This window comes from Lacerta agilis, chromosome 4 (assembly GCF_009819535.1).
Source record: "Lacerta agilis isolate rLacAgi1 chromosome 4, rLacAgi1.pri, whole genome shotgun sequence".
Taxonomy (NCBI): Eukaryota; Metazoa; Chordata; class Lepidosauria; order Squamata; family Lacertidae; genus Lacerta; species Lacerta agilis.
The window spans coordinates 44,572,305-44,716,483 of NC_046315.1; the positions used below are offsets into that span (position 1 = coordinate 44,572,305).

General features: G+C 40.9%; 5 protein-coding genes across 12 annotated transcripts in view; 2 read left to right on the top strand and 3 right to left on the bottom strand.

Annotated features, from left to right (window-relative positions):
* Positions 1 to 5,786: 5,786 nt before the first annotated feature.
* Positions 5,787 to 25,653, bottom strand: LIPI (lipase I). The gene is given in 11 exon segments (XM_033146838.1): positions 5,787 to 7,166; positions 12,758 to 12,931; positions 13,755 to 13,866; positions 15,095 to 15,190; positions 16,070 to 16,237; positions 19,115 to 19,204; positions 20,443 to 20,544; positions 21,624 to 21,732; positions 22,974 to 23,350; positions 25,267 to 25,348; positions 25,351 to 25,653. Coding segments are annotated over 11 exon segments (1,422 nt in total). The 5' UTR covers positions 25,387 to 25,653; the 3' UTR covers positions 5,787 to 7,090.
* A 1,871-nt stretch (positions 25,654 to 27,524) lies between these two features.
* On the top strand, positions 27,525 to 36,143 carry RBM11 (RNA binding motif protein 11). 3 transcript variants are annotated; one of them, XM_033146841.1, is made up of 6 exons: positions 27,610 to 27,741; positions 29,459 to 29,540; positions 31,702 to 31,864; positions 33,531 to 33,603; positions 34,694 to 34,787; positions 35,616 to 36,143. In XM_033146841.1, the coding sequence occupies exons 2-6, from the start codon at positions 29,469 to 29,471 to the stop codon at positions 35,901 to 35,903; spliced, it is 690 nt and encodes a 229-aa protein (XP_033002732.1). In that variant the 5' UTR covers positions 27,610 to 27,741; positions 29,459 to 29,468; the 3' UTR covers positions 35,904 to 36,143. The 3 variants fall into 3 exon arrangements, with proteins under 3 accessions (XP_033002731.1, XP_033002732.1, XP_033002733.1); XM_033146842.1 differs by lacking the exon at positions 27,610 to 27,741 and adding an exon at positions 27,827 to 28,000; XM_033146840.1 differs by lacking the exon at positions 29,459 to 29,540 and having other exon boundaries at positions 27,525 to 27,741.
* A 2,280-nt stretch (positions 36,144 to 38,423) lies between these two features.
* LOC117045617 (multidrug resistance-associated protein 1-like) lies at positions 38,424 to 67,760 on the top strand. 4 transcript variants are annotated; one of them, XM_033146843.1, is made up of 28 exons: positions 38,433 to 38,736; positions 40,356 to 40,417; positions 42,141 to 42,282; positions 42,873 to 43,027; positions 44,776 to 44,953; positions 45,360 to 45,614; positions 47,490 to 47,555; positions 48,647 to 48,784; positions 49,611 to 49,757; positions 51,372 to 51,456; positions 51,552 to 51,618; positions 53,232 to 53,358; positions 53,715 to 53,891; positions 54,713 to 54,880; positions 54,987 to 55,173; positions 56,598 to 56,658; positions 57,850 to 57,892; positions 58,145 to 58,364; positions 59,218 to 59,372; positions 60,544 to 60,699; positions 61,098 to 61,297; positions 61,902 to 62,028; positions 62,535 to 62,636; positions 63,513 to 63,656; positions 64,995 to 65,153; positions 65,911 to 66,077; positions 66,586 to 66,780; positions 67,503 to 67,760. In XM_033146843.1, the coding sequence occupies exons 1-28, from the start codon at positions 38,563 to 38,565 to the stop codon at positions 67,636 to 67,638; spliced, it is 3,993 nt and encodes a 1,330-aa protein (XP_033002734.1). In that variant the 5' UTR covers positions 38,433 to 38,562; the 3' UTR covers positions 67,639 to 67,760. The 4 variants fall into 4 exon arrangements, 2 of the variants coding, with proteins under 2 accessions (XP_033002734.1, XP_033002735.1); XR_004426443.1 differs by lacking the exon at positions 67,503 to 67,760 and having other exon boundaries at positions 38,424 to 38,736; positions 65,897 to 66,077; positions 66,586 to 66,722; XR_004426444.1 differs by lacking the exon at positions 67,503 to 67,760 and having other exon boundaries at positions 38,424 to 38,736; positions 65,930 to 66,077; positions 66,586 to 66,722.
* Positions 67,761 to 68,522: 762 nt separating this feature from the next.
* On the bottom strand, positions 68,523 to 76,785 carry HSPA13 (heat shock protein family A (Hsp70) member 13). Its single transcript, XM_033146845.1, has 5 exons — positions 76,684 to 76,785; positions 74,740 to 75,080; positions 73,958 to 74,171; positions 73,423 to 73,590; positions 68,523 to 72,649 (listed from the first exon to the last, which is right to left on the bottom strand). The coding sequence occupies exons 1-5, from the start codon at positions 76,706 to 76,708 to the stop codon at positions 71,970 to 71,972; spliced, it is 1,428 nt and encodes a 475-aa protein (XP_033002736.1). The 5' UTR covers positions 76,709 to 76,785; the 3' UTR covers positions 68,523 to 71,969.
* Positions 76,786 to 100,946: 24,161 nt separating this feature from the next.
* SAMSN1 (SAM domain, SH3 domain and nuclear localization signals 1) overlaps positions 100,947 to 144,179 on the bottom strand; it is a 66,630-nt gene continuing 23,397 nt past the window's right edge. The window contains exons 1-8 of one of the 3 annotated variants that reach the window (XM_033146846.1): positions 142,211 to 142,367; positions 126,097 to 126,168; positions 125,040 to 125,195; positions 119,312 to 119,450; positions 112,987 to 113,138; positions 108,198 to 108,404; positions 105,338 to 105,488; positions 100,947 to 101,168 (exon numbers count right to left, since the gene is read on the bottom strand). In XM_033146846.1, coding sequence (XP_033002737.1) covers positions 100,969 to 101,168; positions 105,338 to 105,488; positions 108,198 to 108,404; positions 112,987 to 113,138; positions 119,312 to 119,450; positions 125,040 to 125,195; positions 126,097 to 126,168; positions 142,211 to 142,267 — 1,134 coding nt within the window. In that variant the 5' untranslated portion in view covers positions 142,268 to 142,367 and the 3' untranslated portion in view covers positions 100,947 to 100,968. Of the gene's footprint in view, positions 101,169 to 105,337; positions 105,489 to 108,197; positions 108,405 to 112,986; positions 113,139 to 119,311; positions 119,451 to 125,039; positions 125,196 to 126,096; positions 126,169 to 126,379; positions 126,454 to 142,210; positions 142,368 to 144,179 lie in introns of those variants that run through there. The other 2 variants (XM_033146847.1, XM_033146849.1) reach the window with 2 other exon arrangements.

The following is a 144,179-nucleotide window of genomic DNA, read 5'->3' on the forward strand; positions in this document are numbered from 1 at the left end:
GAGACATTTTCAAAACAAGCGGAAGAGAAATTCCTAAAACATACATTTCCCTTTCATTCTAATTTTAGTTTGCTGTTTTCTCTGTGAAGTATATTAGTTGCTATAGAAACCACTAGGGCCTAAGGGTGGGTATGGTTTTAAGTATGAAGGTCAATACCTGAGTTACAAATCCCAAATTATAGTGCAAAATTATTGTAAAATGTTTTTGTTTGATGTGAAATACTATGGGTGATATCCAGTGTTGTGGAAATGGACCTCTGATTGTACTATGAGAGTTTCCTTTCCTTTCCTTCATGCTGCAGTCCTTTTCTCACCTCCCAAGTCTGATCCAGAGGAGAGGCCTTTGAAGCAGTCTTAGGAGGTAATGAGGGCTTCAATAACTCCTGTTGTGTGAGCGGACATCTGTTTCGTTCACAGATGGATATAACTGGGTGACACACTAACTCTATGCTGAAGCAAGCAAATAGGCAATAGAGGACAAACTGATGAATAAATGGAGAGGTGGACACACACAAATATACTCAGCCTAACCTACCTCAGAGACCAACTAAGTTTGTTCTTGGTATGAGCTTTCGTGTGCATGCACACTTCTTCAGATACACTGAAACAGAAGTCACCAGACCCTTATATATAGTGAGGGAGTGGGGAGGGGTATGACTCAGAAGGTATGTGGGAATGGGTGATTGGCTGATAGGTGTCGTAGACCTGTTGATGACTGTTAACGGTTGCAATTGGTCTTACAGGAAAAAGCAAGGGATGAGATGGCCAAAATTAGCTTTATCATGTATAATGAGATAAGAATCCAATGTCTCTATTCAGACCAGGTCTCTCCATGGTTTTAAGTTTGGTAATAAGTTGTAATTCAGCAACTTCTCTTTCCAGTCTATTTCTGAAATTCTTTTGTAACATGACAACTACTTTGAGATCTTGTATAGAATGTCCTGGGAGATTGAAGTGTTCTCCTACTGGTTTCTCTGTCTTGTGATTCCTGATGTCAGATTTATGTCTATTTATCCTTTGGTGTAGGGTTTGGCCTGTTTGTCCAATATAGAGAGCTGAATGGCACTGTAGGCATTTGATAGCATACCCATTCCCACCACCCTTCTGAGTAATACCTCTCCCCACCCTTTCACTATATATAAAGGTCTAGTGACTTCTGTTTCAGTGTATCTGAAGAAGTGTGCATGCACACGAAAGCTCATACCAAGAACAAACTTTGTTGGTCTCTAAGGTGCTACTGGATATATATATATACATACATACATATATATATACATACATACATACATATATGTATGTATGTATGTATATATATATATTCTACTGCATCAGACCAACACGGCTACCTACCTGAATCTACCTCAGAGAGTTGTTGTGAAGCTAAAATGGGAGGGGCCATGCAAACTATTTTGAACTTATAAAGATGGCATGTAAATGTAATAAATAAGATAATAAAAAGTAAATTAAATAAATAAATTGTCTCTCTTTCACACACACTCACCCTTATGTACATATTCCAGTAAAGTATGGTGGTGATGCTTCTCTGATCTCCTACTTTTGGCTATGTGACTAGGCTCTTTTGCTTTGCCACACCAACCCATCGCTGCAATAAGATCATTCCTTCATGACATGTCAGCTTTTATTTATTTATACTTCTGATTCTTGACAATGGCTTTGTCTCTTAAGTTTAGCTTTAGGAGGGAAGAAGTCTGCTATGACATGAACAAAGCAAAAAGATGCACTCACCTTGCCGAATAGTTATAATCACGTCTTCTGCTGAGAAAAGAAAGAATTAACAAGAATGCAATCTGTTAACAATCATGTAGATTGGGTTTAATGTTTCTAATCATCTCCTTTCCACAATTGTTTGCGGCATATTGAATCTGAATGATGGGAATAATTTAAGGGGATGTTTTCTGTTTTGTTTTGTTTACGATATATGTGAAAAGGCTGCCCCCTTCTGACAGAAGAGCTTTAATTTGTTAAAAAGGAATCATTCTGTTTCATTGTATAATTTGTACTTTGGAGTCTATGTTTTATTATCCATATGATTTTGTATGGAATAAAACATTTTAAATAAATGGGTATATTTGGGGGCAGGGACCTTCCCTCCCCTGTGCATTGTGTGAACTTTCTTATTGTCTTCTTTTAACTGTTCTCTGAGGCGTTTGGTACTAAATACAAAGAATAAAACACACTTACGTTTTGTTCCCAAGAACATCCTTCCCTGGATTAAAAGACCAATGCCATATAAGCCACTTTGGATCAGACCACAGGCCTCTCTAGCCCAGCATTCTGCTCCCACTGGCCATCTAAACACCCTGCAAATCCTATACACAATAGCACTTGGTATTCAGAGGTATAATATGACCATTATGACAAGTAGCTTCGATAGCCTTATCCTCCACCGACCTGTCTCCTTTCAAAGCCATTTAATCTGGTGGGCATCACCACATCTTGTGGTAGTAAATCCCTTCACTGTGTGAAGAAATACTTCCTAAGAAGAAGAGGAGTCCTGCTGAAGTGGAGGGTCAGCAGGGTTTCATGGAAAGGAGAGGCGTAGGAAGGGAGCAGGGGTGCTGCGCCCTGGATGTCATCGCTGAGGGGGGTGACATTTGGCACACCGCACGCCCGTGACTCCCCCATGCCTACCCTGAGCCATCAATGTGCAGGGTGTGTGTGACAAAATATCCTGCACCGGGTACCACCTGACCTTGCTACGCCACTGAGGGAAAGAAGTCTTTTTGTGTGAGTGGAAGTCTATTCCCTTTGCAGACAGATGCAGTTGGATGTCACTTGATATAATCTTGTTCTCACAGTGGTCAACTAGATGTGAATGGGAAACCCACAGGTAGGATCTGAGGGTGACAGCACTGTCTCCACTTGTGATTTCCAGCAACTGCTATACTGTAGAGGTAACCTTCCTTCAACAGTGAATGTAGAACTCCCTCTTGCTTTTCCTGAATCTTCCATCATTCAGCTTCATTAGATACTGGTTCTAGTATTATGAGAGAGGAAGAAGATATTCTATCAAATTTTGCCACACCCTGCATAATTTTGTGGACCTTTATTATGTCCCCTCCCTCCTTTCATGTTTATTTTGATCATTATTCCTTCTGTTTCCAATGGTGGCCAACCAGAAGCATCTGGGAGCTCATGAATATAGCATGGAGGCAGTGATCACTCCCTGCTGTTTAGCTCCAGTTAACCATCTCCTTAAATATCAAATTCTATTTTAAAAAAGAAGGTGCACTCATGTCTCAAAGAAGTGAGGCCATTGATCCAACTTGTTGTAACCAAAGACAGAATAGATCAAACCACTCAGACATCAAGTGGTGTTGTTGTTTTTTTTAAGAACCCATTAAAGTTTACAAGTATTGCTTTAGAGCAGGCATAGGCAAACTCAGCCCTCCAAATGTTTTGAGATTACAGTTCCCATCATCCCTGACCACTGGTTCTGTTTGCTAGGGATGATGGGAGTTGTAGTCTCAAAACATATCAAGGGCCGAGTTTGCCTATGCCTGCTTTAGAGAATGCTCATAATGAAAGTCATGTTCGAGCAGAATTTCCAGTGCTATATTTTAAACAGCTCTGTGACTGTTTCGAATGGTACTGTCTGACACATAGGAGAGGAGACCTCTCCTCTTATCAGGTAAGACTTCTCCCATGACTGTGAAGCTTACACAGGAATCTTTCTAAAGGGTTAAAAGGGCAGTGACAGTCCTGAAAGGCACCAGCTGCCTGCTCCCTGGCTCACATCCCTATATATACTGAGGATTGAATCCAAAAGGTGAATCTCAATTAGTGAGAGTGGTGAAAATAAAGCAGCAGACAGAGTCTAGTTGATAGTGAGCCACCTATTAAGGTGCCTGATCATAGTAACTGTTGATGTTAGGCATAGGGTGTTTTTTTACCCGCTGTGGGTTAAGCCACAGAGCCTAGGGCTTGCTGATCAGAAGGTCAACGGTTCGAATCCCCACGATGGGCTGAGGTCCCATTGCTCAGTCCTAGCTCCTGCCCACTTAGCAGTTTGAAAGCACGTCAAAAGTGCAAGTAGATACCGCTCTGGCGGGAAGGTAAGCGGTGTTTCTGTGCACTGCTCTGGTTCACCAGAAGCGGCTTAATCATGCTGACCACATGACCCGGAAGCTGTACGCCAGCTTCCTCAGCCAGTAACGCGAGATGAGCGCCGCAACCCCAGAGTTGTCCACGACTGGACCTAATGGTCAGGGGTCCCTTTACCTTTACCTTTACAGCCTTTTAATGAACACAGACAGTGTGGATCCTAATTTCCCACATGGCTATGTCTCACCTCCCTTTCTGGACTCAATGCTAGTACGTTTTGACTCTTTGGGAAATAAATTCTGGTTCATGTGCTGTGTGCAGCAAAATGAGCTATGACCTGGTGTGATACAGTCATGCCAGACAGTTTACTATGCACCACTCCTTGAAATGAAGAGTGTGGGAGCATAATTATCCTAATATATTCCATGTTATGCTGAATTCCCTTTCAACACTCATCATCCAAAGAATGAGCTTCATTCATAACTGTTGTGAAACTTTTTGTTCTCTTTTCACTGTAACAAAACATAGATTTGTCTAAGACTATATTTTGATTCTTTTTTTAAAAATTGAGGGTGAGGGGGAGATTTTGGCATAATAAATTTACTTGCAATAATATTGTCATATATGTCGCTTTCCACTTCCCTTGTAAAATGTTAAATATAAATCACTGCCACAATCTTCCCAAGCCCTTTAGCATATGGAAGCAGAACAGGTTTAAGTACTTTTCTGCAAATAAGTGCTAATGAGGTCTCTTTGTTATTGCTGCAACAAACTAGCTACAGATTCTACATTTACTCCTGGGATATACTGTCTTCAGATGAGCAAACACCTTCCATTATGGCTTAAATGGAACTAAATTTCATTTTTTTAAAAATCAATTAAGAATTAGGGCTGCTGCCAAATTCCAGTTTTGCTCCAGATAGGGTTGAGGTTTTTGCTCCTAAGCTTTTTGGTCTGGAATTTCAGCGAAGATGGGACAAATTCCAAGTGCTGGTCACACTTCCATTTAGCTCTGCTCCTGGGCTATGCATTGTGATTCTACCTGCCTCTGAATAGATAAGAAAGCCAAATCTTCATCGTTCAAAACCCACACCATATTCTGCAGATGAGGGCTGCATACAATATTGCAACAGCAACAAAAGGTTGCCCATAGGAAGCCTGTTGCCACAGCAACACTCTATAAGCACACTTCCCACATTATCATAGCTAAGTAGCATTAAGATGCCACAAGACTAAAGTGAGCATATGTAAGACACACAGCCCAACATACAAATTTATTGCTCATATCATTGCTCTCCTCCTGATCACACCCACCAACCATTACAGAGGCTCTGGTCACATCACCACCATATGTTTAATGGTCATATCAATATCATATCTTTAAAGCATTTTTCTACCACTTTAAACAGCCATGGCTTCCCCAAAACTGTGATTTGTTTAGGGTGCTGAGAGTTGTTTGGGATGCCCCTATTCCCCTTACAGAGCTACGATTTCCAGAGTTCCCTGTGAAGAGGAATTCATTATTAAACCACTCTGGGAATGGTAGCTCGGGGGGGGGGGTGAACGGACATGAGTCTCTTAACAACTTTCAACACCTTAAACAAACTACAACTCCCAAAATTCCACATTCCTGAAAGAAAGGTACTTCATGTGCGCTTCATTAAAGGTTCCCAAGAGAAATGTATTCTGTATCACATTTTAAGTAGCAACTTGCACACCACTTGAAATAAACAAATCTTTATTAAATGTACATTGAAATAATAATGTTCACATGCTGAAGAATATATGAGTCCCTGTTAGATGCCTGTTTAGGAACTGCAGACATGGCTAACTGGAACCTACAGGCTAGTCTAGGGGAGGGGAACTTCAGGCCTCTCTCTCCCTGGCCATTAGGACTCCCTGCAGGACACATTCCCTCTTCCCAGACCACGCTTTTTACTGGCCTTGTGCTGTACCCTCCTCTTGTCTGTGGCCGTCAGGTTGAAAAAGGTTTCCTATCCTTGAACAGTGGACATATCCTCCAGCTGGGTGAAAACCCAGAGTCTATGGCTGGCATGTGCACTGGCACCTAGGGGAGAGGGTTAGCTCATGCATTCCACATAGCACCTTTATGCATTCCGTATCTATGGGTTTCAAACACCTGAAAGGGGCTAAACTTTTGCTCCTTTGTCTAGTTTTAATCATTTCTAATATCCCAAAGTAGCAACTTGATCCATTTTATAGTCTCAGTTTAGCTGGCCTTTGTGAGGCTGTGGGCTCCAATGTGCGCAACGTGGTCCTCTCCACCAACAAGGCCTTTTCCAATAATGCACAGACCCAAAGAATAACCTCAGCGATCTTATCTTCCTGATTTCTAGCACTACCACATTTGTTCTTAAAAGCAGTTACATTTGTCTAACATACAGTCAAAGAATCATAGAATTGTAGAGCTGGAAGTGACCACGAGGGTCATGTAGTCCAACCCCTTGCAATGCTGGAATCTTTTGCTCAACGTGAGACTTGAACCCACAACCCTGAGATTAAAAGTCTCATCCTCTACCGATATGAAATTTATTGTGGGGAAAAGGGGGAATCCATTCAATGTTAGCCATACTCAGAAAACACCCACTGAAATTCACGGAAAGGTGCATTAATTTCAGTGGATCCACCCTGAGCAGAACTTAGCTGGATACAACCGAATGTTTTCATATGCTTTGCTATGCACATAGGGATGAAATTATAATTTCAATGGGACATCAGCAGCACTGTGTGCAAGACAGTAGTCTAAGTCTACACAGAATATGATTCACAGTATCGATTTTCCTCTTGTTAATTAGAAATTGATTGCTGGTAGCATACACATATTTATGCATCAAAAATATTTGATTTTCTTGCAGCAGTTCTCTGATCCTTAATCTGAGTCATAATCTTTGAAAGTTCAACCTTCTTGAAGGGAGTAAGTTTAGCTCTATGCCACTTCTTTGTTCTGTCTGTGCTTTATGCACGCAGGCGGGTTTGAAAGATGCTATTGTTTCACACTTCAATATCAATGGCATGGAATAGGTCTGAAGGTCATTTCAATATTTTCCAGCAGAACAAAATCGTACCTACATAGCTGAATCCTGTAGAGAGAAAAGTGAGGTAATATATTATCAATAGAAAGACTACCTATTCTGTTTTGTTTTGAAGATGCTTTTGAAAAATGCACTGCTCTTCACCCATACAACTACTATACCATAACTAAATTGGAAGATGTCTTCATTCCAGCCCCAGAAAGGCAAGAAAACACCCTATTCCATGTATTTGGGGGGGGGGGGTGACACATAACTGCTAGGCACTGTGTTTGACCTCTGGAAAAAAAATTGTTTGCCAAATTCAGATCTTCCTCTTTGTTCAGTCTCACATTGGTACCACTGTACTCCATCTTGAACTGCACTACTGAGTTCAACCTCTTTCTTCCTCTTTCTTAATTGCAACCTTTCCTCAGACTGCTTTTCTATCTTTAGCAGTTGTCCACCTTTTGCACCACAGGCCCCCTATTTGCAAAATTGCCACCTTCAAATTCTCTAATAGGATGCAGCTCCTATCTATTCCCCTTCTGCTTCCCCTTTCCATACTATGCCACACAGAGACCTGCTAGAAGATTATATAGTGCATGCTCACTTGCCTATTTAAAGCACTTTTACATATAATGTATGTGGTATTAGGAGGCTCTTAATCCTGCAAACTACTTAGAAGCCATCTGGGCTTCAAAAATCTTTATCTGAGCCTTCTTTTATTCTTCTAATTAAAGGTGTCAGTTCTCAGGGATACCTGTTGGTTCAAAGTCTCAAATGATCCCCCATGTGTTCAAACTGAGCTTCTGAGTGGTCACTGGAAGGTCAGTCAGCATGCAAAATGACAGTGCAATTCCATGTATCCACCCCCATGTTCTACCATGATTTTTAAGATCACCTGGGAATGTTCTCCTAAACACACCACCAATGGGCCAAATCAAGATGACAAGGATGTACAGGGAGGAGTCATTTTATATATCAATTTTTACATAATGCTTCACCTGCACTGTACAATTAGAAAGTTGATCCACACTACTATTTTTTGAGGTGTTGATAGTCAGCTCAAATATTTCCCACCAATATTTGCATAGCAAAGTGTGCTAGGTGAAACGCCTCTTCCACAAAGCACGCACAAAAAGGAGTCATGTGACCTGACGGCCCTTTCCTCAAGGCTATTTTTCCAGGTATGTTGTGGTGAGTGAGGGAGGTTGTGTTAGCTCTTCCTCTAGTGCCCTTCCGCTTTGTACTTGATACTGTTGGCAGATCACAAATTAATATAATTTTTGGAGCATTATTCTTTCATGCCTGTGCAATTCCTTATCTATTTTTGTTCTAATTTAATTAACATTTAGAGCTTGGTTAAGTACTGTTGTTTTTAACATATCTCTGAGTGTTTATGCAATTACAGTAATGATGAATAACTACAGAAGCCATATGTGTGTGTTCACATCAATTTCACATATTTTACCCAACTGCAAGACGCAATTATGCAATTACAGCCTATGATTGTGTAATAAGGAACTTTGTGCAATGTAATAATTCAATTGTCATTCCAGCCAGACTTGCATAATTGTATATGAGCAACAATAACAAAACACACACACAATACAAAGCACATAATATACTGATAAATAAGTTCACCTGCTGTCCATACGAAGCATATACAGAACTAAAACCTTAGTGGTCACAATCCAATGCATTGGCTATGCACACTTAAGTGTCACTGAAATGAATGGAATTTAGGTATGTCTAATTCTCTGCTTGGGGATTGGAATGCTAAAGTAGGGAGTCAAGAGATAAAAGGAACAACTGGCAAGTTTGGCCTTGGAGTTCAAAATGAAGCAGGGCAAAGGCTAATAGAGTTCTGTCAAGAGAACAAGCTGGTCATCACAAACACTCTTTTCCAACAACACAAGAGACGACTCTACACATGGACATCACCAGATGGGCAACATCGAAATCAGATTGATTATATTCTCTGCAGCCAAAGATGGAGAAGCTCTATACACTCAGCAAAAACAAGACCTGGAGCTGACTGTGGCTCAGATCATCAGCTTCTTATAGCAAAATTCCAGCTTAAACTGAAGAAAGTAGGAAAAACCACTGGGCCAGTAAGATACAATCTAAATCAAATTCCTTATGAATACACAGTTGAAGTGAAGAACAGGTTTAAGGATTTAGATTTGGTGGATAGAGTGCCTGAAGAACTGTGGATGGAGGCTCGTAACATTATACAGGAGACAGCAACGAAAACCATCCCAATGAAAAAGAAATGCAAGAAAGCAAAGTGGCTGTCCAATGAGGCCTTACAAATAGCGGGGGAGAGAAGGCAAGCAAAATGCGAGGGAGATCGTGAAAGATACAGGAAATTGAATGCAGATTTCCAAAGAATAGCAAGGAGAGACAAGAGGGCCTTTCTAAACGAGCAATGCAAAGAAATAGAGGAAAATAACAGAATGGGGAAAACCAGAGATTTGTTCAAGAAAATTGGAGATATGAAAGGAAGATTTCGTACAAAGATTACAACAATTAAGGACAAAAGTGGAAAGGACCTAACAGAAGCAGAAGACATCAAGAAGAGGTGGCAAGAATACACAGAGGAATTATACCAGAAAGATATGGAGGTCTCATACACCCCAGGTAATGTGGTTGCTGACCTTGAGCCAGACATCCTGGAGAGTGAAGTCAAATGGGCCTTAGAAAGCCTGGCTAACAACAAGGCCAGTGGAAGTGATGATATTCCAGCTGAACTATTTAAAATTTTAAAAGATGATGCTGTTAAGGTGCTACACTCAATATGCCAGCAAGTTTGGAAAACTCAGCAGTGGCCAGAGGATTGGAGAAGATCAGTCTACATCCCAATCCCAAAGAAGGGCAGTGCCAAAGAATGCTCCAACTACCGCACAATTGCACTCATTTCACACACTAGCAAGGTTATGCTTAAAATTCTACAAGGCAGGCTTAAGCAGTATGTGGACCGAGAACTCCCAGAAGTGCAAGCTGGATTTCGAAGGGGCAGAGGAACCAGAGACCAAATTGCAAACATGCGCTGGATTATGGAGAAAGCTAGAGAGTTCCAGAAAAACATCTACTTCTGCTTCATTGACTACACAAAAGCATTTGACTGTGTCGACCACAACAAACTATGGCAAGTTCTTAAAGAAATGGGAGTGCCGGATCACCTCATTTGTCTCCTGAGAAATCTCTATGTGGGACAAGAAGCTACAGTTAGAACTGGATATGGAACAACTGATTGGTTCAAAATTGGGAAAGGAGTACGACAAGGCTGTGTATTGTCACCCTGCTTATTTAACTTATATGCAGAATTCATCATGCGAAAGGCTGGACTGGATGAATCCCAAACCGGAATTAAGATTGCCGGAAAAAATATCAACAACCTCAGATATGCTGATGACACTACCTTGATGGCAGAAAGTGAGGAGGAATTAAAGAACCTTTTAATGAGGGTGAAAGAGGAGAGCGCAAAATATGGTCTGAAGCTCAACATCAAAAAAACTAAGATCATGGCCACTGGTCCCATCACCTCCTGGCAAATAGAAGGGGAAGAAATGGAGGCAGTGAGAGATTTCACTTTTTTGGGTTCCACGATCACTGCAGATGGTGACAGCAGTCACGAAATTAGAAGACGCCTGCTTCTTGGGAGAAAAGCAATGACAAACCTAGACAGCATCTTAAAAAGCAAAGACATCACCTTGCTGACAAAGGTCCGTATGGTTAAAGCTATGGTTTTCCCAGTAGTAATGTACGGAAGTGAGAGCTGGACCATAAAGAAGGCTGATCGCTGAAGAATTGATGCTTTTGAATTATGGTGCTGGAGGAGACTCTTGAGAGTCCCATGGACTGCAAGAAGATCAAACCTATCCATTCTCAAAGAAATCAGCCCTGAGTGCTCACTAGAAGGACAGATCCTGAAGTTGAGGCTCCAGTACTTTGGCCACCTCATGAGAAGAGAAGACTCCCTGGAAAAGACCCTGATGTTGGGAAAGATGGAGGGCACAAGGAGAAGGGGACGACAGAGGATGAGATGGTTGGACAGTGTTCTCGAAGCTACTAACATGAGTTTGGCCAAACTGCGAGAGGCAGTGAAGGATAGGCGTGCCTGGCATGCTCTGGTCCATGGGGTCACGAAGAGTCGGACACGACTGAACGACTGAACAACAACAAATTCTCTGCTGGATTGTGGCCAATGAATTAATGCCTGAAGCAAGTAATAGTTAGGACTAAAGGAAGTCTAGTGGAGCATACAAAATGCTGCACAGAATGCAAAGGCTAAGGAAATTATTTTCCAAGCAGTCACAGCTCCCCCTACCATGACCTGAGCCTGGCTGTCAGGATTAGAACGAAACCCTGGCCCAAGACAGCATTAACAAATACAATCTTCCCTTTTTGTATTATTTATCCCACCATACTGTAAAAGGATTTGTGGTTGGTTTGGATGATGCCAGTAGGTCCCAAACAAGCCTGTGATGCAGTATTTGTGAGATGGGGGTCGCAGTAGACTGGGAACCTGCTGAACTGGTCAAACCAGACTCTTTGTAAGCTAATGACCCCAGCTAGGGCCAGCTAAGCACCCTGATTAGAATCTAAAAGAGCAGACCATGTTGCTATGAAGACAACTGACAGGTGATGTTCTTCAGGAGGGAGTAGGCATCTTTCCCCAGCCCCTCACTTGGTTCCAGCAACATCATATTGTAAGTAGGAGAACAATACCAGAGTTAGTGTGCAGGTTTGGCTGGAAACAGGAGAGAAGGACTTGACTTCCTTGCTGTGATGAATGAGCCCTTCGATACTGTGTTCTACTTCAATATATGTGCAAATAAAACCAGATATCCAGATATCCACTAACCTTCATTCCATGGAAACAGAACCCCAGGTGAGTGCTGGAACCTCTAGAGTCCCTCACTACTCAGAGATGGGGGTGCATGCAGCAATACTTTCACTGACCACTTGCAGAGTCTTCAGCTCGGTGTTGCAGCTCAACTGCCTGTTATGCATGTGCACATACTACTCTGGTGGCATGGGGCCTATTCATTTCAATACTATTCTCATACTACCTAACCACCCTCTACTGCAGGGCTTAAGAACCTGTGGCTCTCAGGGTGCTGCTGGACTACAACTCCCATCATCCCTGACCATAGGCCATCCTGGCAGGGGCTCATGGGATTTGGAGTCCAATAACATAACATCTGGATGGCTGCAGGTTCCTTGCCATTGTTCTACAGCACCCCCTACTCCATGCTGTTATTGAGCAGAATACCTTGATGGGCTGCTCAGCTATCTTTTTTTGAAATGTCTGCTCCAGGTCCAATCAGGTTAAAGTCACGTTCTCCTATTGCCATGGTACAACATGCTCCCAATAAATTATTCCCTGGCCCATTTGTATATAATTTCTCTATCTTTCGGTCATCTCCTGATCCTCTTAAGAACTATGTGCTAAAGAGCATTATAAAAGCAAGAATTCTGCTGCTGAAATCAAAGTTAGATCTCATACAAACTGCTACGGTCCTTTGCTTATAAGATTGGCATTATTAATAGTCATGTTAAGGACTATACATAAAAAGATGTCCACACAGAGGCTTCCAAATAAGGCAATCAATGCAAGTTTTGTTAAGTTGCAAGAAAAACCATATGCTTACCTTTGGGGATCTGAAAGAGATTTTAATCTCATTTGGAGGACCCTAAGCTTGTACTTGGGGCCTATTGCATTCCTTGTAGAAAATGTCAAGGCTATTTTGGATACTTTGTCGAAATCCACATGAAATCCAGCAAGCAAATGGGCTTGTCTATATTGGTGAAATGCAGCTGCACCGCTAAGGAGATATCAGGACACATTATTAGTTCAACACCTATTCTACGTCTTTACAACTTGTGGCTCTGCAAACCAAACACAGCCTGCCACTCATGTCTGCCATCTGATAATCCTTGCTTCTTCTTGCAATCCCAGGCAGGCAGCAAAAATAGCCAGTCTTCAAAACAGGAAGTGAGCCTGGCCTGAGTGGTGGTGAAGAAAGAAATTTAAAATAGAGGGGCATCAGCAGATGGGGGAAATGTCAAGCATCCTGTATATTCATTCTCAACTACGCATCCTTTCTCATCCACACATAATCAATAAGAGAAAAACACCAGTTATGTTCTTGGTGTTCCTTATATGCCTGATATTATTTCCTAGCTTTAAACCTGCCATATTTAACTTGTTGGAACCAAGCCAGATGGCAAACTCATCAACACTGATGCATAGCTGTCAACCCTCCCTGCTGTTCCCCACTGCTATATACATAGCTGTCAACCCTCCCTGCTGTTTCCCAATGCTATAATAAGGGAATTTTCCCCCAAAAAAGGGAAAGGTTGACAGCTATGCAATGAGACATGCTTATTTTCCATTGGGCCAGCACCTTTGCCATTGCATCACACTGATTAAAAGAGAAAACAGACACAACTATTTGTATTTTGCAATGTTTATATATATATATATATATATATATATATATATATATATATATCTGCTAACTGGCACTTCATTCCAAATGCAATTTACTGAGAAGTAAGTATCACTTATCTCAATGGGACTTAGTTAGGAATACTTATGGCTGAAGCAACTTCTATAAAGAAAATATCAACTAAAATAAGACCTACCTATTTATTTTGGATTCCGTTGTATTTCCAGCATCATCTGTTATTTTGATGTTTATGAAACCTCTCCTACTATTTCTGTTCCAGGTAAGAATATCCACAGAGTAATGATACACTGAAGGGAGAGGAGGAATGAAAGGTAAATTAATGCAATAAAATATTGTGCTCAGCAAAAAATAACATTGGCTGCCCTTCCCCAAGTGGTGCTATGGCCAAGGATTTCAGTTTGAGAGCACTCTTGAGACTTGTGATCTCTTTGCATATTTGTAAAGGAAACATACACTGCAAACATAGCATACTAGTGTCCGGTAGCAGGCATCCAAACCACTGATCTTGCCTTCAATTCCCAGAGAGCAACATGAACTTCTACAACCCCCAGGCTGCATCCAGTTCAGTCAGAGTTCAAAATCATCTGTTCTGTACCTAGCTCCCCATCTCCAAACTGTCCCTCCATCAGATTCTGATGGGTGGAAAAAAATTCAGACTATTAAGTGTCATTAAAATCCCTTTGTTGTGTAGACACCAATCAAGTTTGCCAAGAGAAAAAAAAGATAACAATAGGTCCATACTAACTGAGAAAAAAACCCAAATGTTTGAAGCATTGTATTGTTGTAATATTGTATTACAGAATGTAGGTCTAATATCTGTGATCTTAATACTATCAAAGGTACTTAATACTAAGTTAGATGGTTTTAAAATGCTGGTATTCAACTCATGATGTGGTGGTGTTTTATGCTTACTATGCATTACAGTTTATTGCAAATGGGTGCCATTGCCATTCTAAGAGAACAAGGGAGAAGTTTGTGGCGAGCTTTGGCACCTCTTTTTCTAGAAAAATAGCACTGGTCATATGTACAAGTAAAACTGTGGTGATGATACTGTAATCCCCCTAATCCCTGTTTCAGACTTCACGTAGCATGCAAGGATTGGCTGACACACATCAAATTCTCAAATTTAAAAACCCACAGAAATGTGAGCATCTGAAAATCACATTGACATACAAATCATGATGCAATGCATTGGAGGAAGCACCTAGCTAACTTGCTTCTCTTACTTTTTAATTCTTAAATTAATATTTTTTTTTCTGATTGTCCAATGCAAATCCAGCTGAATCTCATTTCCAGCTCATTTGTCATCTTTTACCAGGTGCCCAGATAATTTCCTGTTTTCAGCGTTTCCCCCTTCCTACACATAGATCTTCTGAGCATAAACAATACAGCAACAGAGAACGAAGTTTAATCAAGAGTGTACAATGCTATCTGTACAGCAAAAAGCGGTTTGTTCATAATGTTATTAGATAATGAAAACTGGAGAAAGGGTACAGAGAATGGTTAATCACTTACTGCAGAATGGGTCTTTGTCTGAAGTGTCAAAGTAAGCTCTTGTCACAGGAGGGTTCTTTTCAATTAAACGGTCCTTCCACTTATCAGCATAATAACCTGAAATTTAAATTGGAATGTGTTCAGCAGAAAATTAACAAACAAAGGAAAGATAAAAATCATGAAGATTGGGTTTTTTTCTTATATAACGTTATGGGAAATCAAAACTAACATCAGCTCATAAGAACTTAGAGTCAAGTAATACACGCTGAGTTCTATTACAGTCAGTGGGTTTATGCACAGGAAAATGGATTACACTTTGGCTCCTTTGTCACTCCAGCTATAATATAATATATATGTGCATTCCTTTCTGTCTTATGTCACTATTAGTCATCTTACTTTGCTGATTTACTAAGCTTGTGGCCCATGCAGATGATGGTGTGGTGAAGAAGAGATACTCAGAGAGTAGCCACAATTGCCCTCAGAACAGTTGGATTAGTTGGCTTAACTCAGGCATAGGCAAACTCTGCCCTCCAGATGTTTTGGGACTACAACTCCCATCATCCCTAGGTAACAGGACCAGTGGTCAGGGATGATGGGAGTTGTAGTCTCAAAACATCTGGAGGGCTGAGTTTGCCTATGCTTGGCTTAACCGCTTTTCTTTTGTCTTTTGCAAACCATAAGGACAAGACCACCACCCCCCCAAAAACAAGTCAGATTCAGAAGGTAACTTAAAACCTATTTGGAAGACATCAACAGTAATTCCTGGTTCATGTGTAACAGGAAGTACAGTTACTTCCTGGTTTGATTCCTTGGTTTGCACCAGAAGCGAAGCAAAAGCAAAGGGGTGCTGGGCAGGTGTATGAAATACATGCATATAACTGGTTAATTAAGCTAATGTTTAATTATCTGTGCACAGCCAGTATCTTCATTATTACACAACCAGGAAATTATCCATAACATTCTATTTCCACTTGCAGGGTAATTAATAGCTCTTACCCAAAACTGGACATGGGAGCGGCTGAAAAGCTTCACAGTGAACGCATTTTCCATTCCTATAATTTACGTATGAGTCACAAGGGTATCCAGTTACATTACAATTCTGTTTCAAGGATGCCATGTACAAGAAAACAGATCTCTGATGATCACATTTTAAATACTGAGTGCCTTAGAGAAAGTGTTACAAAAGAAACAATGAAGCAATACAATGTTAGTTTTATAAAAGCATTACTAATATTATTAAGCAACAACATTTCAAGTCCAACTAATATTTTCCTTTTATAGATTATCAACAGTTATTTTTTTGTGGGGGAATGCAGGCGTACACATACCCCTAAACATTTTGTAAATCTTTGTACTTTTGTCCATTGTATTTATTTTCCCCAATTTGAACTATAAAATGGTGATTTTCTTGAGGGGGGGAAAGCACTGATTATCAGTGTAAGACTAGGTTGTCATCTAAGCATATATAAAAGCTTGCCAAATCAATGTGAATCTTACCCAAAAAAAGGCTGCCTGTTGAATAGTGGTGGCACATGTACTGAACATTATTATGTTTTAAAGTGGCAAGTTTGACTTTTGCATCATTTTATGTTTTCCTACAATCAGTTCTTTCACAGATTCCCATCATGGGACACAATAGCCAACTCAAAAGAAGCTCTGTGTTTTCTATAGCAAGTCTCATCCCTAGTTTATATTCTGATCCATAGGGATAACCACCACTGAGAATATGTGATAGTGATGCAAGGAGGAGGCCAGTGGTCCCAGGGTTCCATACAGAAAGGCAAGGATCAGCACCTTGAAGAGAGACCAAGATTTCAAGACCACAAAGAGTGACCTTGCAGCTGAGGCAAAACATGCAAGTTGCCTCAGCAGTATCTTGAAGAAGGTGGAGGATTCCTTGGACTGCAAGAGGCTCAACTGAGCTCTTCTAGTGTCATGAACTGGCAGGACAACAGGAAGGAGGAAGAGGAGCCTGGGGAGGGGTGAAGCCATGACTGCGACCCACCGGGGCAAGCCAGGGATTGGAAAGGAGAGGTCGAGTTTGCAGAAAGTACACATGAGATGACAGAGGATGGCAAGGAGATGGGGATCAGTGTACAGGGACCAGAAGAGCAGGATTCGCCATCAAAGCCAGAGAAGCCACTGTCTTCACAAACAAGACAGGTTTTGGAGCACAGGGAGAAGTGGGAGATATGCTTTTGGAGGCTGAGGCAGGCCAGGGCCCACAGCCCAGGTGCGGCTCATTAGCTCTGTGAGGAGGTGTGTGATTCCTCAGCTGGAGTAGCCTCAGAACAGGTGAGGGTCACATGCCCTGACAAGCCCAGATGCTGCAACTAACATGCAAGGGATAAAAAGGGAAGCAAAGCTGACTGTGTCTGTTCAACTGTCTATGTTGATGGAGCTTGCTTTGGATGCTGTAGGACTTCTACAGGACTGTGCTTTGGGTTTGACTCTGGATTGTGTTTCTGGACTGAGCTTATGTGGCTTGCCCCCCCCCCCCCCGGACTATGTTTCCTGACAGCTGAACTTTGGATTTGACATACTGTATATGCTAGAGGGAATTGCTGCCAGGTAGGCTGGGGATCCAGGACATCTAGGTCCTGTGACTTCAAGCTGTAAGGACATCTCCTCAAGGCTCTCCTCTGAGGTATGTGTGGACCAGTCATTGGTGGTTCAGGGGTGATGTGAGCTATGGTGCCCATGGCTTCATATGGGCCCATGGCTCCTCCTTGGGACTGCCATCACTGGAAGACTTTTCATCTGGAGATTCCTAGCCTGGTGCCATCCCTCTCTATTCTTTCTCCCCTTCAGTTATGAACAGTTTTCATAGCAGATATCTGCACTTGTAAGAGAACATGCAATAATGTTGTGAACATGACATTCCATTCTCATGCTTTCAGCAGTAAGCAGCTATTCCATCTGTATTGCTTGTGCAGGTTTTCTTATCATGTCTTTGCTGAAGCCCTGGCAGATGTTATGGAAATTTCTGATTCCCTGAATAAGTGCAATGCAGGTATTTCTTCAGTTATAACTGATTGCTGCTCTCTTGTAACTAGACTTATTGTGATTCAGCCTACTTCAGCCACACTGGCATTTTGGAATATAATTTTACCAATGCACAATGTTGTAAACATATGGTGTTCATAAATGATAATGTGACATTTCTGAGGTTGTATCAGATCCTTCTGCTTGAGAAAGGCATCTGCATGTACAATGAAACTTCACCATCCACTCCTCTGCAGCCCCCTGTGCACCCTCATAATCTGCTCCAGAGGCTTGGGGAGATTCTCTGTAACAAATTTGGGGGGGTATGCAGAAATGGGAGCAAAGGAAGGGGAACTGTCATTGTGTGAGTGGAATGCTGTTTGCCCAAGCATTCCACACACACACAACAGCCCTGAGTGTTCAAAGCACTTCACATCTATGATCTCACTAACCCTTGCAATGATAGTTAACTTGTAGAGGCAGTTATACTACAAATTTATTTAGAACAGGATAACCCATGAAAGCTTTGAAATAAATTTAAGCAAAATTATTCAAGTTGGAAGGGACTCCAAGGGCCATCTAAGTCAAACCCCAGAAATGCAGGAATCCTTGCCATCCCTGGGTGGGCTCGAACCACCAACCTTCTGGTTAACAGCCAGACACACTGGCCCATTGCACCACAGAAATCACACGCTTTAACTCAGCTTCAGAACCCAACAAATTTCATTTTCTAGTATCACACAGTACATAATTACAGTACAATGCATAGAAAAGACTGTAAATTTTCTTTTCCCTCCATAGGAGAAAACCTTAATTAGAAGTAGCAGTCCCATCTCAAGGTGAAACCTCTATATTAAAATTGGTGCACAGTCTTTTCGCTTCAAAAGGGTGCATGTAAAGAATATCAGTCAGGAGGACCATTCCAACATCCTGCCAGGAAATATTTATTTAATGATGCTAATATATTTGCCAGTTGATTTGTGAAAATCCAGTTGACTTCAGACCATAACCCTTCCTGATGTTTTTATCTATTAGAATTGATTTATCTGTATTTACCACTGAATATTGTTTTGGGGCATCCAGGTTGATCTGTTCCTCCATTTGGGTAGAAATCGATGTTTCCCAAAGGCTCCCTGTAGCCCAAAGCTGAGAAAAATAAAACACATTAGTGAAGAAAAATACAGATGTCATTTCACAATAAATGATAACACTTTTCTCACGCATTTGTCAGAATGTTCAAAATGACATACTTACAAAGATAACAACAACCAATGAGATTATATTATGGAAATGTAATGGATGCACAGAAGTTGAGGGTGAGGAGGGATGTTCCTGCAGGCTCAGAAAAACTGGAACCAAGACACTTCCCAGGCTTCAGTGACACATAACTAAGTGACAAGTGTGTGACAAATATGTGAACGATGCTTTGGCTAGAACATCCTACAGGTATCTTGCTTGCATGGGGTGAGTAGATGGGTTATAAATTGGCCAAGGCTGGTCATGTTTTCCCTGGAATAGCAGATGGCCCTTTCCTCTGGCAAACATAATGACCTGCCAGATGCCATTATTGGCCGAGCCCTGATAAATTCTAAGATTGTTCAGGGAACCAGACATAAAGCACGGAAGGCTCTCCTCACGGAACCAAACTTGGCAGTGAGGCCGATTCCTTTTCAGCACTAGGTGAAGCCCTTTTTATTTCCAAGCTTTTAAAATGCTGTGTTTCATACAAATTTTTAGACTGTAATCCTATGCACAGACACACTTGGAACTATCAGCCATTCTGGAGGGGTTTTATCTGAACAATCTAGCATGAAAAATATTACATTTTTTTTTTTTTTAAATTTAAGAAGAGGCACGACTTCCTGTGAGTTGAAAGCGGGTTCCTCCACCACCAAAACCCACTGGGGATACTTACAGAAATTGGTTAATTGCACTGGCCAGGAACAAATGAACAGTGCAAGTACTTCTGCCAGAATGAATTGAGTTTGAACTACAGCGGTACCCCGGGTTACGTACTTAATCCATTCCGGGTAACAGTATGTAACTCGAACAGTTAATTCCGAAAAAACCGCAAAAAACGCCCTGCGCATGTGCAAATTGCACACGCGTCAGGTTGCGCTTCCGGGTTAGTGGAGTTCGTAACCCGAAAAATACGCAACCCGAAGCGTACGTAACCCGAGGTACAACTGTAGTGTGTATTAAAGACCAGCCAGTAGTATTGCTTCAAAAGAATACAAAAACTTTTTTGTTTTGTTTTGTGGTTATGTATAAGCCTTTCGGAACACTTGAAATACCGGTAGTTATTTTTCTCCCAGCAAACCAGATTAGGGGTGCGGGGAATCACTCTCCATTAGGATAATGGAAATCCAAAATGGTATAATTACCATCAATATCAGTATGAATAACATCAACAAATTGAGCATCAGTGTGATCCAATCTTTCACTGGGCAGCTTTCCTGTAAATGATGGCCCTGCTGGGTCAAGACCTGGTATGAAAAATGAAATTTTTAGCTTATTATAATAGGAATTGTATACACACATACACACATACATATGTATGTACATACGTATCTGCAAATAGTATCTGAGTGGAAGCACACCACAGCAGGATAAAACACACAAGTATATAGTCAACAAGCTTCCTCCCAACTGTTAAGCTTCATCAGTACAAAAATAATATAACAGTAATATAAAACACACCCACTATTAAACAAATGAGCTTTCTTTCCAATTTGCCCATTCTCCTGCCAAAGGAAATGAAGGATGCAGGTCAGGATTATCAGAGAGAATGTAAGCCCACTGATTGCAGCAATCACTTTCACTGAAGAGTCACAACAGTTGAATTCAAGGTAACTAAAGAATACTTAACGCTTTGTAAATTCTGGCCCAACTATTTGGGATTAAAGTGGTAAACTCTTGTTTCATATCCCTGAACATCTTTGCGTTCATGATGTGTTTGCTAAAGGTCCGTGTTGACTGAGATTTCTTTAAACAACAGCTGACCTCCACTGGTTCTACTTTGAAAACCAAGGAAGGGCGTCACCAGAAGCTGCCTTTTCATTGTTTAAGTCAGAAGCTGCCAACTTCGAATAATAATAATAATAATAATAATAATAATAATAATAATCAGACTGTTTAGTTGCTTGTTCTAAGCAGCTCCAAGCAGCTTTCACAAAACATTTATAAACATAAACTTACATTATAGTTTTAGAATATAATGCAGAACACCACAAAAGCCAGATGTTGTAGATTACAGGTCCACAACATCCCTGACCGTTGGTCATGCTGGCTGTACCTGGTGGAAATTGCACCGCAAAACATATAAAGGGCACCATGTTGGCTGCCTTTGGTGTAAACTGTATCTTTTAGAAGGTGGTCAAATTTCAGCTATGTGCATGACTATGGTCAACTCACTTAAACCCACCCCAGACATTGTACCTTAAGTTAGGTGACTAAGCCAGCTTGACTTTGTTTGCTTTCTATGACAAATTCAATCTTTCAGCACAGGGAAACAAGAATGAGAATAGAGAATAAAACACCAGAATGTCCAGTTTTTAACACTTACCTGTAATTCTGCGAATTTTGCCATTGTATGCCTTCCCAACAAATCCAGCTATATGAGCCCCAAGGCTTACTCCAATCATATATACAGAGTCAAGAGACGCTCCATTTGCCTGTCAGTAAATATGTATGGATAGAAGGTTATAGGAATGTGAACCATAGAGGGCAAATCAGCTTTTGTTCTTCCTTCTTAAATAGCCATGTTCCAGCTTTGGAAGTCCAAATGCTTTTCAAAAGGAGATGAGTTGAGACATGGAACAGTTTCTCTAGCAACTTCAAAAGGAAGTTCTCTGTAACAGATAATTAATGTATTTGTTGCCTCTTTAACAATACAAAAATGCTATATATTTATTACTAGGCAATATATACCCACATTGACTATATTTATGGTTATTTCTACATAGCATAAGCAACCATTTTCTTCAGTGCAGTAAAGCAAGGGGAACAAGGAGACTATGACCACATTCACACCATATATTTAAAGCACTTTGATACCACTTTAAACAGCCATGGCTTCCACCAATTAATTATGGTAGCTGTAGCTTGTTAAGGAGGCTGAGTTGTTAGGAAACAGAGGTACAATTTTCAGAGGGGTTTAACAGTCAGTTCCTTTTCCTGGGGAACTAGCTCTGTATTGTTTACAATTTCCATTAACAAGCAGTGGCTTTCTGGGATTTCAGGCAGAAGTCTTTCCTTGCCCTAGCTGGACATGCTAAAGATTGAACTTGAGGCCTTTGTATGTCAAGCTCTTCCAACGAGCTACAGCCTGTCCAGGTTTGATTATTTTTTTGTGATTGTAGACCCATCAAAATGTGGGAGAGTACAAGAAAGTTCAGTGTTGCACACGGTAGCAAGTTCAGCAGCATGCTTTAGCAGGAGTTTGGAGCCACTGCGTCATCAAACATGAAAGCAGCCACTGCTAGTTTGCTGTGGCTGATGTGCCTCAGCTCTAAGGGCTACTTCACAAATTTTCATTTTTCCTAGAGGGAAAGAAATTTCATGTTATGAAAAAGGGTGAAAGCTATGCAGATCATGCACAGACTTTTTTTTTTTTTACTGCATTTACAAATCCTGGGAAAGTATGATTGGCCATGGGTCTGTGGCACATATACACTGTGCTATTATTGCAGTGTTAGTCTGCATGCGAGTTCACACATTTTTCACACAAAAATATTTTCCATATACACAAAAGCATAATGTGAACAGCAAAGCAAACAGTGAAAGGTCATACATCTCATTACACCCTTATACCAGGTACATTTAACAAGAACTAACTAAGGTCTTTGTCACCCTTATAAGACAGTATACTGTATTAGATAGAGGTAAGAAGGCTGTTGTGCCATGGCTTCCTTACCAGCATTTGGTCAATAAGATTGTTCAAAATTCCTACTACTGCCTTGGCATTGTTAACAGCACTGGGATAATACACAGTCGTGGCACCCCGATTCCAGTCTACCGTTATAACATTGCTGTCTTCTTTTTTAAGCAGAAGCTCTTTAATTTCATCAATCCATACTGGTGGGGAACCTGTAAGTCTGTAACCATGAATAATAATAATAGTTTGCTTGGTCAGATTTAGATGTGTAGAAGCCGTTAGATTGTTTTCATTGAGAATCTCTGCACAGTTTTGGTTTCTCCGTGTGTGCAAAAGCAGTTGCACTTTTACATCTGTACCAATCACAGCATTGGCTATGTTAAGATCAGTAAATTTAGGGCATTCTTGTCCTGTATCTGAAAGATAAAAGAAGTGAGAAATAAAACACTTGATCAGTTAAGACAATTATTTTTAAAACCACAATTTACCTCACCGACCTATGAAGCAAATTGTACAGGGAAGCTTACTTCATTACTATCCTGTTTCAGCTTCCCGACAAACCTGTAAAGGAGCTTGGCCTCATATAATTGCAGAATTGGAAGAGGCCTTGAGGGTCATTTAGTCCAATCCTCCTGCAATACACGTATCTCAACACGTAGTTCCCCATCCAATTTGAAACCATACTAGACCCTGCTTAGCTTTGTAAATGTGCTAGTGGTTTATTGCTGCATCAGAATCAGCAATTTACCCAAGGTCACCCAGCAAACATCATAGCTCACATGAGAAAGGATTTGAACCTGAGCTAGCTGGTCCAAGTCTGCTCTGTTAATACAACACTGCATCTCATTAAACAAGCCATATTTTGCAAATGTTTCATTGAGTTTTACCATTATGACAAGCTTACATTTTCTTCATCTATTGTACCTAAAAATGCATTCAAATTACTGTCGTTCAAACAAGCTCTATCACAAAGAATGAAAATTCCACCGTCCCTAACCTGTGTTAGTCCTTTTAATATAATGTGTGCATTTTTACAGTTAGAATGGTTGCTTTTAATACCTTTCTGCCATAATGTCAAAGATAATGCCTGCAGGCTGAAAATACCTACAATGTAACTGCTACAATATACAAATGCATTGGACACATACAACTTGAATATGTTAAATGTAACACAGCAAACATAAACTGTTCCACAGCGTCAGTCAACATCAATGCAAAATCTCACATTGATCTTCTGTCATTTTGTGTGTCTGAGACACCCATATCTTCGTACAGATATAATTTATGATCTGTCTGAATGTGAGAAGTAAGTAACTTTTTTAAAATAATCACATGCTTAGCTTTCTGTTCTAGGTTTGTTTGTCTGTTTCCAGCCTTTTTCCCCAGACTCAGGGCAGATAAAAAACACAGATAAAATAGAAAAAGCTAAAAAATATATTAAGATAATCATTAAAAAGCAATTAAACGCTAATCAAATTAAAATAATATTTAAAAATGTATTAAAAATACAAAAGCAACAATGATAAAAACATCACAGCACTAATACTTTTCTTCAAAACAGTTCCTAAAGGCCTGTTTGAATAAAAAGGTCTTCACCTGCCAGTGGAAGGACAAGAAGGAGGCAGCCAGTCTAACTTCTCTGGAAAGGGAGTTCCAAATCAGGGAGCAGCCACTGAGAAGGCCCTCTCCGGTCCCCACCAAGCATGCCTGTGAGAGTGGCAGGACCGAGAGAAGGGCTTTTCCTGAAGATCTCAGGGCCTGGGCAGGTTCATATGAGAGAATAGTTTATTGAGAGTAAGTCCCATTGCATGCAGTGGAACTTATTTTTGAATAAGCATGCTCTGAAGAATCAAGGTCTTAGATGTTTAAATTGTATGAAAGAGCTTTCTACTGAGTCAGACCACTGGTCCATCCAGCCTAGTGGTGTCTTTTCTGACCACAGCTTTCTAGCCTTTTAACTGTAGGCGCCAAGGATTGATTCTGGAAACATTTGCATGCAACGCACATACTCTTATCACTGAGCCAGTCCTCTATACTATACACTATATTCAGTGGTAGAGCTACACTATTACATCTCAGCAAGGGATTAATTTTTTTTCTGCTCTCTCTTGCCACACAAGGTCAATCTAGCTGCATTTTTTGTCCAGAGGTCAAATACACCTTTATTTGTTTTACAACGAAAGAATGACCTTTGTACTGTTTGTGAAGGAGTCACATTAATCTGACAGGCACTGAGAATCATGACTCACACAATACTGTCTGAAATTCTGAAATGTATGCTTCGTTTCCTTACAGCAAAAATACATGAGGAACTTGTAATTGGTTATCTTACCTGCTCTCACACACCAAGCCACGAAACAGGTGAAGACACATAATCCCAACACTGGTGGTCTTTGAAAAGCAGCGTGTAACCACCACATTTCAGGAGGGTGTTGCTTTCTCCTTTTAACATGCTGCCGTTTGCTTCAGTATTCAGTTAAGAGTCACTGATAAAATGGGTGTGGTGTGCAGAAGGAAGTACCTGACAGAGTGAAACCCAACCTTTATGCTTTTGCAATCTGTTGACTCCTCCTTTCCAACTAACTTAAGTAGGCAGTTTCTGTTCCTTTTAAACTCTCTTGGACTTCTTGGAACCTTGTTTTACAGGACTCTGTATCTTGATAGCAGATACTTGATGTAGAATGCAAGAGGCAACATTGCAGGTTCAGTGGGATGTAGAAGGGATTACTGTACTTCCAAGTGATCTGCTTAAAGGGCGTTCAGCCTAACCTGTTTGCAGAAAGATTAGACAACACTAGTGATTTAATGTGTATTCATCCTGATTTGTTTGTGGGGAGATCAGACAGATGTGTTGGGCAACAGTTCTCCCATGCTTTCCAGTACATTTTCCCACCATCTTCCTCACTGGAAGAAGTCCAGTCTTTTGAGGATGCAGGTTTCTTGTCCAAGAGGTTCAAATCAGTTTTAATTGCACAGCCTGAATTTGCCAGAATGTGACCAAGTCCTTGTCTGTTCCATACACTGAAAACAGCATCATGCCAATTTAAACAGCATTGGCTTCTAAAGATTTCTGGGAACTATAGTTTGTTAAAGATGTTGAGAGTTGTTAGGAGACCCTTGCCCCCCCCCCCGAGCTACAATTCCGACAGTTCCCTGAGATTGCTAAAGCACTCTGAGAATTGTAGCCCTGTGAAGGGAATAGTGGTCTCCTAATAGCTTTCAGAACCCTTAAGAAACTGCAGTTCCTGGGATGGTTGGGTCGGGGGGAGTCGTCTAGAACTTTATAAAGATCAAAATTTAAAAGATGACAAGGAGGCCATTTTTAGCTGAAAGTCATTGTGACAATGCATTTTTTTTCTCCTGGAAAAATCAGTTAATTTTCTAAAAGCAATTTTTGCTAAACCGATTTAAATGCGAATATAATTCATCTTAAATTATTTACATGCAGCTAAAAACAGCTTTGCTGATACTGTGTGTACTCAATCAATCCTAGAACTCCACCTCACTGAAATCCTAGTGCAATATCAAGATGTGCCACAAGATGGCAGACAAAGTTTAGGAAGCCTCCAATTATTTCAACCCCGCCCTGTCTCTGTTACTGAAATATGTTTAATAATAGTTGCATGCCCAGAAAAAAATGAACATTAAACGCACGTACCAACGCATTATACACCAAGTAATAACATATAGCGGATCATAAGGATTGTGACCTCAGGACAGCTGGTAGGAGGGACAGTCCAGCTGTAAGAAGAACAGGCTTGTTCAGCAGCCTCTCTCACTTTCTCGGGATCTTTTCCCCCTAAGAAAGGGTAACAGAAAGTAAGAGAAATTAGACTGCAGATAGGTGACGAGTTAGGAGGGCGGGGAAAAGTAGAACGAGGCGTTTAGAGAAACCAAGCATGGAGACGAGAGAACATGCTGGGTAGTAAGTACTATGACGCCCTCCAGATGTTTTGCACTACAACTCCCATCGTTCCGAGCGAGCACGGCCAATAGTCAAGGAGGATGGGAGTTGCAGTTCACAACGTCGGAGGGGGGGCACATCGGGTCGCTGAAATAAATCCGTAAAAAGTTAAGAGAAAGTGTTTGCAAAAATAAAACAAAAGCATCGAGTTAAAAATAACCCTCGGGATTAATTCGAGTTGTGTAGTGCCACTTTGTAGTGCCACAACGTTAATGCACATAAAGACACGCTTTTCTTACAGAAATGCCAAGGAAAGGGGCTGTGATGGGAAACACTGTGTGTGTGAGACACTGCAGTACTTTGGACCACGGAATGGCCGCAGGAGGCAAAAGGGCGCAGGAGTGACTTTGCCAATTCCAACGGCGGAGAGGGAGGAGAGGTCTCCTTGCAGCTGAGGAAACGCCGCCCCTCTTCACAGCACCGCCAGTCAGTTGCTAGGATACCCGAGCAGGGAGGGTGGCCCCGGCGGCTCTGCTTAACAAGGCTTCGTTATGCCGTAAAGCACGCTCACCCTCGGCCCCGTTCACTTGCCTTTCGCGCGCGCACGCGTCTGATGCTTTACGGCCTCTCTCGCTTAGCTTCGGCTAAGCTGCAGCCCCGCCCCTTTCCCAATCCTCTTCTCCCCCCCACCTGCCACACCCACTTTCCATCTGCTATTCCAGCACGCAGATGGGGCTGCCGCGTTGACAGGCTCTTCCCTGCGTCTCTCGCGCGCAGCTGGGCGGGCTGCTGGCCGCTGTCATGACGAGCCCAGGGAGGGCAGACGAGCCGGACCGGACGCTTTTCGTGGGGAACTTGGAGAGCCGCGTGCAAGAGGAGATTCTCTACGAGCTTTTCCTGCAGGTACAAGGGGCGGCGGGGGCGGGGCCACCTTGGCAGGTGGGCGGGGCGATCTGAAAGTGGGAGGGGCTGGCAAGCTGGCGGCAGCAGGGAAGGAATGCTTACAAGGAGCAGCAGATGGAAGATTTTTGTCAGGAGTCTTAAATTCGCAGTATGAAGCAAAGCTTCAGTCCTGCTCCATTCCATCGAGGATGTGTGAAACGTACCAAGAGGTGCCTTAAACAAAATAAAATGGAAAGATAAAATAGTCAACAGAAGCTAGGTATGCCTAAAACAGGGCTTTATTTATTTATGATTTTTTCCCCCTTGTAACTATTCAGGAAGCTAGACATTCAGGGTGGCTGGCCAGTTCTCAAGGTGATTGAAAAAAAGGCAATGCAAAATGAAAACCATGACCATATTCTTAAAACCCAAAAGGGTTGCCACCTTTCCCTCCATGCTAGGACTGTGGTGCTAACCACTTTTTTTTTTTTTTTTGGTACACCAGGCAAAAATTTAAAAAGTGAAGCATTTTGAGGCACAGACGTAAAATTAGGTGAAATGCTACATTTATTTCCCTGTGGCCTGCAAGCCCTGTGGGGGTTGGATTAGAAGACCCTTGGGATCCCTTCCCACTCTAAGATTCAGGGCCGTCTTAAGTAAATTCGGTGCCCTGGCGCGAAGATCCCTCTGGCGCCCCTCGTGCTCCGCCGGGCAGCCAGAGGGCGCAGAGGAGCAGGTGGGGATGCTGCCAGCTGTGCTCCACCTCCGCCTCTGCCTGCTCGGCCGAAGCGCGCAGCGCGGCACTGCCGTCCAGGGAGCCCTGGCTGCAGCGCTGTCGGGAGGCTTGCTGACGGCCTCCCCACGTCTGCAGCCCGAGAAGAGGTGGGTGAGAGCGGCGCTGCCGGCAGGGCTGGAGGGCGCAGGCGCCCTCCTCAGGCCATGGCGTCTTGCGCCAGTAGCCTCAATAGCTAAGACGTCCCTGCTAAGATTCTATTATTCTATGTTCTCCCCATCTTCTCAAAAATTCTCAGACAACCACTGAAAGTGATGGGAATGGAAGTAAAGGAAGGAGATGTGATTGATAAACATATTAAATGTGGGGAACTTCCCAGAGAATGGTTGCAATCTTAAGAGGAAAGGGCCTCTCTCTTTGTTTCCCAGGTGTCCAATAATTCATACATACTTGCTATCATTCATTGCTTTCCAGTTTTAACCACAACTTAATCATGGTTCTTGTTGTGTTTTGGCATGCCAAGCAACTGATAACAATAGCTTACCACACCCTTAACAATAAACACAAAATAAATGGGGGAAGGTTCATGGTTTCCTTATGTTACTTCATCAGGCTAACTGCTAGCATCTTGTTTGGACTTATCCCCTCTTTCTACAGTGATATCACTGGAAGACCGTTCCTTTGTTCTGTGTTCTTCATATCCTTCCCATTTTGGTTTTCTTACTTCTACATGGATACTTATATTTCATAAAGCAGAAATGATTTCATCTCCAGTAGCACAGCACAAATAATCTATGACAGGAAGGTTCTGCTTGTTCCCACCTTCACTAAATTGGCACCTAATAGCTTTCTAATAACTTTGTTACATGCATATGATTCACCCATTCTTTGTACCTCTGAGCTGGTAAAACAGAAATAATGATAAATTAGATGTTTTAAAGCTTTAAAAAATCTAGCTGTGCCTGTAGCTTTCTTGAGCAGATATTTTTATTTATTTATGAACAGGGAGATCTACATGTTAAAAAGAACAAGCACCAGAATACTTGATTTGCTCCTTCCTCTCCTTGAAGAACTCCCATCATCTGCAGTAGGCAACCTTGAACACCAGACTGGAAAAATGTTGCTTCAGTGAAACTTGTCTTTTCCGGGGTGGGGCGGTGAGATAAAACTGACAAAAACAAACATTGATTCTCCTTTGGTAAAGCTGAAGGCTTCAGTTATGACTCTGTCAGATGTGATGTTTCCTTTTAAAACATTAGAAAATGTATAGAGCCATTATGTTGAGCAGCAACTGATATTTGACACTATTGAATACTGGCAAAATACAAAGACATCTAGCTTGTTTTCTGTGAGTTGTCACATTCTTATCACATGTCACCTTTCAGTTTCATCAAGACAGAAGTGGGTTTTATTGATTAATTCAGAAAAATCTGTTTTCACAAATTCCTGCCTGAATCTGTTATAATGAAGAGATGCTGAAGATCCATATAATTTCATTTTTTACTAGTTTTTAATATATACCTATCCCTCAATCATATTTTACCTGTATACACAGCAGTTAAAAGAAGGAACAATGTCTGTTTATACCGGTAGTAAGAACATAAGAACAGTCTGCTGTATCAGGCCAATGGCCGATCAAGTCAAAGATCCTGTTCTCACAGTGGCCAACCAGATGCTTGTGGGAAACCTGTTCTCACATGGGCATTCTGCTGGATTTCGTATAAAGCCTGAGGAGTAAATGTGAACAGGATTACACACAAAAAAACCCTGATTAATCATTCTGCTCTTTGGGCTGTAGACTCATCTCTGCCTGACAAGAGCTTCTGCTCGTTTGAAGTGTCAGAATTTCTTCATCTTATTTCCCTTGCTAATCTAGCACAGAAAAAGATCAAGATACATACAGTCTATTAACCAACAGCTGGTTCTATCTCTTCTTGGATAGCTCTTATATTTACCCGTAGAACCCTCTACAGTTTTACACTTCCCTGTTGTTTGTACAGTATAACTCATGTACAGCAATCAAATTTCAACTCCTCCAAAATGAACAGCCAGATGTGTAGAGTTCATGTAACTCCTTTTTTTAAACCACATGCACTGGTTGCCAGTTCATTTCCGGGCCCAGTTCATTGTGCTCACATTAGTGTTTAAATCCCTGAATGATTTAATCCCCAAATATTTGAAAGACTGCTTCTTTCTCTACAAATGTTCTTGGGTATTAGGATCAGCAGAGGGAGCCCTCTTGGTATTTTCACCAGCCTCAGAAGTTCATGGAATGGCAGCCTTGAACAGGGCACTCCCTGTGGCAGTCCCTATGCTGTGGGAATCCCCCCCCCAAAGGAAAGGCACCTTCATTATGGAGTTATGCTGAAGACACACCTCTTTACCTTGGGCTTTGACACCTGAGATTTTTATATATAGGACCCACCTTATTCTCTTGACTGTAACAGGTTTAAAGATAAAGGTAAAGGGACCCCTGACCGTCAAGTCCAGTTGTGGACAACTCGGGTTGCGGCGCTCGTCTCGCTTTACTGGCCGAGGAAGCTGACGTTTGTCCGCAGACAGTTTTTCCGGGTCATGTGGCCAGCATGACTAAGCCGCTTCTGGCGACCCAGAGCAGCGCACGGAAATGCCGTTTACCTTCCCGCTAGAGCGGTACCTATTTATCTACTTGCACTTTGACATGCTTTCGAACTGCTAGGTTGGCAGGAGCTGGGACCGAACAACGAGAGCTCGCCCCATCGCGGGGATTCGAACTGCTGACCTTCTGATCGGCAAGCCCTAGGCTCTGTGGTTTAGACCACAGTGCCACTGCGTCCCTTGTAACAGGTTTACAACAGTGTTAATATTGTATTTTAAAATTGCTGTAGGACTCAGAGACCTTATGGTGAAAGGTGGGTAAGAAATAACAACAACAATTATATTTTGGACGGCCTACATATATCCCCCCAAAAATCCTTAAGTGCTTTGCTAGTTGCCACAGTACATGTAAATTGGATTGATAAACTAAATAGAATAAAATGTATGAATAAAATGTGAGATTTGCAGGCTTTGAATATGTCATGGAAATCTTTGTATATTAAAGTAAAATTACAGCATAATGGCATGTGTTTGTTGCAATGCTGAAATAGCTGGTACCCAATATTATATACCTTTTTTCCTTTTCTGGTCCAGCAAGCCTTAGAATCAGCAAATGAAAAGCTGTTTCCTTCCTGGGATTTATGAGAAAGTAATGCTTAAGTTTCTTGCAGGCTGGACCGGTAACCAAAGTGACCATATGCAAGGACAAAGATGGAAAACCCAAGACTTTTGGATTTGTCTGCTTTAAACACACAGAGTCAGTGCCTTATGCCATAGCTTTGCTGAATGGGATTCGTTTATATGGAAGACCAATTAAAGTGCAATATCGGTTTGGTAGGTTTAGCTACCTGCCAAGATTTTTTTTTTTTACAAAACTTGGGCATATAATGCACAATCCTGATGTGAAAAGTGATTGTTACTATGTTAGTGGATCCATATTTAATGCATTAAAAAAACAATTCTGAGAGCATAAGAATTCTCAAACTAATTGGTATATTGCATTTTTACCCTTTAAGACATCCCACTTTCGCAAGAAGGTGGAAAAAAATCCTGAGTTTATCACAGTAAAAATATGATCGCGTAATAGATATATTCTTTTGGGAATTAATAATGAATGAGAGCTGAATCTTACAAAATATATTATTATTTTACAGTCTGTACTTTGTTACCCTCCTAGCAGAGTGCAACATTGTAATGTGTACACTTGAAACTGCTGGTCTTTTCCAAATTCCTTTAGTTCAGACTTTCAAAATGTCTTTGTACAAAACTCCCCCCTCTATTACGTCCATGTAGCAGGTTAGATGCAGCATTGTTCTGTAATCTTTCTATCAAAACTATGTTGTAATTTTTCCATTTTTTTCAATAGAAAACTTCAAATGTAGTGGCTACCAATATCATAAATTAGAAATGTAGTCTTTCTTTGAAGAGTTGTCAGCCTGTTACGTTATAATCTGCAAATCCTTTTTTATCACTGCTAATCTCTAGTGAATCTTCACGACCACTTGCAAGTTGAAATATATCAATGAATCACAGTTATTCAGAAACTTACCTTGGCCAGGATCCATATAATGTCTTGGTTTCACACAAGGATCTTGTGCGTTAGCCTGGGAAAACTTGTAATTTTTGTTCTTTGAATGTATCTGGCCAACATGATAAATCATTAACTGTTTTTGAACCTTTCAGCCATTTCAATAGCAGTCTGCCATATGCTATTAAAGACTGCTGTTTGAGGAAAAAACTAGTCTAGAACCCACTTTTTAAATTGTTTAGGGAAGTTTTTAATATTTGATGTTTTATTCTGTTTTTAATCTGTTGGGAGCCGCCCAGAGTGGCTGGGGAAACCCAGCTGCATGGGCGGAGTATTATTATTATTATTATTATTATTAATAATAATAATAATTCATGGGGATCCAACTAAAGCTGCAGTCCTAACCATTACTAAAAAGCAAGTCTCATCAAATTCAATGGGGCTTATTCCCCAATAAGCAGTCTTGGGTTTGCAGTCTAAGTCATAATCAAAGAACTACTGGAAGCAACAGACATTTACTGTAAGTATATTTATTCAATGGGTCTGCTCTTAAATATAGCCTGAATATTACCCCAATTCTTGGAGACCAATAAAGAATTACCATTGGGGCTTGCTATGATAAAAAACGCTTCCCATATTAACTACTGAATAATGTGCCCATTAAAAAGTTTGCATAAAAGTAGATTGGGCTTTGTGAATGGAAAACTACAGGAGAAGTTTGGCAGGATTTACTGGGTTTTTGGAGATGGTGGAAATTGTAGCTTGGTATTAGATAGTTTATTGTAAATACCAATTAAAATTAAAACCAAGTGCATAACCTAATTATAGTAGTATGATTGCTGAATTTTGTTTCTATATTGGACTTCATTTCTACATTGTAAAGTATATTAAGCGTTCGGGAGGGGGAATGAAATCAACTTTTGACTAGACCAATTTTAATTATTTTAAAAATTATTATTATTCCATTCATAGGGAGTTCCCACTGTGTAGAGTTAATCAATCATTGCCAGACTGTGGAACATGATATACAGTCATCAACACACAGGTAATGGCTTTTTCCAGTATAAAAATATCATGGAGTTTAGTTTAGACACAACCTCTGTTCTGATACTCGATATTATGTGGTATATGTGCACTGAAAGTATAGACTAACCGTCCAAAATGTTCAGTTCCCCACTCCCTTCTAGTGCCATATCAATTTTAGCTCCCTAAAGCAATAATCCAATCATTTTTGCATTCTGAATTAGTTCCTAAATTATGTATAATGTTCAGCCTTAATGTCTGTCCTATCCTATGTTTACTTGCAAGTAAATTCTGCTGTGGGATTTATTCCCAGGTAAGTATGTGAGAATCACAGCCTTAGCATATTCCCATCTGAAGGGACAAGAAGTTCTATAAGCTGACGTAGACTCCAGTTCTATCCCCTGACTCGCAGTAACAGGGCCTGATGGAGCAGCACAGTGAGTGCTGCATCTGCAGCCACAAAGTTTAAGCTGGGAGGGGCAAGAAAGTGTGGGAGGGGATGGACAAGACAAAATGCTCCCAGACTGTCACAGTGGAGAGGTCCATATCAAATTATGGCAGTGGGGTCCACACAGGATCCAGCAAATTCTGTGCTGGCACTGCCCCCATTGTAGTAGTTGCCATTTGGGCAGGTGCATTTGACCACTACTTGCTGATGGGTAGAACTCCCTGACAGTGGAGAGTGGTAGAGATAGGCAGGGCTGGGTTGCTCTGCTACACTTTAAATCTGTACAGATTTATCTGGGAGTAAATCCTGCTGAACATGCAAAGGATTGTGTTGTAAAGAGCCAGTGTGGTGTAGTGGTTAAGAGCGGTAGACTCGTAATCTGGGGAACCGGGTTCGTGTCTCCACTCCTCCACATGCAGCTGCTGGGTGACCTTGGGCTAGTCACACTTCTTTGAAGTCTCTCAGCCCCACTCACCTCACAGAGTGTTTGTTGTGGGGGAGGAAGGGAAAGGAGAATGTTAGCCGCTTTGAGACTCCTTCGGGTAGTGAAAAGCGGGATATCAAATCCAAACTCTTCTTCTTCTTCTATATATGTATGTATTGAAAAATGAGTAAATCTATTAGCATTCACTCACCATATTCCCCCTACTTGCTCTTTTTATAGGAATTTAGAGCCTTATGGTGGTACTCCATTACCTCTAAGTCCTTTTCAGGTGAATAATAGTCCACCACAGGGTTATTCTGCCTTTCAGAACATGGTAAGTTTGAAATAATGATCACAAATCTATCACAACAATAGATAGTGTAGAGACACTTTATAGGATGTGTAATGGAAGGGGAAACTGCCAAACGCACAACTTGTGGAAACTCTTTCCCCCCTTCCCATGCTATGGCTTTAGTTATGAACCTGCACCCATACCTGAGCAGCTGCTTAGTGAAGCCAAGATTATAGCTGGCAATTTGCCCCTCTGAGCCAGCTGTGCCAACATCCTTCCGGAAACAGAAAATGACTTGACTCTGCAACAAAACTCATTGTGCTAGGCTGTCTTTAGTATTGCCTAGCCATGTCTGATAGATCCAGGCCAATGAGTTTGTAACCACTTTGCTAGTCATGCTGAGCTACAGCAAAATTTGCCTTTCTTCAAAACAAACAAAACAACCCCCCCCACAAACACATTTATGTCCTCAGCACTTCCAATATGAAGCATTCTAGTTGTGAACATCAATTATATAAATGAGATGGAATCATTCTTTGATTGCTTACATTGGCATGTCTGCCTCACATAATTTCTGTTTCTATATCTTGTTAAGACCCCCTTTAAGAACCTTATACCTTAGTGTGTCGTGCTTGAACTGGAAATGGTTTTAGAAGCAGACCACAGTCATGCCAAACTTCGTATCTATAACCAACATGTGTGTAGTGTGTAAGAATTATTTGATTTTTACAGTCTACCTGATAAAGGACTAGTGTAAATCAAAGCTTGCATACTGACAGAAACATGTCCAGTACCTTTCATTTTCTAGAACTAATGTAGCAATTCTCTTCCAAACTTTAAAATATTAATTTACCTTCTATTTTCTTCTAGATGACGTATTTCTTAGCACACCAATATACCCCTTATAATCCAATGGGACAGCAATTTCCTTGCTATCAGATGGCATCACCACCGTCGTTTCCAAGTTTTCCTATTCCAGCCTATCTGAATCCAGGACAAACCTCTTTTGAATGTGTGTACCCAGAGCCAAAGAATCACACACAGTATCTGGTTAACAAAGGTTCATCTAAAAGGAAAAGGTCTCAGGAAACTAGTGACAGTGATAGTAGTGTGGGAAATGACAGGAAAAAACCAAAAAGAAAGTCAACAAAAATCTAAGGACATAAATATGTGTACAATGGGGTTGACTACATAGTGCCTATTTGCACTCTACTAAGAAATAAGACATGGCTATTGTGGTATATAAGATTATTTATAATGGTTTAAGGTAAAGTATTATAGAAGTTACACTCCGATTAAAAGGGAGAAATAGCATTTTTTGTATTTTTTAAAATCACCTTACTACTTCACAGAAAAGAATATACAAAGCATTGTAATCTCTTCTAGTAACTTTGTCCACAGTAATTTAGCCTGGCTTGCAGTTATTCAAAACGGTTTATATAGTTTTTGGTCCTCGTGATTCCTTGCATGGCTGCAGGAGTTCAGCCAATTGGAAATGCATAAACAGCATGTGGAGTTACCCTTTTCAGCTTTCCCACATCATGGTGGAGAGTGGGGCATTCAAACATGTAAATGAAACAAAATACTTGTGTACATGGAAATCTAACATGTTAGGTTTAGGCTTAAATTAAGCACTTCCCTCAACTATGCTAGCTTTCCTTGTGGAAGTTGTTTGTTTGTTATTAATGTGGAGAAACATGCAAATATATAACTGCTCACTTACTGGTTCAAAAGGGTCATAACACTTGTTATTTCTGCATGTTTGAGTTGGCTTTAAGGCCGCAGTCTGAAGCAACCTGCAGCTTGATTCAGCTTGAGGATCTAGTGCCACGAAATTCTGCGGGATTTACTCCCAAATAAGTGCAATATGATTGCAGTCTCACTTGGAAATCTAAGAACTGTATTGGAACCAGAAGGATTTCATTCTGAGTAAATATATTTATGAAAAGAATGCCAAATCCAAGGGACACAAATAAGAATATTACTGGCTGCTATTGAAGGAGACATGAGAATGAAGTAAATTTTCTCTGAAGATATGCCTTGCTTGCAAAGTTGTTTATGAATTCAAGGGACTAGTCTTGCAATTCTGGATTGCAGAGTATATATAGGCACACATTATTAGTTAAGTTCTTTCCCATATGCAAATGTTGAAAGGCTTGAATTTTCATGCGATGTCACAATGTGATGTAGGTAAACAATAAAGTTTATTGCTAAAACCTGGTTTTGATACTTGGCAAGATATTTCTATTTCATGACCTATGCAGATATGTCTTATTGCTGTAAAACTGACAAGAGAGAACAATTGGTTACTTTTCTATTACTGACAGAAACTCAGTTATTTTTAATATTTCAGTTACAGTCTTGGGTCAGAGTCACCCATTTACATTCATACTTTTTCGTGTTGCATACAGTGTTTTTCTATGACGTCAGTTCATGCACCTGCTGGTTCCATGCAGTTATGTGTAGAAATCAAGTTGTGTACAGTACATGCAGCTTTCTGTGAATCACATCACAGGCTACATTCAACTGCACTGTTACAAGGAAATGCATTCTCTTGTAGAACTGACATACTGTATATTGGAAGTCCTGACCTTCCAAGTGCCATATACATAGATTCCACAGGACTTCATTACAGACAATGGTCAGAAACATTGCAACTTTGGGAGAGTAACCCCTCCCACTTTATTCCCATGTGCATGTTAAGTATTACTTGTGGGGGGAGGGGGGAACAATCCTTACCTGCTTCCTGGCTGATCAGTCATCAGTACATTTCTAGTCATCGATAATATTTTTGATAGGAAGAATTCTGAAGTTCCTACACACTAATTCATAGAAACGTTAAAAATGTCGCTGCATTTAATATGCACATATTTGGTTTTTAAAATGGTGATAAGTACCATTAAGGCCAAGCAGGAATGGAACTGTGGTGGGGAGGGGGAGTTTAACCCTCCCACAATCCAAATTAAAATCTCTCCTTCCTCCTTGCTCTTTGCATTGGGAGGGACTATTCCGCTGACCAGTCATGGTGATGTGCAACCACGTATTCATAAACAGGTTGTGCTGGTTTCTTGGCATCTGCCTGGGAAACTATGAAAAAGAAAAGCTAGATGAACTTACTTATTGCAGTAAACTAGCCTGAAGGGAAGGATCCAGAAGCTTGCTGGCTATCTTTTGGAAGCATAGGTTCTAACATGTCCAGTTCTGTGGGAAACAGGGCAAGGTGTTCCAGCATGCATAGGCTTCTATGATGATTCTATTTGATTTCCATATTAAAATTTGGATTGAGGATACTCTTTAGGAAAATCAGCCCAGTCTTAAGCAAGGTAGTATAATCTCTGAGTCCTGGGCAAATCACAAATACTGTAATTACTAAACTCTGAATAACCCCAGGTGGCAAAAGCAGATCTTAGTCTAGTCCGGGGTGAGGAACCCGTGGACCTCCTGGTGTTTGGTGAACTGGAACTCCCATCATCCAGCAGCATCCGGAGTGCCCCACAGGTTTCTTACATCTCTGATCGCCGCCTCTCGCCCTTACTTCACTTCACGGCTGTGTTCTAACGCGTCGGAAGCAAGGGGAAAGGCGTGTGCTGTTTCCCCGCTAACAGAAGCAAGTCACTATTGACACACGCGGGAGAGAGAGGAGCGCGCGGGCGCAGACGTCAGGACTTTTGCTTTGGAGATAAATCGCGCATCTCCCCATTCACCTTTCTATTCAACGCTGTCCCCGGGCGGCTGAGCTCGGGAGCTCCGCCCCCGATTTGCCGTCGGCGGCTAGATTGGTTCCTTTCGCTTTCAATCGGAGGAGCCGAGCCTGTCGATGCAGTCGTCGTCCGGGGGGGCTGCTGCTGCTGCTAAGCGGAAATCATCTGTTGCTGAAGCTGCGCTAGGGACGACGGCCGCTGACCCTTCGGAATCAGCCGGGGATATGCCGGGGAACTCGTGGGCCAACAAGGGGGGCTCCTACGAGCGCCTCCGGCCCTTCAGCCGAAAGGTAATTAATTGCAAGGCGACTCGCCCACAGATAGATGGGTTTTGCATGGTGTTGGGGTGGGGGGAGGCGGAGCGCGCACGCGTAAAATCCGACTAGGTGATTCCAGGCGGTGTGGCTATTTCAGGAAATCATTGTCCTTTAGCTTCCAAAAGCACTCTGCCGTCCCCGCTCCAACACACACGCACGCGGAAGGTTGGGCTGGGAAATCCTAAGAGACCCCCAGAATAATAATAAAAAGGTGGATAATATGGTTTTTCTCCAGAAAGACATCCTGTGGCCTCCTGCTCAATATACTTGGGATGTTGTATGAAGGAGGATTGGTTCCTACTGTGCTTCCCGTCACTTGTTGAGGAGCGCTAGTTATGCTGAGTATGCTCTGTGTTCAGATAGGTGCTGGGAGGGACCCCTAGGGTGCTCTGGTTAAAATGCTAAGAGGCTCAAGGGTACAGGTTAGGATACAGGCTGCGTCTGGCCAAAGCATAAAGGGGGACGGGTAAAAGGCAGCCGAAGAAAATGAGTGGCTCCTCTCTGCAGAGGCTGGGCCTGGAGGCAGAAGCTTACATCTGTATGTATCAAGGTCTCAAGCAGCTTCCGAGCTTGATCAGGTGAGCCCTTTGCATTCTGAAAGTTGTTCTTTTCTGCTGACAGCTTGTAAGCATAAAGACCCAGAGGAGTTTATCAACAGGTAACTTCTTATTTTGGAAGTGGACTCACAACTACCTGGAAGTTGCATGCACCCTCAGATCTGGAAGATCCTGTTCTCTCATGTTTGGTATCTGGGCGGTGAGAGTACTTAGTGAAAAGGATAATACACTCAGAATGCCCTTAAATGAGTTGTTAGTCACTTTCACTCTTGACACAAAGGGCTGAAATAGAAGTGAAGCAGATTAGTTGTGATCAAATTTCCTATCTGGAAAGCCACTTGAAAGGAGGAAGGGTGGGAATTGAATTGGTGTCCAGGTGCTGCTGCTGCTGTGCTGGGGATACTTAATTAACCCTTTTGCCCCATTCCGTTGTCCTGATCAAAATCACACACATCTGTACACACATCCCAAACTGTTACTAACTCTGCTGATTGAAGTAATGGGGCTTTGAGAAGCTGAGATTTAAGGAAAGAATGCACAAAGGAGGCAGGTTTCCAAATAGAAACAGAAGCAGGGAGTTTGAAAAAAAAAAAGAATTGAGAACAAGTCTCACCCATTTCTTAGGGGAAAAATATGTGTGTAGTAGACAGACTAGATGCCTCCTAAGCCCTTTAACTTTTACCTGCCCTAAACCTCTTTACAGAACCAGCCATTGTGACTTTGGTTGGATCTACAATACTTGATTCAGTCATAGTTCCTTCAGTCCCTATTGTTTAAGTATGTCTATACTGTATGTATGTCTTTTGGCATGCATACGAAAAATAAAAGATCTAGAAATGTATCGTCCGTGAAGTGCCCCACAGTTTGATGACACTACATAAATAATAATATGCAGATTAGAATACTTTGTGTAATTCTTATTTCATATAAATCTGATAGCAAAGTCGTAGACTTCTTCTGAATTGCACTTTTTATATATAGGCTGGACACAGAGAGAAGGCTTTAGCCTAGTTTTTTGTTTTTGCTTTTTTACAGAAATGCAGTCCTGAAGAAAGTGCTTCCTTTTTAAGCAAGATAACATATTCCTGGTATAGCAGGTACAAAAGTTATATATGTTGTTTTAAATTTACAATAGAGGTCCTTGTGCTTAACCAGAAACTGGAAAGATAGGAAAGCTTTTAAAGCCTTGTCTTATAATTGATTAAAGGTTTAATTATTTGTTTTAAGCCACACACACCCCAGAACAAACACACACTTCCATGTAGGTCTGCGGAGAAACATGTCCCACGTTGATGTATCACCCTTCGTCAGAGGCCTTATGCCTCTGAATACCTAAGTTGCAGGGAACAACAGGTGGGCAGAGTGCTGTTGTGTACAGGCTTCTTGCATACTCACTTCCCTACGTCAACAGAACTCATACTAAGATTCCCCCCCCCAATGTTCTTTTTGAACTCCTCTTGGAGAATTTGAAATATCTAATATTGCTAGGTGAGTCAGTCATCACTAAGTATTATGTTATTATGTTAATTACCTGTGGTGGTTTTGCACTCTTTACATCTTTTAAATCATGGGCTTGTTTTGAAAAACAGTCTAGATTGAACGGCTAAGCACGTAAATGATACTGGCTGCAAATGAGATATTAATATAAGCTGCAACTCTGTGTGTAGCTGCATGTGCTTGCGTCTCATACATGTATATGGATGCATAGGACTGCAAGCCATTGTACAAGATTTGGGATGGCCATCAGCTGACCAGACAATGATTTCATGATCAGCAGGCTGTCACTCCTGTTTAAGATACTTCCTCTTTATATAGGCTGCAGTGCTGCTTTCCCCCAGCTCTGCCTCTTTCAAACTTCCTGTTCTTCAGTACTGGCAATTTTCTCTGTTGGGAGATGGACAGTAATGTTGGCTACAGTATCGAACCTTTGACATATTCTTTAAGGATGTTCCCTCTGAGGAACTTCCCTCAGGCTGCTCTTCTTGATGTGTTCTGTTTTGGAGCCATCTTGCCACCTGTCTCCCTGCTGTTGTCAGAATGGTCATATTTTCTTGTCACAATATTGTGGTTTACAGTGAGTGAGCAGCATGCTGCTACATGTAGCCTGAACTCTCCCATTTTGCCTCTCCCTTGGCGTCTGTGGGAGAAACCAATCATGGAGCTGCAATCAAGGTTGGCTCCTCGTGATAAACCAACCAGGGATCCTGGTTACTAGATGCTCCCAAACAAGCCAGGATTCATCAGCCAACAACAAATTATTTCTTCTGCTTGTGCCAGGAAAGTAGCAAAAGGGGAGCAATTGGGCTGCGTACAGCAGCACACTGTTGGTTCACAGTAAACCATGATAAGACAGTAACTTCTGTCTTGCATACTGTGCTGCCCTCACGTTTGAATGCTCCTTTGGCTTTATTTTCATAAGCTGAAATGTAAAATGCAGTTGTAATTACCCATAGTGTAGAACCTCTGACCTTTTTTGGATTGTGTGAGCAAGTTTGGCCCCTATTCCTATTTTCCTGCATACTTCTAAAGCATGCCATGGAGGTTTCATAACTGTTCACAGGACAGATGAGGGGAGTGAGTAACCAACACTATTTCCTTTTATTATTATGGAAGCAAATCACATGGAACATTTTTCCTGCAGTCACTTTGTTGATTTGACAGTGTTTTATAGGAGATGTTGGGTGGAACAGGGAACTAGATTTTAACTATAGAAATAAGCACTTTCTCAATTCTCTTCTCACTCCTTTGTTTTACTATCTTGTTGGTTGTTGGTTGTTATTTATCTTCAAACTGTTTTGTGACTAACTTGTCTTTTAACAGATTTATAACTTTAGGCTCTAAGAAACCATTGGAACAGGAAGACCTGTCCGAACTCATTGAAAGTGTTTCATCTTACATTGTGTGTCCAGAGTTTGAAAAGCATTGGAGAAAGGAAGTATTTAAGAAATCCAAGGACATAAAGGTAATTCTGGTGACAATAAAAAAGATGTCCCTGAAAGAAGCCATGGGATTCCAGAGGCAAGATTTATAACCTGGCCTTTAAGAACTGGAATGACTTTTCATTTCTTAAAGAACTCCTGTGTGACACATGGATAAGCTGCTGCTGTTGCTTCTCATTTTACCTGTTTTCTCCACCCAGTCTGTCTCTTTAGATTGCAATACCTGTGTGATGCTTGCTCAATAGATACATGATTTAATGCCTTAGATGAGTAATCCCTTAGGTGAATCACACAATTTATACCCTCCATGCATAGTGAGAACTGACCATCTGAAGCAGGATGGTGTCTGTTAGAGTTTATGTATGTTGCTCTAGGCAACTACTGGAAATCTGGTTACCACCGATTTAAGCATGTTGGTAGCAATGAACATTGATGTTCCTTTGGAAGCTTGATGCCCTCCACCACATACAAATTGTGTTGCAGTAAACATGTACATGGAGCCATTTTTTAAATGTTACTGTACTGTATATTTATTTGTTTTAGAAGGGTTTTCTTCTGTTGTAGGCAAAGGGCATTTCCATATTTTCAGATCCCATATCTGTTTAATCCACAGGCTCCTGCTTACGAAGATGTGACAAAAAAGCCAATTTCCCAAAAGCCATCTCTCCTTTCACCACTATGGCAAACATTTAAATTTTTATTGATCAAGGTGGCTATTCTGAAAGTTGCAACTGATTTTTTAGCTTTCCTGAGCCCACAGATTATGAAGTAAGTTTGCAGATATACCTTAATATCAAACTGGCAGATCCAGGTGCCTTGGGCTTTTCCAGATCTTCCTGTTGCGTGGTTGAAATTTCTTGCAAAAAAATCTTACAAATGTATCTGTATGTTGAGAGATAAATTAATACAAATTATATGTAATATTAATTAGTTGGAAACCAGCTATTGGCTTGCAGGAGGACTACTCTTCCTAGTAATTGGCCTGGAAAATCTGGACCATTGACAGTAAAATCTGACCTCCTCCGGCTATTTAATTACATACATTTGTCATACCACTTTGTTGATTTTTAAATAATATGCTTTTTAAAATGTCAAGTGTTATTTGGCTTGAAGGAGATAATTTACCAATTGTCCTTCTTGCATGTTGTTACATTTTCAACTTGAATGAAATGCAGGCAGAATTTGCATAGTTTGTTGAAGTCAGAGGTATGTAGTCTGCATTTGAGACATTGACCTGATGTTATCACTTTGAGTACTGCTGCCATCACATGCCTATGTCTGTCAGATAATGTTTGTAGGTTAATCGTTAGCAGCTTGCAGATGGTTACTGTGGGCTGTATCCGGTGGTTACTTTGTGCTAGCAATGAGGTTCTTCTGTTTATGCAAGGTGGAGCACCAGGCTCTCACTTACTTCCCTCGCCTACTGCATCTTTCTCTATCATATCTGATAATGTTACAGAACATCCTTCAGTCATCAAGAGCTGATCAGTAGGTAGGGAGGGTTGGTGGCATCAGGTGCCTTGCCTTGTGAAAGCAGAAGTGCTTTATGCTAACGCAAAGACTCCAAGGCTACTACAGCAGTTGTATTTCACACGTTGAAATGGCATACAGTACAGGTAAGAGCCGTATGCCCTACTACTACTATAGTTGCAACCTGATTTAAAAAATAATTGTAATTGATTGGAACTTGGTTAAATTTGCATATGGATTACAATATTTCTGGTGCATAAATAATAATTCATTTTTTAGATTACTACATGTAGTTCAACCAGCATCACCTTGGGAAAATCTGCTTTCTTCTGCAGTTAAAGGTTGAATACCTCTTTTAGGATGGCGGCTGCCATTTTCAGCTTTTAAAAGGACTTGTGTTAAAAAATATGCTGCCCAGTTCACCATTGACACCTATTTACTGATTAAAGGCTTTCAGTTAATTAAACTTTGCAGCCCTCTTATCACTGTTAACTCTGCTATTAGTGATGCTCAATTTAGGCATGATCCTGTCCCTGCCAGTGGCATATGGAGACTGGGCTGCCTGTGCAAATGCATCAGAGGCCAAGTAGTTTCTGGAATCTGCTGTCAGCATGTTGCAATGAGAGGCATATTTCTATGCTTTCGATATGAAGGTTCCCTGTGTTCTGTGTTCAGGATGGGATGCTGCAGATCATATGGATTGTGTCCCAGGAGCTGAGAGGATATTGGCTGAGAGGATGGTGGCCACACCAACTTACCCATTGCCTTCATCTGCTCTCAGTCACAGGGGGTGGCCTGGCACAGTGAAACCCACCCAGGCATGACATCCAGCTGGTCAGGACCTGGGTGAAACTTGGCATCTTTGTTCAGTGTCCTCCACATTCTAGGAACATGATAAACATCACCCAGGTGTTCCTGGTTTTTCAACTAAGTGGATCTAATGAAAGTTGAAAGCTTATTCACTGTGTTATATGAATAGGAATAGGGTCATAATTTGCTTTAAGAATAGAATAAAATAAAATAAACTTCGCTGTTTTTCATTGCAGGGAAATGATTCTGTTGTGTGAGCATTCCTCTGCTCCACTCTGGAATGGCTATGGGTATGCAGTGGCTCTTCTGCTTGTGGTTGTTATGCAGACACTAATCCAACAGGCCTTCCAGCGCCTTAACTTGCTTACTGTTGGGAAAATTCGAACTGCAGTCACTGGCCTTGTATACAAAAAGGTAATCTCTCCTGTCTGACCATATTGAGGGTGGGGGCAATGATGCCTGCAGAAGGGAAATCCCCACTGCCCCTTCCACACTTAATTCCTCCCAATCCTTGGGTTGTGGGCAGGGGGCCGTAGTAGTATGCTGTTATCAGGGAAAAATTGGACAGAGGCAGCTTGCACAAGTGAATCCGGCTTGTTCAGGCTGCCTTCCAAATTCCCCCTGCCCTGCATTTGAGGTCTTCCCTTCAGGTTCCAGGGTCCTCAGGGGGCACTTAGATCTGCCTTGGGGAACAGAAGGTGAGGAATTTCCTTTTCTTACGTCTCCTCCATGAGTTCTTTCAGAACTGAGTGGCAGGTGCTCTGGTTAAAAACCAAAGTTCACACATTTCATTATATCATCCATCTCTCCTTGGCTGCAGGCTTTAAATTTATCTAGCTCTTCAAGAAAGAAGTATACAACAGGGGAAACTGTCAACTTGATGACAGCAGATATCCAGCAACTCACGGAAATGGCAATCAACCTCAACCTCTTATGGTCAGCCCCCTTTCAGATCCTCCTGGCCATTACCTTCCTTTGGCAAGAACTGGGCCCCTCAGTGCTAGCGGGTGTCAGTGTGCTACTTTTGGTGTTACCAGCCAATGCTTTTTTTGCTGTCAAATTCCAGCAGGTAAAGGTAAGGAATTTCAGCTGGACGTACTGTAGAAAGTTGTTGCATTATAGGGAGACTATCATTTTAATTTGAACGGGTTGCATCCTGAGTTAGGTAAGTAAGTAGAAGCACTCAGGCTTTCCCAGCCGCTGATCCCATTGTTGCCCCCTCATGCCCACCCAAAAGCAGCATTGACTTCAGGGCATGATGGCACTCGACAGTGAGCAGGAGGTCTCCCAAATGCAACAGGTCTGGCGCATTACATGTTGAAGCTAAGTGTGAAGCTACCTGAGGAAAGGTTGGGTTTCTAAGAGAGGTTGGGGTGTTTTATGTGTAGCGTAAGACAGTAGTCATCCTAGAAATAATTTATCTGTCCAGTGACAGGCTTGAAGTGTGAAGTTGAGAAGGATCTTAAATATCTCAGTAAGGAGTGTCTGTGTGAAACAAAGTGCAGTGCCTTTCAAAAGTAGCAACTAAGCTATCTTTGAGTTCAAACACATAGAGTTTTAGTTTTGCTCCAAAGGTGCCTTATCTTTACTTAGATCCTCTGGGTTCCCCTTCATCTAATTATAGTAACTTACTGCTTTTAAACATAAACCCTACCACAAACACTTAATTGAAGACCTCTGCTGTGGAAATAAAGGGAAAATTTTATCTCATAACACATCTAGCACATTACCCAGCACCCATCTTAAGTGAGGGTGTCTGTCACACAAGTTAATACAATCAAATGTCCCAATTGCTAAATGAGATTTATCAAATCTTCTGTCTTTCTAATGCTATATAAACAAAAAGTCCAGTCATCTACCAGTGTAAGTAAATACTACAGTTACTGCCTGAAACATTATTGATTTGCATTCTCATTGGCTGTATCAGTTGTGGGATATTAAACATATATGTCAGGGGTCAGCAAACTTTTTCAGCAGGGGGCCGGTCCACTGTCCCTCAGACCTTGTGGGGGGGCCGGACTATATTTTGAAAAAAAATATGAACGAATTCCTGTGCCCCACAAATAACCCAGAGATGCATTTTAAATAAAAGCACACATTCTACTCATGTCAAAACACCAGGCAGGTCCCACAAATAACCCAGAGATGCATTTTAAATAAAAGGACACATTCTACTCCTCGGACTCCCTGTTTTCTCAGGCCGGGGAACATAAGAATCCCAAACGGGCCCCCACGAAATGAAGCCTTATTCGCCCCTACGGGTTCCCATGGTTGCGCCCGGTGAGAAAACATGGGAGCAGAAAACACCTGAGGCTGCTGGCTTCAGAGAGAGAAAGATTTATTTCCTGCATGCAGAGGTACTTCGGTGTTTAGATAGCCAAGCAAGTACAAAACTAGTCAATTTTCAGACAGTTCTTATAGACAGTTCCCTGGCTCTTCCTCTTGTCCATAAGGAACATTTCCTGTTGTACATTTCCTGTTATACATATAAGGCAAAATGACATTTAGCCCTGAGTTGGTTCATGCGCACTCCAGCAAGGCCACCCTATCTCTGACCTAGGCAACAGTTCCTCTCTGTACAAGGACAGCTACTCTCTGTGCAAGGTCTATTGTTATCTCCAGACACTTAGTCATCATTTTCCAGTGCAATGCAGATCAGAGTTCACAACTTTACAGAGCGGTTTCATACAGAAAAGCTTAACAGAGGCACTTTTATACTTTTATACTTCTAGACTAACAATACATTCAGGTAAATATATACAGGTTAGCTAATTAACTCCTTCCAAAAACACGCTGACTCCTGGACCGTCCGCGGGCTGCATTTAGAAGGCGATTGGGCTGCATCCAGCCCCCGGGCCTTAGTTTGGGGACCCCTGATATATGTGTTATGCAGCATAAAAAAGGAACCTTTAATCCTATAACCTTTATTAATAAACTTTATTGTTTTCAGAAAAGTCAAATGAAGAGTAAGGATCAACAAATTAAACTCCTAAGTGAAATCTTGCATGGAATAAAGGTAAGACAGATAATGAATCTGTATACTTGTTTAATCTGATTATGGAGGATAAAATATGTCTCAATTCATAACCACATGTAGATTATTTTGAGCTAACTTGGTAATAATAGATTATGCACTTCCCCATTTCTGAACAATTATTGTTATTATGATTCATTCCCTTTTTTCACTATCAAAAGTGTGAAAGTTTTCAGGAAGACTGCACTATATTTCTTTCAAGATGACTCTCATATCATTCATTCAGAGTTTGGACTGGGCAAGCTTCTGCCATATAGTGTGCTGCATCACAATCAGGAAATTTCAGTGTTCTAATTCTAATTGATAAAACTAAGCCTAAGTGCATGCAACTGAAACAGCCACATATTACCTGTTTAGCCCTGTTCAGGCTTGCCTCCCTTCTCCTTCCTTTCCTCTGCTTTTTATCTTGTGTTACAACTTAGATTGCAAGCTCCTCAGGGCAGCAACTTGTCCTCTTGCATGCCATAAAGCAGCCTTTCTTAACCCTGACCATTAGTCCTGCTACCTAGGGATGATGGGAGTTGTAGGCCAAAAACATCTGGGGACCCAAAGTTGAGAAAGGCTGCCATAAATTGTCATGCACACTGATGGTGCTAGAGAAAAAACCAATTGCCTCAAGCAGAGGTTCTTCCATTTAACATGTAGAACAGGCTTCCTCAACCTTGGCCTCCCAGATGTTTTTGGCCTACAACTCCCATGATCCCTAGCTAGCAGGGCCAGTGGTCAGGGATGATGGGAATTGTAGTCTCAAAATATCTGGAAGGCCGAGATTGAGGAAGCCTGATGTACTGTAGAATGTCCCTGCCTGAAAAAGAATGGACTACCTGATCACTTTGTTTCTCTTAGGGAAGGGTCTCTGTTTGAGGTAATTGTCAAACTGTGATGGTGTCCTCCAATATAGAATGGAAAAGTTGCCTCTGCATGTAGTAGATCCTACTTTTCACATAAATATGAGGGGGAGGCTGCATGTTTGCACTTTAAATGTACTATAATAACACACGTTTGAGCATAAATTTGTATTTCACAATATTGTTAACTGGTGACAGTGTTTCAAAATGTACGTGTCTGTTTAGATTCTCAAGCTATACGCATGGGAGCCATCATATCAGAAAAAGATTGTGGACATTCGGGAACGTGAAATCAATGTTTTGAAATCTGCTGGCTACCTGACAACATTTTCCATGTTGACGTTGACTTGTATCCCTTTCCTGGTGTGTTTTTAATGAAATAGCACTCATTTATACAGTTGGGTAATTATATATCATACATTTTGTTAGGCACAATACAACCCATTTTGCTACCATTAAGAATGTGTGGTACATATCCAGGTTTTATCACTTCCTGGTTCACAAACCATCAGCATGTGCAGCAATCTTTCTACATTGGGCAACAAATGGAGCAATTTATTTAAAATAAATTTCTTGATTACAAAGTAGGGTTTTGTTTTCATGGTCAGATTTTAATTTGCTGTAACAAGAAAGTAAAGAGTTTGAGTGGGGAGATGCTGAAGAAAACATGGTGGAAGCAAAATAAATTTTACGGAAAGTCTGGGAAATTATATGAATGGAGGAACATTTTAGGATCCAACCCAATGGGTCTATTTAAGCTTAATTTGGAATATAATGCTAGTAAGTAAGACTTATAGTGCATTTATGCTGCTATAACTTTGCAGTTCATTTTGAATGTATACGTTCCATTTTAGCATTGCAGCCTAATGCTGTTTTGGCTTTAGCTGTAGGACAAATCAATACTATCTGCATAGCAAATAGTCTAAAGTGTGCATTACTTATACGCTTGCTTTCTCTATGTATATGAAGGTCTTCAACTTTCAGTTAGAAGTAAGCTAAACTAAGTGAAATGGCACTTAAGAGAGCTTGGTTTTTGCTAGTGGTTTCTGCCAAGGAATCATGTTGAATTGAGTTGTTTCTTGTCAGTCATGCTGTTTATTAGCAAAAACTAAAGCACTGTTCAGTTAGTACTACTGAAAATTGAGCTCTTAACCTATGGGGGGAATCCCATTACTTCTTTCTCTTAAAGGTCTCTTTGACTACATTTGGAGTATATTTTCTGGTGGATGAAGAAAATGTTTTAACCGCTGCTAAAGTGTTTACTTCTATCTCTTTGTTTAATATTTTACGACTGCCTTTGTTAGATTTGCCTACAGCAATTTCTGGAATAGCTCAGGTAAATATACTGTTTGAGCATATGTTAGAAAGAATATTTGTGGTACTTAAATAGCATTTAATAATGTGCATATTTTTCATCTTTTAGTTAACTTTCAAAATGTATTGGTTCATGCTGCTAGATAAAATTGTAAAGGACTTTGCTGAAGTGATGTGCATACTTTAAAAAACATACTATTCCATTTTCAAAGTTTATCTTGGGGGGAAGAAAGTTTGATGAATCTCTTGGCACACCTTGAAATTCGGGGCTGTTTGTTTTAACAATTGCACATAGAGCAGGAAGCAAACGACCCTGGATTTTAGAGAAAACTTGATGTATGACTGCGGAAAGCCAAACTCATATTGCATCCACCACTTTCTTCCCTGTTGCTATTCTCCCTATACAAGTGCATCTGCCCTCAGTTCAGTTGCCAGAGGAAATAAGCATCAAGGGTGGGGCGGAGGTACAGATTGCCTAAAAATTGTATCTCAAGCGGAAGGACCAAGAATGCCCCCTCCTCCGCTTGTTGCTCTTTTTGCTCTAAACATTGTACAAACATATTTTATAAATAGTTGGGGTAGGTTTGAATTTAAAACAAATGACTTCCACTGTTAGAATAATTTTGGCTTTAAGATCTCAATTTCCTGAAAACTAGCCATTACCAGCCAACTATCTTGCAAGGGCTTAAGCATGAGAGTCCAGTGATAACGAGTGTGACACCCTGACTCATAGGGTTGCCATATGGACTCCTTTTCCAGGACACACCCTCTTTTTCATGGGTAGAGTCATCATTGCAATCCATACTTAAAAGTAGAAGTTAGCAAATGTGTCCTTTTTCTGCTCTTCAAAATATGGCAACCCAAGTTAGGTTGGCCCCCTTCAGTGATAATTTTTATCTGAGCAATAAAGAATTTCTAATGTTCTGTCCACTTTTTGACCTGTTTTGATTCCTACCTGTTTCTAAATTTGTTTTATTGCCTTATTTTAATGCTCTGCTTTTATCATTTAACTGTTGTAAGTCACTTTCAGACCCCTAAGGTGATGTATAAAGGATGTTGCAATGGGGTACCTTCAGTGATCATGATGCTTTACCTTTCATTGCCAACAATGCTGCAAGCTAACCTTCAGCAGTGAATTACTGAATCAAAATCAGAGCAAAAACAGATGAATACTCTGCTTTGTTTACTAGACCCTACAGAGAACTAGCTCCCCACGTGGCTAAAGAAAAGCATATGGGACACTTTTTGCAAAGAAACAATTTGTTTTCAGCCTCAGGCTGACTTTAACCAGTGAAGCGTCACTTTGCTTTTGGAAATACAGTGGTACCTCTGGTTACGAACAGGATCCGTTCCGGAGCCCCGTTTGTAACCTGCGACGTCCATATCATAAAGTGCTGCGTCTGCGCTTGTGCGTGACGCGATTTGACGCTTCTGCGCATGCGCGACGCGGCGAACCCGGAAGTAACCCGTTCCGTTATTTCCGGGTCGCCGCGGTGCGTATCCCAAATGTATGCATCCCGCAGCATATGTAACACGAGGTATGACTGTAGCAAAAAATCTCTGCATGGATTAGAGTAACATCCTCGAAATCATTTTGTAAAATCTAAATGGACTAAGTGTGCACCTGTTTTTTCAGACAAAGGTTTCTATAGGTCGTTTAGATGATTTTCTGTCTTCTGAAGACCTCAACCCTCAAAACATCCACACAGATTACAGTGGGGGTAAGCTTTTCATATGTTTCCAGTATATGACTAATGCTTGAGAACTTGGGCTGAAGAGTCTGTTAACTTCAGTTGTTTTGTTTCTGAACTTCAAGATCATGCATTTAGATTTGTTAACGCCTCTTTCCGCTGGGAGAAGATTGGAGCTCCAACCTTAAATAAGTAAGAAACAAACAAACTATATTTACAGTCCAATGCAAAAATCTGTATTCATGTGCTAAGGTCAATGTCCTGCATACTGGGTTGAGTGATCAAATGAAAAGGATAACTCATACATCCTATATTGAGGGGGAACTCAGGGGAAAAACCTTATTGGGAAGGGAAGGAATCTCTAAAAGTGCAAATAGCTGGAAGATCAGATTTGCAAGCAACATTAGTATAGGCAGCTCTGCACTACATCTGACAGCAGCTATGAGAATGGTTCTGGCATCCTCTTCAGCCTAAAGCAAATCATCATGTGTTGGACAAACAGGATATCCAGCCACCAGAGCTGCGCCTTAACTTGGAGTCTGCTGGTTATTAAACAAGGTGAAAGCTCAGTTCCTATATAAGGTCATCTAATTCAAACCCCAGTTGATTCAGACAACTCACTACTAAAGTATCTCTCATCTAACCTCTGATCAGCGGCATAGGATGCCTTTTCGCCGCCCGGGGCAGCAGTGTGCAAGCACCCCCTGGGGGCGAGGTGTCACGGTGCATGCGTCGTGACGCCACGATGCGTTGGATGCACTGCGCTTGCCCGGAATTTCCGGGCATGCGTAGTGGATCTGGCCGGTGCTGCTGTGAGCGAGCGGCAGGTCGGGCAGCCCCACGACCCACCGCTCGCTCGCCGCGGGAGCAGCGGCTGGCGCTGCTGTGAGCTGGTGAGCGAGCGGTGGGTCGGGCAGCCGCACAACCCATTGCTCGCTCACTGGCTCGCCGCGGGAGCAGCAGTGCCGGCCGGATGCATCCAAGCCAGCGCTGCTGCTCCTGCGGCAAGCCAGTGAGCGAGCAGCGGCTTGGGGCTGCCCCGTCCGGACGGGGTGCCGGGCGGTGGGGGAGGGGCCTGGGAGTGTCACCCCCCCCCTACCCTGGAACCTGGAGTGCAGCGTCCCCTACGCCCCACCCTCCTACGCCACTGCCTCTGATTAAATACCTCTATTGAAGAAGAGTTCACCACCATTTGAGGCAGTCTGCTCTGCTATCAAACAGCTCATACTGTCAGAAGGTTCTTAAATATTTACTTGAAAATCTGTTCCTTGTAATTCAAACCTATTTATTTGAGTCCCAACAAATTTGCTCCATCATCTATGTGTTAGCCCTTTTAATAATTGATATACTGCCACGATCCCTCACTCTTGTAAGTTTTCCCACATCACCAACAGTAGTTATGTGTGTGTGTGTGTGTGTGTGTGTGTGTGTGTGTGTGTGTATATATATATATATATCTTAGGCATGTGTCTGTGTCTGTGTTGTACATCCACAACAAAATAAAGGAACTGTCATGTTCTGTATGGATGACATGTTAAAAAAAATAATGGTAATTTGAGAAGAATGGATGGTGGCTTCTAGCTATGATGTGAGAAAACCCTGTGGAAGGCCCTGGAGCAGAGACAACCCTTATTGTGACAGCATGCAGTGGTGGCTGAAACGCTAGGACCCTCTGCATGTAGCTTTGCAGCCCAGGTGATCCAGAAGTACAAGGAGGGCAGGATATTGGTTACTGTTGAGTATAGAGTGTTATTCTTCAGAACAACCATTAAAGAAATTCTACTTCTTTACTTAAATATTTTTAGATTGAACCTAGAGATCCCAGAAGGTTCCCTGGTTGCTGTTGTGGGTCAAGTAGGAGCTGGAAAATCATCTCTTCTTTCTGCAGTTCTGGGAGAAATGGAAAAAGCAGGAGGAAGTGCTCAGAGAAAAGTAAAATGAGACTGTTTTGGCTTCTGATTATTTTCATTTTGAAAATGTTTATTGTTTGAAATTGTATTTTTTCTGTGTAATTGAGTCTTTGAAAAATTGCAGTATTTTTTCCGTATTACCTTTTAACAGGGTTTAAAAAAAAAAAAAACACCCTGTGGCTCTTCTTGAACTCTCAAGAATTCATTGTTTCTCTACATTAATAAGGGTTTGAGCCAGTCCTACTGTAGGCGTATTATAGTAATGTAGCCTGAAGTGAGCCAGAATTGTAGTGTCTGCAGGAAGATGAATATTCATTCATGGAGTTTAGCCCTTCTCAGAGCATTGCACACTTCAGTGTGTTTTCTTCTTTCTTTCAGGGTTCAGTTGCTTATGTGTCCCAGCAAGCCTGGATTCAGAATACCACTTTACGGGAAAATATTCTTTTTGGCTTGGAACTGAACAAGCTCTACTATGAAAAAGTTTTGGAAGCCTGTGCTTTGTTGCCAGACTTGGAGCAATTGCCAGCTGGGGATCAAACAGAAATTGGAGAAAGGGTAAGTGAAAATGCCCATGTGCGTAGAATGTTTATTCAGGGTAGGGATTAAATTTAAAAGTACTAGGAAAGACAGTTGGGTTTCATTAGGGATTTTTCTGAGCCGTTTTCAAATTGTACTCTTTTGGTTGTGGTGATAGTTCATTGCTGAGATGAAACTGTGCCCTTAATAAAATTGGAAAAGCAGACTAAGAGTGTTTGGGGTAATGTTGTGTACTTAACATAACATAACAGAAAATAGACTTTGCACTGACTCAGTGACACTATTACTCCATGTGGAGTGATTGGCGTGTAGCAAGAAGTTCAAGTTCACATTGACAAACATATCCCTGTGCAGTTCTTATATGAAGAACTGTCACTTAAGGTTTACAGGACTTTGTAAAAGGTCTTCCTGCAGGAGTTCTATATGTTTACAAGAACACATCTATTGACAGAGATCCTTTGGGACTGCAGTGTAAATACTATTCAGGGGATGGTGAATCTGTGGCCTTCCAGATATTGTTGGACTACAACTCATCTTCCCTGGCCATTGGCCATGCAGGCTGGGCTAATGGAAGTTGTGGTTTAACAGCATCTGGAGGGCCCTATGTTCTCCACCCAATATTAAACACAGCAGCAGGTAAAAGAGTGAATCTTGGCTAAAGAACAGGTCATTTTCTAACTGCTTTATAATCTTGTTTTTATACTCTACTAATAAGAGTATTTCTTTTTTAATATTATCAATATTAATGTGTTATATTAAGGAATTTGGGGCAGGGGTGGGAAGTACATTATTGTTTTTTTTAATTGGTTTGGAATAGTATTGGCCTTATTTTTTCCTAGGGAGTGAATATAAGTGGTGGCCAGAAACAGAGAGTCAGCCTAGCTAGAGCTGTCTACAGCAGTGCTGACCTCTATTTATTAGATGATCCCTTATCTGCAGTAGATGTCCACGTTGGGAAGCATCTTTTTGAGAAGGTGATCGGGCCTTCAGGCTTACTGAAAAACAAGGTAGGCAATGATGCTTCTTTTCAGTCTTTGCAATTAATACCTTTAATATGTTTCTCCTATTTAACAGTGTAAAATATAAACATGGTTGTGTTTTCTTTCTCCCAAGACTCGTATTTTAGTGACGCACAACCTTGCAATCCTCTCTCAGACTGATATAGTTGTCATGATGGAAGATGGTAGAATTACTGAAATGGGAAGTTACAAAGACCTGCTCTCTGAAAGAGCAAACTTTGCCGAGCTTATTCAAACCTTTGGTGGAGGAAAGGAAGATGAAGAGATGCCCTCAGTGTCAAGTAGGCAACAAAATAGATTTGTACAAGCCAACTTGCATTATGTTGTTTTGTGACATTTGAACCCTATGTTCAAAATGATAAAAGCCAGTGCATGTGTATTGTGCCCACCGCCCTTCGGACATACCTGTTATAACCCTGGTTTCCATTGATTTTGCTTATTGCCTCCATGGCATGTAGGACTTCCCTAGTTTTGAACAGTAGTGATGACACCTTATCTGCTATATATGTGCATGTAGGAATCAATTACTTTTTGTCTCTCCCCCCCCCCCCAAGGAGCTCAGGCAGATTATAGTTCCTCCCTGTGGGTTGGCTATAATCTCTTCATTCTAAGTCCAGTACTTTACCCATGACCCCATACTCTGTCATGAAACTCACCATTTAGATATTATAGCAAATAGCATGTAAAGTGCAGTGGGATGGTACTCAAGTGTGATCATGCACTGCATGTTCAGTGCATTTCTGCTGTCTCTCTGTGTGTGGTTTTTTTTTTTTTTTTTTTTTTAAAAAAAACAATTCCATCTTCTGCCACTTTGGGCTTCTTGAACCTTTAAGATTTCAAGATCTACTAAAATCTGATGCATGAAAAACAAGATAACCCAGTTTATTTTAGCCAGAACTTCTTTCTGACTAGCCTAGATCATTCACAACTGCCTGTATTTGTCTATGGGATTCACTCTCTAGAAATAACAGTCCCACTATTCTCTGTGAGTGCCTCCCATGCGGTGAAGGAGAGGTGGGCCCCAATCCTGATCTTGTCAGAGGTTGTTGGCTCTGATGGGCCTTTTGATTGAAAAGGGAAAGAAAAAAGTAAACAGATAATCACTTATATAAACAAGTCATTTGTAACAGTCAAATTAATCCTTTTGTTTAAATTCAGCTAGCTTTAGATGCTGGAATATCATATTATAATATTTCAGTACTTCTTTTGTGCCCAGTGGAATGGATGGCTGCAATAATTTTGTTGGGGCAGCGGGAGGCTGGGGATCAATGACCGACTAATGAATGAACATAGAAATTAAGTTCACATTATCTGAAAACGTTTAGTATCAGCAGTTTCTATCCTGTTTCTATCCTGTCTGTTTCTATCCTGATGAATGTTCATTTGACTACACTTTAGTGTGCTGAATCAAAAAACGTTGTTTGCACAAAAACACAAGGTCTCTTTTTATGACTTTGCACAAGCTCCTTGCCTGAGCAGAGAGGAGAATTCAGAGATGTTTGTACAAGTCATTGCATAAGCTGTTGCTTGATGTTGCACAAAGTGCCTTCTGCTAGATCTTGCACAACAGCCCATGGTGTTGTTCATCTCACAGCACCATTGCCAGAATTTCTGGTGTCTCTGGATCCAACCCAATATATTGTAGGTTATTTCAGTAGGTAATTATTATTATTTGTTATAAATTCTGTCTAACCTTATTCTTAAGGTAAAATCAAAACAAGAGACCACATTGTACCAAAGAAAAGACAGCTGGGGGGGAAAGACAGGTGAGTACTCAGAAATAGCTGCTAGAGCCACTTTCCATGAGGTAATTTTAAACTTTTGTTTGTTTTAAAGTAGGGTTCTAATTTTTTTTTACTGTTTTATCTTTTGTAAGCTGCTTTGAAGTTGTTGTTTTTACAGTGCAAGTGGTGTATGAATTTTATGAAATAAAGTATACATGATAGCTCAAAAGGGAGAAAAGTAGAGCTGCAAATGCATTCAGAGAGGGACCAGCTGACCTCCCTTATTATATACTTTGGCTGTCATTTTGGATCTTGTGGATCCAGTGGTGGCTGGTGCCCCCAAAGCTGAAGGCATACACAAAGAAACTCTAGCCTTGCTCAAACCAAGATCATAGGATATGTGGTAGTTATGAAATTGGAGGATTCTTGAAGAGTAGGTAGCCGGCTTTACAGACTGACAGAATAATTTTGAAGCAGAGACCAGGATAGTGTAGCTGGAACTGACCATCCGCCCTGCAAATACCCAAATGTCTTTCTCCTTTTCTGCAGCCCAGTCTTGGGGATGGGGGGGGGGTTCTAAAATGGAGTTTTCAGTTCAGTACTAATGAAAACCACTCTTAATAGCTTTCACTCCTACAGTGGAGACATCCAAAGAGTTTAATGCCATGAGTGAATGTTTGCTAAATTTCTGTCTTGCCCTTCCTTCCAAAGGCACCCTGGCAGCAAACAACAAAGTAGTAAAAACAATGCAAGAGTCCATCCTCCATCCCCTTGAATCATTTGCTTTTCATTTAGATTTGTGGTGCAGCCCTCTTATAGAAACACAGGGCAAGTTCCTAATGCCCATGAGTGGAATTGGACTCTTTGCCTAGTTCCCACTGGAGCACACTGTGCCAATGGAAAAGCTTTTCTCATGTGATATGGGGAGCTGGAACAGGAAGGAGGAATTGGTGAAGGAAATGCAAGTGGCAATCTCCTTTGTTTGTGCTCCAATTCCTTATTGTTCACTTACACACAACTGTGGGTTGGTCTTCTTCAACCCTCCCTTCATGTAAGTGGCCTGAGGCTGGGGCACACCTGTACTCCCATCCATCAGAGAAGGCAGAGTTTCTGCCTATTCTGTAGAGGACCTGAAGTTTTTAACACTCACAACTTATTTTTAGATGTGTTCTATGTTTCATTTTTTATTTTAATGTAAAACAGCTTTTATTGCAATTCTTCTTTTGATCAAAGGAGTGCATTCTTAACGAAGAAAGAAAAAGTTGCCACTGGTTCTGTAAGTATTTTTTTAATGTTATTTACATGTTTCTAAAATGCAACAGGCAGTTTAAATTAACTGAAGATGCAATTGTGAAATCAGTTGCTTGATGGGGAGAATGCATTTTTGAAGACTCATTATTCAAAATTGGGTTTTATAATTTTATATTGGGTTTAAAGAAGGATAAATCACTTATTCTACCTACTTAATTTACGAAGACTATCCTGTCTGCATATTGTAATAACTCTCATGAACATCTTTTATATTTAGATGAGAATGTCAGTTGTTTTGAAGTACCTACAAGCATTTGGCTGGTCATGGGTGTGGCTAACCGTAGCAGCTTACATAGGCCAAAACGTTGTAGCCATAGGCCAGAATCTATGGCTTAGCACATGGGCAACAGAAGCAAAAGAAATCAAAGACTACACAGAATGGAAACACTTAAGAAACTACAAACTTAGTATCTATGGGCTCTTGGGATTCCTACAGGGTAAGCCTACACATATCAGGCATCTGACTATTTTCTTTGCTTTTCCAAGTTTAGCTTCCTTGGCATTCCTACACTAAGATTCATGTAATCCGGGGTCAATTCTTGCAGTCATTCTGCAAGGTTGGCCCCTTCTTTCTGCTCACCTGCAGATGGCAAAGGAGGCATTTAATTGTTCATCAATATTACAAACTGTGCTTTCGTGTGATGCCACTTAACACAAACTAGGGAGATCTGTGGAGGTGGTATGCCAAAGGCATGCTTTGTGGGAAACAAACAGTTCAGGGAACCTCTTTGTTCCATGCATAATACAATCTGAACAGGGGTGGGGAACTGCTTACTGCAGGGGTAGACAACCTAAGGCCCGTGAGCCGGATGAGGCCCAATCGCCTTCTCATTCCGGCCCACAGGCGGTCCGGGAACCAGCATGTTTTTACATGAGTAGAATTTGTCCTTTTATTTAAAATGCATCTCTGGGTTATTTGTGGGGCATAGGAATTCGTTCATTTCCCCCTCAAAAAATATAATCCGGCCCACCACATGGTCTGAGGGGCGGTAGACCGGCCCATGGCTGAAAAAGGTTGCTGACCCCTGGCTTACTGTGATTTTGCATGCTCTGGTATCTCAGGCTTCCCAGCAGCGTTGAGTAGCTGCTTGGGGTTTCCTGGAAGTTTGAAGGGCCCACTGAGTTAAACTCTTAACTTCATCATCTCTCTCCATACTTGGGGGAGACCAGCAGAGAGGATGGATTAAGGTTCACACAAAGCTATCTTGAATGGAGAAGCTGCTGTGGTGAACTCTTTGAAACTAAGCAAGATGAAATTCTTAATGTTGCCTTTAATACTGTTCATCCAAGGTCTTTTGGTTTGCTGTGGTGCATATGTGCTCACTAGAGGATTACTCTCTGCATCTCGGTCTTTGTATCATCAGTTGCTAGACAATGTGCTCCACCTTCCACTCCAGTATTTTGAAACTAACCCCGTAGGTCAAATCATCAACAGGTTCACAAAGGTAAGGATCAAATACTCTGTCTGTTTTGTGTGTCAACTTTGGGAGGGTGGTCAGAAACTTCTGCCTCTCATCCTTGGGTCATGGGAAAGTTACTCACCCTTTCCTGCCCCCCACCCCCCGCCAGTGTGAATGTCTCTCATGGTGTCATCACTGCAAGAAGCCACTGGTCCATTTTCCTTTCCACGTTGACAGTGATGATGATTGCCAGTTGGAAGGATGCATAAGCAGGGCTAGACCACCTGATTTTTCATCTAGAAATGTCAGCCCTTACTCAGAAAAAGGGCATTCTGGAAAGTTTTTTTTTAAAAAAATATCCCATTTCTTTAGTAAATGTATACCCCACTCTTCCAGTCAGTTTGCATTGCTCAGGCCAGCTTACAACAATTTAAAGAAAACAATCAGTTAAAATCAGTATCTGTTTGAAAGATTCTCGTAGCAGCCTGTCATTACCTCTGTCATTACCTTCCTATATCTCTTTTTCTTTAAATGAAAAAGTAAAATTATCTTATTAGGTAGGGAATATCCATCAGGAACATTGCAGGTGACTTGCCTTCATGTGCAAGAATTTTTTTGCCAAGGTTCAGGCAATGCAACAAAATCAACACCACTCACTCTGATTGATCTGTGGTACTCCAGTCAACTTATTCCAGCTTTTACAGCTATTTCCTATTTCTTATTAGACCTACCAGGGCAAGTATCAACTGCAGTGCAACCTTGAATATATTTTATTGTAAAAAATTAAGAACACAACAACAAAAGAAGCACAACTATGTATAGCAGTGTAGCACTAAAATAATTTGTGCATTTATTTGGAAGTTAGAAAGCATCTGATTAGGCGTATTTATTCAGAATGAAAAGAGATCTAGGCTGCATTCACATGGCTATTCCGTTTTGCTGACGTTTCACTGTTATTTTCTGCATTATATTTCCGTAAAAGCTACTTCTGGAAATCTAGCAGAATCTAGTGGCAGTTTTGTGCTCATTTCCATGTTAATGACCCTGTAGACTTCACTACTGCTTCTGTTTCTTAAAGGTATCCAGCCTAGGGGCAACAGCTACAAATGCAGCTCTGTGAACATGGTAGTAGAGAAACAATCAAGTGTTTTCAAATATATAAGAAGGATTTTTTAAAAAATGTCTGTTCTTTCCCCCCTCTTTCCAATTATCCTAGGATATGTTTGTAGTTGATATACGTTTCCATTATTATCTACGGACCTGGTTGAACTGTACACTAGATGTGGTTGGAACGATCCTTGTGATTGTGTATACATCACCCCTGTTCATACTGGGGGTTATTCCACTTGGATACTTATATTTCACTGTGCAAGTAAGTTGAATAAGTGCCAGGCTGAGCATTCAGAAAAATAACAATAAAACATATCCTTGTTTTACTCCCATTTATTTTAATTTAATTATAGTATCTAACTGAAAGGGGAGAGGAATGCATTCCTCTTGAGCAGTTGACTTGCATTGCACAATTCAGGGGAAAGTTGCTGTTCTGCAATCCGAGGCCTATATTTATTCTAAGATGTAGGGGACATAGGAGGTCTTCTGGTGTAAGGCAATATTATATATTTGAATTTTGTATGCTGCCCTTTGCCAGTAGGCCACAGAGAGGATTACAACAATACCATATAAAACAGTACAATTGAATCAAAACAAAACAATGCCATAGTGCCCAATACACACTTCTTACCTGTCCTTCCCTTTGTCTGTTTTCATTAGCGATACTATATTCCTAGTTCCAGACAAATCCGACGGTTAGCTGGAGCTACACAAACACCAATAATTTCACACTTCAGTGAAACGCTTGTAGGTGTATCCACAATCAGAGCGTTTGGACATCAGGAAAGATTTCTTAATCAGAACAAAGATGTCATCAATGAGAACATGGTTTGCTTCTACAACAACGTGATCTCAAACAGGTACTGTATTAATGATCCTAGGATATCATGGGAAAGGATTTATACCCAGATTAGGAACATAAGAAGATCCCTTATACAGAGTCATACCAGTGGTCCATCTAGTTCAGTTCAAGCAGCTCTCAATTTATGTGGGAGTTATGGTCCCGGGTTAGCGTGTAAAGCCAAAATTGAGTATAGTCAAAACACATTGGGTTCAATGGCTGGTGGGATTGCAAAAGTTCTTTTTCCAGAGGTAACTTTTTCCCTGGACGCCCGTCCCACTTCTGCCCCCTTTTACTTTCTAAGCACACAGAGCTGAATGCACACAAGTTGAATGTCTGTAAGTTGCAAGTTACCTGCACTGGCTACACTGACAGGCAGCGGCTCTCGAGGGTTTCAGGTGGGAGGGGGTCTCTTCCAGCCCTACCTGGGGGGGGGGCAGGGATTGAAGCTGGCACCTTGAGCACATGCTAGGCAGGTGCACTACCACTGAGCCACAGCCCTTCCCCAAAGCACCAAGCTTTATTCTTATTTTAACTGACAGGACTGAAAATGCAGTTATTTCTAACCAATTTGATAACTGTGTAATTGAATCTTAATTAATCTGGGCATGCATTTATGACAGGTGGCTAGCTGTCAGACTTGAATTTCTGGGAAACTTGATGGTCTTCCTTGCTGCATTGCTTGCAGTGTTCGCTGGGAGCAAGGTGGACTCTGCTACAGTAGGATTATCAATAACATATGCACTGAATGTAAGTAAGCATTTTTTTTAAAATGCAGTTGTAGTACTTGGAAAATGGATTGCAAATTCAGTAGGAGTAGAATCATTGATGTTACAGTAAGCCAAATTCTGCGGTAATCCAGCAGTTCTGAGAAGTCTCAAAAGTGCTTCCAACACATTGGGTTGGCTCCAGATAAGGGCAAGTGGCTCTCCATCTTGCATATCAGGTCTCCCTAGCTCATTCAGTTTATATTCCCCTTTCTCATCTCAAGGGACCCTCTGGAATAGCATGGAGGGGCTGCAGTGGGACAGGAAAATTAAGAAGTGCCTTTCTGTTCACACAAGATGCCTTTGGATCTAAGCCATTCAGTATGCCTAGCAGCATAACATTGGTTTTAAGTATTTCTTAAAACAGGGTAAAACTACCATCTCCTTTATATTTATTCTATGTAGTGACTGTCTAGATTAGAACAACACAGATTTTAACAGGTTAAACCACTGTGACAAGTTCTATAAACAACTATTCATTCATTTCAGATAACTCAAAGTTTGAATTTTTGGGTCCGAAAAGCGTGTGAAATTGAAACCAATGCAATCGCCATTGAAAGGGTTTGTGAATATGCAAAGATAGACAAAGAGGTAAACAGTTTTTGTGAAATGACGATAAGCATACAACTTGAAATTAAGTAATGGAGATTTTTAAAAAAATTAATTGGCAGAGAACTGGAAGGCTCAAACCTTTCCCAAGTTTAGGTTGCGATTGCTGCCGGAGCAGCCTTTAAAAGGGTAGGATAAACTGCTGCAAAGAGCACCTGCTTTCAGTTAGTCCCTGCTCTCCTGTGTAAGCAAAGAGGAGCAGGGACTGAGCAGGAAACCCTATGCTTTTTACCTCATTGCTGCTCAATGGAGCAGTCGCTGTGAGAGCCAGTTACGTCAACTCTGGCTGGGACTGCTTTGCCACACAGCGATGGAGGGGACAAAAATTGGGGGAGAGCAAAAGCAAGAAGACCCTTTATTCTGGAATATGACGGTCCTTTTCAAAGGTTGAAAGGATCGGCATGCAGTGGGCTTTCCAAGAAGTTCCCATGTATCTGACGGTATCAGTTACGTCAGCTGATGGGCAGGTAGCCATGGGCCAAAGGTTCTGCAAACTTTTGCAGCACAAGGATATGTGCTTGTGCAACAGAACTTTCTCCCCTCTCCTTTCCCCTTGCCCACCCTAAATTTGCTTGCAGGTTTTTTTGGGGGGGGGAACACAGAACAGATTTAGGGGGTGCGCAGGGGAGGAGATGGGGCAAAGTTCCATTGTGCAAGCACCAATCCTTGTGCTAATGGAAAAAGTAGCTTAGCACTTCCTTGGATAGAAGCCTGGGCAGGCAGCTTCAGCTTGTGAAATCATCTGCAGTGGTGGAGGGGCTAATCTTATATATTGTGAAATACTTTTAAGTACACATTTTGATGCTCACTAATTTGTGGCTTGTTTTATTAGCTTCAAAGTTTGTTTATCCATTTTAGGCCTCCTGGATATTATCCAATCGTCCACCTGTGGGATGGCCCAAGGAAGGAATAATACAGTTTGTAAATTTCCAAGCACGGTATAGGCCAGATCTGGACTTGGCTCTACAAGATGTAACTTTTCAAAGCTGCAAAGAAGAGAAGGTAACGTGCCAAAATTAAGTACTCTGTCATACCTGTTTCCCTTTTAAAAATATAATATCTATTTAATTACATGTTTTCAAAGTCTGTTGAGTACCGTAATTTGTGGCTGCTGTTCTTGAAACTGAGTGCCCCTGGTTTAAGTGATTTCCTGTGGACAAAAGGGAGTTGGATGGGTCCCATCAAGCTTCTCTGTCATAAAATGCTGCCCATCTAACATCAATAGAGGGCTGTAACATATCTGTATTCAATTGTGCTATCAGGCTGTCCATTCAGTTTGGAAATGTAGCATTTTTCAGGCATCACAGCTCCAAGTGCATACCAGAAGAAGCATAGGGCCTTGGTTTGGAGCAAACATGCTCCTGGACTACTGGATTGTCAGCCAGTGTCCTTGACCAGTTGAAAACATGCTCAGTTCTTTATAACTTTATATTGAAAGATGTATAAACTGCTCGCATAATAAAATATCAGAGTGGTATGCAGAAAACAAAAAAATAAGCATAAAATGTGTACCAAAACAAATGACAATTAAAGTGCAGTAGCAGTAGCAGCAGAAGGTAATCAGTGAACAATCAATTTTAAACATCATTCAGAAAAGGTTTGTGTAAAACAGGCATTTAGGTTTTTGTTAGTGATCTCAGGACACAATCTATATTTGTGTGGGTGCATGTACTCTGTTGAGTTCTGTGGTTATTCCTGCATAGCACAAGCACTGGTTGATGTATGTGTTAGTATTTCACCCCTCCCTTTGTGAGAATCGTATGACTTGTGGTCTGAGAGAAGGGGGAGGGAACTGAGTCTTTGATCTCCCTATTTAGCTTCTCTGTGTTCAGACAGAAAAACAGTTAGTTGTAATTCTATCTCTGCTGTAGATAAGATGTGTGGAAGGAATTTAGCCACACGGACTGTATAATCTGTATATATAATGTAGCTTGTAGAAATAAAGAAGAACTGTTTCAAGTTAACGTAGCCACCACTTTTATTCGACCTCTGAAGTTAGTACAGGTGCTCATGGCACACAGTTGTGAGTCCAGTTATCTGGATTGAGCTGAAGGTGTTCCAGTCTTCTCGCCTGGCCCAGTCGGGGCACAAAGAGGGGCACAAGACGTGGATAGATCCTGGCTTAAATCCACAGTATGAACAAGAAAAAACAATCAGTCATCTGCTAATGTCGGCCATTAACCTTTGCTAGTAGAGATTTCTTGTTGAAGGCTTTTATTTTTCAAGACTGTTTGCTTTTTTATATGGAACTATATAATTTTCTTTGCACGTGTTAAGTAACATAGTGAAACTGCTGCCGTTTTAAATGCACATATATTTTGAAAAGTACTCTTGTTACAGATTGGAATAATAGGAAGAACAGGAGCTGGCAAATCGACTCTCACAAATAGTTTGTTTAGGTTAATAGAAGGAGCTGGAGGCAAAATAATCATTGATGGCATTGACATATCAACTATTGGTTTGCATGACCTACGTGGCAACCTGAACATTATCCCACAGGTTAGCATTGTGTGTGTGTGTTCATATGTGTCTGTATAATATTCATACATACAATTCTTTTATAAGCTTTAGTCTTTTGAATTCTGTCATTATTCTTTTTGCAATAGTTTTAACGAACTTGTAAAAAAATATTGTAATCCGTTAGGTCCACTTGTAGATTTTGCAATGCATTTAACCGCCTGCTGTTTTGCAGTAAACCAGTCCTTTACTGACTATTGTAGGAGAGGGGAAAATAGGGGATAACATATGAAACATGTATCAGGAATGCCTGCCCAGGGATTCAAGAATTTATGCCTAGTTAGTGGCATATTTAAGAGTTCTTTCCACCCCGTCCCACTTCCTATTGCATAGGCTTCTCATTGCCCACTGATCTCCTGCCTTTTTTTCAAGTGCCCTTCTAAGATAACTGGCATGACAACAGCCTTTGGCCAAGTTTATAGTGCTCTGAAAGGTAGTGTGCCATCCATTTGCCACAAGGGAATAGCAGCCCATGGTCTGCCCCTCCTGGTCTTCAGATGCAGCTATCTTTACAAATAAATTTGCCATTTTCTCTATTTGCACTCAAGGAGGTTGATGCCAATCTGTTGCTTCTTTACAAATATCTCTAAAACCAGTCAGGATTTAATAGCTTGATGATGGGGAGGGGAGGCAGAGGAACAGCATCCTTTCCTGACCCCACCCCAAAGTAGTATCAATCTAAACCTAAACTCTTTAATACTATACTACATGGAGATACTGTCTAGACATTATTCCATAGGACCCGGTCTTATTCTCAGGGACACTCCGGTCAAACTTGGATCCACTTGGAAGATACTCTGATCTTGAACTTTGGGATGCACTGGAATTGTGTGACTTGAAGAACTTTGTACAATCACTCCCAAAGAAACTTCTCCATGAAATCTCCGAGGGTGGTGAAAACCTGAGGTATGTCTTAAACTATGTTAAGGGGTGAGCTAAGTAACCTGAAGAATAATAATCTCCACTAGCAGAGGAGTACTAGTATTCCAAAGTGGTGTTCTACTGATGAAGCTACCCACAGATAGTGTTACTTGGCAAGCCAAAGTTAGGGACAAAGTATGAAGAAACATCACCACTCTCTACTTGGATCTACCTATCCAGAGATTTGCAGGGGCGGGGGCGGGGGGTTGTTCTTGTACATATTAAACTGCCCTAGACAGAGTCTGTCCACATACCCCCATATTTGCTTCTCAGACTGGTAATGGTTTTCTAATGGGATATCCAAAACAGGCCTTTCCTAGCACTGTTGCCACCTGCGATCCTTTTGTAGTCATCCTTTTTGTGTACACACACAAACCTAAAACTTGCATGCCTATTCACAAGATGGTGCAGCAGCCACCAGCTGCCCAATCAGAAATTGAGGCCTAGGGCCATTCGAGAGCACATACTAAAACTCTATTTCTGTTTTTGTCAGCATGGGGCAGAGACAGCTTGTCTGCCTGACTCGTGCTTTGCTACGAAAGACGAAAGTATTAATCTTGGATGAAGCAACAGGCTCTGTTGACATGGAAACAGACAATCAAGTGCAATCCACAATCCGGTCAGAATTCCACAACTGCACAGTACTAACCATTGCCCACAGGCTGCATTCCATACTGGATTCTGATAGGTATGTTGCTATAAGTGGCATGTGGTTTTCCCACCCCTCTAAGCAGCTCCTGAAAGTAAAGGGATAAACTGGTTTCTGCTTGGGCCTACTGCAAACAAAATCTCCATCCCACCTCAGTTTCCGTGGACTGTCTCCTCATAAAAAAAGAACTAACTACTGCCTATTGAACATTAGGTAGGTGGCACTACTGGATTCAGTAGTTTGCCCATTGTAATACACACAAATCTTGATGGCAGTGTGTTTGGAGCCACAGATTTGTAGAAAAGGTAATTGCATTCAGGAATTTAGAGATCAGCACTTTTTTTTAGAAAGTTCTTTGGAAGATAGGAAGCTACCTTGTATCATGTCAGATTTATTTATCTACCTCAGTATTGTTGACTCTGGGTTCTCTCGTCTTTCACATCACTTGCTATCTTCTGTTTAAATAGAAATTTAACCTTTAATCTTCAACATGCAGAGCATGTGCTCTTATACTGAGTTGTTCCTTGTTTCCTGTGGAGGTCAGGAACCTTTTGCCTTCCAGAAGTTGAGACTCCAACTCCTCTTCAGCAACAGCTGGAGAACTGCAGGTTCCCCTCTCCTGCCTTAAAGTAGACAACCTTCACCCCAGAAATCTTTAATTAACAAATGAACTGCTTAATGTAAAATTTATTTTGCAAGTTGATCAGCTATAACTCTTCCTACATTAAAGGTTTCCCCATTACATTGTTTTGTTCTTTCAGGGTGCTTGTTCTGAACTCTGGAAGGATTGCTGAATTTGATACTCCAGCCAGGTTGCTACAACAGAAAGGCATATTTTATGAAATGGTATCAGAAGCTGGAATACCACAGGAAGCAAACACCGAATCTTTGATATGAACACAGTGCTTATTATTTTCCTGAATTCTTCTACAAGAATTATAGCAATAGTTACTTCATTTTATAGGGAACTTTTTAAAGGAAAATTAAAAATGAAGTGTTGCCAATATTAAATGTTTTTAACACAAGGTGTATGTGTCTGTATACATTATGAAAGTTATTTTTGCAAGAATGTTTAGCAAACTTGTAGCAGATTTCACTTTCTTCCTGCCAGTTTGTCATTATGGTTCAGGGTAGACAGTATTGCATAATGACCAGATAACTCATGACATAGACACCCTGTGATGGTCCCAGAAAATGCAAGTGAGTTAGGACAGAACTGCACAATTGGACATTCCCCACCATAAAGTCTAGCAAGTTCATTAGCCGGTGACACCAAGCTCTTCATTTTCCATAGCCCAGTTCAATTACACGATAAACCAATGTTTGTTACTGGCAGAAGGTGCAGTTAGCCTTAAGAGATGCGAAGCTTCTGTTTCAGCGTTTGCAATAAACTGCAATTTTCCATTCTGTAGGAATGAAACTGAGAAATTGCAATTTGTTCTAACTGTGAATAGAAACTTCTCTCTTTCTCTCACTCAGGGAGGGCAAGGAGAAGAGAAACTGTCAGCCTCAGAACAAACCATGGCTTGCCATTGTCTGAAGTGGGCTGGGTGCTCTCTAGAAAATCCTCAAGCTGCAGAGCAAATACTCTTAATATTTCAGAAAACTCTGTGTATGTGTTTATTATGGAAATCCTTCCAAGCCTTGACATACTTCTGCGGTCGCATTATTAAACTGCTATGTGGTAGTTGAGATTCCCCTCCATCTTATAAACAACCTAGTTTAATTGCCATGACCTCATTTACATTCAATAGGGCAGTCTCAAAATAAGCACAACAGATAGTATAAAAGGTGGTTTTATTTTGATAATACAAAAAGACAATTTTGTAAATGCAGTCTCCAAACAAAATTATCATTTTTCCACACAGAAAATCCTCTTCACAGTAGCCTGCAACCCAGCTTAATCGTTTTATGTGCCAGTGTGAAAGGAACTGTAGTTCCAGCAAGAGATGCTGATACAAAGGTTACGTAGCTAACCCATCAAGCCTGTCCAAAAAATATTTTATCATAATTATTTGTCTAAAAATAGGGGCCATGTTAGGGTTTACAAGTTTGCCATAATAAGTTGATGTCCAAAATACATTTACTCTTTTGCAAAACAACTCTAAATCTTCAAGTGAACCTTAAAACTAATTGGGTTCTGCAAGCTACTGCACCAGCACAGCAACTCATAGGGGGCACAGTTAAGGATGCCAGTAAGCCGGCTCCAGCATAATCAAATCAGTATGGGTGGGGAAGAAAATCAAGTCTGCTTCATTTGCCATAAACAGGCATGCCTTAACAGTACCTGAGTAAGCTGCTTTTAAAACAGTTCTTTAGAGCTAGGTCCAACAGAGATGGCTGCCTTTCTGCTCTTTAGAAACTTCTAGAAGTTATCCTAATCGATGATATACCCAAATTATCAACGGCTGGAAGTCTGCAACAGTTTGACTTCCATGAAGCTTAATTTTACCTATTATTTGACCCAAACTTATATGGTTTTCGCTTGTAACTTTGCCTTGCCATGAAAAACAATCACTTGGCAACTTAAAACTTCAATAAAAAATGGATTACAGAAAGCTGTGAGGCAAAGCTTTCTCTTCTTGCCAAGCTAAGCAAGATAACCCCTTTAATATATGGAAGGGCTACAACCAATTTTTAAAGGCAACAGGAGTTGGCCTTGTGTTGGAAAGTTTAGAAAAAAATGTGAGATGTATGTTCCTCTCATTACGAGAAAAATGCAATTTATGGTTGCATTCCAACATTGTGCAAGTGGATTTCCTCTCGCATAACTGGACTTCACCTTCCTCTCCCCCCAAATCTGCTACAAAGGGTCTGTCCCTCCCCAACCCTCCAGAAGAGATTGAGGGAGTACACCAGGGCTGTATGGGGAGAGGGGGACGGAGAATTCCCTTTGTGCAAGAGGAAGTTCATTTCTCACACAGCCATCTGCTGATAAAATGCTATATTCTATCTACCGATACTGAGAATAAGTTTGATGTTTTCTTCAATTCCTTCAACAATCTCTGATTCACATTCTCAATTTATTTGGTTCACCTCTTGTTGCTGTACACCTAAAAAATTCAAGTCTCTTTAAAAGTAAAGACTGTCTACTTCTTTATATCCAAAGTAAGAAACAAAGGGTCTGAGTTCCAATGAGCTACTGAGGCTCACAAGTGGATTTCTTTGTATTTGCTTCTTTCAGCAGCTGATACCCATGAATTCAGGACACCTATGACTTATGACAATCTACTTTCAAAATCCAGGTTTTAAAAGCAGTTTGCTTTGCAGCATGGGTTAGGAGTCAGAAGATCCTTAGGTTCTTAGAACTAGCTGTCCAGCTCTTTAAATCCTTATCAAGTAGTTGGTGGTCCTACTAATAGCAATATAATCTTCAGTACCTACACAAAGACTACAGGGCAGCTCACACACGGCATCCTGCTCTTTACACAATTGGTTCTGCTCCTTGAAAACATTCTCCATGTCCTGTGTCCACCACCACAAAAAACAACCACTCAGAACTAGGTTTCAGCAATGTTCTTTGAGCCATATTGTACAGTACATTTCGCTCTACACACATGATCATGACAATCTTTGACAAAGTGCCTATGTAGACAAACAGAGTAACCTGGGCAATGAGATATAATGTTTGTTAATTACCTCCTCAACAATAATGGCACATTTTCAACCACCATAATCAGGAAAATTTCTGACCATTGTATCTCAGGTTTGCACATCATACTTGAGGATTGAAACCCCAGAAACACTCAGTATTGTTTGCATTAACATTGCAACACTCTGAGCATTTTGACACATTAGGATTACAGATTAATCCCTATGTCATTAATTGCAAATTTAGAAGCAAATCTATATCTAAAATAAGTAAACAATGATATGTTTACATCAATGCTGCTGATTAACATCAGCAGCCAGAAAATACCAGTTTTCTTATTAACAAGAATGGAGTGTTTTCAAGAGTCCTGGAATATTTAGTTTCAATACTTTCTACAAAAGCATAGACTGAAATTGCTACTTCAACTTTTTAATGGAATGGTTAAAAAGACTGTTCTCTGAATTGCACAAACTGTAACAACTAAAGCAAAGGTGGAGTTATCTGCATTATGGAATTTTTCAGTAGTAATAACTGATCAACACCGAAAAACTCCAAGTTTTACACTAGCCTTGTTTGGGGCACAACATTAAGATATAGTTTAGTGTTACATGAATAAGCCTCAGACGCACATACTCCCTCAAGTAAAACTTGAACAAACAGGTTAGTCTTAATTTTGGATTATTGCGACAAGCCAGCTTCAAAATAGTGGCTTATGAAGCTGGCTTCTTTCAGTAAACCATAGTTAAAAGACCAGCCACAGTTTAGGTTCTGGGTGTAAAGCTAAACTGCAGTTAACCAACAAAGGAAGAAAACTTCTAACCTACTCACAACTGTCTGAGGACAAGGAAAGTGGGAACACACAAACCAGAGCCTCATTCACATAGCACTAAACCATAGTTTTAGAATTATGCTTGAACAAAGTCAACATACCATACAATCATGGAGTTTCCAGTGATAACACATACAATTGCGAACTTCCTTGAGCACATGAGTAGAAACCATAATGTTTGCCTCTTACTACCTTACACTAGAAATACTAAGAGGTGTCCAATAGTGATGATTCCCCATGGCTAATGTTAAGGAATGCATTAGATTTTTGGTAGGATCTGCAGAACAGCTCTTGGTGAAGTGCTACTATCTAAAGCACATTCAAGCTTGAACGCAACATTAAGAAAAGTGCTTTTAAATGCCATTTAAGATGAACTTCAGCTGTGCTATCTGCATTAATACTGGTACTGTCAGGCCAGTTCACAGTCAATACATATTCCTGGGAAATGCCAGGAAACAATGCCAACACTATCTCCCTCATTACTTCAGAATGGTTTAATTCCATTTTCAAGTAAAGAAGTCTTGAGGTTCTGTTGATTATTAAATTAATAAAATAAAATAAAATCATGCTTCAGAAACAATGTTTCTGATCATTGGCGTTCCTTAACAAATGAGCTCATGTTTTCCTGTAGCTCAAGCATTAACAATAGATTTTCTTCTTTATATATCTAATCCCTTACAAGGGACACAGGGGAGGAACTAATGTACACTGAACAGTCCAACATGCTAATGGATTTAGGTTAGGACATATAGAGCCCTGCTTAGTTATGGAATTGAAGAACATAAAATGTGGTAAGAACACTGAAGCTTAGATGAAATTTGTCTTTCGTAAATGCCTGTTTGGAATTTCTACAGCACTAACTTGGAGGGGCCAAGATCCCCCCACAATTCCAGCCTGAATGGCCACTCCTATTACCACAGCTAGATCTGGGTCAACAGTAGTGTTGGGTTTCTTCCCAAAGAATTCTGTAATAACTTTACGTATTCTTGGAATTCGGGTTGAGCCTCCAACTAATACAATCTCATCTACTTCTGTCTTGTGTAGATGTCCTTCTTTCAACACCTGCTCAATAGGAACAAGAATCTTCTCAAAAAGGTCTTCATTTAATGTCTCAAAGAGTTTCCGGGAAATTTCTGTTTCAAACAGAACTTTTTCCCAAGGGACATTCTGTGTTTCTGAAAGTCTGCCCTTCAGGTCCTCATTCATCCCTGTTTCAATTTCTGAAGGGACATTTTCATGTTTGCTGTATACCTTGTTCTCTTCCTTTAGGGGTTCATGTTGGTCCTTCCGCTGTGGCATAGTAAGAGAAATTCTGATTGTGGAAGAGTTGTGCACTGTCAAGTTCAATTTGACAGCTTCTACAGCCTGTCTGAGTCTATGTATCTCTTCCTTTTTAGAGGGCAGAGAGTCATATGTGTGATGGATCTCATCATATAGGTATTGCATCAGCCGCTGATTGAAGTCCTGTCCTCCAAGTTTGTTGTTACCTAAAATACAAAGCCCACAGACAACTCACAGCAATTGAAGGCAATGATATATATATAGCTTAGAAGCATAGAACTGAGGAGTTGGAAGAGACCATGAGGGTTATCTAGTCCAACCCCCTGCATGAACCCATGACCCCAAAATTAAGAGTCTCTTGCTCCACTGAATGAGCTATCCCATAAACAAGTGGTTTCACTTAGCCCTTGAGAGGCTGCCACAGACAGCTGGTTGGCTGTGCTGAGCTTGGTGCATCATAACCTGGCTCAAGCTAGTCACAAGTATAGGTTTATTTGGAAGCAAGTTCCACAAAAAAATCATTGGTGCTCACTGTCCAGAAAATATATTAGGAATAAATGGGACACACAAAAATTAAGGTCAATAACTTGTCTCTCTGATCTCTCTATGTTCACCTCATCATAGGGAAGACTCATAGATTTATTTATTTTCTTTATATCCCACCTTTCTTCCAGTACAGGACCAAAGGCATTCATTCATGACTCGTTTACTGCAAGATCAAGTGTTAATTTGCATGCATGGGCAGGCCATCACAAATGCAGCACCTCGGACAGGACTTCTACATCTTTCCATGTAATCTTAACTACAGCATTTTTCAATGAAGTCAGTTCACATATTCAGCTGACAGTGATAAGCATGAGTGTATTTAATGGTATACAAGCAGGGAGGAAAGATGTAGAACCAACCTGCAGTTTGTCATATTAGAACTGCCAAGTAAAATTATTTTAGTGACTCAAACCCTAGCATTACTTTTCTTTACCTGCCATGGCTCGGGTCAGAAACATCCCTCCTTGCTTGTTCAGCAGAGAAACATCCAACGTTCCTCCACCCAAGTCTACGACCAGAACATTAGAAACATCAACTTTGTGGAGACCATATGCCATGGCTGCTGCAGTGGGTTCATTAATTACCCTCAAGATTTCCAGACCTTCAAAAGATAAAATAAGTTATCAATATTTTTATTTTTGCCTCCTATTCCATCTAGTAAAATGATAATTCTAAACCAAATATGACGACTGAGTGGAAATTTAAGTATAAAATGATTAAAGCTTGTAGACTTGTGTCTAACTCTCCTTCAGACAACCATTGGTTGTGTATTTGTAAGTGATTTTGTTTCCTTAATTTTGTTTCTAATTCTGCTTGTCATTCTGGAGCAATTTCATTCACAATTTCTAACGATGCACAAGTCAAAGCCAAAGACAACTCAATGTTGGCCTACTATTATATATGCTCCAAGTATAGCATTATGAAAATAAACTGAGTTTACCAAGAATACAAGGGAAAATGTGCATCACCTGCAAGTCTTGCTGCTTTAATAGTGTAGTTTCGTTGTCTTTCATCAAACTCTGCTGGCACTGAAATAACTGCTCTGGAAACAGGCATTCCAAGGTAGTCCTCTGACATCCTCTTCAGTTTCAAAAGGAGTTGAGAACCAATATATTCTGGTGTTACATTATAAGTCTCATTGGTTGCAATAGAAAATTCAGCAGCTCCCTTGTTATTAATAATCTGAAAAACAAGAGAAAAGCAGAATCTTTAAGCTGCTATCACATACATATGAGTGAGTGGACCCACCTGTACACAGAATTACTCACTTAATTCTGAGTGAACACGCAAAGGAGTGTGCTGTTAAGAAGTAAAATTCCTTATTTATTCGTTATATTTATATAGCCACCTCATGACAGTTCTTTGGGTGGCTCACACAGCAAATAAAGTATACTCTAAAACAAAATTAGAACTCCATATGTATAGGAACCACAGAAATAGAGGCTTTATTTTTCATTTAAAATGATTTGTCTGAACTAGACATTACCTGAAATCACATTATGCATACGATTTAATTAATATTTAAGAGTGGTGTAAATTTAAGCAGTTCCTAGCAGCACAAAATATATTTCCAAAATGCAAAAACATGCTCCTCATTTTTACTAAGCACTTCTAACCACAAGGCCTCAGCTTCACCTATTCCTAGAACAAATGAATCATCTCAGGTCTTCTAACATATTACACAGCAGTGAGAACTGTGGGTATCAAACATTCATTGGCAGTTAGCTGGTAAACAAAACATTAAGCTCACCTTAAATGGGTATCTGCGGCTCTCACTTATCAATTCTTTTGGCGTGAAGAGCTTCCCTATAAATCGCTTGGCGTCATACACAGTGTTCTGTGGGTTTGAATCTGCCAGCTCTAGCCCATCATATCCCACATAAATATCTCCCTCCGTGAATGACACTATGCTTGGAATGCTGTTGTGCCCACTTTCATCAGGAATCACTTTCACCTGCCCTGTTCCAGGAAGGAAAACGCCAACTGAACAATATGTGGTGCCAAGGTCAACCCCTATTACTTTTGGTGTGGGCATAGGTAAATACTGTTGGGCCAGGTATCCAGCTAATAAAAGTGTCAAAATAGCAGAACCTGAAAGGAAAGAAAGAAAAATTAAAAGAAAGTCAGAAAATTAATCCCAGAAGTTAACAGACTATCCATTTTTTCCATAGAATTAAAGAGTTGAAAGGGACCCCAAGGGTCAACCAGTCCAACCCCCTCCAATGCAGGAATCTCAACTAGATCACACACAGCAGGTACAATTTTTAGAACAGCTATTGTGTCACTCATAAATTATATTTTTTTAAACAGCTAGATCCCCAAACCATTTAGATTTTAATACAATCCATGGTCATTTTAGCTGCGTCTGCTCTAGCTCTAGAATATCATTTTTGAACTGTACATAACATTCCAAAAGGGCTGCATTATGGATTTGAATCAGAGCATTTTGATACTGAGAGTTTTATTTTTAATCCCTTTTCAAATAATCCTAGCACATAATGTCTTTTTCACAGCTGCCTCACACTGTTGGCATTTTCGCTGAGCTATCCACTCAAATAAAATCTTTCTGATGAGTCATGGGCACTGCCAGTTCTTTTGAAACAGGTCCATCAAGCCTTTTCCAGTATTGGCAGATGGCACACACATTGTCTGTGTAACAAACGCCAAACTAGAAAGACAATGAAAGGCACCCTCCTAGAGAAAACCAGTAACTTTCATCCTCTCCTTCTTCAACTGCTTCACTAAACACTCTTCTTCCTATGACTCTGCCAATCACTGATCACTTTCCCAGAAGCAAAATTACAGATACCGAATTCTGCAAAGGAAGTGCTTTAACACTCTTACCCCTAAATCCAGGACCGTCCTGAGGCACAGCAGCAAATGAATAGCAGTCACACCGGTCAAATTATTTTGGTACCTAAAGCAGCAAATCCCACAAGTGCCTTTCTCCCTCCTGGACAGTGAAAATACTATATGCACACAAAACCATTTGTAACTTTTCATGATACCAAAGATCAGACACCTGAGGTGATCACTTTTTTTCTGGTTGGCAGCAGCTCCACCCCTCCCCCTCCCCTCATAAAATACCAGGCCAGTATACCACAATACAAAAGCATAAAAATCAGTAGAACTGTCCTACTGGGTCAGCCCAAAAATTCATCTGGTCCAGCGTCTTGAGCCCAAAGGGTCCCACCAGAATGCCTCCAGGATTCATAGAATTGTAGAGTTGGGAGGGATTCGAGGGTCATCTAGTCCAACCCGACAGGGGTAACCAGAGACAGAACACAGATCTCCTGCACTTTTAGTACAGTAGTTGTGCAGAATTCCCTTTCCTGCACAGCGAATTAGTGGGGGAATTAGTTTTGTCCTCTTTTGCCTCTAGCCACCCTATGAAGGCGACCTCCCTCCCCGCAGCTGGCATTCAAACGCACAGGTAGACTGCCTCTGGAAGTGGAGGCTCCCTCCAGACACCTCCAATGCTCTGCGTGTAACTCAAAAGCTTTCATTTCAGCTTCGAGTATTCCGGCGTAGAGCCCTGGGTTTCAGCGGCGTATGTAGGCCGAGTCCCCCCCCCCCCCCGAAAAAAGCAGCGGAAGGCAGGCAGGCAGGCGAGAATTTAGGGGGATCTTAACGAGGCGCCGAGCAGAGGCTGACACAACCACCGACCCGCTGTTAGCCGGCCCCTCTCACTCACCCAGCACCGTCATCTCCCCGGCCATCTTCGAAACTTCTCGCTGCCCTGGCCCGGTCCTGGCCTGTTGTTATGTGTGACACTCGCCGGCTTCCTGGGCCGTTTACCGGTGTGATGACTGTACCTTCGCCTCTTGGGAGAAAAAAAAACCTCGCTCGGCGCGAGGCATGCTGGAAAACGTAGTCCCCTCATCATAAAACCCCAGCGCAGTCCGTAGGCAGAGAAACTACAATGCCCGGCAGCCGAAGCATCTCGCTGACGCGCACTCTTACGTTACAGCGCTGACCCCTCCCCTCAAGACACGTCACCCAATCCGTGCGAAGGGGCTGATGGGACGTGGGAGGAAATTTCCGGTGACGTACAGAGGAAGAAGGGTCTGTTTTGACAGCAATTCCTGCGCTTTGCCTGTCGGGAATGGTAGTTTGTTGTCTTTTGTCGGGCAAGCTGAGCTGGTTCAGTTTTCCCGATGCTTATTGTTAAAGTTTTTGTTTAGTTTGCTTTTGGTAAGTTGTATCAGCCACTCTCCATTCGCCCGTCCCCTTTTTAATGGTTAAGGACCCAAAGCCCACCATATGCCCCGGGGTCCCCCTCCCTTCCCGCCTAAAGGCATTTTGGACTTTCCAGAGGATACTTAGAAGCTTTTACAGGGAATGCCATTGGGGGGCATCCTTATCTCTTTTTAGAGCTGTGGGCTGAGCCAGTAGAGGGCGAGAGTGGAAGTGCTTGGAAGCAGCTCAATGCTACAGCCTGTTCCTGTGAGTAGGTAGTATTAAGTAGTGGGTGGACATAGCAGACGACACAGTGATTCTCCAAGCAGCTCTCTTTATTCTCAGGCTGGAACAGAACTGAACTGAAGGGCTGAGCCAGCCTGCTTATATAGTACTCAGTAACATGCAACAGTAACAACTCTCTCTAGCTACCCAGTCAGTGAATGGCACTCTCAATCCTTCATTTGCATGTGGACCTGAGTGAGAACTGCAGTCACGGTGGGCAGAGTGAAACTATATACGCAACACCCCTAGTGGCCTAGGGTAAGAACTTCAATACATAACAGGTAGCCTCTTCCATGTGATTTGGAGCCCTGGTAGCAGCAGGATTCCCTGACAAGTTGAAAAGCCTAGCTCTGTGTTTTTATTTATTTATTGCATTTATATCCCAGCTTTATATCCAAACTGCTAAAGGTGTTACCCGGTGGGTTTCATGGCTGAGTGGGGATTCGAATCCTGGTCTCCCAAATTCTAGCCTGGTGCTCTAATAATCACTGTTTTTAAGGCTGCCCAGACCAAATATAAGTATTAAATTGAGTTTTACATCATAGCAGTCTTTACATGTCAATGAAATGCTTTATGTTGACAAAAACAGATTGACAAGCACATCTTTTTAGATACAAAACCACCCTCCGGGAGCTTCCAAAGGAGAAATTGTGTTGAAAATTACTCTCTGGGAGTAGCCATCTTGCATTTTCAGCCACACAATTTTTTCCTCACCTTTTTGGAGAGGGTAACCCCAGCCCAATTTATTTTTTTCTCCTTTCTAACATACGAAATCAGCTGTCAAACAATGGACAAAGGCATACTATTCTGACTGTCTTAGGAACCAGAAGCAACAAAGAATTTTGTGGCCCCTTAAAGACTTACATATTTATTGTATCATATTTTGTGGACTAGAATTCACTTCTTTGGATGTGTGACATTGGTGGGCATACATTAAGTGCAGAGAAAAAAGTATAAGGCAGAAAAGCTATACAGTACTGTATAAGCAGTTATACTCATTTCCCACTAGGTGTCAGAATATTGCTGGAGATGCGGATTTTATAGGACAGTTTTGAAGTGTTTCAGATTCATAGAGAGCATATTAACCTTTGGTAATCTTTATCCAAATTTTTGCAGATGCATAAATCATAAAGAAGCCTCATCATTTTCTGCCTATTATATTTAATTCTCTAGGTCTAACAAATTCACTGAACCTTCCTATGAAATCATTCTGGAAGCTGACAATGAAATCCATTCTTTCATTTTCACATTTACAGTCACGACGTTAACGTCATGTTCGCCACAGTGGTTATTTTCAGGGTGAATATTGCATGAAGACAGTAGGTCCTTCACAAGTGCAGTCAAAACCATATGTTGTGAATCTTGTGTCTAAATTCAATTTATGCAATGGTGGATGCTTTCAGGTTTCTTTTTTAAAACAATCCTGATGCATTCAGCAACCAGTGTTATAATAGTATTTCAACTTGGCAGAAATGTTGCATGCATATGGTGAGGGTTGGGTTGCTCTTAAGGAAGAGACAGAATTAAATATTCTCCTTTTCACTTAAAGGAAAGACCCCCCTACCCACATTCAAAACTCATTTTTCTTCTTGCTCCACTGTTTAGAAAGAGTTGTGGTGAGGCTAAATTGCATCTTCATGGATCAGAGGGCTGATTTGAAAGGTAGTTGTGGCAGCTTGCTATGCCAGAGGCCCCCAGCAGTGAGCAGTCAACATCTCATAGGAGAGACAAAGGCAGGGAATAGGCACTGTTTCACTATGACAACTGGTTCTTCACGGACAGTTATGGGCCACCTGTGGTCCTCCAAATGTTGGTGGACTCCCAAGTCCCATCATTCCCAGCCAGTGTGATCATTGTCAGGAATGATGGGAATTGTAGTCCAGCAATTTGGAGGGCCATAGATTCCCCAAACCTGCTCAAGAGAGAGACATGTGGTGGTGGTCAGCTATTCCTCCAGCAGCCCAGCAGTTGGTCTCTTCCTCCTCCTTCCCTGCTCTTCCCCACAGTAGGTACTTTGGATGTAGAGAGATGTCCATCCTCAATGTGCTTTTGCCTGGGTGTGAATTTCTGTCTTGGTGTCCAGGAAGAGAGGCACCAGCTACAGAGCTCACCTGTAGTCTCCTTTAAGTTTCTCTCCCCATCATCAAAGACTCCCCCCCCCCAAAAAAAAGTAAAGTGGGCAGCTTCAAGGCTCATATGTAGCGACCAGTTTCCCTGCTCTCCCTATAGTGTATTAATATTAACCTTGAGTTGTGTTGGCATGTACAGCTTAAAAGCAAGGAGATGGGAAGTTGATTGGTGTCTCATGATGAGCTCTAAATGATAGATGCTCTGACCTACTTAATAGATGCTGAATATTTTAGGATATTTCCAGACATGGCTTCTAGCTGCAGAGTGGAATGCAATCTTTCTTGAGCATCTGAAGATACGCAGACAACAGCCACAGCCTGCCCTCTGCATCAGAAGATTTTTGTGTAAGAAATTTTTTTATGTTTCCGTTGTAATAAGAAGCAGGACTATTTATTACTGGTGAAAGTCATTATCTGTGAATTCCATAGAGATCTTAAGCACAGAATTACCAGCTTATCAGCAAAATCCTATGAGCCAGTGCTAGGTAGACCAATGGCCTGACTGGTATAAGGCAGCTTATATAAGAGTAAAGGTAAAAGTAAAGGGACCCCTGACCATTAGGTCCAGTCGGGCATGACTCTGAGATTGTGGCGCTCATCTCGCTTTACTGGCCGAGGGAGCCAGCATTTGTCCACAGACAGCTTCCAGATCATGTGGCGAGCATGACTAAGCTGCTTCTGGCGAACCAGAGCAGCGCATGGAAACACCGTTTACCTTCCCGCCGGAGCGGTACCTATTTATCTACTTGCACTTTGATGTGCTTTCGAACTGCTAGGTTGGCAGAAGCAGGGACTGAGGAACGGGAGCTCACCCCGTCGCGGGGATTCAAACCGCTGACCTTCTGATCGGCAAGCCCTAGACTCTGTGGTTTAACCCACAGCGCCACCTGCGCCCCCCCTTATATAAGAGTAAGAAACCATTAAAAGACAACAACTTAGAAGTCTTTTGACAATCATGGCAATAGCTCTGTGTGCACACATGTCTCTTTAAACTGAGTGGGGAACTTCAGGCCCAGGGGCTAAATATGGTCCTCCAGGCCCCCCTCTCGGGACTCTGCCCAGGCCATGTGCCCATGCCCTCTGTGACTACTTTTACCTGGCTGCTTTTACCTAAAAACTGTGACTGCATCTTTGGTTGAGAGGGTGGAGGTGGATGGTATTGTGTAGAAACTTCTTTTTGCATGGTTGGAACGTTGACTGCTATACAAAGTTAAGAGTTGTGTTCATTGCTCTATACACTTTTACCTCTTGCCCAACCCACTGCTGACATGTGACAACTATGTACCACTTCATTTCACAAATAAGTGCCCTGTGAACTGGTTGTGAACTGTCCTGAGATCTTTGGGTGAAGGGAGGTATAATAATAATAATAATAATAATAATAATAATAATAATAATAATAATAATAATAATAATAATACACAAGACAATGTCTGATGCACAAACCAAAAACCAATTGAATTAGTTTGCCCAAATAAGAAATAATAGGTCCCTCCCTTGTTGGTTCATACTGAATTTTCTTTTTGGCAGATACTAGGTTCCAGGCAAGGAACCAGAGTTGTTGTAGCTGTATTCCCACTTAACAAAAAACAGGTACAAAGCCAGGAGGGCTACGGGCATAAACATAGTGGGTTACTTACAAATAGCCATGTTTATGTTCAAATCCTGTGAGCGTTAACGGGGTGGGATTGTCATTGTTCTCTAAAGTAGGCAACTATGACCACACCGGGTGGCGGGGAGAAGTTAGGCATGTGAAACCATCTCTGGATTGCATTCATAAGCTTCAGGTGGTTAATATTGTGCCTAATGTTGATAGAAATAGAATTCGACTATTCTTAATGCTAAGACAGAGCTACTATTGAACAGCAAACTATCCTGTCTATTAGAAGTTGCAGCTACTCTTAACAAACATCATAATATACAGGAATAGTTTGCCTTTGGCATAGTTTAGAGACAACATGTTTCATTATGTTCAGCCCTCATTTTATTTATTGTTTGCTGCTTAATGTTTATTCTAGGCACTGTGCAGAGTTTAAGCAACAGAAAAGTTATTTGCCTGTGGCTCACAATCACAACCTCTGTGACTTTCAGGCAGAGGTGAGAGGTGTCATTAGTATGTGAACATCCATCATTATTTTACAGTAGGATATAGTTAATCAATGCATAGTGAGCTAATGATTAATAAGGGATAATGCCCCGTTGGAATTGTTAAAAACCCAATCAATTTTTTATCATTCTCTAGGTATGGTCACGTAGAAACTATTAGACACTGTGGAAGACAATTTGTGAAGGTGCAGAAAGTCCAGCTCCAGTAGACCTCATTGTAATTAGTAAAGTGAAAACTTCCAACTCATCAGCATAAGTCAAGGTCCTTAGTGCTATTGCTTTATATCTTTCCAGAAATCTCTAGTCATTTGGCATCCAGTTTGCTTTAGCTGTAGCCTCTGCTAAGACTTTCAACATACCTGGAGGGTTCTTAGAGCTATTTCTGACAATACTGATGGAATCATTCCGACATTAGTCAGATTATTCTTACAAGAAAAGCAAAAATGTTACCCACGACTTGTCTCATTTTCTCAGCATCACTCCCCCGTATGCTGTCATGTGAGTAGCAAGTGTCTGTTTTGCCTGGAGAAAAAGTTTGTTGAAAGCAGATACTGTAAACCTGCATTCCTTGCAGAGAGGCTGTACACCTCTCTTGAACATGATCTAGCTGTAAAAATAGAAGCAACTCTTTACTGCACAAACTGCAGAACAATAAAAATATCCAGCAAGGCTCTCTGCCTTTGTTCTGCCTGGCCAGAGTTTATAGGCCCATTGGGTTGCATCTTAGCTCTTTATGTAATTCACCATTCTCTGTACCAATTCTTGGTTCATTGTACAGTATATGCCATTTAGTGTGTGTCTCTCTTTGTTAGAGAGATCCTCCGCTATGCCTCTGAATAACTATGCATCAAGGGAACTTACACTTACTGAAATTTTTACAGCATTTATCAGCTGCAGTTTCCAGTTCCCTAATTTGTTATTTGGTCGTTTAGTTGTGTCCTACCCTTTGTGACCCCATGGACCAGAGCACGCCAGGCACTCCTGTCTTCCACTGCCTCCCACTTCGAGAACACTGTCCAACCATCTCATCCTCTGTCGTCCCCTTCTCCTAGTGCCCTCAATCTTTCCCAACACCAGGGTCTTTTCCAGGGAGTCTTCTCTTCTCATGAGGTGGCCAAAGTGTTGCAGTCTCAGCTTCAGGATCTGTCCTTCCAGTGAGCACTCAGGGCTGATTTGCTTCAGAATGGATAGGTTTGATCTTCTTGCAGTCCATGGGACTCTCAAGAGTCTCCTCCAGCACCATAATTCAAAAGCATCAATTCTCCGGTGATCAGCCTTCTTTATGGTCCAGCTCTCACTTCCATACATCACTGCTGGGAACACCATAGCTTTAACTATAGGCACGTACAGGAAACATAGTTTTATAATGTAAAGCTCCCTTACTGCCCTGTCCTATAGTCCTCCTGTCTCTGAAGCTCTTTTACACCTGAACTTTTACTCTTCAAGCTGCCTTCTCAATAAATGCCAGGACAAACATGTGATTGACCAAATTTTGGCCAGTCTATAATTTCTACTATACAGTGGTACCTCCCTTCCGGAGTCCCGTTCGCAACGTGAAAAGCCCGCAATCTGAAACGCCATATCTGCGCATGTGCGTGGCACTATATGTGGCTACAGCGCATGTGTGAGCGGCAAAACCCAGAAATAACCCTTTCCGGTACTTGTGGGTGGCTGTGGGACACAACCTGAAAAAACATAACATGAAGCGGACATAACATGAGGTATGACTATATTTTGATTGTTGCCAACTAACTGCTACAGCTTATCAGCAAAGCCTACTGTTGTTGTTGTTGTTGTTCAGTCGTTCAGTCGTGTCCGACTCTTCGTGACCCCATGGACCAGAGCACGCCAGGCACGCCTATCCTTCACTGCCTCTCGCAGTTTGGCCAAACTCATGTTAGTAGCTTCGAGAACACTGTCCAACCATCTCATCCTCTGTCGTCCCCTTCTCCTTGTGCCCTCCATCTTTCCCAACATCAGGGTCTTTTCTAGGGAGTCTTCTCTTCTCATGAGGTGGCCAAAGTACTGGAGCCTCAACTTCAGGATCTGTCCTTCTAGTGAGCACTCAGGGCTGATTTCTTTGAGAATGGATAGGTTTGATCTTCTTGCAGTCCATGGGACTCTCAAGAGTCTCCTCCAGCACCATAATTCAAAAGCATCAATTCTTCGGCGATCAGCCTTCTTTATGGTCCAGCTCTCACTTCCGTACATTACTACTGGGAAAACCATAGCTTTAACTATACGGACCTTTGTCGGCAAGGTGATGTCTCTGCTTTTTAAGATGCTGTCTAGGTTTGTCATTGCTTTTCTCCCAAGAAGCAGGCGTCTTCTAATTTCGTGACTGCTGTCACCATCTGCAGTGATCATGGAACCCAAGAAAGTGAAATCTCTCACTGCCTCCGTTTCTTCCCCTTCTATTTGCCAGGAGGTGATGGGACCAGTGGCCATGATCTTAGTTTTTTTGATGTTGAGCTTCAGACCATATTTTGCGCTCGCCTCTTTCACCCTCATTAAAAGGTTCTTTAATTCCTCCTCACTTTCTGCCATCAAGGCAGTATCATCAGCATATCTGAGGTTGTTGATATTTTTTCCGGCAATCTTAATTCCGGTTTGGGATTCATCCAGTCCAGCCTTTCGCATGATGAATTCTGCATATAAATTAAATAAGCAGGGGGACAATATACAGCCTTGTCGTACTCCTTTCCCAATTTTGAACCAATTAGTTGTTCCATATCCAGTTCTAACTGTAGCTTCTTGTCCCACATAGAGATTTCTCAGGAGACAAATGAGGTGATCCGGCACTCCCATTTCTTTAAGAACTTGCCATAGTTTGCTGTGGTTGACACAGTCAAATGCTTTTGCGTAGTCAATGAAGCAGAAGTAGATGTTTTTCTGGAACTCTCTAGCTTTCTCTATAATCCAGCGCATGTTTGCAATTTGGTCTCTGGTTCCTCTGCCCCTTCGAAATCCAGCTTGCACTTCTGGGAGTTCTCGGTCCACATACTGCTTAAGCCTGCCTTGTAGAATTTTAAGCATAACCTTGCTAGCGTGTGAAATGAGTGCAATTGTGTGGTAGTTGGAGCATTCTTTGGCACTGCCCTCCTTTGGGATTGGGATGTAGACGGATCTTCTCCAATCCTCTGGCCACTGCTGAGTTTTCCAAACTTGCTGGCATATTGAGTGTAGCACCTTAACAGCATCACCTTTAAAATTTTAAATAGTTCAGCTGGAATATCATCACTTCCACTGGCCTTGTTGTTAGCGAGGCTTTCTAAGGCCCATTTGACTTCACTCTCCAGGATGTCTGGCTCAAGGTCAGCAACCACATTACCTGGGGTGTATGAGACCTCCATATCTTTCTGGTATAATTCCTCTGTGTATTCTTGCCACCTCTTCTTGATGTCTTCTGCTTCTGTTAGGTCCTTTCCTCTTTTGTCCTTAATTGTGGTAATCTTTGTACGAAATCTTCCTTTCATATCTCCAATTTTCTTGAACAAGTCTCTGGTTTTTCCCATTCTGTTATTTTCCTCTATTTCTTTGCATTGCTCGTTTAGAAAGGCCCTCTTGTCTCTCCTTGCTATTCTTTGGAAATCTGCATTCAATTTCCTGTATCTTTCACGATCTCCCTCGCATTTTGCTTGCCTTCTCTCCCCCGCTATTTGTAAGGCCTCATTGGACAGCCACTTTGCTTTCTTGCATTTCTTTTTCATTGGGATGGTTTTCGTTGCTGTCTCCTGTATAATGTTACGAGCCTCCATCCATAGTTCTTCAGGCACTCTATCCACCAAATCTAAATCCTTAAACCTGTTCTTCACTTCAACTGTGTATTCATAAGGAATTTGATTTAGATTGTATCTTACTGGCCCCGTGGTTTTTCCTACTTTCTTCAGTTTAAGCTGGAATTTTGCTATAAGAAGCTGGTGATCTGAGCCACAGTCAGCTCCAGGTCTTGTTTTTGCTGAGTGTATAGAGCTTCTCCATCTTTGGCTGCAGAGAATATAATCAATCTGATTTCGATGTTGCCCATCTGGTGATGTCCATGTGTAGAGTCGTCTCTTGTGTTGTTGGAAAAGAGTGTTTGTGATGACCAGCTTGTTCTCTTGACAGAACTCTATTAGCCTTTGCCCTGCTTCATTTTGAACTCCAAGGCCAAACTTGCCAGTTGTTCCTTTTATCTCTTGACTCCCTACTTTAGCATTCCAATCCCCTATAATGAGAAGAACATCCTTATTTGATGTCATTTCTATAAGGTGTTGTAAGTCTTCATAGAATTGATCAATTTCAGTTTCTTCAGCACTGGTAGTTGGTGCATAAACTTGGATTACTGTGATGTTAAAAGGTCTGCCTTGGATTCGTATCGAGATCATTCTATCATTTTTGAAATTGCATCCCAGTACAGCTTTCGCCACTCTTTTGTTGACTATGAGGGCCACTCCATTTCTTTTACGGGATTCCTGCCCACAGTAGTAGATATGATAGTCATCCGAACTGAATTCGCCCATTCCTGTCCATTTTAGTTCACTGATGCCTAGGATGTCAATGTTTATTCTTGCCATCTCATTTTTTACCACATCCAGCTTTCCAAGGTTCATGGTTCTTACATTCCAGGTTCCTATGCAATACTTTTCTTTACAGCATTGGACTTTCCTTTCGCTTCCAGGCATATCAGCAACTGAGCGTCCTTTCGGCTTAGGCTCAGCCGCTTCATCAGCTCTGGATCTACTTGTACTTGTCCTCCGCTCTTCCCCAGTAGCATGTTGGACGCCTTCCGACCTGAGGGGCTCATCTTCCAGCGTCATATCTTTTATATGCCTGTTGTCTTTGTCCATGGAGTTTTTTTGGCAGGGATACTGGAGTGGCTTGCCAGTTCCTACTCCAGGTGGATCACGTTTGGTCCAAACTCTCTACTATGACCTGTCCATCTTGACCTGTCCATAGCTTCCCTGAGTAATTCAAGCCCCTTCGCCACGACAAGGCAGTGATCCATGAAGGGGAGCAAAGCCTACAGTTTTCCTAAATGAGTCACATCTGTCCTGTTTCTTGACACCACACTCCGTTAGCATTTTCCTAGTGGGTTTGTTCCCACCCTCAGACATTTTCTGCCCTCCAATCTAGTCATTTTCATTAACAGCTACTTTCCCCCACTGCAGTCAACTTCATTTATAGCCCTTTGCTGTAACCCTTTGCCTTGTGGGTTACACACAGCTCAATACCATTAAACCACGTACTACATAAATATTAAATGGCAGGGATAGTCTCATCTCATCTTCCTCTGCTAAGGTAAAGGTAAAGGGACCCCTGACCATTAGGTCCAGTCACGGACGACTCTGGGGTTGCGGTGCTCATCTCACTTTACTGGCCAAGGGAGTCGGTGTACAGCTTCCAGGTCATGTGGCCAGCATGACTAAGTTGCTTCTGGCGAACCAGAGCAGTGCATGGAAACACCGTTTACCTTCCTGCCGGAGCAGTACCTATTTATCTACTTGCACTTTGTGCTTTCGAACTGCTAGGTTGGCAGGAGCAGGCACTGACCAATGGGAGCTCACCCTGTCGTGGGGATTCGAATCGCCGACCTTCTGATCGGCAAGCCCTAGGCTCTGTGGTTTAACCCACAGCACCACCCATGTCCCTTTCCACCGCTAAACACCTGTGCAAAAATTTGTGGCTTGATCTGACACTGAAATGTATAAAATTATATGGCCATGTACACCTCAGAGGAGAGGGCATTTCACAACCTAGGAGCCACCACAGGTAAGGCCCTTTCATGCACTGCTGCCCCATGAACAGAGGACAACAGAACTGTCAGCATGACGTCCCATGCAGATGTCAGCAGTTGGGCAGTTCTATATGGGAAGAGGTGCTCCTTCAAATATTTGGGACCCAAGTTGACTGGGCTTTTTATGTCAATGTATGCTCTTGAACTGGTTGTGATGCTGACATAAATCCATGGATTTTATTGTATCATTAATTTTTTAATCTTATTAAATAAAATACTTAATTTAAAAAATCATTTAAATTTAACACACTCTGTTTCTTTAAGATAAAAGCAGTCACCAAGCGGAGAGTACAAATCAGATTGGGCTATGTAGCTGGTAGATGAGTGGAAATATTTCCTGTCCTCACATTTCCTTATTCAAAATTATCCCTCTCCTTCCAATACTACTAGCTCATGTGCTGTTAGGAGAAAACACAGACACAGCCCAGGTACCTAACTGTCCGTCCACACTCCGCTATGGTTTGGGATGTGGTTTGGGACAGTGTATCCGTAGATGGAGAACAATGTAGAAGGAGAAATGCCCCCTTCCATTTCTTCACTCTTCTGAAGTGGCTTTCCATTTTTCAAAATGGTGTTGGGGTTCAGTCACATGTATTTGCCTGCAATGTGTACTTAACCCCTTTCCCTATTTCTTTTTGAGATGAGTCCACTTTGGATCTTGCTGTTTCTTCGTTCTTTGACTGCCATGGAGTCCTCTTTCAGTGTGACATGTGTCTTCACCTAACTGTACAGCTTTACCTAGCAGGTTCATTCCAATCTAAACACTCACAACATAAAGACGGTCAAAGATATTGCAATTGATTTGTATGCTGTCTGTGCAAAATATTAGACTTTCTGGATGATGTATTCGTCACAAATGAATCAGCTGTTCCATATGTGTTTTCCCTCTGTTATTATTGCAATTTAAAACAAATGCTTTTAAACTGCTGTTAAATTTAAATTATTCCATCTAAGTATTGCTTTCTAGTTTTCCATCTCAGCAGACACTGTTCCATTTGAATAGCAAAATGGACACTGAATCAGGGTAGTTAGAGACAGAAAAGCCCTATTAGGCTAGAGTCCATCACCCAGTAAGTGCAGGATGTAATACCTTGACAGAGGCCATATCAGATATTAAATTGATATAGTACATAAGCGCTCCACATTAACTGCAATTATAAAGAAAAGGGACAGCCAGGGAGTGAAATTTTCATTGGAATAATAGTTTAGTAATCCTGAAAGCAAGAGGCAATATCCAGCAGATTAGTACATGAAAGAGTCTATAAAATAAAGTAGAGGTGGGCAACTCTCTCTCTCTCTCTCTCTCTCTCTCTCTCTCTCTCTCTCTCTCTATATATATATATATATATATATATATATATATATATATATATATAAAAGCACTTATGCGTTTCCAGTATAAACTCCAATATATGTCACCTTATTTAAGCAACATTTCTATAAAAATGGTGGATGACTCCCAGGTTGTGGTCTTGCCACTTTATCAAGCAGGTCTGAGCTTGGTTAATGACTGCCTGACTACCACTTGTACACTGCCTTGGGCTCCATAATGGAAGAAAGGTGGTGTGTGTGTGTGTAGCCATTCTCACTGCTACATACACTGTGTAATGTAGATATATATCAAATATATAAGTTGTTTTGTCTAGAGTGCTCTTTGTTCTCAATTTTGTAACTGATGGTTTTAAGGAGGGAGCATTCAGTGAATATGCTGCAGGGGTAGCCAGTATGCTGTCCTCCAAATATTTGTGGGACTACCAGCTCCCACCATCCATAACAAATAGGTATGCTAGCTGGGACTGATGGGAGTTGGAGTCCAACCACAGCTGGAGGGCACCACATTGGCTATGACAGATTAAAGGTTGAGAATGGCTAATCTAGCCATTGTACATGTATTTTATGTCGATAGTGCTGCAGGTTACAAAAAAAATATATAGTAAAGAATGTTGTCAAAAATATTTCTGTAATGCAGGAGAGTTGTCAGTTTTCCCGAGAAACCGCAGTGACTTCCTTGCTGAAAGGTTTTGAATTTCAGCATTCTGTAGCTGCAGCGGCTATCATAAATTTGGATATTGAGCTGGGGAGCTGCAGCTACCTTGGAGATAATTGATTTCCTCCCTGAAGTAATTTAGTAGTGTTCACTTCAGAGAACATCTTTCTGATTATTGACTCTTTATTATTAGTCGTTTGCAAAATTATTGCTATAGCTACGAAAGAACGTCACAGTTCTCTCCAACTTTGGCACCTTTCCTTGGGATTTGCTTTTTCTGCCAAGCTGGCTTTAATAATCTTGTGCTTGCAAAGAGAAGCTGGTCTCTCTCTCGCTCTCTCCCCACCCTCCACCCCAGAGAAGTAGGAATTCTGGCATCTTGGTTCTTTTGTCAGCCCATGCGTCGATCTTAGAACTACTACCAACTCATGTAAAAAGTGCTTTGAAAGGGTCAATGCCAATTATCTTTCTGGAGTAATCACCTTCCAGCAAGGCAAGGAATATTTACCATTGACTCCAATATGTAAAAGATTGCTTGTGCCCTTGTGGACAAGTCACTTACTCTGTGCAGTGTATATGCATTTCCACCTGTGAATAAATTCTCAAGACCTCCATTTTTTTTATTAAAAAAAATCTTATAAGCAGAAGGTCTGAGACAGGTACATAGTCCTGCCAGCAACAGTACCCAACATGGAGCCATTCCCCTTGCCTTGCAAGCTTAGCACCCTATGTTAGGAGGCCACTGCTTGACAAGGGCAAGCCCTCTGTGCCTCCTTTCCAGTCTTTAGCAACCTAAACCACCTCTGTGCACAGCTTACTCCTGACCGTCAGCAGACAGCTGGGCCTGATACAGAAGACAAGCTGAGTCCTAGTAAGTCACATTCATTCCAGTGCTAATCTAGTACAGTACATAAATCTGGCAGTCCCAAGGGCTTGATTGACATCCTGCATTTGACTGAAAGTCTGAAACAAAAAACAAGGATTGTCAGGCATAGGGGGACTGCTTTCAACCTAATAGGTCCCAAGTTGGGTTGGCCCAGTGACAGATGCTGGGAGTATCCCATCTCTGCTCAAGACATTTTACCACCTGAGGCAACTGTTGGTTGCAAAATGAGTGCTATATGTAAATCAGGATCCCATGGAAGGTCACATAGAATACTGGGTGGGAGTGCTGTATTAGGTGTACTGGTGTGCCTGCACAGTCCCTACCTTGCCCATTCTAGGAAGTGGCAGTGATGTCACTGCTAGAAGGCTATTGCTGCAACTTCACCCCACCAGCTGAGGGCTTGAGGAAAGAACAGAGCAGGGTTGGTGAGGGGTGTGGGCTGGAGAAAATTCTGAGGGTTGGATGGAGATGCCTGGAGGGCTTTATTAGACCTGTGGGGTGGAGGTTTCCCACCCCGTCTTATAGAATCAGAATTGTAGAGCTGGAAGGACCACAAAGGTTATCTAGTTCAACCTCTTGCAGTGCAGGAATCTTGTCCAACATGGGGCCCAAACCCACAACCCTTAGATTAAGAGACTCCTGTTCTACCAACTGAGCTATATAAGCAACTCCTTAGATGCCACTTTACCTCCTTCCCATTTTGAAACTTAACCATTGGTCTTTCTGAGCTTTGCAGACCTTTCTTGTGACTTGCCAGATGAAACATAGCTCCTCATCTGCATCTGCCAGCCTCAGAGGCACAATGAATTTCCTGGGTTTGAAAGAGGGAATCAAAAGGACTGTCAAGGAACTGTCAGGCAAAATGCTTTGAGGGTCCTTACTTGTGCTGGTCCAGCCTCACAGATAAGATATTGTGGGTTCTGGGTTCTCTTTGAAGATTTGTGCCAAAAAGAGTGGGAAAGACTACCCTTTTCCAGACTGAGAAGAGCCCATCACAGCATGGAAGGAAACTGAAGTTGAAACCAAACTTCTAGCATTTTTATTGAACAGTCACCCTCTATTCTAAAGCTGCATATTTGGGTGTGACCTGTACAGCCTTCTCATTCTGTATCTCCAGTAGAAGAGAGTTGGGTGCTGAATGGCTTCAACACTTCCTGTTTCTGACAGTTCTCAGTTCTTTCTCCTAATACAATTAAACATTTTCCTTGTTGCATCTTAAGGACATTACAACTTGCTTAGTGCTTGTGCACTAATGAGAATAATTGGTCCATGTCTTGGTGTAACAGCACTTTGCATATTTGAAGACGATAATGCCTCCCTTCTGTCTTCTTTCCCCTTCGAATGATGAGGCTCGAGTCCCTTAAGCTTCCTTCAGAGCTGTTATTTACTGACTCCATCATCATTTCTGTTGCTCTCATCTGAACTCTCTTCAGCTTTTCTCTCTCTCCTCTAAAATGTGGTGCCCCACATGGCATGCAGCTCTCCAAATGAGGCCTGCTGGTGCCAAGTCAAATACAAAAAGCCAAAGTCCATTCCAAGCTGTACAGGCTCAGTGCCAAATACAGCAGAATAATTACCTCCCTTGTTTGTTTGTTTGTTTGTTTTTAACATGTGATATTACTATTAAGGCAAACCACTGTCGTATTGTACTGTTGGCCCTTATTCATTTTATCTATTTTTTCTCTTTATCAGTGGGTATAATCATTCCAACTTACTTTAAGAAAAAAGCAACCATCTAACCATTGATTCTATCTGCTCTTGGAATGCCCAGTGGGTTACTAGGTAATATGAGGTTGTGCATATGAGGTTATTCGTCACCAGGTTGATTCTGTGGTGATAATTTTATTTTATATATAGTTCACCTTGAGAGAACCTTCATAACGTGGCTTAAAACACATACAGTCACCCAGAGTGGCTGGGGAAACCCAGCCAGATGGATGGGGCACAACAACAACAACAACAACAACAACAACAACAACAACAACACAGAACACCAATTAAAAACAATTAAGTTGAAAACAATTCTTAAAAACCAAATAGCAGGAACTACAATCTATCAAACCTGTATTATCTTCAAAAAAAAAAGAACAACAGCTATTATCATCATCATCATTTGCTTTATTCACAGAAGTGGCACAAAGCAATGCACAATGCAAAAATAAACACTAAAATCCAAAATAAAAGCATGAATAAAAGAAGAGCCGCCAATCCTCATCCATAAAATGTATATAAAAGGGCAGACTCAACTCTCCTCACTAAAAAGAAGAGCAGAAGGACAGGCCACAAACTTCCTAAATGCCTTTAAATTCCACTTGAAAGAAACCAATCCAGATTAGCAGTTTTTTCCAGTCTAATCTGTTTGGCCTCATTTATCCCAGAACTGCCTCAAGACACTACTTCAGGATTTCAGCTGCTTCCCTGAGATTAGTACCAGTAGATGGAACATAGAGTTATGTGTCATCCACATACTGGTGACACCTCAGTCCAAACCTCTAGCTGACCTCACTTAGTGGTTCCATGTAGGTGCTAAAGCAGTTCAAGATGTTAAACATCTTCCAACTGCTATCTCATTTAGCATACATAATTGAGACCTTAGTTCCAGATTGATATTCCCAGAGCCAATCTCCTGTTAGCCAGTCTCTGACTTGGCTTTCATCACTTGGGAATGTCTAATCACTTTGTCTAATCACTAAGAGTTTAAATCTTAAACTGGAGGAGGGCTTGGAACCAGAGGGCTCTTGCTTTCTGTTTGTTTGCTTCTGTGCTGCTTGGAAGACACACACTGCGCTGCAGCTGCTATAGTGCAATGAGGAAGGAAGTTAAACAAATCTGCGGGACAGGGAGAATAATAGAGAATTTGTGGAACTGAATTGCATGTTATGTAAAAGTACTGTAAATAAAGAACATTTGTTATATTCATAAATTGATATCTTGCTTATATAGGTTCATCCTCAGCACAGAATCCTTGCATTGGTGGTAAAGCCCTTGTAAGCAATCAACACGCCTAGGATTGAATTCTAAGGTGTTTTACTATTACGGAAGATTTTTCCTCCCCAGTGCGGACTTCTGGCTCAATTTCCAGAGTCTTGTGTGTGCTGCTACATTGTTTCATTGTCTTCTTATATCTCTTACAACAAGCAGAGCAAAAGATTTCTCTGAAGATTGATGCCTGCAATTAACTGAATTACTTCAACAGGGTGTAGCTACAACAGATTGAAAATGGGGCCAGCCACTGTGCCAGTGGCTGGCTGATGATCCTGCTGTGCCAATAGTGGGAGAGAGAGAAAATATTTGCCAGCTCTCAGTGAAGGAGTTCCTGCTGTGACAGCAGATCTTGCTTGTGTGCTTGATTTAATGTCCCCAATTACCATATCTTTGTAATTATGATCCGTGTCTGATGAGGATGGTGGAACCTTTAAGGCCTTGAGCAGAGGATCTCAGAGTCTTATAAGGATATAATGTCTTCCATTGATCTTCCTGCTTTAATGTTTCATCAACTCTGCAACCAATTGATCATTCCTTGAATAAAAACTGTAGCATTACTGTATGCCAACACTTGTGATTCATTTTCACTTAGCTAATCAAAATGTTGTTCCACAAGACCCTGATGATGTTCAAGATGCTTTGTAGGAGGTATTGCCTAAATCCAAACTGGCTGCCTCAGATGGCATATTTCTTGAAGCCTTATCAAAATATAAGACATGAGTTATTAATCATACTAACTTCTCTGAAAAGGCTCTCAAGTGGTCCACTGAGCTGTCTCACTGCTGTTTTTGCCAGTTAATAAGAAATCTTATTTAATGCTTTTTGTAGGAAAAGATAGCTAACACTTAAGGATCTCTAACACAGTACTAGTATACACAGTATACAGTACTAGTAATCTTTGTGAAATCAAGAAAAGGTTCTGAGCAAATCCCATTGCAACCATTTTACATTGTTGCCCTGATTCAGCAGAACTGTTACCCTTAAGCTGACATGAGCTTTAACCAAGGTTCATCCTTGGCTCTACAGCTCATGGTTTGTCTGGAGGAGACAGACCATGAGCTTGGGTTCAGACAACATGTTAAGCTGAACCATAGCTTAGCTCACAGCAGCAGAACTTAAACCAAACCAGCAGCCACAATCTTCTTTCCAGAATCTGCCATGCTTGTCCATATGCACAAAGTCATGGTTTGGCTTAACAGTGCATGCAAACCACCTCTGTGTGCAGAAGCTGATGCAAATAGACATCTGGGTCTACATTTGATATTGTTGTAGAATAATGAGGTTGGGACAGGAAAGGGTTCACATAGCAAAAGGACTATTTGAAGTTTTGGTCAAACCTGCTGACTAGGCTATGAGAACTTAAGGTTAGACAATTGCTGTTTGAGACAGGACCATCTTGGATGGACCATCTTGGAAAGCTCTGAATAAGAAAAAAGCTGATCCGAGAAGTGAACCTTTCCCCCACCCCCAGCCAAGGTTGTTTTAATGTAGGTATGGCTCTTTTCACATACACATCATGCTGGGGGGAAAAGATTCCTGCATTGCCAGAGGTGGACTAGATGACCCTTATGTTCCATGCCAACTCTACACTTCTATGATTCCATGATTCTACTACAGATTAATTTAGAAAATAATTGCTTATCTTGTTCAGCCATATTATTTGCTTATTTATTTAGCAAGTTGTTTAGATCACTTAATCAAAAAATAAATATAGAATTTGATACTATTACACTGGCTGTAGCAAAATTCCTCCCAGAGGCAGTAAAAATCAGAAATCTGTATGTACAGGTGAAAGCTCCTCTGTTGGCTAGCATGGCCGATTTTACACCTCAATAACTGTTGATATTTATTATTGTTGTACGTTTATTTTGGGTCTATGGACCACAATGAAGCTGTGTGTGGGTTTACAGAAAATAAATAAAATGTCCATAATACAATATTGTTTAAAAACCACAGACTTTGAAAAATCACTTGAGGTTTCAGTAGATCAGATGATTAGCTGACGTATGATTACATTTGTATGTTGAATTAGCCAAGATTTTTCTTGCGAGGTAAACTGACAAAAGTCTGTATATTGGTGGTTTGATAAAACAAGGACCGCATTGTTCAAAAGAATGCAGTCTACCCAGACATTGCTTTTGGGGGGATAGTCCTTGGTTTAAATAGTTAGGCACAGCAAATAGTATTTAAAATACACATGCATAGTGATTAATAAAAATGAAGGGCCATAGTGCTTTGCCCTGTCAAGAAGAATGGAGAGCAATGCCAAGTTGCAAGCTCTGAACTCTGAAATTATATTGGTTTAATTTGTCTGAATGGGTCTTGCAGTGGATTGATTCAGCTGAACTTCCCCTTAACTCCAGAGTTCCCCAGAGCTTGCTGATTTGTCTTGGAATAACCCACAATAGTTTATATTTTTAAAACCCCGGTTATGTATTTGTAGGAATTCATTAGGTATGTGCCCTCACCTGTCCTTTGCTGGCCATTTGGAAGTACTTCAAAATTATATTGAGGCTTTTGGGATTCCTAACTCCTAGTAATCTGGAATTTGTGATTTATTAAAAAAAAAAGATGCCAACTGCCACATTGAATTATATTTGTTTTCAGAAATATCAGATCAGCAACTAAAATACTTTTAAAACAAACAAAAGAAACCAAGCACTGACCTGAATCAGTTTCACTGATTTCTTTGAAAATGATTCTGTGTCAGGGTTTATATAAGACACTGCAGGTGTTTATAAAAACATGCTGATTTTGAAGTCTTGCTCTCATGCTTATTTTTACATAGCTAAGTCAACCCATCTGGATATTCTTTTACAGAGGCTTTCTCTGTAGTAAACCAGTTTTGTATTGCACTGTTTTAATGGATTTTCAATTGTATTTCTGTATTTTATTGTCTTGTAAAGTCACTTTGGGACTTATTTCGGGTACATGACGTGTTATGTAAGTTTAAGATACTAAAACTTAATAATAAACATTTGGTGATCTTCTAACACATATAAAAATGTAACTCCCTAGTCATTTTAATAACAGCAAAGAGCCCTGCAGGATAAGATCAAAGACCCATCTAGTCCAGCATCTTGTTCTCACATGGGCCAACCAGATGCCTATGAGAAACCTGTAAATGGGACATGATCACAGAAGCACTCTTCTCACTTGTGATTTGCAGCAATACTGCCTCCAACAGTGGAAGTAGAACATATCCACCATGACTAGTAGTCACCAATAGACCCATTCTTGATCAAGTTGTCTGTCCCCCTTTAGAGCCATCCAAGTTGATGGCTGCCACTACATCTTGTCATAGTGAATTCTATAGTTTAAATATGCACTGTTCCAAATTGTTCAGGGAGGCTACGTTGACAGAAAAGGCATTTCACTCCAGAAGTTATTCCTCCACCTGGGAGGGGCCAGAGGAACCTTGTGACCTCTTGGGGGTGGGGAGGTAAATGTACATCCCACAGACCCACTTTCTATCCACATTGACCCTTCATTCAGAAAATTAGTGAAGAGGTCTTGAGTTATGTTAGAACATTTTCAAGGCTAGGCTAGTGTGCCAAGTATTGGAAAAGATGACTTGGGTTGACTTCACTGAATTACAAAATGACTGTATGAGCTGACTCTAATACTATCCCAGATAATAAATTTTGTACCCACCAAAGGAAGATTGGAAGTGAGTTGCCAGGTCACCATTACTTTGGCCGTGGCAAGGGCACACCAGATGCTGAAAGAAGTCTACAGAAGCTGGTCATGTGTTTCTTGATCAATATAAAATAAAATTCTGTGGTTCACTGTAGGGGAAAAAACATTTCGAAACTGCTGATCTAAAGAAACAAAGATTCAGCTGAAAAGCTAATGATGACACAGCAGTCAGACCAAATGCTCTTTCAAATTACCTGCCTTTACAATTTCCCTTTCCCCCCTTTTCCCTTTTCTTTTTTGGCGAGGATAGGGTTCTCTCCCTTCCCAGACCAATACTCCTGACTTCAACCAATTGCTTTTGCTTCAATTATTTCTAAACCACTGATGGGCCTTTCAATTAGTGCTGCTTGCATAATTCCACACAAGGGCTTCCAAAGCTGCCCATTACATGGCAAATATTCCTCCTGATTAAGCAAAGGAAGCACTTGATTGACTTTTGCTATAAATGCTGACATTCTGAGGCCAAAGATAAAACCCATTTGCAATCTTGAAAGCATTGAGGCTACCTTTAGGAAAGATTTCAACTTCTAGGAAGGTGTTGACATTGTCTTGGATTGAGGTGCATGTCTTAAAGTCTTTGTATGCCAACACACTGCAGACCTCTGCTTTCCTGACATGCTTATATGATGTGCCAGATAATGAAATCTTACGTTAAAGTTACAGAAAAGTGCACTCAGTAGATACCAAAGACTTGTGTGCGTTTCAGAATGATCTATGACATGAAACATGGGGTATTCTGGGAGAAAAGTGTTTTCAACTTATTTGTGTACCAAGTGGCACAGAATGAAAAAAAAAAAAGGTTCTCTGCTGAGTTTATTTTAGTATAAGCACGTTAACTAGAATTGAAGTTAATTGACCTTTATATAATGGTTACACAGGACAGTACTTACTGCTGTGCACATAGAGAGCAAGTTTATTTGAAAAGCAAATTGCATTAATTGACATTCATTGTGCAGCTTTCTGTTGTTTATTGCTAGCCGCTCATGTGAATAGATTGTTGACGGTATAGATAGGACAAACATTTGTTTCTGATAAATAGGATTTTCAGTTGAGTAGGTTTTAATTGGATGAGTAGTACCTAGGCTTTTGTTTGAAATTATAAGGTACTGTACAGTGTGGAGCTAATCAATTCATGTAGAATTTTAAATGCTGAACATAACTTTTGAGAACTGCTGGCTGTTTTGGCTTTTAATATCAAAACTCTTTGTCACTTCCACAACAAGAAAGCACTTTTCTTCCCCTGATCATTTTAATGCTTTGGGTGCTGGATCTATTTGCACAAGCTAAGTCCTCCTGGTTTAGACTATAATTATTTCAAAGTTTTTATTTATTTTATTTATTGCATTTATATCCCACCTTTTTTTCTCTAAGGAGCTCAAGGTGGCAAACATGGCTCTGTCCTTCCTTATTTAATCTCCACCACAACCTTGTGAAGTAGGTTAGTGACCTTCATGGCCGAGGGGGGATTTGAATCATGTTCTCCCAGGTCCTAGTGTGACAATGGCTTTCTACCCACATCCTTTATAGCAGCATATATGTCTGCTTTCCAATACCAGTCTGGTCCCACCAAAATATTGCAAGTGGCCAGAATAGAATGACAGTGTACAGCAGGGGATGGTGAGTGACCAGGGCATTGGGATGTTGGGGGAAAGTGGATTTTGCTAACCACTAGTTCCAGTAGTGGAGTGTGTTTCCATGCTGCCTGGGGCGGCTGTGTGTGTGCCCACACATGCGTGCACACACATGCCGGGGGCAGGGTGAGGGGTGGAGAGCAAACGGAGCCCATCGCTCATGCCCAGCCCTCTCTGCCACTGGAGCGACACCCGCCCCAAGCGGAATGGCAGTTGTGCCCTTCTCATGCCATCCTCCCCATATCTGAGCCTTGCGATGCCGCTTGGGGAAGGAGGTGCAGGGATGTGACAACTGTGCACCTTTCAATCACAGAAGGCATAGACAAACTCGGCCTTCCAGATGTTTTGGGACTACAATTCCCATCATCCCTAGCTAGCAGGACCAGTGGTCAGGGATGATGAGAGTTGTAGTCCCAAAACATCTGGAGGGCTGAGTTTGCCTATGCCTGGATCCACAGCCTCTGTTCCTTGCCTGGTGTGCACCTGAAAATATTGTGAGTAATTTGTGCAGTCCTATATCTCACATCCTGCTCTAATACAGAATTCACTTTGTGGGGGTCTTAGCTTGGAAGTTAGCACCTTGTTAACCAAGTTCTACTTCTTTCAGGTAATACTAACCAGGTATTAATTCTTTATTACGGGTAGCAGTCGACTACATTTTACTCAAAGTAGACCCACTGAGATCAATGGACTTAATGTGGACATATTCATTAAATTCAGTGGGTCTACTCAGAGTACAAAATTAGTTACCCTTGGCTATTGCTTTAATATTTGGAAACTTGCAATCATCTACATGGGGCAATTCACACTAGTTATTCCAAACAGAGTTTGTTGCAAAGACAACAGTTGTATGAAAGGCATCTGCATACTTCTACCACAAATTGGTTCCAGGTTTCCAAATATTAGAGAACCATAGAAAAGAACACATTCCATGCCAACATGGAAGCACCTGATAAAGCCAGAACCTGCCAGCTTCTGGCAAGTTCATTAGCAGAGTCCACTAGTGGGCCTCTGGAGTCCAGAATGGATTCTAGAAGTTGCAGTGGGGGTTGATATTCTACAGACTGATGAACAATAAAGGTTCACTGAACCATTTTTAGATCAGAATACCATATTTTTCACCCATCTTTAGTAGGTTTTGCTTTGCACCTTACAAATTAAATAAATTCCAATTTGTAACTAAAACTATGTATTTTAAAAACGGGGGTTATATTGTGAAGTGTGAGCTTCTATGTTGATATGTTGTTATAATATGGAATATGTTCTTATATGTTGTTTTATGTTGTCTATGTTGTTATCATACAGAATAAAATGTTCTGCAAAATATTTAGTATAAGTAATAGGCGTAGAAATGTAAACGTTAACAATTACCGATAAATGGACTCAGTGATATTGGTTTATTTTTCAAGGAGAGTACTTTTAAGAAGAGAATGGAAGAACTGCATTGCAAGATACATGCAGACATGATAGTTCTCTGAGGGACAGACAATGTTATATACTCATTTTTCAACCTGTAATTGACTGTTCACTAATAAATAGAAATTTCTGAATGTCTATGTTTATATTAAGCACATTGAAGAAGGGTTTGAAATAGAGAATTAAGAAAAAGAAAATCATTTGCTTCTAATAACTCTCCTTTCACTTGTTTACAAAGAAAACAACAAAAGGAATAAGTAAACCCTTTATAAAAAGGAGCACATGCATAAAGTATTTGGAAGACACAACCCAGTGCGATTTTAAACAGTCTAATTTCTATGTATATTAACATTCTTTTACTTTATGACAATCTAAATCATTTTAAGTGATGATTAGAGTTAACTCTGCATTGCATTACTGAAATTAAGCCAAGAAAAATTCATATTTAAATATTTGCCTGGCTACATTTTAATCACAGTGGCGTTTTGGTGGTTTTGGTGGAGGAAGTATAATTAGATACAAAGAATAAGATAACTTGCAAAATAGCAATTACATACACTATTTACAATATTTAGATTTTTTTTTGGAAATGAACAATCTTGGAACTATAAACCATTATCTAGTTACTCTCACATGATAGAAAAGTAGTTTACTGTACAAATAAAAAATGCAATTGCTCAAACATATGCAATTGCTCAAACATATAGAAGATTCAACAGACATATTTGTTCTTGCAGTTTTTTAAAATATGGAAATCAAATGGCTTGTCCAGTCTTAACGTTCATTGATAATGCATGGTACTGTCAATTATTGCATGCCCAGACTAACAAGATCAGTTCCATGCATTTGCTGAAGTGGCAAATTCACTGTGAGTCATCACACTGGAAATGCGAGCCGTTTTCAGTTTGATTCAGTGATGGTGATTGCCCGCACCATGTCAGACAGGTTCTCTGTATCTAGGTCTTCTTTGCTGTTATCTGAATTTTCTGGTGAGATGTAGCAACCAGAGTCTCTTGGACAGTCATTTAACTGTGACTTGTTAAAGCTGAGGTCAGGGCTTAAGGTCTGTGGCACTTGCTCTGCTTCTTGGTCTTGTTCATCTGTAAAATTGAAACAATATGCTATAAAAATCCCTTTGAGTCAAAGATTGATAGTTATGTGGCTGCTTTGGTTCGACCTGCAGGAAGGGCATCAGACAACGTACAAGCCAATTTCCATTCATATCACAGAAAGCCATTGTGGGGTAGCAGTTAGAATTGGGGAGGCCTGGATGCAAATCCCAATTCAGCCATGGAGTTCACTGTATGACCTTGGCTCCTGTCACTATCTTTCAGCCTAAAACACCTCGTGGGATTGATGCAAGGACAACATGAGTTGAACTCTGCTCATAACCCTGAACTCTGGGGAAGGAAGGCGGGATTTAAAATGAAAAAAAAAAAAAAATCATTACCAAAAATGGCATGCTTTCGTAGCATCCGAATCCTATAGGAAGAATCATATGTGAAAACCAGTGTTGCATTTGTTTCCCCAAAAGATGAAAAAAACACTGCTCCAGGAACAGCAGGGGCACCATCATTTGTTGGGGAAAGAGAAGCGAAGGGCCGATTTCTTCCACTAAATTTATTTAGTCATTTCTATGTCACAGACCTATTCAGAAATGGAGTGTACGAATCTCAAAACCAAAACAACATGACAAATAGAATCAAAGCAAAATACAAAATGGAAGGAAACAGAAATGCAGAATGGCTCGTCCTACAAGGAAGTTATAAAAGCAGTAGATAATTTTTTACAATAAATAACCAATTTATATGTTGTTGCCTAAAAAACACTTCATTACAGATGGCAACCAGTTTGATTTCAAACTTTAATTTCATTACGGAGAGAGTTCTATATAACACCAGTGTCACTACGCTAAATTCCCAATTCCTTGTTGAGGACAGTCGAACACTGCCAAGCCCTGTCAGACGTGCCTCAATGGCAGAATGCAAAGAACAGGCAGAGATATAAGGAGTAAGGTGATCTTCAACACAGGTGTTCATATAGGTGTCCATAGCCTATGCCTGATAACAACAAAGCTGCAAAATTGTAAGCCAGTTGCAGCTTCTGAACGAACCTCATGGGTAGCTCAACAGATAATGCATTGCAATAGTCTGTCCTTCTGGTTACCAATGGTAGAACCACTAGAACCAAAACACCCTACTCCAAAAGATCAGCTTTGGATCAACCTATGCAGCAGCTAAATTCATCCTTTGCCCTATTTGGAAGGAGGAATTGCCAACACTGTAGCACCTATGGGCCAGAAAAGCCCCTTAGGAAGAGGTGTAAGTGAGCTGCCTCTGCTCCATGCAAACTGTCCTATCAAGGGGTTGTTGGCCAAATGTGAAGGAGACTCCTCCCAGTCCCAGCAGGAGTGCATTAGCTGTCCCTTCAGGCCACTGCTGGGACCCTAACTAAGCTGAGACCTTACTATACCAAAGGACTACAACTCCAAAGACCAGAAAATTGTAGCATATGCCAATCTTCAATCTTCTAATTTCAAAAGTAGCAAGCTTGCTTCATGACTCAATGCACAAGTTTTGATTTGAAGCATTGTACCACTTAAGGCAGATGTTGGTTTTAATCTGTTAAATATTAGTTAAAGGCCCAGGATAGAGATTTTTTTAAGGGCTACTATTAAATGTTGCAGAATCAGCGGAACATGCTATCTTATCAGCTACTAGAAGTCATGTAATTTTCCTAAAGCATAGCAGTTTCATAAAAGATAAATGGCTTTCAGTCAGAGTTGTCTAAGATAGGGTTAGCACAGTCTATGATATGCATCATTTTGACATGTATAGTCTGATACTACTTTAGTCTGTAGGATTAGGCTATGGATATTGAAGAAATATAAGGCTGATGCATACACACTGACAAGAGCTATGCTATAAATATTCATTATCTCCATTTTTGCCCTTGTTTTGCCCTTGGAACCTGCCTTTGCAAATGTACAGGTGTCTAGATCACTGCAGTGGAAGTTGTGACAATATGGCTTGCTTCATAAAGAAAATTGCAGTTGAAAGGATCTTTGTTTGGAGAATAATTGCTGTATGCATGAGTTTGACATCTCCTGACTTGGGTGAAACTCTAGATTTGTTCTTCAGTTGAACCTCGGGTCCATTTAGAACTGATCATCAGATCTAAATAGAGATATGTTGTAGCTCTGCTGGGATACAACCCACACTCCGTAGATGAGTGATTGCATGCTTAATTTTTCCCTCAAGTATAAAGGCTCCTAGACACATAATCTAGCACATAAGGGATATGGATTCTAGCATAGTGATATGCTAGTTTTCTATGTGCAGAAAATCCAGGCATGTAGTCCATGGGCCACTTTCTTAGAATCCCAAGAGTTGTGCCCTGCAATTATTTCAGTGGTGAGTCACAACAATCATTTTGATTCCTCGCTGTGAAAACTGTGCAGGTGATGGGTTTGAAATGTAAAGGGCCCTTATTACCCAAAACACAATTGTTATAAAGACCCTGGGTGATGTTCTAGTTCAGGGATGATCAGTTGCTGTATTCTTGGGGTCAGTTCAGTTCTCAAGAAAGTGGTCTGAGGGCTGGAAGTTCATTTCATCATACAATTCAATTCTCTTTATTGGTAATAAAACTCTAACAATAAAGTAGACATATTTTAGCTATAAGAACAGCTGCAGAGTTGCTCAGGCAGTGTGAAGTCATCAGTTGAGGGTGGGGAGCTTGACTGAATTTACCATGGCTTCACATGGAAGGGATTCAAAATGGATTTCTATCAGTACAAACCCTGTTCACAAGATCAGGGTCAGTCTTCTTTGGAATTTATTTTAGGAAAATTAAAGTTATTGCTGATGTAATTTATTTCCTGTAGAATCAAACTAATGGAAGGCCAATTGTCTAAATTTTGGGAAAATGAAAAAACTCACATGTCATATTTGGCCCCTATGTGAGTCATCCATCTAAACCTTCAAAAGAGGAGCCACAGTGCTATGGATCTTTGTTAAAGGAAGACAAGCTTTTTTTTTTTAAAAAAAGTGAAATTTTCCCATACAGTTTCAACAAAAGATCATTTCTGTTTGTAGGTGATGCTTATATTTTTGTCACTTTAGTGTAATTTCTGTGGTCAGAATCTAGATTCTCTTGTACAATTGGGTAATTATGCATCTCACTTCTAAGCAGTACAGATAATCAATTTTAATTAGGAAATCATTTATACTAGACAGAGTCATGCCTATTTAAGAAAAAAATATTGACCTTGGAAAGTTGATTTCAGATGCAATATTTAGTTACAACAATGATGTTCAGCTTTTTCAACCCAATTTTCCACTCGGGTTGACTTAAACACAATGGTATTGCCAAGGTCATGCCGAATTAGTTACTCTGCTAAGAGTTAACCCCAGGATCATGTTGGCTGCCGTTCTTTCATTATAATTACTTGACTGGATGACCTAATATATCCCATTGCATACTTTTACAGGTTTTTCTTATCTTCCACATTACCAATCTACATTGGGGGGGGAACGCTACTATAGGAAAGATCAATTTGCCATTGAGACCCGCTTCAAGTTTCTTTATTAAAGTGTTCCTTATACATGCATTAAGCTAAGTGCAGAATGTCTTGCTAAGAGCTTCTTTAAAACTACAAGTCAGATTGTGGGCCCTGCAGTCCTATAGCCTCTGCAAGAGCATCAAAAGGCCTTTTGGCAGCATTAGATCTCCCTCTCTAAGGGTAGAGGGAGTTACTTCAGAGATTCCTCCGTCTGACATCATGAAGACATACATGGCCCTGGCCCTATGGAGCTTCTACCTCTGTATGACCAAAAAGGTGGTCAGGTGGTTTGGGGTCAGTTTGACTGCACACTTTCTAGCTTGATCAATTACTGACAGTTCAGTCCCTATTAATCGGGAGTTTTTCTACTCCCTCCTTATACTGCTAAAACTCAGGGTCATCCCATGAAGCTGAGTGTTGGCAGACTGGTGGTTACTTTTAAAGGCACACCTATGGTAGTGCATTAGACCAGGGGTTCAGCCATTTCTGCCTTCCAGATGTTGCCAGAAAAAAACTCCAATTAGCCTTGACTATTGGCCATACTGGCTGGGGTTGATAAGAGCTGAAATTCAACCATGTTGGCTACTACTGTATTAGATTCCACCATCACATCATAGTTTTTTTGGGGTGGGGTGGGGTGGGGAACATGGAGGTTTACACATAAAAGTGACGATATATAATACCAAATGGAAACTTCAGACATACTTTCATAGTCCTGCAGATTCTCAATAGCCGACAGTAATCTTGTTCTGTCTTCTGGGTTTTCAATATTAAGTTCAATTAAATGGCTCTCTTTTAGATCTTTCAAATCTTCCAGAGTCTCATAGCCATTTAGTAAGAGGGTTGATGAGTAGTCCTGAAAAAAACAACATACTTCTGTTATTTTCTCCATTGACAGTTTTTTCTCTCTTGGTTGTATTGCTGAAGAGAAAAAGCAATGGTGTGGGGTGTGGGTGTGGGTATGTTTCAGGGGTGTGAACCCTGATTTGGCCCTGACTTGGCATTTCAGAAAACAGGCTTCCTTGTTCTGGTAGGGCATTTAGTTTCCCCCTGCTACATTCAGTAATGGGGCATTTTATTCCTTTTGACAAACATGAATGGCATTTGCAGGCATAGTAGTCCCTCCAGAAGCTAAACTTGTTCCCTGATTAAACTTGGCCCCCAGTTTGGTTTGGAGCACTCCAGAGAGATCCTGCTTCAGCTTGGATAAGTCCAGAATCTTTCTGAAGCTCCCGAGCCTCAGTTCCACTCAGGATTCATCTGAAGATTTTATGCACCTTTCCTTACAACTGCTTAACTTTGGCAAGATTATTCCCAAGTTTTTTAGAAATGCACTCAGAACTTTATATGTTTTTATTTATTTATACACCTACAGTTTCAGTGAAAGGTTTCAACAAACAAGCTGGGGCAAACCTAAACCTCCGAAGACCTTTTCTCCTACTTTACAATTGATTTACATTCCACTTCAATGCAGTTTTCAAACAAATCATTGCTGAATATTATATATAAAAAAAATTATATCCAGTTTATAGGAGGAAATTATGTCACCAGTATAATTTATAAGTAGGCCATTTCAAGCAGGACTGCATTTTTTTGCACACAACATAATGTGCAGTAGCACAGGTGTGTCTTTTATTTTGTGACATGCTATATATTTATAGGCATACATTTCTGAAGATTGTGCATGTGGGGGGGAAAGCATTTGTATATATTACTGTGCAAAGCTAAGAGGACTAATTAACAACAGAAAATGACATTGTGATTCTGAATCATTAATAAAAATGCTGATTATATTGCATTACATCAATGCTGTAATATTTTTCTATGGTTTAAATAGACCAATACTATGCAATGAAGTTTTATATACCTTAGGAACTACATTGACATCAGCTACAAACCATTCTCTAGTGATAAAGAAAGTGAAGTGAAGGATTTTTTAATTAATGAAATATTAAGTACAGTATACAATTGACAGGTTCATCAAAAGGATTGCCGCTTCAAGATAGGTTTATATCCTTGCCTATGGCTCAGACTTGGTTCCTGATGTCTATTTGTCTCACATCTGATGAATAATAATCATAATCATATAAATATCACACACACACACACACACACACACACGCTTTCTTAAGCACTGGAAGTTTGTATCATGTATTATTTTAGCAACCCTTACAACACCTTTGTTCAGGAGGTTATTATTATTTTCTCCTCTGTATTACAGTGGTACCTCGGGTTACATACACTTCAGGTTATAGACAGTTCAGGTTACAAACTCCGCTAACCCAGAAATGACGCTTCAGGTTAAGAACTTTGCTTCAGGATAAGAACAGAAATTGTGCTCTGGCGGTGCAGCGGCAGCTGGAGGCCCCATTAGCTAAAGTGGTGCTTCAGATTAAGAACAGTTTCAGGTCAAGAATGGACCTCCAGAATGAATTACAATAAGTACTTAACCCGAGGTACCACTGTACAGACAAAGAAATAATACATCCCTCCACATAGGACTGTTGTAAAATGAGGGAGGATACTCTATGGTCCTCCAGATGTTGTTCAAATCCTATCAACCTCAGTCAGCATAGCCAATGGTCGGAGATGGTGGCAATTTAGTCCACTAACCACCAGAGAATCATAGATTACCCCCAACAATTTTATAATGATCACCAAGGTGATAATACATTTTAGACAATATATACCCTACCTTTTCCTCTGAGGACAACCAAAGCAGCTATTTTAATAGATGTATGTGAAACGCTTTGAATGCTGAGAAAATACAAGTGGTAAGATTGTTGTTGTTGTTGTTCAGTCGTTCAGTCGTGTCCGACTCTTCGTGACCCCATGGACCAGAGTACGCCAGGCACGCCTATCCTTCACTGCCTCTCGCAGTTTGGCCAAACTCATGTTAGTAGCTTCAAGAACACTGTCCAACCATCTCATCCTCTGTCGTCCCCTTCTCCTTGTGCCCTCCAGTGGTAAGATTACCGGTATATATTATTGATTTTATGCATGTCATCTGATCTGGGTCACCTGGGAGCTTGGATCTAATTTCACAGAGTAACCCCCAAACTACCATTGTCAGAGACATATTATATTGATGTTACTAAACATCAATACAAATCTGAGAAACTTTCCTCTGCTGGAAAATAGGCCACCTGTGACTCTAGTCTGCACAAGGAGTCAGTTGTACATGCACAACCCTAGTCAGATAATCAGTGACAGCATCAAACAACCCTTTGGGAGGGGGAGCAGAGGATTTATTTAGTGTCCCCTTCAATACCTGATTGGCACTTATCTGATTTTTAGCTAATTATATCAGGCCACACACACATGCAACCAACCTGGGTGATAATTTGATAGCTGCCTAATAAATGGAGCAATTTGACACTAGAGGTCAAAGGAATTATCCATTTTAGCCAAAGTACACAACAAATCTTGCTTGCGGCTCCTAAGGTATGGCCTGAAGCTGCAAGTTTTGAGCTTGAGAATGATCATGATATGCAAAAAGAAGCTTTACCATATATATATATACACACACCATACCATACCATACACACACATTAGTTTTACCAACCTGGAGATGGAGTCGGTCCAAGAGTTCTTGAAGAGAATTAGGCTTGGCCCTTTTACTCCTCTTGTGTGGCTTTATTTTTCTAGGTACAGATTCCTCTTCTGTAATAAGATCTACGTAAATGAATTTGAAATTCCCCACCTTGTTGTTTAGCAGTCCCGTCCACATACCCATTGGAGTTTTACAGATGATATCAATGATATCCCCTTTCTGGAAGAAAAACAAAAACAAAATGTAACTCTGAAACTAGTACAGATTATTTGTGATTCACAAGACTTGTCTGCCTCAGTTGATCAAAAGCAGACCAATGGGAAATCAGAGTTGGCTCAAATAGTGATGCATATTTTCTAAAAGGAAATTTATCCATACTGTCATTTAATGTGGAGAGTAAGCTTCCTGTTGTCCATATGATGTTCTTCTCTAAATCAGTACCTTTCCCTCCCTCTCTCCAGATTTTCTCATGCTCTCTGAATTTCAGAGTATCTCTAGTATGAGAAAATCCTGATTGAGAGAGGGAAAAGTGGGGGAAGGCTGTGACAGAGGAAAATATCATATGGACAACAGAGAATTAATGAAGATACAGGAAGCTTAATATCCACATTAAATGACAGTATGGATGAGTTTTTATAAACAAGAACACCTAACTGAAATTGTTCCAGTTACAGGTGGGTAGCTGTGTTGGTATCTGAAGAAGTATGCATGCACACGAAAACTCATACCAAGAACAAACTTAGTTGGTCTCTAAGGTGCTACTGGAAAGAATTTTTTATTTTATTTTGTTTTAACTGAAATAGGAAATAGGATAGACAAAAATGACCCAATCCATAGATTAATTCCTTATTGACAAATGGAAATTGCAGTAACACAGCTGTTTCCCACACCATTTCAGGAAGGTCTGAAGAGAAGTAACAGACCAATTCCTATAATTATTAGGTTGATAATATAATTATTAGTACTACCAACCTAGCAGTTCGAAAGCACACCAGTGCAAGTACATAAATAGGTACCACTGCGGTGGGAAGGTAAACTGTTTCCATGCGCTCTGGCACTCGTCATGGTGTCCCGTTGCACTAGAAGTGGTTTAGTAATGCTGGCCACTTGACCCAGAAAGCTGCCTGTGGACAAACGCTGGTTCCCTCAGTCTGAAAGCGAGATGAGTGCTGCACCCCATAGTCGCCTTTGACTGGACTTAACAATCCAGTGGACCTTTACCTTTTATCTTTACCTTTTAGGTTGTATCCAATGCTAATCCTATTCATAATATGTCTATTGAAGTTAATGGTTCATTAATTAATTAACAGATTCATTAATTTCAGTGAGGAAGACTTAGCTAAATATAATTCATTATTTCCAATGACAGTATCATTGACCCTGCACTCCCCCTCACATACTTACTTAAAATGTAACTCTAGCATTTGGTCTGTGCACTACTAATGTGTCAGACTTAGCCCTTTGCACTCCCCTCGTATATGAAGCATTATTATAAAAATTAAAGCAGGATTTTTAAAAAATGAAAACTAAGTGTTTTGTTCAAACTCAAAACATGTTGATTCAAACACGTATGTTAGGTAAATAGCAAAAATGAAAGAGCAACATCAAAACATCCAGAAATACAGGAGGTAATATTTCCAGACAGGTGCCAAGAAAAAAGACAAACAGTTTTGCAACACATTTCACCAGTTTCTATATCACGTTTTTAAGTTCTTTGCTGCTGCAGCTACCTGTGCCCCCCCCCCAATCTGCTCTTCAGGGTTGGGGGAACATCAGAAACAGAATGGATTGTGGTTTGTGGGTCTGCTGCAGATGTAAAAGGGATTTCTACCTCCAAGTGCAAGTGGAAATGATTTTCTGCTCTGGCAAGGCAGAATTTAAGCCAAAGCACTTAAGTTAAGACAATATGCGGCTTACCAAATATGACCTGATCCAAACACATCTGTTAGGAAAGTACTGTGTTCTGTTTCTGAAACATTTGCATTATGTTATTGTAGTTTTGGAGCAGCCATTGGTTTTTGCTTTCAGCCACTTTAAAAGAGAGCATATCACCATTATGCTCCAGTAAATACTGACAACCTGGGCAGTCCCTCCTTTCTCCTGGGACTCAAATTATTACTTCAGAGTTCCCCTAGTAGCAAATCAGCACTTAATCATACCCCACATTGCTGGGAACATGGGCATGAGACATCATCTTGTCTCTTTTAATATGGAAAAGTGAAACAGCTCCCTCCTCACACGTCACACTCCACAGCCATAACTCAACTAGAACTACTGCAGAGTGTTAGGCAGCACAATGTGAAGTAAGGCTAGAAAAGACACCTGAAGATTATTATTAGTTACATCTTTTTCTTTGTGACACAAAAAGCTTAAGGTACAAGTTTGATAAGAACGTATCAAGAGACCTCCTAGAGCAGACCAAAGATCCATCTTTTCCAGGATCCAGCAAATGTCTCCTGTTGCACTTTCTCCACACCATGTATATACTTCTCTCTCTCTCTATATATATATATTCTCCCCCCCCCCTTTTCTACAAAAAAGAGAGTCCCAAATGTTATAACCTTTCCTCAAAGGAGAGTTACTCCAGTCCCTCAATCATTTAAGTTACAATATGCTTTTGGAGGGCGAGGTGACCAGATCTGTAGTCAGAATTCCAAGTGTGATCTCACCATAGATTTGTATAATGGCATTATGAAGTCAGCAGGCTTATTTTCAATCCCTTTGCTAAAGCCACTTCCACCTTAAGGAGGAGGTGGGGTTGCGGGCTTCATGACCTCCCCACATGTGCAGGGGGTAGAGGCCGGCCCTGGAAAGAGGGGAGGTAGTGCCATCTCCTGCCCCACATATTGAAGGGTAGTCCGTTAAAGGATTCCGGAGGGTGTGGCCCTGTCCGAAACCTAGGGAGGTTAGGGCCTAAGGCACGTCCCCTATCGGTGACCCCGAGGGAGCTCCTAGTTGATGTGCATCAGTAGGGCTCCCCCTACTGGTGGTCAACCCTTCCCGTACTTCCAGCAGACAGGCTGGAGTCAGATATAGTCGGTTAGATCCAATGCCTAAGCCAATACCGTTCATCACCTGTAACCAATAAAGTTGTGGCCTTTTCTAGCCAATTAACCTTAAATAATTGTGTCATGTGCCATTATTTCTACCTGGGGGGGGGGTCGGGAACTCGCCATGCAATGATCTCTAACATGGAGTCCACCTTTTTCACAATTGCTGCATGCTGAATTGACATTTACGTTGAGCTATCCACCACAATTCCAAGATTGTAACCTTTCTCAGTCTCTGCCAGTTCAGACCCTGTTAGCATATATGTGAAGTTAAGGTTGGTTTGTTTTTCTCCAATGTGCATCACTTTACACTTACTTATATTAAATCACATTTGCCATTTAAATGCCTGTTCACCCAGTTTTGAGATACTCTTTTTGTGATCCCCAATTTCCATTCTTCATCTTGTTTCTTACCATCCTGAACAATTTGATATTATCAGCAAAGTTGGTCACTTCACCACTCACTCTTAACTCCAGATACTTTATGATCAAATTAAAAACCACAAACTCCAGTCTAGTTACCTGGGGGACTCCACTTCTCACATCCCTCTATTGTGTCCCCCGAACCCTAGGCGACCCCCGAGCAGAATAATGACACAAGACAATGTGCTATGGGATTAAAATTGGCCAGAACTTTATTAAGATTCAGATGTAGGGAGACCTTGGCTCAGGCATTGGACGTTTATCCTTCCCAGCCCCCAGCCGGGGATCTGGGAAACGTCAGGGTTATCCAGAATGTGTGGGGATTGGGCTGTCTCTGGAGAACATATGTTCAAGCAGAGAGCCCGCCCCCCCCATTTTGCCACCACTGGTGGGGGAGAGGAATGACAACCTCTCGGCGTATGGACAATGCCTCCCCCCAATACCCCTTTAACGGGGAACCCTGTTATCGCCGCCACACTGGAGGTGTGGAGTCACCGCCACACGCCTCTCCCCCATTTAGGAAGATGACTAAAGTATTCCACCCAAGGCCTGAAACCGCCAAAGTTGTGACGAATTGCTACGGGAAAGGTGAAACCTGCCAATGCAGGGAAATTCCTTTCTGGCCCTTCAACAGCAGCCTTGGCATAGGAGCGCCTGCGTGCCTGTGGAAAAAAGGTTAACCTGCAAATTAAGCATTAATTGAGGGAGTGGAGGGTGGGAGAAGCTCTGGAGCCGACTGCTGCTTCTCAGGTAAGCTACACCCTCTATTGTGTGGGCTAGGTAGTCCCTCCCCTTACCTGGCCAATCCCTTGGCAACGCCTCCCCCAGGCAGGATTGGACGGTTAACTGGGTAGGCGGAGACCCCAGGTATCCCTTCTGGGGGAGGGCGTAACCAGCCAAACTACCAGATGTCGCCCAGGAATTCAGAGGGCTGTGTGCGACCACGCAAACGTCACCCCCCATTTGATGTGGGGAGCAGTCATTGTGAGAACTGTCCACTTATTCCTATTATCTACTTTCCACTCTGTAAGCAGCTTAAGAGAATGTGCCCCTTTATCTCATGACTGCAAAGTTTACTCAGGAATTTTTAGTGAGAGATTACTAGTGAAAGCACACCAAATCAACCCAATCTACATGCTCATTGAGACACTCAATGGAAAGATTAGTTAGACACAACCTAGCTTTGTGGAAACCAAGCTAGTTCTTCATTGGTAAGACTTGTTCTTCTATAGAAAATAATTTCTATATAATGCTGCCTGAACGGGGAGAGCCTCACGGGTGGAAAGTGACTTCATGAATAAAGCAAATGTAACAAATAGTTAGCTCACCTTGATTTTGAGAGAGTCTGTGTCATAAGGACTAGGTGTGAAGTCTGTATGTACTTTGGCTCTGCCACAGAAAGGTCCAGTGTAAGGAACTTCATCATCAAGCCTTAGGCTGTCCCTGTTGCTTGTCCCATCTGAGCAACTAGTAACCCCACCTGGAAGCAATAAGAATGATCAACCGTTCACAGTATTTCAGATGGATACAAAGGGACATGTGTGGCGCTGTGGTCTAAACCACAGAGCCTAGGCCTTGCCAATCTGAATGTTGATACTTCGAATCCCCGCGATGGGGTGAGCACCCGTTGTTCGGTCCCAGCTCCTGCCCACCTAGCAGTTCGAAAGCACATCAAGTGCAAGTAGAAAAATAGGTATTGCACCGGCGGGAAGGTAAACACCGTTTCTGTGCACTGCTCTGGTTCACCAGAAGCAGCTTATTTTTTTATTTTTTTAAAAAATAAAATAGACTTTATTTAAGTTCAAAGTTTACAAAGAAAATAATAATAATAATAATAATAATAATAATAATAATAATAATAAAGATTACAAAAATACATGAAAATAACAAAGATACATAGCATAAGTACATAGATTAACTAAACATTAACAAAGCACAAACATATATCTTATATCTCCCTTAATTTCCCTTAATTTCCCTCCTAGAGGGTGGGGTACGACGAGGACGACCAGAAGCAGCTTAGTCATGCTAGCCACATGACTCGGAAGCTGTCTGCGGACAAACGCCAGCTCCCTCGGCCTATAGAGTGAGATGAGCGCGCATCCCCAGAGTTGTACGCAACTGGACCTTACGGTCAGGGGTACCTTTACCTTTACCTTCTAAGATGGATACAACATGAAGCCAAAAGAGTTTGATCATTTGAAAGTTATAAAACTAAAAATCACAAGATGTGTGCATGAGCCAAAAGATTTGGTTTGGACTCCCAATTCAGCACTTTTGGTAAACAGCCCACCTCGATCTGAGACACTTGGTAGGCTGTCTGAATTGACTTGGGTTCCACCAGAGACCACTTCATCCCACCTCAATTCACTATTTGAGGGAGTATTTTTTTTAAAGGCTATAACTTTCCCCTCTTTTTACAGAAGTTGATGAAATTTGAGGGCATACTTACTGCTAAGAAGGAGTTAACAAACAATATTTATTATTTCATCTATACCCTACCCTTTCCCCTGAAAAGACTCAAGGTGGCTTACAGATAAAACAAGAACCACTAAAACACAGAAAAATAGATAATTAAAATACAATTTAACTTTGATAGAATCAAAGCTTGCTAAATTACAGTGAAATAGGGCACTGACTTTTGTGCTGGGCACCTTTAAAGTTTGTCCATCCAAAAAGGATATGTCTTTATCTTTACCCTTTTAGAGGGTATAAATTATGCCAACTTTCAGAAGGATAGCTGCAGTGGCTTACCCACAAAGACAGATGTTGCAATTTGCAGGTGGGCAAAAAAGAACACATAAGAGAGGTGTTCATGAGTAAGAAATCTGCTACACTGCAGACAAATAAGTTTGACTTTGTGGGTGGGAAGAACTAAAATAGATTCACATTCAAAGTAAAAACAATTCCTTCTGATTACTAGCTTGACCAGTCAATCACAACAAGACTCTCCCTCCATCCTTTCCCCATCCTGGTACTTCCTCTCTTTTCACTCATCACCCAATTTTGGTTATATTCCTAATGTATTTTTAAATGTTTGGATTACCAAGGTACTATGAGGTGATTAAGGGGTTCCCACTTCACCTGTGCCATCTCACAGAGATCCTGCTTGACTTCTGAGAAGCCCCCAATTCATCCAAGGCACACTGCTTAGGCTTGGGCTTCATTTAAATCCAGTCTTCATTCCTATTAATCACTACTGTCCACTTTCTATGGAGTAGATGTATTCCAGTCAAAAATAAGCAATGTACAGTTCTACTAAATTCAATCCACAGGATTTAGCAGTAGATTTAATAGAATAACAGAACTGTAGAGTTGGAAGGGACCTTGGAGGTCATCTACTCCAGTTTCCTGCAATGCAGGAATCTGTTGCCTAGTGTGGGGCTCAAATCCCACAACCCTGAGGTTAAGAGCCTCTTGCTCTATTTTGTGTCTGTGGATGTGCAAATGTGGATTAACCCATGCAATTAATTAACATATGCTGCAGAATAATACTTAATTATGATAAAGTGCTAAGAGATAGACTATTTGGTTCTCAAAATCCTGAAATGATGGAAATGCAATAAAAATGATCAACATCTCCATCAATAGAGTGATGTGAGCCTAGATTTTACTCAGGGCTCACTGAAATAAAATGGCCCAAAACTAATACTGTGTTTTTTTCTCATATAAGATGTACAATAATCATCTGCTGACTGCTTCCTCTTTATTCAGACAAACAGGGACAACATTTTACAGGTGATGTCTTAGAATACGCAAAGTACAGAGCTTCAAAAGAATTGCACACTGGAGAGGAAAAAGTTTTACTCTCAAGATTTCTGTCATTTTGTCATCTGAAGAAACCTGCATCAGCACATTTGAACAAGCACAGAAATATTCCATTCAAATATGCTTTAGATAACAGCAGCATCTTGAATTCTCCCACGACAAAACAGATAATGGAACACAAAAATTGGTTCACTTGATGTGCTTGCTTAGCTATACATGGGGGAGGAATAAATACGGTTGCTAGGTCATGATAATTTAAAAGCAACACCGCACCCTCAAAATGCTATGCAGTCATTGGGTGGTATTCACCTACATTTTACTCAGAGTAGATGAATTTAAATTAATGAACATGACTAATTTATGTCCATTACTGTCAATAAAACTGCTCCGAGTAAAACTTAATTGAACACCATCCATAGCTTCTTTAGTCTATGACTTCGCTCACCCTATGCTCCTCCTGCTGAAGCAAGCAGGACTTCTAATTCTTTCTGACAGCTGGCAGGAGTTGAGGGTGGCCACTGGAAACGGGAGAAATAGAACTGTAGCTCTGTGGTAGAGCATCTGCTTTGCACCAGAAGGTCCCAGGTTCAATCCCTGGCATCTCCAGTTAGGGCTAGGAGAGAACTCTGCCTGAAATTCTAGAGTGCCTCTGACAGTCAGACAATACTGAACTAGATGAGGCAGTGGTCTGACTCAGTATAAAGTGGTTTCCTATGTTCCGGTAGCTATGCCTGCATTCTTCTTTGCAACATGAGTGTAAAAGAAACCCAAGAGGCAACTTATATTCCATTTTCGGTCTCTCTCACATGCAAAAAAAAATGTTAAGAGAGTTTGTTCTTGCATAGATGGCTTGGAATGCAACATACCATTTTCCGCATCACATTGACAAAGGAAAACTAGGGTTGAGGCCTAAACATAGTGACCACATTCCCAGAGGGACATGGCTTCTGTACTGTACTTTGAAGATCTCTGAGGGAAACAAAAGTTCCACAGGTACAGTTTTTCCCAACTGACTATACCACATCTTAGCATTTGATATCTGGTAAAATGCTACTTACCATGTGGTATGCCCCTACAGGAGAGATGAAGAAACTAAAATGATTGGGCCATCTTCACTTAGAAGAGAACTTTGTCCATACAAGCCCCACAATACATATATAGGCATTGAAATGTCCATCTTTGTAATGGGCTTTTCTGCAGTGGCATCTTCATTTTAAACTTCCTCCCTCAAAAGGCCCACCATGTAGGCTCAGTTTTTATCTATAGACCAGGTTTCCCCAAATTTGGGTCTCCAGCTGTTTTTGGACTACAACTCCCACCATCCCTAGCTAGCAGGACCAGTGGTCAGGGATGATGGGAATTGCAGTCCAAAAACAGCTGGAGACCCACCTTTGGGAAACCCTTCTCTAGACCATCTTGTTCCAGTGGACTTTGTTCATATGAGCTGGCATTGACATAAGTATCTAAAATCTGATGGGCAACTTTTTAGTTTTGCGGCTGCAGGTTGTGTATGGGATGTGTTGTTTACACGTGTAATTTGATTAGCTATCCATTTTATATTGGCTTTGCAGTTCTTTTACACAATGTTGTTAGCTGCTCCATGGACTTGTGACCATCAGGTGGAAAGCCTTGTTCATATGGTTTTTCACTGCAAACTTTACGTCGATCTCCGCCACCAATTCCTGGACCAGCTCTGTATCCCTAGAAGGAGACCAGAGCGGGAAGTCTTGCATTTCCTACTAAAGGGTACTGACCAGGAGCTTACCAAATTGGTAGCTCAATACCTACATTTGCTCTTTTCTCGTCGTAATACTCTGCAGTCGTCTGAGTTATCAGGAGTCCCAGAGATGTGATCGTGGACAGCGGAGTCTTGCCTCTTTCCTCTTCTAATATAGTTCCCCCCACTGCGAAAGTATTATTTCGCTACTGTTTTATATATATGTATGTTTGTTTGTTTGATGCCAATAAAAGGTTGATGATGATGATGATGAAACTTGTGTTTGGTGGGCATACAAATCTTAAAAAAACAAAACCTGAGACAGCCTGACTATCCTGCATAGGAGAGATCAGGTTTGCGTAAGATAGGTTATCTGTATGAACTCACCATTGCAGTTAAGAGTTAGAAGTAGCACCTGCAGAATATTACCCTGCATTTAAGCACTTAAATGGACAAAAGCCATGTCGCTTTGGAAATATGGTTAACCTAGACCTAGGAAATGAAAATTGAATTGATATGTCAGTGAACAATTCTGTTTTACAGTGGAGTGGTGTTTTAGCTCAAATGACTAAAATGGGATCATTTAGTGTCATTAATCAATTCTATTAGACAGAATGACAATATAAAACCTTACATAAGTTCTCTGTGAAAGCATATGATAACAAAATCCCTATCAGTGCTTGCCATTCAAACACTGTTGCTCACCAGATACAAGCCTCATCCATAATTTTTATGTTTACTGTTTGATCAGATGCAACACATCCTAGGACACACTTTTTATTGACATACACAAGAGTCAGGGTGTGATATTAAACTCACTTTCTAAGGACTAATCCCCACTGAATGGGAATTACGTGTAAGTAAACTTTTAAAAGCTTGTGCTGTTGACTTCTCCAGCTTTTTGTTAAAAAAGGACAATTTGGCCTCTTGTTTTTAGTCTCATGTTCTCTGCAGCATGTTAGATACCCTTTGCAATAGCAAGAGCAGAGGACTTTATGAATGTGTTCCATTTTTAAAAAAATACATAAATAAACAAAGGTAATAAAAATATTTATTCTGGAAAATTAGGCTCTCTCTAAATTAATTTTCACCAAAAACAAAGTCAGCAATGATAAATAATATATTTCATTCACAATATTTCACCTAAATGCATTGGTATTAAATAACATGGATACTGATATATTTTAATGACAACTTATCTAACTAAATTCTAATCAAAAGTAGGCCCACCAAAATTAATGAACCTAAGTTAGTTGTGTACATTAATTTGAATAGTATAACTAACACTGGGTACATCCCCCAAAGAGTTGGTTGTCAGTCAGTAAATCCCCAACATAAATCTACCTAGGATTTGAACTCATTGAGTCATTTTGGCCAGACTAATACTACTGAACCCTACATCTGCAATATGGGAATAAGAAGAATGACCTATTTTATATCTGAAGAAGTGTGCATGCACACGAAAGCTCATACCAAGAACAAACTCAGCTGGTCTCTAAGGTGCTACTGGAAAGAATTTTCTATTTTGTTTCGACTATGGCAGACCAGCACGGCTACCCACCTGTAACTGGAACTATTTTATAGGACTGTTGTAAAAACTGAAATAACATATGTGAAGTTATTTGCATACTCTACAACACTATACAAACACTAAAATTGGTATTACAATGTAATTACCCCAGTATCTTAAATTATAAAATGTAAATAGTTTGGGAAAAGACAGTGGGTGGTATCTGATGGTGGCTTTGCCTTAGCAAGAAGTATGGGTCAGGATCAAAATCAAGTGCTCTGATGCTATGAGCAGAAGTGGTTTTCCACTAAAGCAAAGCCATCACTAGATACAAACCAACCACGTTGAATTCTATTTGCTACTGGAAGCAGGGGTGATTTTCACCAGCTCTTGCTCTATCTGTACACACCTGCACCAAATCCTATACCATTCCCAGGGGCAACCCGACACAAGGAGAAGATTTTGATGGGCTGCCAATGGAAAGGGAAGGCAGGAAAGTCCCATTCCATGCATGTGAAAGCAAGTTAAGAATTGCCAATGGCTGCAATTTAATTCAGACTTAGGTGAACTTAAGCCTACAGATGCTCTCATGTTCTTAAGATTGTTTCTAGCCATTCAAATAGATATATTCTGCAGCATATCATTAACTGGCACTTACTTGATGAGCTCTGGCCACTATTAAGACTATAGAGGCTGTCCATGGAGTCACTGGCCTTTAGAGAGGCCTTCTCAGTGCCTGACCCTCCACCAGGGTCACTGTTTCGATTAGAACAGGAATCATCTTTTCCTTCATCATTCTTTAGAGCAGAAGAGAGAGAGAAGATGGTAAGTATATGTTAAGTCGTGGGTGGACACAGCAGACGACACAGTGATTTCCAAACAGCTCTTGTTTATTCTTAGGCTGGAACAGGACTGAGCTGGAGGGCTCCGCAACCTGCTTATATAGAACTCAGCTACAGAGCAACAGTAACAACTTTCTGCAGCTACCCAATCCCTGAGCGTCAGTTTACAATCCTTCATTTGCATATGCTGACCTGAGTGAAAACTGCAGCAGAATGAACTATATACACACACCCCTAGTGGCCTAGGGTGAGAACTTCAATACATAACAGTATAAAGAAACATTACCCACGTATGCATTTGTCAAATAAAACATGCCCCCTTAAGGAAGCAGTGTATCAAGGCTAAAAGATATCACACTATTTAGTTCATCATCTGTTGTACTTAAGCAGAACCAGTTCCACCAAATCATCACAAATTCCAAATTCTTCTGGGAAATGTGGATGCGCTTAAAATAAAATTTAATGCACGGGACCAGCAACACTAAATAGCCAACTTCTAGTTGAGGTCAGCTGGGCCTCTGTAACATGGGGACAACTAACAGTGCTCAAGCAGATGATCTCAGTGATCGAGCTGTGATAATGGGATATAAGGTATCCTGCACCCATGTCGTTCAGGCTTTTGTATATCAATGCATGAACCTTGAACCTGTCCCCGAAGGATATAGGCAGCGAGAACAGATGTTTTAGCTGAAATGTCACATGCTATGGTTTTAGTAAAGCCATGCGTAGGTGGTGGTGGTGGTGGGAGTAGAGAAAGAGCTTGCTAAACATATATAGTAACTCAAAAGAAAGCAAGGCTGTCTGAAATGAAGGCATTTTTGGCAGAAGACATACAATTCCTGTCACCTGGAAAAAGTGCTCACTCCTCTCTGCCATTCTCTGGGCAACTGCTGTCAGATTGAAAATCACTTTGTTTTTCAGAATTCAAGGGACAAACATGTATGTCAAGGCTATAATTACTAGCTTTCACATAACAGAGCAACATCATTAAAAAAAAAAACACCCTAGTGGTTTTGAGCCCTGCAAGTACATCATTGTAGGTAGCAACCAAAAAAATAGCAAAGGGGGGGGGGTCATTTATTGTAACAGAAACTTGGGTTCATCTAAAATTTGCTATAGCTGGTGCCAGTCTTAAATCTCTATGAAATGGGGAGAAGCTATTTTTTCTTTATCCCAGAATCCTGGTGTGGAAGCTGTTATCTGCAGCACCTGGGTGGGTCTAATTCTGCTTGCAATCTCCATTTTTGAACTGATTCCACAAACTGACCTCACGACTATAACATCTAGCTGAATTTGTGTACTTTAAATTCTTCCTCATCCCCTTCACTCCTTCCTCTTTGTAACATCTTGCCCAAGGAAGAGTTTAGAAGATCTTGAAAACTTACCACACTTTTGTGACATTTTTAGTTGGCCCCAAGAAAACGTATTTCCAAATTGTGGGTTTTGAAGGTTTTTCCTTCTTCTTATAGCCTAACAGGATTGGTTACCTTTGCTTAGGATTTGTTTTGGGGTTTTTTTTTAACCCAGAGTGCTTAAACTAATGACTGCTTTATTTTTAAAATGGGAATGTATTGTAACAGTTAGGCCACTTGCTATGTATCACTGTCTAAGTTAAATAATTAAGCAACAATAACTTCACAAGAAAAGGGGAACTCAGGAAGCAACTTCTCTGTATTGTTGCATCATATGAAGTCAGCATGACGGAGAGGTAGCATGTACCTTGGGAGATTACAGCACATTCACGTTATTAGGTTTGGTGAGCGATGACACTATTTAATCCATTACATGAAGTAGTCTCACAAAGCTAAGCAGGGTCCAGCATAGTTTCAGATTGGATGGTGGACCCCATGTAGAGATTTCTGCATTGCAGGGGGTTGGACTAGATGACTCTTGGGGTGCCTTCCAGTTCTATAGTTCTGTACTTCTACATTCATGTTTGGGTGGCAGGATGCATTACCTTGATGACAAAGTGCAATTTATTTTGGCTTAGTAAGGGATTAAATGATCAGATGCCCCAGATAAGACTCAAAAGCTGCCTGACTTAAGCAGCTACACACAGGATGAGATTTGAAGCACATTTTCCCATGATGCCCATTATGGGAATTTTTATGTTCCAAAATGTATTAATATTAGATTAGGACCAACTCATACAAGCTTGTCTGTAACTCATTAAGAACATAAGAAAAGCCTACTGGATCAGGCCATTGGCCCATCTACCCCAGTATTCTGTCCACTATTCTCACAGTGGCAAAATATCACCCATTGCCCCCACAAGAGGGTTTCTGTTGTTGGCTGGTAGCATTTTCCTCTACCTGTAGTGCCCCACTAGTTACTAGTCTATTCATGTTGCTTATTGATTCATTGGTAAATGTGCACACTGCCACCATCAAAAAGAACTGTGTGCCTTCTGGTAATATTCTTTTACATCTAGTCTGTTATTGAGTCCAGTTTTTTACCATGTTTGCACTCTTAAATTCCACCTGTTAACTGTATACAAAATGCAAAAAAGTGGTTTATTTTAAAGCTACACCATAAGAATCCATTGTATCCAATATAGGTCAGACCCTGGTCTCTTTTTACCAAACTGCAGATGATTGTCTCAACAACTTAGACTGATTCTACCCACATAACAGAATGAGGGTTGTACAATGCCAAAGTGGTACCCCTTCATCCTGCTGGTGGGAGATTACACTATTGATTGCTCCCCTCTGGGTTCCCCCCCCAAAAAAAAACTTAACCTTCCCTGCAAGGGAAAACAAGATTGTAGGAATTGTGCTTAGCTAGAAATTTTCTCTTTGATGTCTTTCTTTTTGGATGCTTTCACGTGGAAGATCATTCAGAAATGGCACCTCCTATGTGCCCTCCTATGTGGTATTGCCCACCCACCAAATTTTGTTACCTTATGCACAGTTGTGCATGCTGTGGTTATTTGATTTCCCGTCCTTAAAACTGAAAAATCCTTGGAATAATATTTATGAGGAATTGAAGAAATTATTGAAGTGTACATTTAAGGAAAAACCCAGAATTATTTTTATTAAGTATTGTGCCAGATGAACTAAAAAATCAAAAAGAATATTACTATTGTATGGGATAACAGCAGCCAGAATATTAGTAGCCAGAAATTGGAAAAATAAGACATTACCTAATATTATAGATTGGCAGAACTTAATGATGGAATATCTACAGCTAGCGAAAGCTACAGGAAGGGTAAGAGAACAACCAAAACAAAAAGCCCACAGAGAGTGGAAATTATTTAAGGAATATATGGGGAACAATGGTGTAGGAAGATTCCTATTAGCAGAATTAGACTGAACCAGATGAGAAATTAAATTAAATTAGAATAAGTAAGGAGATAAAATGAAGGAAAATAAAAGTGTATAACTGTGCGAAAAATCTAGGTAAAGAACAACAAATACAGCGAGACTACCGGTAATTGGGAGTCTTTTTATTTAACAGCAAGAATGTTTGGAAATTATGTTTAAAAAAATCCTTTTGTTTTTGTTTTTCTTATTATTATTGTAACTTTTTTCTTTTTCTTTTTTCTTTGTGGTGTTTTGTTTTTATTGTTGTGTTTGTTATTTGTGTGAATGTTTTTAAAATAATAAAGTTATCTATTTTTAAAAAACTGAAAAATCCTATTCATTTAGACCCTCTTTACCACTGACAATTTTGATTGTTATTCTTTGAAAACATTCACATTCTATCACTTTTTTTTTGCAAGAGACTGTACCATTCACTTATAAAGAGAATTAGAAGCATGATATTTTATGTGACCTTGAATAATAATCACTAACATTTTATGCTTTTTCAAGACTTCAGTGGCCTGAGTTGACATTTCCAGGAAGTATGCACAGTGACTCCCAAACTTCCTTACTTGGCAGTAATAGTATATTCAGTATCTAATCATATTTATATAGAACTGGGTTATATTTCCAAGATGCATTTCTTCAGTTAATGGATATTCAGCTGCCATATAGTTTCCCATTCTGCTTGGGCTCTGAGATTCTTTTGTAATTCCTCATAGCCTACTTTAGTACTTTCATCAAATTCTGCCATTTCACTTTTCACAGTCTTCCCCCGGTCATTAATGGATTTTTAAAATAAATAAATAAATAAATATCAGAATACAAATCATTAGACTATTTCACTGAACACACCTTCATGCCAAAAGATTTGCCTGATTATTTATGCCTATCATCAACTCAGCATTTAATTTGAACAAGGGCTTAGCCTCAGCCCGAACATCTGTTGGTTAAAGACAACAGAGCAAGTGAAGTAATATTAATCAAGAGTCCCCCATTGTATGTACCATGTGCACTGAATTAATGACAGAAGCAGGACCACAGGACCATATCACACAAGCCTGATGGCTGCAAGGGGAACCCTTTGAGTGGAAAGGGGGCAGGATGATGCCCACTGCTTCTCTATTCCAAATAGCAACTGTCCCAAACTGCATTGCTCTTGCTGCAGAGATCCAGACACATCTTTACTCTCACATTTCAAGCTTTGGGCAGAAAAAGAAGTTGAGGTTCTGACTGGGGAGGGAGGGAAAGGTAGCTGGCAAAGAAAGAGTTAAGCATCTACTCTTTCTTCCACCCTCCACCAGAAAAGAAGCCATTTTTTTATTACACATCATTCTGTATAATGTGTACTTCTGCCCTAAGTAACTTCAGCCAGCTGTTTCACATCTGGGATTAGCAGAAAGAGCTTTGGGGTCAAAGAATGTAACTTCTTCCAGGCATGTTTCTGAGACCTGCCATTTTGGGAGTTATGCACTACTTTTGGCTTCCAGTGATTTTAAACAGTAGTCAAAGAGAGGCATTCTTTCAATACAATGACAACAACAACTTGGCATTCTGTTTTGGTGAAAGAGACTTAGAAAAACTTTATAACACACAATATCAGCAAGGGGCCAAACAGGGAAAAAAGCAACTCAGGGTAACTTCTAGCTTAGTCATCAAAGTGTAAACCTATGCATGTCTACTCAGGGGTAAATACCACTGTGTACAATGGGAGCCCAGAAATTCTATTAAAAATTCAGTTAATGTACTGGAAGTCTGCAACAAAATAATTGCTTGATTTATTTATTCAAATCAGTGTGAGATGTAATCTCCCCATCCCCATCTGAACATTCCAACTCCCAAATGGGAGTGAATAAGGCAAAGTATTTGAATTGCAACACCTAAGATTTAAGGTGGATTCCAGTGTTGAATCTAGTGCCACTAACAGAATCTCAACATTTCGCCCCACTTTGTTCCCAAAGCCTTCATTTGCAGTAATAAGATGCACCATCAGTTGCACATAAAAATTTCTGCATGTTCACTCAAAGAAGTGGGTTGGCGTGATTAAGCATAGACAGCAGGTCTACGTTCAATAAGTTTGGGGAAGATTAGTTTACATATTAGTTTTGCAATATCACTGCAGAGTTTATGATGTTGCCTGAACACAGCTAAATATGAAGCAACTTTGACAGCAGAGCTTTAAAACCGGAAGTTAAACCACAAGCAGATAAAGAAGATTGAAAGATTTTAGTGATATGTTTACCATCTCCTCTGAAAGTGCCTTGATGTACTTTTTACCCATCTTTTTCTTCATAGTCATGGAAATGGCCCGCATCTTCTTTCCAAGGCTTCCCCCACTATTTGGTAATTTGTTATGTCCCAGTTCTCCACCATCACTTACAGCATCTGCTTCACATATCTGGGTTTGTTTGTTTTTAAAAAAAGAAAAAAAGTTTGTTTACAACTTTATAGGAGTCTCTTGGTGCAGCTTTCTGATGATACATGTAGCAAGTCATTTTTTTTCCTGCCCCCAAATTACAGTTTGTTCATTGCAGGCAAATTGTGTAAGAGTTCCACTGGCAAGAATCTACATCTTTTGCTCTGGAAAGAGCACAAAATCAAGAACAGCCCCTGCCATTTTTCAGTGCCTGGAAAAGTACCAGGCTGACTTCAGAAGCATGGGAGAAATTTAAAGACTCTCCCTGATACTGCATTGAACCTCAGAGATATTTGGAGAGCCAGGAGACTTCTTGGCATTTTTTGAATGTCTGAGACTAAATGTAATGAGGGTGAGCTTCATTGTGGAAGAGATCAGGGCTGCTCTTTCTCATGCACACCCCACAGCCAGGCTGAGCTTTGAATTCAACATAATGTAAGAAGGCCCTTCTCCCTATACTTGGATGGGGGAATAGGGTAATGATGATAGTACTCTGGCTAGCAACAAGGAAAGTCAAGATTTGTTAGCTGTTGTCCAGTTGTGTTTGGACATGCCACTGCAACTCTCCAAAAGCATGGAAGGTGGGTGTATAACTAATCACCAGCAATATCACAGGCAATAGACAATAGATGACTATGAGATGTACAACTTCTCAACAACAGCAACCTGCTGTTTGAGTGTTTTCCCCTCCCAAAACCAAGATTCTGTGTGCTGTATCATCAAATTATTAAGTCTGCACAAATTTTACTCAATTCAGCAGTCAGTTGCTCACTCAGCTGGTGCAAAATCCACTGTATTTTGCACAATGTGCTTTCTGTTGCATGTACAGCACAAAAGTTAAGGAGCCGTTATGTAAAATAACTAGATTGAGTAATATACAAACCTCAGATGAATCATCTGGCTTTGAAACTGACTGATGTCTGCGTTGGTCAAAGTTCCCAAAGCTACTTGCTCGCTATAAAAAGAAAAAAATAAATATAGATAGACACACTAGCATAATTATTTATTTTTAGAGTAAGCTGATACAAAGTTTTCATAACTTTGCTGAGTGTTCCAGTTGGTACATGTTATGCATTCATATTTGACATATGGTCAGCGATGATAATCAAATACATTATAGATAAGGCAATCAGAAGTTTGCAGAGTTGCAAGGTATCAGTTGTTACCTTTATCCTGAGTCCAGTCCCAAAGGATGGCTCTGCTCAACAATCTCACGCTGAGCAGGTAGCTACAGTTGACATTTAAAGGAACTAAGGGCAAATCCATGATCACTGCAGATGGTGACAGCAATCACGAAATTAGAAGACGCCTGCTTCTTGGGAGAAAAGCAATGACAAACCTAGACAGCATCTTAAAAAGCAAAGACATCACCTTGCCGACAAAAGTCCGTATAGTTAAAGCTATGGTTTTCCCAGTAGTAATGTACGGAAGTGAGAGCTGGACCATCAAGAAGGCTGATCGCCGAAGAATTGATGCTTTTGAATTATGGTGCTGGAGGAGACTCTTGAGAGTCCCATGGACTGCAAGAAGATCAAACCTATCCATTCTCAAAGAAATCAGCCCTGAGTGCTCACTAGAAGGACAGATCCTGAAGTTGAGGCTCCAGTACTTTGGCCACCTCATGAGAAGAGAAGACTCCCTAGAAAAGACCCTGATGTTGGGAAAGATGGAGGGCACAAGGAGAAGGGGACGACAGAGGATGATATGGTTGGACAGTGTTCTCGAAGCTACTAACATGAGTTTGGCCAAACTGCGGGAGGCAGTGAAGGATAGGCGTGCCTGGCGTGCTCTGGTCCATGGGATCACGAAGAGTCGGACACGACTGAACGACTGAACAACAACAACAACAACAAAAGGGCAAATCCACACCATACATTTAAAACACATCCAACCTACATGACTCCCCATCCCAAAGAATTGTGAGAACTGTGGTTGGTTAGGGGTGCTGGGAATCGTAGCTCTGGGAGGGAAAAATTAGTCCCCAGGATTCTTTGGGGGAAAGTCACGTGTTTCAAATGTGCATTGGATGTGCTTTAAATGTCTGCCTTAAGACACACACTTTTTGTTCTTTTCTACACAGGTTTGCCCACACTCCTGATGTACTACAAAGTGTTTGTTTTTTAATTGTGATCAAATCAACAATGGATAATGTCAGGGATTTGCCTTCTCCTTGTGAGGAGAGCCCGGGTGGAGGTCCTACTCATGAGGAGAGCCAGGGCGGGAGTACTCCTCACGAGGAGAGAGGGGAAACAGATCCTCCGAGGGGGGAGGATCAGGGCAGGGAACTTTCTCGAGAGCAGGTCTTGCTCAGGTACAGGGATCCCCAACCACTGCTGTCATCTGACTCATCTCACAGTCCATTTCCAGAGCTCTCTCCCACGGAAGAGGAAGAGGAGCAGACAGTCAGGGATGCGAGGGAGAGACCCAGCACCACCAGCCAGACACGGTTACAGCTTCCGGCACAGATGCAGCGTCGGGGGGCTAGGAGACCCAGAAGACATCGTTTCAGGGTGCCGAGGCTTTGGTGCTGGCCGGGAAACCAGAGAGGGGCACTTCTGGATTCTGCAAGTGACTGAGCAGTCATGTTTTTAGCTAGCTCTGCACTGTAAATAAGTATGCACAATAAAGTAGTCTTTAGAGTAAGAGGACTGTGTCGTTACTTGTGAGCAACCCCCTGGGGTATCCTGACAAATAAGGTAGGAACAATGAGTTGGATCCAGATTTGGTGTTATGCTTAATTTAAGCCCTACTGGTTTCATTGAGTCTACTCTAAGTATTACTGAATCCTACTCTCTTAACTCTGTTTCTTTTATAACAGTGAAACATATGTATTAAAGGTAGTTTGGCTATATTTACATATTGCCCTTTTAGTTCTGCAAGGGTTTGATGGTTGGTTCTGAAAGAGTCTCATTATGGGTATGTTTGCATTGCTGACCGTTGTGCAAAGTGACAAGTGTGCATTTAAGTTCAGCAGTGGTGATTCTAAGAACGATGTTCATGCAATTGACACTAACTGCACACTTTACAAAGTAGCTTCCTTGGAGAATTTTCACTCTGGAAGGTGCCTCATCTTATTACAATCCTGGTAATAAATCACAAATTTACTACCTGTGTTAGGTCCCATTTCTTTTACATTCTGTTGAAACTAAAAATAAAGACAATTTACTGATGGAATAAAATTATCATTTGGACAACTAGTTTGCAATCACATGAAGATCAGCCTTGCTAGCTGCAACCCTCTTTTGATTGTTTATTTGATTTTATAGCCTACATTAATCCTCAAGGCTCAGGAATAATTCCTTCTCTAGAGCTGCAATCTCACTAGTGAAAAAAAAATCTGATTGAGTACAGTGGAAATGACTTCAGAGTAAATTTGCTTAGGATTGCAGTGCTATTCATTTTCAACACCTCCTCCACCCCCCCCCCAAAATGGGGCAATGAGGAGGTCATCATGGTGCAAATACACCAGCAGCAAGGCCAAATTGGTTCTGCCAATGTGTTTGCAACACACTGATCTCCCTGTCTCATCTTCCCTCCCTCCTGGTAGGCAGAAATGCCCATTGTGCTGGAAACTAGTGTAGTGGCTCTGCCCCACCTAGTGAGCCACTACTGGTGCATGTGAGAGCTTCAGGCCTGGGGTTATCACATCTATCCCATGTATGTAGCTGCCGAACAGTCTGTCAATCTGGCCCTTGAGCTACAAAAGCTTCTCCACTCCTGGCTTACTCTAATTTTATGTCAAGTTTACTTTGCCCCCTTATTTGTATATGTGACGATCACCCAAACTTAGGATTGGCATAGAAGGAGTTAAAAGGAATAACCAGTAAGAACCTTTAGGGGGCGGAGTTATGTGGGCTATATAAACCCCTCCCAGGGAAGGCAGAGGGTCTTCTCTTTTGTCTGGGTCTTTGTCTTTGTCTTGGGGGCTTGTTGTGGGTATTGAGAGGTTGGAAGGAGGGTGGCAAGGGAAGGAGTAGGAACAGGGGTGGGAGAAATCGTTGGGCACTGTGGTTAACAAGAACACAACCAAGAAAGAACTGTTTATTCAGAAACCAAATGCTTATGTACTAAACTTCAAATAAAATAGTTTTGTTCCAATATTCTCCTTGACTGAACTGAGTGAAGTAAATACCAGACAGACTGGTTGGTGGCAGCGGTTAATTAACGAAGTGGTGAGCGCAGGTATCAATGGACCGTTAAACATCTGGGGGCCCTGTGCAGGTTGAACGAACCGCCACAGATTCATGGTAGCAGAGCATTTTCATTGCTACCAATTACATATGGTGTGTGTGTATACATTTTGCAAATGGGCGTCTGATACCCACCTCAGTTCATACAGTTAACATTTCATTTACAGATTTTCTATATTAAATCAATGAACAATATCCTGACAAGTGGTGAGAGGCATCTCAATAGTGTGATATAACACACACAGCACCAAAGATTATGGGCCTATCAGGCAGGATTAACACCTTTTGCTGACTTTTCAGTCCTGCTGAATATGCCCCACAGCACTGTAGATAAATGAAGGAAGGCTACAATTCACCACAATGTTTAATTGAGGAACTGGCTCATGCCATGACACAAATTTAGCAGCCAGTGCCTTTCAGTAGCGTTCGGGATGCCTATGATGAATCCCTGTTTATTGAAGTGCCGATGTGATAGTGAGACACTGAGGAGCAGAGGGGAAATAATGCTTATCGTTGCTGTTCTCATAAAGAGCCAGAGCTGAGGGAAATCAGTTATTCCTTTCGAGGCTCACAACAATCTTCTATCCTATCTGAGCAGAGGCCTTCGGCTATTTTGTCATGTACCTTTGTGTTGTGCCGTACTTATTAAACATTAATAAGAGCTGCAGGATGGTTTCCACCATTCTAGATAATGGCCTTGTTGCACAGGAGAGCATTAAGCAGGGCTACTTCAGCAATTCTCAGTCCCAACTTCTTTTTTCTCCCCATTAAGTAATCAATATAGCTGCCACCTTTTAAAATGCATTCAACCCCATGACAACAGTGTAGAAAAACACGCTCAGGAGCTGAGGGCCTGCAGTGTGTGTGTGTGTGTGTGTGTGTATGTGTATGTACGTGACTCTTGAGTCCTTCTGCTCGCCTGTGCCAGCTGCCACATCAGCTTTAGTATCTGCCCGGTGAAGCCATTGGTGTAATGTGGGAGCCTTATTTTCCAGTTTTACAAAAGCTTTTAAAGCAAATGCAAGTCTCTTGGAAGAGAATGGGCCATTGATTTTGACACTGGTATTCAGAATCCCATAAAATTAAGTGAATCTCTTTTGGAAGGATGACTGCATTAAGCAAATTAATCTCCCTGAACATAAAATGTGCTGCAGGAAGGGAAGGGTTTGCATGCACCCATTAAGAAGGAGCAAGAATGCAGGAGGTTCCCTTTGGGCACCAAAATCTTGCTGATTGGATGATTTGCCAGGAATAGAGGGATGTGAGAGCTGGTGAACAAACTTGCTTCTTGGTCAACTCACTGCTATGTTTTCAACAATTCAGCCCCTGTAAAGTTGGCTCTGGTGTCTTCCCTCTTGTAAGTCACATGGAGTTGGGGTGGCTGGAGGATGTTCTGCTTTGGCAAGGACTATGAATTCTAAAGTCCTGATTCATAAATACCCCATAAACCAACACAGTAAAAAAATCAGGGATTATTTGTTTGTTCAGACATTCCTAAATCACAATTTCATAGAAGAGATAACAAAGCAGTGTACAGCTTGAGAACAAATACTACAATAAGAACATTAAAAGCATCAAGAGCATATCAGCAAAGCTGGCTGATAAAAAATAAATCAAATTGCAAAGGCCTGTCTAAACAATACAGATTTTACTGTAGAACTGTGGTGAAGCAACATCTGGATGGCACCATGTTGGCCACCCGTTTCTTCTTGCTTGCTTTTCCACCTTGCTTTTCCTTAGCTGAATATAAGTATGCCTGTCACTATTGCGAAGATGTTCTTCCTTCCCCTCCTCCTTAATTTTTACTATATACTTTGGAGAAGAGGTTTTCAGCACAGAGGACAGGAGGTGTAAATGTGCTACTGGTTGAGGTGCTGACATTGTTATAATTGTTGTGCTGACATTGTTATAATTGTTGTATTTTCCATTCCCCGTCTAAATCATCACTAAATCTCATTCTTCCTTTCTGGGAGGTCTGTAGTACACTGAACTTCCTGAGAGCCAGAGTTAATCCCTGCATCACATTCCTCAATAGTAATAATCAGCATTTAATATTGGGAAATATTAACAGAACTAATTCTAACAGCCAGATCCAAGACAGCCATAAACCGTATCTTGTGCTTTGTTAGGTTATGCTAATTAAAGAATTATCTGTCTAGCTTATTAGCATTTGGTGAGGCAGACAGCCTTAAGATGCTAAGTTATGCTTTTCTATAAGCACAAATGGGGGTTGTATGAGATCAGTGCTTATTAGATTGCACCTATGGTAAATATGCACTGCAGGAAAGACAACACAGAGCCTCATGCACCACTAAAACAAAGGATAAAGAAGTGGGAGATCATGTGCTGGCCTTCTGAACAGGAATGAGGTTCATCCACCTGGTTTTATAACATTGGCTTTTATTTGTCCTGTGTGCAAAATCTTTTTTTTAATATGGCCATAAACTGTTTCATCACCATAAGTGCTCCTTTGGAACTAGGTTAGTATCTTAGGATAACTGTTGAGGGACTTTAGTGAGCTGTTCACATCTCAAATATTCATCCAGCTTTTTTCACAAGGCGCTTCTTTTATTAGTGCATGGCATTTTCCTGCTTTGTTAAGAATGACGGAGAAGAATCCATCCATTCTGAGCCATGCAATTGTGGAAGCACTCCACCTAGTCCATAGCTGCTTCCATTGGTGCCAACCATTCTGGGCTTTTTGACATTATAGAACTGGGGCATTCAACATAATACAGCATATGCTCTCTTTGTAAAGGCAGCCTTCTGATCTGGTCTCAAAAAGCAGGTTGTGGTTGACTTTGTTAGCAAGTTTAGTGGCTGTGTCTCTGTGGAGATGTTTTGCAAATATTGGCATACATAATAAATAACCATTTCCTGAAAGCATCTCAGTTCTTTAATGTAAGCTTAGGCTTTCAGCTTTGTGGTGGCATTTGCCTTCTTTGCCCCATGCTATGTGATTATTGGTCATTAAATTTGAAAAATGGGGATGTTCAACTATGTTGAGATCCACAATTTGGGTAGCTCTAGATGAATGCTTTCTTCATTACAGGTGCATGCACAATCTGCTTTAAATCTGTTTTGTGGACATGTCTATCACAACTTTAGTTTTGGGAGCTCCAGAAGAGCACTATGTTCAGTTAACGACCACCACAAAATGACTCAGGAAAAATAAAAGGTGCATTGGACCCTTAAGCACTATTAAATTCTTCATAAATCTCATTAACAGACTATTACAAAAATCACTGTCAATGGGAGAAACAGTTTGTCTTGCCTGAAGCCATTGATCATGGCCTCCATTAAATGAATGATAAACTCCCTGTTGTCTTCATTGGAAGTGTGATCAAACCCTTTCGTTCCTTTTTTTATCAATGTTGCTACCACATTGTTATGAATCATAATGTCAAATAATGTTATGGTCATGAAAATTAGAGCAAATATGTTCTAGGAGATAAGGTTTGTATTAAATACAGGTCCTAACCTGTCCCTATTATATCTAACTTCCTTCTTGAGCTTGTTTAGTAGCTGGAGATTAAGGAAAGTTTCAGTCCCCTCAGCTATGTTTTACTGTATCCATCCAGCAGTGCCCTTGACCATAAGCAATGACCAACTGTACACTAATTCTTAGGAAGATTTTTTTTAAGGAACGTGGAGGGGAGGGAGGAATTTTACTACTTTTAAATGAGTGTTTGATGCATCATTTTGGTTTACCTGATTAATGTGCACAGCAAACTCAGCCACGAGAGTTGTAATGTTTCTGTAAGCTTCCCTAAAGCGAAGCTCAGCCATTAATTCAATGGCACATGTCAGCTCAGCAGAACAAGGTCACTCTTCTCCTTCAAGGGGAACCTTTTTAGAAATAATAAAACTGACAGAAAGTTCTTTTTTGCATGCTTTATATCACCTGAGGTTGAGTGCTGCAATGAATATAGCAGGGCTTATAAACAACCTCATGCCCAAGCAACCTCCAACCCACCAGATTTTTTGAACCTAAACTTTTTATTTTTTTAAAAAAGCCAATGACAGTTTTATGCACAGCTAATATGCCATATCATGTAATCCTAAATAAATAAAAATAAGTAAATCTTTTCTTAGGATTTTTGGAGGAGAAGGTTTGTAAGCTCAGTGAGCACAAATGGCTGATGTTGCAGGCAGCAGGTTAATAAGGAAGAAAAATATAGAGTGAAGGACTTTGTGTAGTCAATTCCACAGAGGTTTCACCTTTGAGTGCAAAATGAGGAAATTTTATTTCAAATATTATTGGATTGCCCTGTCTCCAGTTTATTTATATAGCGGACTGTAAATCTGTAAAAGGACTTTTTAAATATAAAGTAAATGCAAGGTTGATCCAGCGCACTGAAGTTTACAAATAACTGGGACCAGCTGAGTAGCTGTTTGACAGATGTTAAAAACTGAAGCCTGCTGACTTAGACGCAGAAAAGAAAGAGCAAAGTGTAATCAAAAACCCAGTACTGAAGCTGCTCCATGTTTGGCCCTGCACTGCATTGTTTAGAGCAAGAATGGAACCAAATGAAGACTGTACTGTATAGGTTATTCAAGTGACATGGGTTCAGTATGCAGATGGCTTGGATACATTGGGTGTCCAACTAAGTCATACTGGGAGCAGACTTAATGAAATCTATGCACGTAAGTTTGACTAATGGTGGATTAGTGGATAAGTGGATAAGCAGGACGCAAGGGAGAAATGTGCTAAGAGGAAGGCACACTTGGCAAATCCACACCGTGATCAACTCCCACCCGGAAACCAATGTCCCCACTGTGGAAGGACGTGTGGATCCAGAATTGCCCTCTACAGTCACTTACGGACTCATTCTTAAAACCGTGTTTATGGAAGACAATCTTACTCAGCTACAAGTGATCGCCAAAGAAGAAGAGAAGAAGATCGTTCATAGGATATCCGTGGCCTCTATAATCTCTCCTACAGTTTAAATGACACTGGGTTGAATTGAACATTGCACTATTACAAACATTCCATCCATGCAGGCATATCAGACAGGACAATTCCCATCCCTTTTCCCATGAGTTGTTCAGAAGGGGTTCTCCGGACCCCTGCAAGCCACTTGGGCATGGAGGGGAGGAGAGAGAGGAGGAGAAGCCCTTTGCAGAGGGCTTTCACTGACAGGATTTGCTAGGTGAATCCCACTCAGAACTTATTTCATACACACACCCAGAGAGAGAGAGAGAGAGAGAGAGAGAGAGAGAGAGAGAGAGAGAGATTGTAAAAACATCTGGCCTAGGGGATTTCTCTTTGAGAGTGTTTTTGACTGAGATATATTTTTGTTGAGTTTATTCTTGGTATCTATTCTATTATTTTAATTCACTTCTCTATTGCTGAAAAGCACTTTGATGTTGGAAAAGCAGTAGATATACTTATTCTAAAAAAAAGTACATCCATTAATAAGAGCTCGACCGAGTTCTTATCAAGTAATGCCTCGGCAAGTTGATCCCAGTTGGACATGTCCACTGTACAAAGACTAGCCACTTTACCAATGCATTTACACTATAAAAGAGCAAATTATGCAGTCACCTATGTGAGTAGGCAGGCAAATTCTGTACTTACTTCTTTGCCCTACTGGGTGAATAGCCTAACATCCAAAGATGTGGACAAAGCCGCGTCAGGGGCATGGCTCACAACTCTTCTGCTCTCTTTCCTTTGAAGTGATGTTTTTCTCTAAATTGTTGCTGCTTGTTCTGAATCTCAGATATTTTTCAAATTAGATAAGCAGATATTTTATCTAATTAAGTTCACACACATTCACATTATGTACAGTGATCTAGTGCAGCAACCCTCAGAAAAATCTGCCATGCAAAAGAGTCAGGGTAAATTCTGTCTGAGTATCATAATCATTTTTATTTTTTATTTTTAAAAATGAGGTTAGTAGATTAGAACCATCTGGTTTGGGTTACTGGAAGTTTTCTGTCACCATTAAAAAACCTTCAACCACATCCTCAATGCACCTATTTTTTATTTATTTAAAAAAAGGACGCCTGACATACATGTAGCACAATCTTAGATGGGGGACAGCGAGTTCTGGAAATGCAACACAAAACCAAAAATGATCCTTATAATCCCTTTCACCTTTTGGTGAATCCCTTTCACCTTTCACCCCCCCCCCCCAATACACACACGTGTGATGATGAAGCAGCCAATGTTAGCTCTGACCCAGTTTAATTTACAAGGCCTGCAGGAAACAGGAAAACCTTATCTGTAATGTCACCTGAAGTTCTTTTTTTAACTGAATATGAAGACAAGTTTCTATGCATGTGGGTGTCATCCGATAATGCTTACAGGTATTTCCAGCCAAAATCATCATACCCAGATGTTATCTGTTTGTGGCTGTTTTGCAGAACTTGCAAATACCTTGACAGTCTTCTTGGAAGATTGTAGCCTACTAAAGACCTTTGATGACAGACCTATGTGCCATCTCTGCCTCTAAGCATAAATTTACACAGTTGGAAGCCAGAAAAAATGTAGCTTTATCATCAGCTCATCACCTCTCATTATTGTAGGAATAAATGCAAATGGGGGAAAATGTGATTGCCAAATAGGTTGTAGAAACCAGCTACAATGATATGAGTAGCTGATTAATTATGGGCTCAATTTCTTTATGAAATCTAAAATTTTCTGTTTAAAACCTGAACCTCCTAAATGCCTTTGAAATAACATTAGAAAGCTTAACCCTGGTTAATATTCATTAATGGTATACAGTCTCCACATTGCATATCTTGGTCTTTAAAACCCACAATTACATTTTGAATAATGAATGTTTAGCATGACAGTAACTTTTATTTTTGTATCTGCTATTTTGGAATTCATTTTATCCACCGTTAAACAGGAGAACAACACAGGAAATTTATGAAGAATCTATCTGATCCATAAGCACATTTTTAAAAATAAAATAACAAACCACTGAATTGCTCCACCACCTCCTAAGAAGAAATTGGGACATTCTCCCCCTCCTGCTAAACTAACTTGCTGTTGTCGCTTGCTGACTCGCACCCCCTCCACCATCCCACCACCAGTTGCTGCTTTGTACCCCCCATCCCACTTCCGCCACTGCTTGTCTGCTTGTCTGCTAGCCTGCCCCCCTGCCTCCATCGCACCACCACTTGCATATACACCACCTTAGTGGCTTGTGCGTGCGCATGCCCACTACTGCATGCCACACTGCACCACCACTCAGTCGTGTGCCGGGGGCTGCCCGCCACCACACACACATGAGGAGGCCCACAGTGATTTACTTCCAGAAGTGACGCTGTACATCACAAAGCTGCGGCCCTTTTCATGCATGTTATGGTAGGCAGCAGCGGCCAGCCGACCAGCCAAGGTGCTTGACAGCTTCTGTAATTCCAGGAATGTCCTGGTAAAAATGGGACAGTTACCGGTTGGTGGTATGGAGTTGCAATGCACTTAAATTTTGTTCACAAGCATATGCTCATGATTTGAGAACTGCAACAGGAAGTAATGACCTGCACATGTGAATGAGTCACCATGGATAGAACTTAAAATACAGTTTTTGAGTCAGTTTATGCAATCAGGATCCTGTCTGAAACAGAAATTTACAGAAATCAAGTACACATGTAAATCAGCCCCTAGATTCCAGCAATTTTGATTGTGGTTCACCCCCACCCCTCTTCCACTGCTGGACAATGTTACACTCATTCATCCTCATCAAGAAACTTTTTCCATTTGTAGGAGAACAGAATTCTTCACAGGCTACCACTTCCCTTCCATGCTTGTAGGAATGAAGGGAGAAGCTCTTTACATGCTACTGTGTGAACAGTATGTCTGTGTGTGCACTTTAGTCAGTAAACCCTGCAGTTTGGGGGTTTTCTAAAAGCACTTTTGCAGACATCGCTTTGCAGGCGTCCATACCTGCATGCTATGCGGACAACATGAGCAGTTGCCACACAGAGGTCATATCACCTCTGGCACCTCAATTTCTTTGCTCCCTTCCTGTTCAATGCCCACTGCACTCCATAAAAAAATGCTTGTAGGTTTATTGAGATACCAAAAGTCTAGTAGCAAAGGCTACACAGTTATACTGCCCTCAGTGTTTGCCCAGAGGCTTCCTTCTGTTGTGCCATACAAGCAACTTCATGACGTGTTTTTTAAAAAAAACTTTGGGCATTGTGCTCAGTCTCCCTGCCCTAGCACCAGACAGACCGAGAACATCACACAGTTTGATTTGTTCAACGAGGAATGCAAAAAAAGGCACTTCAGGCTTCCTATATATGTGCTCCCTTTTATACCAGTTAATTCCATTAGAGTCATGGTGGTTTTTAAAATGTCACCATACAGCTGTGTTTTGTCCAAGGGGAATGCACAAAACGGATGCACTTCATATCTATCAAACTGTTACCATAAGCATCAGATAAATGGCTCTTGGTGGAAAAGTTTGTAGTGATTGCAACACTAAGTTGATTGAAGTTTTGATAAACTGGAGTGATTACTTAAAAAGCAACACCACAATAAATACCATGGCAGAAGCCAGCCCTTCCCAACTGTGTTTGGGTGCAGATGAGAAAGAGTTAATGGTGGCTGTTTCCATCTGTCCTTTTAAAGAGCATAAACACTTAATGGAGGATGTTTCTGCCCCCTCCTTTCAAATAGCAAAACATTAGTGAAGCCTATGCAATTCTCCGAAGACTAAAATATACCAATATACAGTACTTGGGGATTTTTTTTTATTTTTTATTTTACAAAACCAATTGATTATCTTCAAAGTAATCCCAACACCAAATGCCTCAGGTACATCTCAGGTTAATATCTTCATGGAAGGATGTGGGGGAGTCTGTAAACAAGTGCAGTCCAACAATGTCATAAGACTCTCCCCAATAGGAGGTTCCCATATGGCGTTCTCACTTTCCACACAAGGAAATGGAAGATGTAAGATGGCTTATAACTGTTCTATGGAAAGGTGCTTTCAGAACACCAAAAACATGCTATACCAACAATATGAAGATGATAATGTGTGTTCTGACCTAAAAAATGCATCTCTGAGAGACATTGAGTGTCTGTGTGTAGTTGCTCAATTTAGCCACTGAAGTGAATAGAGGATTCTTGTTTATACTGAAGCTCATTTTAAAAGAAAAATAAATGGTTGCTAGATAAATATTGAAACTACTAAGCATGACTGTTACTAGTTTTTGTAGAATGCAATGCCTGACCAGCCAGGAAGGCACGCAAGGAAGTGCATTGTGAAATCCTGCCAGTTCCTTTGCAACTATAGATGCATGTTTTAAATGTTTCCCAACCATATGGTTAGTTTCGTAACAATCTTCTTTAGAGGGGAATTGCAAAATTCAGCTTGAAGAATGCAGAATTGATTTTAGCTACGTTTCTCCCACTGTTCCCTACTTTCAAATTCATAGTGAAAATAAGTATAAAATGTGTGGAAGACACACTGGCTTAGCACCACTGTGGTTTTGCATTAAACATTATCAAAATATATTTCATAGCAAAATAAAAGATAAATGTACTACCTTGTGGTACATTCGTCATTTATTTTGTCATTTCCTTCCCATGAAATTACATTGATTAAGATAATAAAAAGGTATCAGTAAAATATTGTAGAGAAAACGGGTGTTGGTGGGTACAAACATTGGTGAGCCACAGTGGTGGTTCACTAGAAGGGGAAATTTGCTGAGTAGTGGCCATTTAATGTTGCACATGGCAGTTCTAAACATGTAGAAAGCCAGTCATCTAGAGACTTTCAATGAGCAGTCATAACGCAGAACACAGCCACTCTAGATGATGGAATGATTGTGAAAGTGTGGCAATACTATGCACTTCTGAAGTGTGGAGGCATGTCTCCTCTCAGAGGAACCATGTACAGTAAGGTGTTTTAAAATTGCCATCTTTTCCCAGCCTGCAGAAAGGCTTAAGAAGCAATGTGTCCATGACAATATTTTCTTTCTTACTGAATGTTGTGGCAGTCAGGGGCCAGATTTAATTTCTGGACCTATCAGCCCTCTGCAAGGGGTCAATACATTATAGCTGTAGAATGGAGCTGTTTCAAAAACAACTCCACCCCCCACCCCCAATGATAGTCAAGTGTTTGGTGAAGTTTACTGGAGACTGTGAAAGCCACTAAAGAATAAAGGTATATTTTTTGAAGGTGAGGCATTGGTGGGGTTAGGGGCTGGTTTACTATTGCAAGGCAATTCCATTCACCAGGTGTGTGAAAATGTGTTTTTATAAAAATCAATTCATACTACTACCTTCTACATAAAAACATTTGTATGATAGCTTACAGTATTAATCTAAAATAAACAAAGTAGAAGGAGAGAAAGTCTCTCCAGTGGTGTGATAATCACCTCCTTGCTTAGCAACCATCAGAGTCTGCCCAATACATTGTGCTACCTGAGGCAAAAGACGAGATCACATCCCTTCCCCCATTCCATCCATAGAATCCAATCAGGCTGGCAGCTGAATCTTATTTCAACATTGGGATACCATCTTTCAGGGCGCCCAAGGGCAGCAGATCTAGTTAGAAGGTGTCACACATAGTTCTGATTGCCAACTGACAGGAATAGTCAGGGGCCTCAGGAGAAACAGCTGGAGTGCTGTTCGCTCAGCAACTGCTACCTAAGGCAATGGTAGGGCCGGCCCTATGGTGGCCATTGTTAAACATATAAGATTAAATAACTTATTGATACCCATTATTAATTCATCCATTTTATTACAGTCCTAATCAGCTTTTAAATCAGTGAAAAGAGGATTGTGCCATCCATTCTATCTTCTCAGAAAATATTGACTTGTTGAAGGTTACTGTTGATAGTACAAGTTCATCCATTCTTTCAGCAGAAAGTGGCAGAAAGTGTACTGTAATTCAATCTGGGAAAATCCCTTTATCATCAGAAGATCAGTCTTAGGAAGCTCAGGAAGTTCATACTTACATCATGAACTTAAAGGTTTTATGTATGTAGAAAAATTTTACTCACTGAACCACTTGAAATTAATTAAAATATTTACAGCAATACACCAGATTACAGCTGTAACAATAGCACCTTGTCTTATACTATTATTTGTAATAAGATTTATTAGTCACTTGTTACCTTAAAGATTTCCAAGTGACCTGTGTTTTTAAAAATGGAAAATAAATACATTATACCATCTGAAATTCATATAAAACATTAACATTTTCATACAAACACCTACAATTCACATACACACAATAACAGTCACAGCAAAGCTTAGAGTACCAGATAAGAAAAAAAATATGAATCCATCCATAAACAATATCTTGTTGACTCAACCAAAACCCTTTGTTTTTTAAATCCAGTCTTCAGAATGGATGTACTAGTAATATTTTTATGCTAGATATAAAGGCCATCAAAAATAAATTACCAAAAAATGGAAAAAGTAGATCTGTGAAAATTTTGAACCCAAAATATTCTCCCTCCCCAATTCCTTTCACAAGTAATGATTTTACACTCATGCAGCAATTTATTCTGCCAAAAATAAAGGGAGGGGAGAGAAATAAAAATACAAGGGCAGAAAAATAATAATTTGGTTGTCTTGTGCTCTTGGCAAGACTCTCCTCTGCTCCTCTTTCTACTCGAATGTCCTAACCTGGGAACAAGATACCCAAAGTTTGCTATTTGTGTTCCTATGGTAAAAATCTAACTCTACCATGTCTAACTCTGACATCAATGGGATTGGAATATCGACTTAGAATTAAAATGTATGCATTCAATATCTGAGCTATAACTGTATATCTGTATATATCTTTCTATATGTTATCTTTGCCTCTGAATGTAAATGTAAAACACAGGCAGTCAAAACAATGAAGAACTGAACAATAAACATAGTTGAGGGATCAATGATATTATACTTGAAGGCAAGGGGGTACTAAAATAACAAACGTCTGCTACTTCAAATAAAATGCATTCACAATCTGCCATTGTTAGGCTTTAACACTTGCAGCAAAGTGCAACTGACTGTTAAACTAAAAAGTTCACTAAAGATGGAAAAACAAAAGTATTGGTTCACACAAACAAGCATCTGCTACAATTATGGAATCATAGTGATGCTCCTGTCTAAAACATGGCTAGTTCCCAGACAACTTCCTCACACAGCAATTTACAAAGTTTCTGAACACAGTCATGTAACTGAGCACACATCCTTGTGGATAAAATGCCCATTACTGGTACCTTTTGTCAGTACTAGTCCTAAGACCCCTGTAGGGTCATTTCACAATGAAAGAAGTAGAACTGAAGTAGTGAGACTTCTGAAGGAGCTACTTTCATATTTTTAAACTAAAAATACGCAATCCAGTGAGACTGAGGTGTATGTGTCTTAGAATCAAGGTCCCTCACTGGACTGGGAATGAGGGCTACATACAGTTACCAAGACTTGGACTTGGTAACCCTCTGAGGGTGGCAGCCTTCTCTTTTGGCTGAGGCCTTTGTAAAATCCTCATTTGGAATTTGCTTACCTAAATCTGAGAATTACTCAGGGCAGCATGTTGAAGACCATTTCAAGGCCACCTCTCCTTGCTTGATACTTATCGGTAGGTCTGAAGCCTGTAACATTTACTACTGGAAGAGAGGGTCTTTGCCACCTCATTTTCATGGGAGGGCCTGTTTATGTGAAATTACTCTCACCAAAAAAGCCACCCACCCCCTCCAGAAATGAACATTGTCCAGCTGCCCTCAGTCCCAGTGAACTCTGGGCTGTAAATATCAAAAACTTGTAATATAACTTAGATTATTTTGAGCACTACAGCTTGGGTTTTTCCATCTAAATGTAATTCCTTCTTAAATACTAAATTCTCTTACCTTTGGTTTTTGAGTTTTTTCCTTATCTGAAGCATTCGAAGGTTTTCTCTTCAACATCTTAACATTCAGATTGAATCAAAATACCATTATAAGGCAGAGTTGCTTGATTTGCTCAGCCAAAGTGCAGCAGTGTGAATGATACACTGAGCTCAAATCAGCAAAATAAAACTTCCTTATTCTGCTAAGGATGTGACTTCACTCAGCTTTCTGCTAGGACTGGTTGAAATACTGAAGATAGAGGAAGGAAGACAAAATGAGAAGAAGAAAGAGAGAGAGAGGCTCTGGGTATAACTCAGCAAGCGCTGCTCCTTCAGCTTCTTCCCCACATTTCTTTCATGGCAACTTCCACAGAAATGGTGCTTGATGCACTGTTTCCATACTAGCAGTCTTGTGTGGAAGGCTGAACAAGTCAGGGATGCTCAACCCTCTGCAGTGTTCTATGGCTTTGTCAACAATTTATAACATCCCAAACAGCAGGATTATTATTATTCTCTTCTTTCAGTGTTACAACCATACTACCCTGTTTCTCCTAAAATAAGACATAGCCATAAAATAAGCCATAGCAGGATTTCTATGCATTTGCGAAATATAAGACGTTCCCCAAAAATAAGCCATACCCCGAAAATAAGCCATAGTGACGTGGTACCTCCCATTAAAACAGCCTGGAGAGGTGTGGCTATGCAGCGTACCGATGCGACACGGTTAAAATAAGACATCCCCTGAAAATAAGCCATACTGTGTTTTGTTGAGCGAAAAAAAATATAAGACAGTGTCTTATTTTAGGAGAAACACGGTAGGAAGCACCACAGCAATCATGATCTTCTGGCACATCCCTCTCAAAACAAATTAAAAATATAGTGAGCTGAAGTGTAAAAGAACAAACACTGCCTAGTATGTGATGTTCTAATGAGGGTGGGTAACAAACAATTTATATCCATTATCCTGCAGCATTACCAGTTGCAGGGAAAGAAGCAGAGACTGCTATTGCCTCCTTGTGCAATTCCCAGGAACATCTGGTTGCCACTGTGGGCAACAGGATGCTACACTAGAGGAACTACTTTTGTTTGATAGATGACCTTAGTCTGATCCAGCAGGACTCTTCTTATATTCTTACATGTTTTCTTTAGAGTAGGTTTTCAGAAGTGCATGGGAAGCCAGGCTCATGACTCTTTTGCAACCTTTGCATATTCCTACCAAAAAAACATCTAAATGTGCCGAACAACCTTATCCTTCAAAAACAAAATCTTCCCTAGGTTGTCATTCTGGCCAGAAATGGAATCATATTTGTTATTAGCAGCCTACACTTGGTGTGAGCTAGTTTAGATCATTTGATATCAATGAGATTAAAATCAGCTTTACTCCTGGTACTTCTAGCCAACTGGTTTTTAGAGTAATAAAACTTGTTGCCTCTTTTCCTGCTCCTGCTAATCTCTCCTTCCCAAATAGAGAGAAAACATGCGTGTGCATGCACACTCCTCAATTTTACAAGTTATTTGCGTAAACGTTGGATCCAGTAGAACATGGAATTTAAAAAGTCATAGAGGATTCTCTCTCTCTTTCTTAAAAAATGTTAAACTTCAACAGCAGCCAGCACCAAACAACCAAAATATAACATGGACCTATTTGTCTGGAATTTTGGAAGACTTTATATAGAAGGGCCTACTATGCCTACAAATTTCATTCACTTCTGTCAAAAAAAAAGTGTGTGAGAGAGAGAACTATAGTCGTTTGTTGATGCAAGTCAATAAAGAGGCACAGAGTTTCAGATTTTCAAAATTAAGGTGCTGATATCAATCGAAGGCAAAGCAGCACAAACTAAAATGGGCCACTTTCCAAAACACCAAACAGGAGTGCGAACCTACTGTTGTGGTCATTGCACCCTCCTAGATTATATCTCTATAGTCTTATATATGAAACCAGTAAGGTGTGTGTGTCATAGCTGTCAAATTTTCCCTTTTCTTGCAAGGAA

Bases quoted from the DNA above. Each gene is read 5' to 3' on its own strand.
- HSPA13 (XM_033146845.1), bottom strand. From the start codon at position 76,708: ATGGCCGGGGAGATGACGGTGCTGG. The intron at 73,591-73,957 runs GTGATGCACATT...TATCTTTTGAAG, and splicing joins TAAAGCAGCAAGACTTGCAG to GTCTGGAAATCTTGAGGGTA. The intron at 72,650-73,422 runs GTAAAGAAAAGT...TTTGTATTTTAG, and splicing joins TCTGACCCGAGCCATGGCAG to GTAACAACAAACTTGGAGGA.
- LOC117045617 (XM_033146843.1), top strand. From the start codon at position 38,563: ATGCAGTCGTCGTCCGGGGGGGCTGCTGCTGCTGCTAAGCGGAAATCA. The intron at 42,283-42,872 runs GTAATTCTGGTG...TTTAATCCACAG, and splicing joins AGAAATCCAAGGACATAAAG to GCTCCTGCTTACGAAGATGT. The intron at 53,892-54,712 runs GTAAGTGAAAAT...ATTTTTTCCTAG, and splicing joins AAACAGAAATTGGAGAAAGG to GGAGTGAATATAAGTGGTGG.
- RBM11 (XM_033146840.1), top strand. From the start codon at position 27,640: ATGACGAGCCCAGGGAGGGCAGACGAGCCGGACCGGACGCTTTTCGTG. The intron at 27,742-31,701 runs GTACAAGGGGCG...AGTTTCTTGCAG, and splicing joins TCTACGAGCTTTTCCTGCAG to GCTGGACCGGTAACCAAAGT. The intron at 34,788-35,615 runs GTAAGTTTGAAA...ATTTTCTTCTAG, and splicing joins ATTCTGCCTTTCAGAACATG to ATGACGTATTTCTTAGCACA.